General features: G+C 37.8%; 4 protein-coding genes across 5 annotated transcripts; 2 read left to right on the top strand and 2 right to left on the bottom strand.

Moving 5' to 3' along the window:
* The first annotated feature begins 3,932 nt into the window (after positions 1-3,932).
* Positions 3,933-14,424, top strand: spata7 (spermatogenesis associated 7). The gene is made up of 12 exons (XM_059352578.1): positions 3,933-4,176; positions 5,906-5,968; positions 6,069-6,158; positions 6,302-6,349; positions 7,539-7,642; positions 8,712-9,178; positions 10,134-10,179; positions 10,667-10,788; positions 10,888-10,938; positions 12,407-12,484; positions 12,716-12,773; positions 13,450-14,424. Exons 1-12 carry the CDS (start codon positions 4,134-4,136, stop codon positions 14,071-14,073), a joined length of 1,794 nt encoding a protein of 597 aa, XP_059208561.1. The 5' UTR covers positions 3,933-4,133; the 3' UTR covers positions 14,074-14,424.
* Positions 14,425-17,682: 3,258 nt separating this feature from the next.
* ptpn21 (protein tyrosine phosphatase non-receptor type 21) lies at positions 17,683-43,000 on the top strand. 2 transcript variants are annotated; one of them, XM_059353882.1, is made up of 20 exons: positions 17,683-17,967; positions 19,463-19,761; positions 21,215-21,384; positions 22,474-22,571; positions 23,893-23,960; positions 24,052-24,122; positions 24,609-24,696; positions 24,834-24,922; positions 25,430-25,517; positions 25,857-25,936; positions 26,038-26,145; positions 28,506-28,566; positions 29,440-29,521; positions 30,651-32,179; positions 34,132-34,275; positions 36,458-36,676; positions 38,540-38,668; positions 38,765-38,999; positions 40,244-40,404; positions 41,989-43,000. In XM_059353882.1, the coding sequence occupies exons 2-20, from the start codon at positions 19,582-19,584 to the stop codon at positions 42,115-42,117; spliced, it is 3,729 nt and encodes a 1,242-aa protein (XP_059209865.1). In that variant the 5' UTR covers positions 17,683-17,967; positions 19,463-19,581; the 3' UTR covers positions 42,118-43,000. The 2 variants fall into 2 exon arrangements, with proteins under 2 accessions (XP_059209865.1, XP_059209866.1); XM_059353883.1 differs by lacking the exon at positions 26,038-26,145 and having other exon boundaries at positions 17,684-17,967.
* A 2,966-nt stretch (positions 43,001-45,966) lies between these two features.
* On the bottom strand, positions 45,967-52,906 carry fam98b (family with sequence similarity 98 member B). Its single transcript, XM_059352527.1, has 8 exons — positions 52,691-52,906; positions 52,356-52,504; positions 51,245-51,373; positions 50,982-51,154; positions 49,761-49,841; positions 49,555-49,671; positions 49,288-49,455; positions 45,967-48,149 (listed from the first exon to the last, which is right to left on the bottom strand). Exons 1-8 carry the CDS (start codon positions 52,726-52,728, stop codon positions 47,862-47,864), a joined length of 1,143 nt encoding a protein of 380 aa, XP_059208510.1. The 5' UTR covers positions 52,729-52,906; the 3' UTR covers positions 45,967-47,861.
* Positions 52,907-54,660: 1,754 nt separating this feature from the next.
* Positions 54,661-108,016, bottom strand: spred1 (sprouty related EVH1 domain containing 1). Its single transcript, XM_059352794.1, has 6 exons — positions 107,247-108,016; positions 85,816-86,086; positions 76,442-76,610; positions 70,955-71,001; positions 62,319-62,474; positions 54,661-61,326 (listed from the first exon to the last, which is right to left on the bottom strand). The coding sequence occupies exons 1-6, from the start codon at positions 107,276-107,278 to the stop codon at positions 60,628-60,630; spliced, it is 1,374 nt and encodes a 457-aa protein (XP_059208777.1). The 5' UTR covers positions 107,279-108,016; the 3' UTR covers positions 54,661-60,627.
* Between the last annotated feature and the right edge of the window lie 5,027 nt (positions 108,017-113,043).

Genomic DNA, 113,043 nt, shown 5'->3' with positions numbered 1-113,043 from the left:
TGTTTTTAACCAATATCATTGATTCCCATTCATTGACTGTGTGAGAATTGGCTTACAAAGACCTGAAATATGCATAAGAATGTATGTTACTGTAACTGCAATACAGTCATCACTTTCAAATGCATGAAAAAATCTTTATTTTATAGTTTTTAATGAAACACCCCAAAGGAGGGAATTAAACAAGCACAATACTTAAAAAACTGATGTTTTTTTTGGAGAAATGATACAATACAATGTTATGTAATGCATTACGTACCCTTTTTTTCCACAGAATTCCCCTTGCCCACCCTCCTCAAATTCACCTTGGCAGCTGTTGGTAATACAGCATTTCCCACATAACATACAAATGATTTTCATCATTGATCAATCTGCAGATTATTTTCTTGTAAAACAAACTCAATCAAATAAAAACAAAAATGAAGAAAATAATGAAATATGACTGCTTAGAAAGTAAAATTATAAAAGAGATGTGAAACAATCAGGCGATCAGTGAGGAAGTGGTGATGGGATTTGATGGGGTTTACAGAAGACACTTTAAGTATACAGAAACATTCAGGTTAAAATGTGGAGTAAAACCAGTGGTGTAAAAAGGATTCAAATCCTTTACTTACGTAAAAGTACTAATACCATCCTGTGAAATTACTCCACTACAAGTAGAAGGCCTGCATTCAAAACTTACTGAAGTAAAAGTACAAAAGTATCAGCATTAAAATGTACTTAAAGTATCAAAAGTAAAAGTACTCATGATTCAGAATAGCCCCATTGTTATACATATTTTAAATATAATAGTGGATTATTATTATTGTTGCTGATTTATGTAAGCAGCATTTTAATTGTGTAAGGCTTGGGCTAATTTTAACTACTCAATATACTGTTATGAGGTTTAATGTAAAAAAAAAAAAAAATTCAAAATCATTTGGAATTTATCATGTTTTTTTTTAACTCTAACTCTTTTTTTTAACTCTTTTTTTTTAGTCTTGGGCTATTTTGTCCATGTTTTAATCATTTTCATCATCGTCTTTTTGTCTTTTTGTTATTTTTATGTCTTTTCTTGGTCATTTTGTGTCTTTTTTAGTCCTTTCTTCCAACATAAAATGTGATTTTGAATCTCCACGCTGCTTTGTTTTCTAGTCTGGATGTCATGAAGAAGTCTGAAAGCTTTGGCGCTTTTGGAGACTCCTGGGTGTTAAGGTAAATCTTCCCCTGAAAAGTAACTAAAGCTGTCAGCAAAATGTAGTGGAGTAAAAGTATAATTAGCATAACATAGAAATACGTAAAGTGCAAGTACCTCAAAATTGCACTTAATTACAGTACTTGGGTAAATGTACTTGGTTACATTCCACCACTGAGTAAAACTAACAGCAGGCACTTTAAAATACAGGTGTAACTAATGACATAATTATTGCACTGCACTCCAGTAATAGCTGCAGCAGAGCCATTTTTAATGTGATTAGTTCCACCTGTTCTTTTATGTTATGACAAGCTGTGAAAAATCTCTTTGAATCTCATTCATATGAACAATAAAGATACAAGATCAAGATTCAGGGTGGCAGCAGTTATTCAGGCAGCAAAATGCAAAACGACAGGAAATAGGAGCCTCGAAGCCTCAAACTGTAATTTTATGTCCACATTTATTTGACCTACATTGTCTAAGCCAAGTAAAGATTTTCTTAACTCGTCATAATTGAAAATAGGCTGCAGCTCTGTTTTTTGTTTTTTTTTACGCCTACAATAATACGCCCACAGGTTTTAACAGCAGAAAACACCACAGCATGGAGTGCTAATAGATTTTATTACCGTTTTAAAAAGGTACAAATGGATGTAAATGGTGTAACTGTTGACCACAAACCAATTCATGCTTCATTTAGTTTTTTTCCAGGCTATAATTGCTGTTCAAAGAGAGTCTTTCATGCTACAATTAAATAATTCACAATCCCTTGTTGGTAAATGACGTAAGGGGTTAAAAGGTCTATCAAACAATACAAGGAACACGGCAGAATTAACAATATGCTGCTAACGGGACGTTCCCATGATCGACATGCACTCAGAGTGCAACAAATATAAATCCTGATTCAACTCCCACGTTGGTCAGATTTTCACACTGTTGCATTGCTGTATATAGGGCAGTTTGGCTGGTTTTGCTTTTTGTTTAGCAGACCAGATGGTGTCTGTTTACCTCACACAAGTAATACACAAGAGAGGCTACCAGATTGTTTCAGGGCCCTTAGGATCTGCTTTCAGTGGCCTGAATCTCTAATGTACTAACTAAACTTTTAAGAAAACAACTGTATACAATCCAGCACAGGTACAAAGCCATTTCTGTTCAATACTGCCCTCAGTGCACTTGAACCCCTGTTTAAATTGTGTTTTATACTACACAGTACTTGATAGTAATCCTCTGTTACAACTAAAAGTCCTGCATTCTAACACTTAAGCAAAAGTACAAAAGTTGAGTTAATCACAAAGGAGAATTATGCCATAAGGCGTAAGAAAACAGTTGCATAACACCGATAAAAGAAAGCATAAGATCAATAAAAAGACAGATACCAAGGAAAAGCAATTATATAGCTGCCCCTTTTACCTTTTAATTCTGTTCTTATTACTTAGAGTATTGAATAACATGGAATAAAATAACAAGATGGAACACATTACATAAAAGCAAATCTATTAAAGTGGGTTTTAAGAAGTGATTTAACAGAATGACTCAGAATTACCCACCTCAGACCAAATTTGATATTACTGGAATATAATTATTGATGCATTAATGTATTCATTACTTTAATGTTGCTGCAGGGAAAAGTTGGGCTAGGGTATACAATGCTGGGCAGCTTGATCTATAATAATACATCATAATGTCTTAACTGATTTATGTTTTCATTAATAATCCACATCTGCAAAATAACTAGTAAAACTCCAAATCTAACAAATCAATGTGGAGCAGAAGTACAATGTTTGCCTCTGAGATGTAGAAGTATATAAGAGCATGAAATTAAAATACGCAATACCTCAAAATTGTAAGTACTGTACTTGAGTAAATGTACTTGGTTCCATTCAACTGGTTTTATGACCAGTGAGCAGTGGTGGAATGTAACTAAGTACATTTACTCAAGTACTGTACTTAAGTACAATTTTGAGGTATTTGTACATTACTTGAGTATTTTTATTTTATGTAACTTTATACTTATACTCCACTACATTTTGAGGTAAATATTGTACTTTTTACTCCACTACATTTAGTTGACAGCTTTAGTTACTTTTCAGGTTGAGATATAACATAAAATATAAGATCAATTTAAAGTGATTAGACATATTTTTAACTAAACCTCATAACAGTATTTTAAGTTGATACAATGAGTCCTGTCTTTACTTAATCAAAACACTGGTTACATAAAAGGCACATTACAAATAATGTAATAATATATTTAGAATATATAAAACAATCTGAGTGGGTTCATTCTGCATAACGAGTACTTTTACTTTTGATACTTTAAGTACATTTTGATGCTGATACTTTTGTACTTTTACTTGAGTAAGTTTTGAATGCAGGACTTTTACTTGCAGTGGAGTAATTTCACAGTGTGGTATTAGTACTTTTACTTAAGTAAGGGATCTGAATACTTCCCCCAACACTGCCAGTGAGGACAATACATGCTGGCTTTTACTGCAGTTTATGGGTTTCACACTGGCTCCACTTGCTTCACCCTGTTTGTGTGGCTCACATCCACACCCACAACAATCCTAACGTTTAACATTTAGTGGGATAATAGTAATTTTGTCAAGACTACTGTTTTTTTTCTGCTGTTTCTATCATATGTGTTACACAGTTCACTTTCCCAGTCGTGTGGTTAGTCTGTGCCGCATAATCGCTGCGTGTGGGGAGATCGTGGTTTGAGGCGTGGCCTTCTTTACGCATGAGCGTGATGACGTAGGCAATCATAGCAACCAGCATGGCGACGGGGAAGCTTTGCTCCGCCGCTCATCTGTTTATAAGCTAGTATTATAAGCTAGTATTAGCTGTTACCTTCGCGTTACTGGATTATTATTCAGCGCAAAAATGTTTGTAGTAACATACACTGTAGTTTCTGGTTGTATCCAGGCTCTGCCGTCGCTGCCCCAGAATATTTCTGAGGAAGATGGGATACGCTGAGTGTAACATTACCATGGACTCGAGAACAGGTATGGAAATACTATTAGCACTGTTAGCTCTGAGCTAGCTGGTGGCTAGCTAACCAGCAGAAGGAAGCACATTCATATAGTGCTGAGGCAGCAATCTGAAGATAAACCATGCTGACTGTAGTTATAAACCGACTAATGTGGCTTCGTATGTGTGTAGACAGTGGGCAGCCTCGCTTGTTTTTATGACTAACGTTAAAACTTGTAACACGATGCTTCAGAAAACTCTAGCTAAGTTCAATTACTTTACTCTGTTACATTAAGATAAAGATAATTTTACTATTTCCAAGTGGTTGTATGTAACTAAGTACATTAACTCAAGTACTGTACTTACCCTATAAAGCCTGAACCATGAAATAATTGCCAGAAAATTCAATTTTTATAAAAACTGAGTGCTTATTAACCTGCTGAAGTATTTTAAAAAACAAATAAATTGCATATATGAATTCTTATTTGTATCATATTTGATACATCAGGTCTTTTTGTGCAATTTGTTGCTCACAGTTTGTTTTTCTTGAACTAACAAAAACATATAAACCCTAACATTTTTAACCTGGATATCATTTTCGCTACATCTTTTACATTTTTGTGCAATTTGTTGCTCAGTTTGTTTATCTTCAACACATGTATACATCAGGTTTTTGATTATGTAGAGGTCTCAAAAATTACTGTATCAAATATGATACACTTGGCTTTATAGGGTTAAGTACAATTTTGAGGTACTTGCACTTTACTTGAGTATTTCCATTTAATGCATCTTTATACTTCTACTCCACTACATTTAGAGGCAAATATTGTACTTTTTACACCACTACATTTAGCTGACAGCTTTAGTAACTAGTTACTTTTTGGGTCAAGATTTAACATGAAAAACATGACAAATTTAAAATGATTAGACATTTGTTTTTAAATGAACCCAATAACAGTTTATTAGGTAATTAAAATGAGCCCTGTCTTTAATACAAATAATGTAATAATATATTTAGTGAGTAGGTCTATTCTGCATTGCAAGTACTTTTACTTTTGATACTTTAAGTACATTTTGATGCCGATACTTTTGTAGGTTTACTTCAGTAAGTTTTGAATGCTGGACTTTTACTTGTAGTGGAGTAATTTCACAGTTAGTTAGTACTTTTACTGCAGTAAGGGATCTGAATACTTCTTCCACCACTGCTAAAAACATAACAAAAAACTTTGGAAAATGAAAAGTTATTCACAACTTTCTAAGGTTTCCCTCTAAATAGAATGAAGGGAATAGTTCAACACTCTGAAGTCTTGTGCCTCTGTGAGGAATTCTGGCACCAACAACTCAATGGCATTATAAAATGTGTTCAGGGTGACTGATGCCTCTCCAAAAATGTCTTTAACTTGTGCTCACCTTGTTGAGAAGATCCCTGAGGTAGTACATCACTCCTATTAAATTCTCCAACAACCAAAAAGCAATTAAAACAGTTGATATGTGTGAACTATTAAATATATTACTGTAAGTTTTTCTAGTCAATAATTGTTGTATGTATTGACACAAAGCCTAAAATAAACCATATCTTTCCAACATTCAAAAAACCTGGGTATTCAGTGTACAAAGATTTAAAAAGTACTACAATAGTAAATCACTATTAAGAAGCCATAAACACCAAATGCTTGCTATTAAATGACTTAATTATTTAAGCATTTATTAAAACTGCCATTGATAAGTTGACTGGGGGATTCAACATGTCCATCTTCATTTTAGGAAGTGTATCATCTGGTTTGGGGTACAGCCCTGGTGTGAGAGGACAGACTTCTAAAAGTAGCCGTAAGTATCATATTATAATGTGACATAAGTCAACTGCGCATTGGCCATTTGTAAGATAAGAGCTGATTTTTACTGTATGTTATCCATCTTGTGTTTTTAGCTTTCTGCCCTCGCTCCTCCAGCAAGTTAACACAGTCCATTGTAAAAGATCACATGGTGTCTCATTACAAAAAGGTTTACTCCGCTAAAGGTGAGCTATTTGACAGAAACATTATGATCCTTACATACACCAAATTAATTCAGCTCCTGCATGCATAATATGTTATATGTTAAAGTGGTTAAAACATGCACAGCACTTCTGTTGTGATCTTACTTTTTTGCCTTGTTCTGCAGCTGCCATTGATGCCTCAGTACCCAAAAGCATGATACATAGTGTAAAGTGTAAGTACTCAAGTGTCAAATTTTATTTAAAAAATAATTCAACACCTATTCACTGAAATGAGGATGTACTTTTAATTTCTAAGCTCATATTCAATAAATACTTTATTCTCTTTTTAGCACACCCACAATTTTTTAGAGAGTACAAGTAGTTTAAGTGGTGTCTAAATGTAAATACTAGCAGTCAGGTGTCAGTGTCTTATGCTGCGTTCAATTGCACTCGGAACTCTGAAAGATCCAACCTCGGAGTCGGAAAAGTGCAATAGAACGGCCCTTGAACTCGGGACTCCGACTCGGGAATTCGGGTAGGATCACTCCGAGTAGGTCGTAAATACATGGAAAACGTCAAAGCAAAATGGCGCCACACACCGTGAGAGATAAACAGTCACTTTATCTTCAACATTTAGTCTGTTATGTGTTGTTTAATTCAGCATTTGTGTTACTAAAAGTGTAGGATTACTTTGTAGTGGTATTTGCACTCCCACTCTGTTAATTAAAGAGTTTGTATGAGCCTAGTAGGGATGAAAAAGCACAGTAAAAGTGTAAAAAATATTATAGTTTTTCCAATATTTAAACTACATTAGGCTATAAGGTGTAATACTGCACTTCTTTTTATTATATCCAGGAAATTGATAAGATTGAATTATATTTTTGTCTCTTAAGTATTTGCAGACCACAATTCCACCCTATATTTGGACCCAGAGAGGACACAACCATTTAACTGTATGTTGTACCAGGTAGCTGATGTACTTCCCCAGAATAATTTTTAAATGCTCGAAAGACATCCAAACAAACATAAATTTGGTGTGGTCGGCCATGTTTTCCGAGGTTGAGCAATGAAACGCATTTACCTCGGAAGTCGGAATTTCCAACTCGGATCTTTCCTAGTTCCGAGTGCAATCGAACGCAGCATTAGTGGTAGTCAGGATCCAAGACCAGAGTTTTCTCTCTGAACTTACCACTTTGCACCAGCGTTGAGTAACTCAGGAAAAAATGAGTCATAATATAGACAGAGGGAAGCTGCTGCACTGACAGCAGCCTCAATAAACAATAATGCAGTGCAGCTACTCATCACATGAGTACAGGATGCAACTCATCCTCGTCCTTTAATGGTAAAAGTAATGCAATGAGTATTGTCCTGTTATAGACTATTTCCTGTGCTGTTTTTCACTTTTTCATTGCCCGTTTACAGACAATGACTCGATCAGAGAGAAGCAGTTAAAGAAAGGGGGTCGACCTCAGTCAGCCCACTCTCAGTCACAGAGGACCAGCAGAGCCTCCTGCTCCTCGGCCCAGGTAATACATCACGACAGTGTTAATGGTGTGTTTCTCACAGCTTCAAATGATCTCAGTTTATCTCATACAGAAGCCTTGACAATGCATGACTAGAGAACGTGATGATTAGAAGCGTTTAACCCAGGGGTCTCAAACTCGCGGCCCACATGAAGATATTTTGTGGCACCTTGTATGAAAGTTTAATGTGAGTTTTATATGAATGGCACTTTACCGTGTTGTGTGTGGAAGGTCCCTTTAATTACTTTTTTTGGTAATTTTTGTCTTTTTTAAATCATTTTGTGTCTTTTTTTAAAATTCTTTTGTATCTTTTTTAGTAATTTTGTGGTCATTTTGTTTCTTTTTTAAGTAATTTAGTTTTTTCTGTCATTTTGTGTCTTTTTAAGTAATTTAGTGGTTTTTTTCGGTCATTTTGTCTTTTTTTTGGTCATTTTGTGTCTTTTTGTACTTTAGTTCTCTTTCTGACATTTTGTGTCACTTCTATAGTAATTTTGTGTCTCTTTTTGGTCATTTTGATACTGCCCCCAGGTAATTTGAGTTTGAGACCCCTGGTTTAACCCATTTAAGCCGGGAAAGCATTACCACATTTCTACCATTCAGCCGGGGGCGCTGTTGCGTTATTCTACCATTAAAGCCGGGAAAGCAGATATGTTTTGTAGTATTTGTAGTTTTTTCCACCTATTTTCAGTCTCTTTTTCGCCAATGAAATGCATCAGAATACACGTGGGAGTGTCGCAAAGCAACATGTTGATTTTTAAAAAAACTTTATTGAAGGTTTGGACAAATAAACTCAACTTCTAATGAAAGCCACAGGTATAAGCTCTCAAATACTTTTTGAATTTCATTTCTATCTGCTACAGAGGCTGAAAAATCTATTATTTATTAGGCGTTGAAACTTCTGTTGAATTTCCAGAATGACTTCAGGTTTTAGGGGGTTATTTTAAAATCGCCCAGAGGTTTTACAGGCATTTTTCCAGGCGTTTTAGGCCTAAATTGGTTAAAGGCTATAAATGCAAAGTCTGTATTTGAAGTTTGAACGACAAACAGACAGTTTGTTTTTTTTCTCTTCCAGAGCAGATTATCTGTGCAGTATGATGACAGCCCGTACCTCTGCTCAAGAAGTTCTTCAGTCTCCAGCCCAAGGTTCAGCTCCTCCTTCCATGCCAAGGAGATAGTTTATCCATCATATAAAGTCAGTTCTCAGAACCATTCTTATCACATCCGCCCAGCATCAGAAATCAAGTACCGTAGCCCAGAGGCCACTTCACACAGGAAGCAGTCCTTGTGTTCACTGGGAGCTTCTGGAGATGATGGTTCCTACAAGACTTTCCAGGACCCGGTTCAGAAAACGTACAGCGGAGACCTGCTCCAGAAACATTCAAAGCACTTTACCCAAGACAAACCTTTCACCCCTAAGACCCTGAAATCAGAGAAGAGTTCATACCTGTCACAATACCGCTACTACAGAGCGCCACGGAGGAAACCTACTCAGGACTGCACCAACTCCAAATTGACGCGTCAGGAGACATATCATGGAAGGTAGTGACTGTTCTAGTGAGGCGTTATTATGAATCCCAATGGGTGATTCTCATGAACATGGTACAGCTCATAGCAAAAATCCAAGAGCATTGAATACATATTTTCTTTGACCCTTCATAACATATACAATATAAAGTCACTGTTTAATAAGAATTTATAATCTATTTAATTTTTTTAAGGTAATTTCTGACATTTTTAGAGACACTGTGAGCAAAATTAAGTACTGTAACACATTTTTAAATAAAAAAAACAACGAAAGGATTTTTAAATTATTTTTCTTTGGTAAGCACTTAAACATGCTCAAGGGTAGCTTGTATCACCAAAAAGTATTTTATTAAAATATACACAGAATTGTTTGCATTAAAATATATCATTACCGTAACATCTAACAATTTTTTCTCCTAAATTTTCATTCAGATTTGGTTTTTATACATTGTTAAAAACCATTATTTTTGATTATATTCTGTCAAATTATACATTTTTAAACAAATGTATATTAATTTTTATAAAGTTTTTTAAATATTGTATATAAGTGTGGGGAAACGAGGACATTTTATCTTACAGTAATGAAATTGTGAATCAAAAATATAGAAAATGTTATTTTAACACAAAACAATGAATTGTGCCTCATTATGGCTATATTGTTCATTCATATAAAAGTGAAAAATATTTAGTTTAATAAAGTATGTCCTTATAATGTCTTCACAGACATAGTTTAGACTGGTTTCATGAGAATCACCACAATGCTTTTCTTGGCAAGATCTGCCTTGTTCAGGTCCTATCCCCTGACTAATGGGCTCTTAACCACTCAAGGTCAATGGCTTCAGATTAATCGGGCTGCTACACCGGGCAGTGGGATTCATAGTCAGGCCTCAGTGAGTCAAAGAAAAGCTATAGATATCTGTCTTCTATGTTTTTTATTGTGTAAAAATAACTTATTCTGTCTTTTCTGCAGCACAAACACCAAGGACTACACACAGGACTTGTATGAGCCATCTCAGGTAATTTAGAAGATTTCACTTGACTATTAAGATATACTTTCTCATGTGTCTTAAAATAGCATTACAGTGTCAAAGTTTTTCTTTTTTTTTTTTCTTAAAATCGTGTTAGTGGTTGGTTTCATTTTTACATAATTTTCACATCATTGGTGATGACGGTTCATGGCTTTGTGTTTGCATATCTTGCACATTCTGTACAAGATGTGCTTCATACTAGGCCTAAAAACAGATCCATGGCTTTGTTAGTGCATTCATCCTCATTGAAATAATTATGCAATGACTGAACATGATGACTACCTATGTTATTTAAGACTGAAAAGAGTGGTGATAGGGTTTTTTTCTCCTCAATGTCAGTAATCTTTGTGTGGTTTATCATCCCTTTAAACCATGACGAACTGAAGTGTTTACACCCACATTAAACATTTGATCATGAGACAGCCTTGACTGTCTTTAATGTCCCTTTTCATTTTACTGTCCTTTTGTTTTACAGGGATTTAATACAGAGCACGAGTGGTCTGAAGATGAGCTCAATGGCACATATTTCTCAGCATCTAGACAACAGAGTCGAGCAAACAAGAGCAGGGACCATCATTTCTTAGACTCCTTTTCAAGGTAAAAGCATACATTTGAAATACTCTGTTGCATTTTAAACAGAATGGTATACCTGTATGTATTTTCTGTGTAAAGTTCTAAAATTATTAAATCTTCTAGGGTCTCGCCAGGAGGTGGGAAATCTCCCTTTATGAAGAATGTATCTGCAGAGTAAGTTCTCTTTGATGATGTCTCATGCTTATGCAGCTTTTAATTTATATTGTAGGGGGGAAAATCCTGTATTTATAAGGATTTGACAGTATGGTGCTGACATGGATATTTTTTTATATATATAATTACCATAAAATTTGGTGTATAAGTCGCAGGCTGTTTTTCAGGGTCTCAAACTGGGAAAACAAGGTTTTCTATTGCTATTTGTTAATAAAAACATTATACACGTTATTTCAACACTGTTTCCATTTATTTTCATTTGAAACATTCAAAACATAACCTGTTAAGTAGGTTTACTTTTCAGATTGCGGTTTTTCAAACGCATTAACTTCTTAAGGAAATAGTACAATATCTAAGCCATGAGCTGAAATTAACATTCAACATTTTTTTAAACCAAGTAAATATTTTTTTCTTTTTTTAATAACAAGACTGTTCCTGTCCCGCCATCTTGTGGGTCAAATTTACTATGTCAGCATTTACCTTGGTCTATAGGTCGCACCGGTGAATAACCGGTGGGAAAAAAAGGAAAAAAAGTGTGACTTATACACCGAATTTTACGGTAGGTGTTATTTGGAAAAGCAACATCATTGCCAGGCATTAAGACATTCAAAATATCCAGATAACTGACATCCTACAGATACCAGACAAACTATATTATGCATTATGGCCAGGGGGTCTTTATACAGCACTTTGTAATTTGCATATAATTTCCCATGATTGTCAAAACAGACAGTAAAAAGAAGGTAAATGACATTTGATGCTGATTATGAGCGGGGCAAATCAACAAGCACATTCTTTATTCCAACATTTTATCCACCTTGTCCTGTATAAATCATTTCTCACTTTTCACAATTTATTTTAAGAAATATTGGAATCATTATAGATATCTGAAAAGACCATGCTTTGTCTGAAAGCTTTGCTATGCCTTCTCTTCCATTATTGTACAGTAAGCACTGATATGTCTATATGTCCAGTACTCATATATACAGTTTAGTTTGAATTATGTATCATATGTCACCCATGTACGTTTTTTTACACAAATGTAAATATTTATTAAATAAAACCAGGCCTGTAAGATAAAAGAGATAAAGGGATTTAAATGGTCCTGATGAGTCATCACTAATTTATGATCCCCAAACATTGCTTTTACCAGGATAGCCAGCATTCATTCCATCCATTCTGACTCATATCCACCGTCACGCTTAAGAATTATAGGCTTAGATTTATACCCCAGTTTAGGGAGTGATGCACCACCTCCCTCTTAAATGATAAAAACGCACTATATTTAATTCTTTCCATTCTAAATACATTATGCAATGATTCATCCCATTCATAAAATTGACTGATTGGGACTTGGTTCTGACATAAATACATACACTCTAGGTAAAATGGACATTGCTTCCCTGAATCTTAAGAACCATGTAAAACAATGTCTCTAAAGTGAAAAAAAATCTCTGCTGTTCAACAGGGAAGAAGAACTAATGTACCTCGAATTCATTTCTGCTGTAACAGAAGACATATTGTCCCGGGGGCACATCTCTGACAGGTTTGTCTTTTATTTTCTGTGACTCATTTCTATGAGCTACAAGACTATTGTCTATGCTCTATGTTAGCTTACAGATATTGACAGCAAATAGACAGCCTGGATGACATTTTTTTTTTAATAGCAGTAGCATGAGTCTCATAATTGAGTGTGTTTGACAGTGGCTGGCGCCTGTTAAAACCTCCAGAGTCATGATTCTGTCTCCTCTGTAAGTCTGATTGTGTCCTCTGTTAGGTTCCTAGACCGGGTGATAGAGCGCCATATCGACATGAATCGGCATCGGCTTGATATGGTGAGTGCAGAATAACAAATATGTTGAGCAAATCTTGATTCAGGTTTCAACTTTTTTATAAATACACTACTGGTCAAAAGTTTTAGAACACACCAACTTTTCCAGAATTTAATTGAAAATTATGCAGTTTAATGTCTCAGTGTACTCTGGAATGAATGCACATTTGCAACATTTAAAATTCTTTAATGATAGTGTTTTGAAAGTAAAAAAAAGATTCAAAATCACATTTTATGTTGGACTAAAGGACTAAAAAAAGACACAAAATGACCAAAAAAGACACAAAATGACAAAAAAAAAAAGACACCAAGACACAAAATGACTAAAAAAGACACAAAATGACCAAAAAAAAGACACAAAATTACTTACAAAGACATGAAAATAATTCAAAAATGGACAAAATAGCCCAAGACTCCATAGAGTTAAGTTGTTAACCCATTTCTTGTTCCCTGAAAAATGTACATTATTTTTCAGTTTTGGTTAAGCTTACCTTTTTTCATTTACCTCTGGCAGTTCACCACTTACCTTCGTACCCTTTCAAGCTGTTCATTTGACTTGAACTGCTTGAATTTCAATAAAAAACTGGAAAAATTGGGGTGTTCTAAAACTTTTGACCGGTAGTGTATGTAGAAAACATTCTTCTTAATTCCTTCTTATGCATCTGACTGAATTGTTTCAGGGTAAAATGCGCCACCTACTGGAAGTGCTGCGTAGAGATTTTGAAGAGCCGATCAACGCATCCACCTCCAGCACAGAGCTTGAAAAAAAGGAGAGCGATCTACTTGATTCATTCCCACCTCCTCTGGAATCAGACGGGGAACAAGTGATGACCAGAAAGGACAATGACCTCTTCCCTTACGCGTCACTGATTAAATACTGTGATTCGCCAGATTACGCTGGTCCCCTGTTGGTGTCTACACCCGTACACTCCCCTGAAACAACCACTGCCTCACCAACTCAAACAAACGAAAAGGACGGAGAAGATGACAATCAGGAAGCGGGCATTAGCTCTCCTCAGCTCGGTGAGCTTGGTTCTAATTATACAGGAATCAGTGAAGAGGACACCACAGAGACAAGCAAAGAAGTCAGCAATGAGAACCATGAATACACCTCCAGTGACAAGGAGATCCATCAAGACCAAGCTGAAGTCAGTGATGACGGACAATCTAAAGAGGTTGAGGATCTTGGAAAAAGTTTGTCAGAGTCGCTTCATGTGTCCAGTGACACACACTACAACGATGTGGAAGCTGCAACTGAGCAACATACAAATACTGTTGCCTCTGGCAGCGATGACGAGTTCTGAGATTTGTTGTATTCAGGGTTTTTTTTAGTGGTTTTGGAAGTAAGATAGTGTTTTCTACAGAGAGAAATGTAACCTAAAAGTATAGCTTTGCTTGTGTGATTTTACACCGGTTGTGTTTTTTCATGTTTTTACAACCAGTATGGTGTTGTAGCTCTGTTTTGTTTTCATCTATTTACAAAAGCACAATGAAAATTTCACATAAGCAAACAGGGTTTGGCAAGTAATGCTCTAAATATTTTCTCTTTTTTTTGCCCCATGGTTACTAGTATGCGTAGCAAAAAGTATTATAGCACAATGCACACACTTGAAAAAAAAAAACAAGACAAATTTACAAGATAATATTATTGCAAAGTTAGAAAAGTTTATTGCAAAAATAAAATCAGCTCTTTTTCTGAATGTGTGGATAAATAGATTCAGATTCAGATTCGACTTTATTAATCCCACAGCGGGGAAATTTCTTTGTTACCGACCACAAAAATTGCAAAATTATTTCCCTTTTAGATAAAAATAAAAAATAAACAATCTAATAGAAAAAGACATTTTACATTACATTACATGTCATTTAGCAGACTTTACAGACTGAGTACATTTAACAATATACTACATACAACTTAGTGCAAATGAAGTGAAGAAATGTGCAGAAAAGAAAAAAGAAAACTACAACACGTTCAGGTTGTGCTGGTGTTGTACAGTCATATGGCAGCTGGAATGAATGACATGCGGAAGCGTAATACCTCCTATAAAATAAATTACAAGAAAATAACAATCTCTCATTTATTCATAAAACAGGGCAAAAGATTTTCTCAAGTTGATGCGTTATGCTTCCGTACCGTAGCACGACACTGATGTCAGATGTGTGGAATCAGTAGTGTCCTTTAGTTTGAGTGGATTGCAGTGTGCCCAGTCGATCTTCAGTATGGTGTAGCTGCACTTTGTAGAAAAACACTTGTTGTAAAGAAAGAAATGGTTTCGTGTGTTTGACTTGACATATGCCTCTGAGATGTAGCTGACTGTCACCAGAAAGTGTCTTTACAGTTGCAATAAATTTTCTATTCTTCTGAATCTTGTATGCTGGCATTTTCTTATTATGACTACTATAAACTGGTTATTATTTAGACTGAAACAAGCATGGTCATGATCACTAGTGGTGGAAAGTAAGTTAATTTACTTGAGTACTGTACTTAAGTGCAATTTTGAGGTACTTATCTGAATTATGCGACTTTATACTTTATATTCCACTACATTTTGGGAGGAAATATTATACTTTTTACCAGTGGTGGAAGAAGTATTCAGATCATTCACTTGAGATAAAGTACTAATACAACACTGCAGAATTACTCTAGTACAAGTAAAAGTACTGCAAAAGTATCAGCATCAAAATGTACTTTAAGTATCAAAAGTAAAAGTACTCATTATGCAGAATGGACCCACTCAGATTGTTTTATATATTCCAAAGATATTATTATTAGACTATTATTATAGATATTGATGATGTTAGCAGCATTTTACTATTGTCAAGGTACGATGTATTGTAACTACTTAATATACTTTTATGTGGTTCTATTTATAAACATGCATACACATTATAAATGAATATATATTTTTCCTGTTAAATCTTGAACTGAAATGTAACTCGTAACTAAAGCTGTCAGCTAGATACATAAGAAGTCCAAGACAGGTAAAATTAGTCCATGCTCAATTAGTTAAACTGTCTTAACAGGAGACAACCACCACACTAGTGCATGTCTATTCATTTTCCCATGTGAAATTCACTGTCTGCAGGTAGTCTTCCAGTAAACAGAACCCAGTCTGCCTCCACCTTCATTTCCATGCCAGTCCCCCAAGAACAGCCCATATGCAGATCAGTGTATGCAGATACACTCTAGCTACCCTGTAAAGAATATAGTTTTAAAAACAAAATCAATCAAATCAGATCAAAATTACTTTATTCATCCCCGAGGGGAAATTCATTAAGTCTGGTAGAATCTCTGTTAGAATGAGACAGCCTGATGGCTTTAGGAGAGAAGGATCTTTTGAATCTCTCCGTCCTGCATCCTGCTGTTTTTTTGGTCCATAAAGGTTTTGTGTAGCGGATGATCCGGGTATTTCAAGATGGCCTCGAATATCTTGACAGTGTGTGCAACCTGGCTCCAACCACAGAACCAGCTCTTTAGACCAGTCTGTCCAACTGCCTTGCATCTCTGTGTGTGATGCTGCCTCCCCAGCAGACTGCAGCATAAAACAACACACTACCACCACAGACTGATAAAACATCTGTAGCATCGATGTCAAGAGATCTGAGCTTCCTTAAGAAAAAGAGGCGGCGCTGCCCCTTTTTGTAGAGAGCGTCTGTGTTTAGGGACCAGTCCAACTTATTATCCAGGTATACACCTAGATACTTAGAACTTGGCACCACCTCCATGTCCACCCCACAGGTATTCACTGGCTGAAGGAACCTGCAGAAATCTATGATCATTTCCTTAGTCTTTGAGGTGTTCAGTAGGAGATAGTTCTTTTGACTCCAGTCACTGAAGGCTTTTATCAGATCCCTATATTCAGATTCACATTCCCCATTTCTCATTATATTTATCAATATCATTTGTTATACTACAGGATATCCTTTCAAAAGCAGCTACTTTGCCTAAATCTGTAAGCCAGTCTTGAAATACCGGGCCCTCTGCATCTTTCCACTTTCTCATTATCATCTGTTTACCAATCATTATACTTGTCTGAATCCAATTGGTTAACCCTCTGAAATCTTGGGCTATTATGTCCGTTAAAAAAAATCTGTTAAAAATCTTTACCATGCCATGTTGGTGTCAGTTTTTTCAGCGCAACCTCACCTATATGTCCTGATAATTCATTTTTAACTTTGACTTACTTGATCAAAATTTTAAACCCAAAAGAAACAAAGAAAAACATAAAATCTGATATTGAAAATTATGTTTCACACACAGAAATGTACATGTTGCAAATATGAACACAGGTTGCAAATATAACATATAACAGGCAAAATGAGGATAATAACTAATTCTATATTTTTATACTAAATATATTTGACATTATCTCCAGTTTTACTTGGCCAAATATCATCAAAAAAAATCTGGTATGGACTTTCAAGCCAAAACTTCAGAGGGATACTGATGGCAAGACTCGACCTTGCTTCATTTTTATTTCTTCACGTCATGAAGAAGTAATGTGCAGGTGGTTTTATGGACTCCAGAGTTCAGGTTTTTACAATATCGGCCATGGGTTTAGGGTGAATTTGGGGGATTTTAAGTTGAGCCATTTATTTTGCAAGCATTTATAGTTGTGCACTGTTAAATCTCTTTGCACAATAATATTCTGTGTTTGCGATTCCAGCTGTCAGTGGATGTAAAAGGTAAACAGGCAGGTCAGCAGCAGCAGCTCCAGGCAGCTGTCCCAATTCTGGCATTTTCACCGCTCGGCATTCCAGCTGTCTGATGTCATGGCCCTGAAAACCTCCATGTATCCCTCCGCCACGGGGGCACTATAATGCATTTTGCATTGCGCCTGGTCAAAAAAGTGCGACGAATTATATATTTTATACGTAATTATTGAAAAGGCAATTTTTTAAAATATAATTTGGTGATTTATCAACTGCTGAAGCATAGTCACGAGGGCCTTTGAGCCGCGGATGTAGACGATATACGCTTGTTGCTCTTCCAATCCCAGGAAGCGAAACACGCTTGGAACTTGAGTGAACTGTTGGACTAAGAGGCATGGCTGATCCACAAACAAACTACACACTAATGGACTGTCTATATTTTAGATAAATATCTTGAAACAAGTGGGATAAACCGTTGACATTGATGGCGGAAGCACCCAGGACTGAATCCTAGCTGGACACTAAGTTGCCTCCGGTGGCTAACGGTAACTTTAAAACCTTTTTGCCCCAAATATTTACCGGCGACGTCAGCTTCCCAAGGGTGTCGTCTATTTGCTGGAGAATAAGTTAGCACGATAGCATAATGGCTAATTTAAAGCTAGTTGTAGTTAACGGTTCAAGTAAAGGAGTTAATAAAAACTACAAATGGAACGTACCAAGTTAGTCCGGGAACTGTCTAGTAATTTAAACAAAGTTATTTGGAATTTAAGTAAGTTGGTTTGGTTATAACGTAGGTGAATTGTAATAAAATGGATGCATGTTATGAGATGGAAAGAAGCTGCAGCGATTTTGATGTGTTGTGTGTTTGGATCAGACTAATCACTGGAATGGGCTTTATCTGACCACAATCTTGGGAAACAGTTGTATTACAGACTATGTTTATTACACATATTAAGTAGCCTATCGTCACCCTGTTAAAATAATCGCCTAACTCATTTTTTTTTGCAGGAAACACAAAAAAACTTCACCAAAAGTGTAACATATGACATTTATTGATCATTTCACTCAAAAGGATGTAACAAAGGATGGCTATTGGCATAGTAATAACACTGTGTGTAAATGATGTAACTTAAGAGAAATAAATGACTTAAGCAATTTTTTGAACATGCCTTTGTGACTTAAGCAAGATATGGTAACACTTTATTTTAATGGTGTCTTCATAAGAGTCACACAAGCCTGTCAGAAACATGACATGACAAGTATCATGAGCATTAATGTTACTTCAGAGTGTCATTAATGTTCATTACACATACCATGTCATGTTTATGACACGCTCAAGTCACTCTTATGTAGACACCTTCAAAATAAAGTGTTACCATATCTTGCTTAAGTCACAAAGGCATGTTCAAAAAATTCAAAAGTCAAAGTCACATTTTATTTTGACTTAGGCATAATGAATCTGCTTAAGTCACACACTTGACATAGGCCATTATCTTAAAGGGGTGAAATCACATGATCTGATCAACTGAGGATGTAGGTGATTTTACCATAGGTGGCCGGTTTCATGAGGAGATGATTTAGGCAAAAAAAAAAAAAAATTGACAAAAAATGACTTAGGCGATTATTTTAACAGTGGGACGCTATAATAAATGCCATTGCTATAAGCACATATACATACTTTAAATTGTTTTTTAGAGTCTTAGCTACCTGACTTTTAAAGAAATAGTGACACTTTGGTGGCAACTCTGAGATCTCCAAGTGAGGTTATTTAAAACAAAATGCCGCATTTAAGAGGATTACTTTACTATAAGTCTTGTGTTTGTCTGGTCTGTCTGGCATCTGTTCCAGGGTGACTGACCAGGGGGCAGGATTTTATAAAAGTATCGTAACTTCCTCCTGTGATGAGTCTGACCACTAGATTTGTGATTCACCCTGTCTTGCATCCCTCCTTTTCTAATTTGCATTCTTCTGCTAGCCTTTCATGTGAATGTAGTAGCATTTTGGACCTATAATAATACGCTTCCTGTCTCACTTTTTCAGATCTGCCTATTGATGATGACCCTCATGACTTGTAAGATTTACACCATTTTCGAGGGGACAGCAAGGAGAAAGATTTCTATGGACTAAGTGAAGACCTCCCGCTTGAGGAAGTGTGAAACATGCCCTTGCCATTTGGCTTAAAACTCAAAAGGACTCGAAGGTATACTGTTTCAAGCAAGAGCTGTCTTGTCACTCGGATTCAGCTGCTCAATGGAGAGTTTGTTGAGTTTACACTTTCGGTGGAGAGCACCGGGCAGGAATGTTTGGAGGCAGTTGCTCAGAGACTGGAGTTAAGAGAGGTATGTATGTGTTTTTATGCAGCACAAATGCTGATTGTTTTCACCCTTAAAGACTTTTTGAGACTCGCCACGAGAACAAGGTTATCTTTTGGTCACATTCTTACTAGGAACTGGTGAGCAAGACAACAGAAACCGAGATAACCAGTTTGTCATTGATTACTCATATAATGCATTCTCTTAAAATATCTGACCTGATTCTGACACAACAAAGGAATGTGTCCATCACATACTCTACATTCATGTGTAATTAAATGCAGATTAGCAAACATCACAACAGAAGTACAAGCTACCAAACAGCATGTACAATATGGCCGAAATCGTAGTTCTGAGTCAGTACTGAATAATGTACCGAGCTTCATGTCTGCATTTGGTCACTATGGTCACACAGTGAGAACCACCTGTTGGTCAGGAGCTGAAAGAGATGCTGTCATTTCCAGTTGCACCTCAGAGCAACAGTAGAGACCGCTTGATATACACGCAGGCTGGCTTAAGAACTTGCACCATATGACAGTGTCTGTTATTGTGCTGCATAATGTAGCAAGGCTTCTTTTGGCATTGGTCTGGCTGGCAGTGCAAGTGACAGGCCTCCACCCTCATTTAAGAGATTTTCTTGTATGCAGAGAGTCATAACTGCATTGTTTGAGGACCACATGATAGAACAAACAACCCCATGTGACATTAAAAACAGTCAGACTTTGGCTACGCAGGTTCTCTTACTGTAATTGATTTATTAAATTATTTAAAAAGTACTGATACTTGTTTTCGGTGATTAAACAACCAAAGTTCACCCTCCAACTACTACTAAGTGTGTGAGGTGCACATATGTTAATAGGTCCTGCATTAAAAAATCTTTTAAATCAGCCTTGTTGGTCAGATATAATCTCCTTTTTGTGCTTATCTTTAATGCTCCATGTCGTTATAATTTGATATTATTATAGAATAAGTACACTGGAAAAATGTTTATGCAATGTTTACTCATAGTTAGTTAACAGTAAGACCATTATGTTGGCAAGCTATTTTATAGTTGTGGTTAGAGAGTGGCAACAAATCACAATAAGTCTCTTTCAGCTCAATTATCTCTGGTAAACAGGAAGCCCATAGGGGCTACTTTTCTTACCAGTGTTCATTGTGGGATGTTCAGTCAGTCACAAGACTGAACATGGAGTGCCAACAACCTATAAATCTAGAGAAGATTGTAATGTCTGAGTTTTCAGGTCTACATGTGTTTTAAATGCGATGGAGATGAAAAGTGACTAAAAGTGACTTGATACTGAACTCAAGCAGACACATAATGTTCTAAAGTTTGTGTAATGTATGTGTTGCAAAGTGTGTTTTTCTTCTAGTTTATTATGGATAGTAAAAACTAAATTAAAGTGCAAGTTATTCAAGTCGTCCTTGATCACAGCAGTGTGGGTCAGGTGTAACGTTTGTGCTTGCTTTCTTTACTTGTTAGATAACGTACTTCAGCCTGTGGTACTTCAACAAGCAGAACCAGCAGAGATGGATTGACTTGGAAAAGCCGCTGAAAAAGCAGCTGGACAAGTACGGGCTGGAGCCCACCGTTTACTTTGGAGTCGTGTTTTACATACCCAGTGTCACCCAACTGCAACAGGAGATCACAAGGTGATGTTCCATCAGTGGCACGAGGGGACTTGTCTCAGCCGCTAAGCATTCAAATCGTTAAGAATTTCATTTATGAAATTTGTGTTTTTTTGTTTGTGTTTTTTTGTAAATAGGCTTTGGCCGGGTTTATGTGGCCTACAGGGTGATTCTCCTGAAGCCAGTCTAAGTTCTGTCTGCGAAGATTATAAGGACATACTTTATTAAACTAAATATATTTCACTTTTATATGAATGAACAATATAGCCATAATGAGGCACAATTCATTGTTTTGTGCTAAAATAATATTTTCTATATTTTTAAACATATTTTTGATTCACAAATTCATTACCGTAATGCGTCCAGATAAAAATGTCATGGCTTCCCTCACACTTACATACAAAAAATATTTAATAAACTTTATAAAAATACATTTGTTTCAAAATGTATAATTTAACAGAATATAATCAAACATGATTGTTTTTAACAATGTATAAAGAACAAAATCTGAATGAAAATTGATGGTGAAATGGTTAAATGTTACGGTAATGATAGAATTGTTAGCATTAAAATATGTGTATATTTTAATAAAATACATGTTGGTGCTACCAGCTACCCTTGAGCATATTTAAGTGCTTGCCAAAGAAAAAAAAACCTTTCGTTGTTTTTTTATTTAAAAATGTGTTACGGTAATGAATTTTGCTCACAGTTTCTCTAAAAATGTCAGAAAATACCTTAAATTTTTTCAAATACATTATACATTCATATTAAACAGTGACTTTAGATTGTTTATGTTATAAAGGGTCAAAGAAAATATGTATTCAATGCTCTTGGATTTTTGCTATGAGCTGCACCATGTTCATGAGAATCACCCTACAGGGCAATAAGTTGATAAAGCAAATGCCACTCCATAGAGATGTCTTTTTTACCATCCCTCTCTTTCAATACTTAAATCCAAAGAGAGCGATATCAAGTGTTATTCCTTTAAATATGTTTACATATTTTAGTGTTACTACATTTAAGAACGTTTGCTCTGTAATGTCTTTTCAGCTGAACCAATTGCCATATTTGGTTGCTGGCTGCTTGTCTGACTAACCCTTTCTTTCTCCACAGATATCAGTATTACCTGCAGCTGAAGAAGGATGTTCTCGAGGGCAGGATCTCATGCTCACTAGAACAAGCTATTCGTTTAGCTAGCCTGGCAGTGCAAGGTAATATGAATGTGTGCAACAGAAACTTTAGTTTGATAAGCCTGGTGTTTCTTGGCATAAATCTTCTGCAGTGACAGCTTTAATCCCATGCAAAGTAATTAGTGGTGCAATTACACAGCAATTGTCCATAAAATCATGATATTGGCTGTGGAAACATTAAGCTGCTGCCCACATTTACAAAATTATACTGGAAACATTAGAATTATTTTTTAATGATTTCTGGACTTGTGTCAGTACATTGTTTTTCATCCAAACTGCAACTTTGCAAGGGTTAGGGTGTTAGTAAACTCCAGTAAGCCTATTGATTCTCTAACAGTTGCCTTTTAATCTCCATCAGTGCATGAGAAAGATTGTTTTTGCATTCACAACTTGGTTTCTTCTCAAAGCACAGCGAGAAAAGTGGTTCTTTAGGTTGGAATTTCATAAATTTGACTTGCAAAACCAAATTTTTTTCTTTGTTTTAGGTATCTGCCAATCACAGTAGTTTGTCTAAAACCTCTGTTCAACCAGTTATCAAAGAGTTTATAAGGACATTTTCATGTCATTTGTAATAGGCAACACTTAAGAGGCACAATTAAACCTAAACCAGCCTATTAAATTGGTCAGTGGGGTGTTTGTGTGTGGATGGGAACTCCCCTTACATGAGCTTTGGCCCTGACATGTCCTGCCAACATTTGCCCAGCCAGAAGAATCTCAGAAGCTGCTGGCAAAGTTATATCAGGCACTGCAACTTACTGGCCTGGGTGTTAGCATAGCAGAGCAGCTGAGATCACTTACTGCTGCAGCCATGTTGAAATGAGTGACCAGCATGCAATACAGAAGGTGCATTAGAAGAAAAACCCTATTAAACTGCTTGCAAGTTCCTTTTAACATCAAGTCACTGTCTAAGTTTTCATGCAAACTTTGTGCTGTAAATGTGTCAATGTGTAGTTCCTATTTTCTGTCCCTGGCTGGGGTATTTTGGAGCGAAGGGCAGTTGTAGCTTTTGAGCAGTGCTGATGCCTGGGATACCCAGCATAGTTGTAAATGTTGCCAGCAGGCAGCCTGGAGCTGGTCACAGTTTTGGACCGCTACGTTTTCAGACGCTGAAGCAATTCCTTTTCTTAATAAACGGGCCCCTCCTCTCCTAAAATTAGTTCATCTTGTCATCATGCACTGCAGCTTTCCAAAAAGGCATTACACCATTCTGCAATTCTTGAATGTATGTTGCCTTGTACCAAATGCAGAAATAGACATGTAATAGAGTTTATTCAGAGAGCTGTGTCATGCAGAGTATGCCTTGCTGTGTTCACTCATTTAGTGCATCTGTTTTTATCCATAGCTGACTTTGGAGACTTCAATCGATATGATTCCCAGGAGTTCCTCCAGAAGTTTGCTCTGTTTCCTATTGTAAGAATTTCATTTTTTTATGGTCAACGTGTGAAAAATGTATCTGTCCTGTGCTGTTTGCATTATATCAATCCTGACTCTGTCTCTGCAGGACTGGATTCAGGATGAGCGAGTGCTGGAAGAGGCCACTCAGAAAGTGGCTCTTCACTATCAGTCATTCAGGTGAGCAGCTGTTCTCAGCATCAGCCTGCCTGTTCTGTGTGAGGATAGACAATGGACAATAGACAAACACCTTTACATACAGCACAAAAAACACAGTCATGTGCATCTATCCCTCTGTTTATTTAATTATGTATCACATAAAAATGTTATCCATCAAGATGCATTGATTATCGGTCATGGTTGCATCGTAGCCCTCCGAATTGGAATTTAATTGGAATGTGCCTAGAGATTCCTACTGATAATTTTTATTATTTGCAGTATATAAGCCAGATCCTGTGATTTACAAGTGCACAGTATGAATAATAAAAAATAAAAAAACCTTTTTACCCACATTTATTCCAAAGATTGCTATTTCCCATCTCTCCCATATATCCCCTTTTTATTTGCTACTCAAGTGCTGTGCTTGTTAGTTGTCCTGTTTTCATGTTTTTTGAAGGTTAGTTTTTTTTTGACAGCTGTTTTTGTTGCCATTTTTGTCTTTTCCAGGGGTTTATCAGCCCCAGAGGCAGAGATGCTGTACATGCAGGAGGTGGAAAAAATGGAGGGCTATGGCCAGGAAACCTATCAAGCCAAGGTACGTTTATGTATTCCAGCTTGTCCAGATGTTGACTTACCAGAATCTGAACTTGTAGGCTGCATATTTTCTATATGGACCTATAGACTGTTTTGATTTTTTTTTTTTTTTTTAACCATCTCCTTTCATCTAAACAGGACAGCACAGGCACGGACGTTTCCATGGGCTCCTGCCTCGATGGCATCTTTGTCAAGCATAAAAATGGCAGACCGCTTCTTTTATTTAGGTAAGATAAAAACAAATTCAAGAATGTTTGTTCGACTATTACAGCAATGCCTAAAAGTGCTGAATCTACCTCTCAATATAAAGTTAAAAAAAAGCTCTGTCTGGTAAATTTATTGAATCAGGAGATTCTGTCAGCATAGATTGAGTTTCCTAGCACAACACAGCTATTCTTAGGTGAGGTTGTCTCCTGTAATGTTCCTCAATGCTTTCTGGATTTGAATGTGGCCCAAGAGGAAATGAGTCAGGTAGACTGTGAGAGTAACTGATAAGTAGTGAGTAATTGTACATTCTTACATTCTTTGGCTGAGCTGTGTCAATCTACATACCATTATGGCTTTTAGATACCTTTGTGGTCGGCTCTCATGTCTGTGTGTTTCTTTACTGTGCATTGTTAAATCAGTTCCACAGTCTCTTTTTAAAAAGGCTGCGAGGTTTTTGACTGCCATTACATCATGTGTTTTTTCCCCCCCTCTGTCTCTCTGCCACCGTGCTTTAATTGGCTGTGTAGGTGGAATGAAATTAACAACATGAGTCACAACAGGTCCTTCTTTGTCCTGGAGCTCACCAACAGAGAGGAGACTGTCCAGTTCCAGACCGTAAGTCTCTGCTGCTGTTGCACCTTCACCTCTCTACCCATCCCCTGGGACATTTTAGTCTCTTATTGGATTTAACTCAATTACAAATTGCTGCTGCGGTGAAGCTTACCATCAGCTCGTCTGAACAATGCACCTATGTTTGTGTGCGGGTGTGGCTCTAACTGGGTATGTTGTTTTGCATGCGAGGGTCATTAAGTCACATACCATCAGCCGGAACTCTACGTAGAAGTATTTGAGGGCATACACAGGAATGGCTTTGCTTTGAGATAACTGAGCAAACAACACCTCTGTACTACCACCAGCTAATGGTTTTTCTTCTCTTTTTTTTTTTTTGTGCAGGAAGACATGGAAACCTCCAAATATGTTTGCCGGATGTGTCTGGCCAGACTCAAGTTTTATAAGATTAACAAGAGTAGCCTGTAAGTGTTTCCTTTTTTACACGTCTGGCCTAGTTCCTGTGTCTTTGTTCCTTGTCGTCTGGTGCATGTGTCTCCTCACTTCTACCCTCCTCTCTCTTCAGAGAGGAGTGCGACCCCCTGCCTTCTGAGGGCTCCCAGAAGTCCCTTCTCACTCTATCCTTTCCTCGCTTTCCAATGCTCTCTCGTCCCTCTCTGCCTTCTAATAAGGGGTGAGCAACACTATCAGCCACCACCTACTGTATTGCTATCAACCAGGTGCCAACACCCAATCGCTTTCTGAGTGCTTAGCCAGCGGTGCCAAAGCAAACAGGCTCTCTGCTGCATATCTGAAACGCGCCTTGGGTTGTCAAGCATGTAGTGGCTTTTAGACACAGGCCGATATGGGATTTTTAGAGACTGATGCTGATTTTAGAGGGGGAAAAAAATCAGATTACTGGTAGACAGGTGCATCTCAATCAATTAGAATGTCATAGAACGTTTATTTATGTCAGTAATTAATTTGGCAAGTGGTGACCTCGAATTAAAAAGCAAGAGTCTGGCATCTATTAAATAAAATCAGATTTATATAACACAACTGATTATATCAACTTTCATTCCATTAAATGTTATTGTATATTCCAGTTGTATATTACAATTAAATAGTGCTTTTTTTACACAAAGTAGTCATATTATTCTTCAAATCTGCACCTGTGAAGCCTCAAGATATACAGGTGCATCTCAATGAATTAGAATATTATGTCAGTAATTCAATTCAAAAAGTGGAAATAACACATTATATAGAACCATTACACACAGAATGAAACATTTCCTGTCTTAATTTACTTAATTTCTTCTAATTATAATAATTATGGCTTACATTTAATGAAGACCTAACATTCAGTGTCTCAATTTTTTTTAATATTACAAAAGACCAATTTTAAAAAGTGTGTTTAATATGGAAATGTTGGCCTCTGAAAAGTATGCACCTGTAGAAGTCAATATACAGCTCTGGAAAAAAAATTGAGAGTCCACTGCAAAATGATCAGTTTTGCTGTTTTTTCTATTTATAGGTATGCGTTTGAGTAAAATGAAAATTTTTGTTTCATTCTATAAAGTGCTGACAACATGTCTCTCAAATTTGAAATTAAAATATTGTCATTTAGAGCATTTATTGGCAGAAAATGACAACTGGTCAAAATAACAAAAAAATATGCTGAAGTGTTTTCAGACCTCGAATAATAATAATAGAATGAGGAGGCTTGTGTTGGAATCAAACAAACACTGGAACAGACTGGCTGCCGTACATGTAGAGATGCTGATTTAAGAAACATTTGTGAGAGTGGGCTCTTATTTTTTTCCAGATCTGTATAGTTATAACGAATTTTTGAGCTACAGTGAAAAGAGACCTTTCTATGTGGATTGTGCACCAATAAGACTCTGCAAAGGTACTTAGAAGGCTGCTTTCTTAAATTCCCTTTAAGAATATTAACATTATTATACATTTTAAAGGCAATTTATTATATTGTCGGCCATTTCTCAAAGCAAAGTGTAAATACAAATAAAATAAATAGTTAAATAAACATTGTGTGTGTTCAGTATCACTCAACAGCTGACCATTTAAATAATGATAAACAATAATTTTTCACATCCCTGCATATCAGAAAACAAATGCAGCGACACTGAGAGATCCCATTATCTCTGTCATGGGCCAATAGTGTAAAATTGGCTCAAGGATAAATTGGTTTAGACTCTTGTGGCTTTTGATCCAAGTAAAAGAAATCAATATAGTTGGTGTTTTATTTTATTTATTTATTGGACCACATAAAGAACCGTCTTTGTTTTATTTGTTTTATAAGTGCAAGGGGATCATAACTCTCCTCCACTACACCAGGCTTGTGCTATAGCAAAAAGGTTGCATTGTGTACCGAAAAAGAGATTTGAGCAATGTGTTTGAGTTTGATGGACCTGAGCTGGTCTGCTGTCTGTTTTAAAGTTAAATGACTAAAGGATGAAGTAAGCTATATTTGTAGTACTCTTTTTATTGTTTTTTGTTTTTTCATTTTTATAAGCACAAATGTTAGAAAAAACAAAAACAAACCAGACAACAAAGCACAAAACAAAACAAAAGAAGTCCCACCCCAAATTAACAGTGAGCAATTCACTATATATTTCTATTTATACATAAAATAAGTAAGTAAATAAAAAGACGACAGGAGACAGGTAAACGAAGAGCACAGACATAAAATAAATGAAAGGGCAGACAGTCGTCATCTTCCAGGGACAGATGAAGAGTTCTAGCTTCTGTAAAAAGGACTGCGGATCCTCCAGAACTTGACCGATTTGTGATTAAGGTCATGAGTCGACTTCTCGAGAGGAATAGGAGCAGAAATCTGTGATATCCACATGTCGACTGTAGGGATCTGGGGAATCGACCACTGCAGCAAGATACTTTTTTTTTTTCAGCCAAAAACAAAAGATTTATCAACAGAGATTTGGTGTCTGTGCCCGAGAGATTGTCTGGAGCATGATTTAGTAGATAGAAAGAAGGAGTCAGGTCGTGGTTTTTGACCGCCGTTTGTTTTCCCTCCAGCCAAACCCAGCCTGCAGTCGTCAACCCAGTCAGACGGAGATCCTCGACAAGATTGTCTCTGGTAATGTCTACGTTCACTCCAAACCCACTTTTCACATTTTGTGTGCTTGCATAATTCCCTGATGATTTTCTGGCTTGCATTGCAGCACATGATATGTATTCAACAGGGTTGGTACGGGTGCTTGAAATCCTTGAAAATGCTTGAATTTTAATGTTGAATTTCAAGGTTTGAAAAGTGCTTGGATTTTGGATTAAGTGCTTGTAAATGCTTGAAATTCTTACTGTATTTCTGTTGCAATCTGACTATAGATAACCGCATTTCCAATGGAAAAAAATAAATAACCTGAATAGCCTATAGCCTATAATCTGAAATGAAGACCGCTCTGCCTGTGTCTTCTTGTTTCTGAGATGTTTCTTGTTGCTCTACCCTGTATCTTCTTACTGAAGGGAGTTTTTCTGATTCCTAGTGGATGTGAGGGCTCCTGAAGTAGCCTATTTTGGGGCTTTCCTCCTAGTTTGGGTCGTGTTTAGTTCCACCAGCTGCCGGTTGATGATTTTTGTGAGCTTCCTTTTGCTCCTAGCCCCTAGATTCCCAGACCAGTATTTTTTATGAGATTAGCAAACTACTTTTAGTTGTTAAAAGTGTAATACCATTGCTGGTGTTATGGTTAAGTGAAATTACCCCTGTTAGTATTGAAGTACTCATCTAAAACATGCCATTTACAACTGCTGAAAGGTACTGGAAAAGCTTGAAAATGGACCTTGAAAGTCTTTGGAAAGTGCTTGAATTTGACCACTGAAAGAGTGTACGAACCCTGATTCAAGTCATTATCTATGGGCGTGTTTCACCACACAGTTATATTTAAGTCTTTGCTCTCGGACAGTCTTCGGATCATATGAGCCGTAACTGAATCCCTCTTTTGTTGATTTACAGCCAAAGCCTCAGGCCTACATGATGCCTCCTCCACAGATGCACTACAATGGTCATTTCACAGAGCCTTACACATCATCACAAGGTGACTACTGTATTAAGAGCGGCTTGCAACTAGTAACCTGTAAATAAGCACATGGGATACTGTTTGAAGTTGTTACATGATGCATTTCTTTGTTTGCTTTGCACTTTGTTCACCTCTACTGTCATCAGGCCTGTCACGTTAACACTTTAAGACCATATATTTTCCCAGAAACTGTCACGATAAACGATAGTATCGTTGATGTTGTTTTAGGACCATTTTATGCCACTGATATAATGAAATTAGAGCATAATAATCCAAGTACATCCTTTTCAACAGCAATTATTTTTTAAATTTCAAGAATTTTAAACATTGGAATTGAATTGTGGCCTAGATAAATAAAACTTTTAAAATTAAACTACAATCAAAACAAATGAAATAGACTCTCGGGCTCTGTTAACCAAAAAAATGCACTGAGATGAATGTTTTTAATTATATTATAAATTACATATAAACAGCTGGAATAATTGTTAAATCTCAAGAATTTTAAACATTGGAATTGAATTGTGGAAAAGAAATATTAAAATATCCTAGATAAATAAAACATAAATAATTTACCTGTTGAAAATAGATGGATTTTTTTTTTTTAATTTAATTTAATTTTTAATTTTTTAATTTTATCTAACTCTGTTACTGACATGATGGCAAAATATATGTTCTTGTGTTTATGTTTAAAAATATGAAAAAATGTGTTTAAAAACCCCAACATAAATAATTAAACTACAATCAAAACAAATAAAATAGACTCTCGGGCTTTGTTAACCAAAAAAATGCACTGAGATAAATATTTTTAATTAAATTATAAATTACATATAAACAGCTGAAATTGCTGCTTGGGAAATATAGTTTTTTCAGCAATTTGTACTGCCTGTCAAACATTTGCACAATCCTATAACACAACACAAAAAAGTATATAAACAACGATATATCAAGTCCAGAAAAAACAATCGTGTCTATTTTTATATATTGAACGATAAGTTAGAAGAAGAAGATTACTTTATTAATCCCACAATGGGGAAATTCAACTTCTGCATTTAACCCATCCTTTTTTGGTTGATATAGTAATTTTCGTGACAGGCCTAACTGTCAATTAAATGCTAATGTTTTATCTCTTTGTGTGTAATTCTCCCAGACAACCTGTACATGAACAGTCAGAACGGTTACTACTACCACTCCCAGACCAGCCTGGACTGCTCCCCGATGGAATACAACAGCGGAGGGCGTTTACGTAACGGCAGCGTGTACAGCGCCCACAGCACCAGCTCTCTCACCAACCCTCAGCACTACCACCAGCCCTCACCCATGTCCTCCAACCCCTCCATCACTAGTGACATCACCAGGCCCGACTACGTCCCCACGCACCGCCACAGCGCTCTCATCCCACCTTCCTACCGCGCAACTCCCGATTACGAGACAGTGATGCGTCAGAAGAACCGTGGAGCGGGGGGAGGGATGCTCTTGTCTCAAGAGCACCGGCAGAGCCACTCCATGAGGAACCTGAACATTGGGAACTCGTACGCCTACAGCAGGCCGGACCCTCTAGTTTACAGCCAGCCGGAGATCAGAGGGGAGCATGGTGGAGCTGCCCAGCACCACCACTATCCCTTCCACCTGGGCTCCAGCTTCCACAGCCCCTCTCCGTACCCCTACCCCACAGAGAGGAGGCCCGTGGTGGGGGCGGTCAGTGTCCCAGAGCTCACTAATGTCCAGTTACAACAGGCCCAGGAGTATCCAGCCCCGAACATCATGAGAACACAAGTGTACCGCCCACCTCCACCTTACCCGTACGCCCACCCTCGGCCCGCCAACAGCACGCCCGACCTGTCGCGCCACCTCTACGTCAGCAGCAGCAACCCAGACCTGATTATCACCAGGCGCGTGCATCACTCGGTCCAGACTTTCCAAGAGGACAGCCTCCCCGTCGCCCACTCTTTACAAGAGGTGTCGGAGCCTCTTTTCAGCGGACCCCCGCAGAGACACCCGTACCACCTGCAAAAGCGGAACTCCATCGAGATCGCCGGGTTGGCACACAGCTTCGAGGGGATGAGGGTCAAAGAGCGGACCGTGTCTTCTTCGGCGGCCGAAACCGCCACGCCCCCGCCGGCCCTGCACGGCGGCCGCTCTCAGGGCTCTCAGCTCAACGTGTTTCTGGAGCGTGCAAAGACGGAGGACAGGGGCGAGATTAAGGAGGACGTGCAGTACGGACACAAAAAGTCCCTGTCGGACGCCACCATGCTGGTTCACAGCAGCGGCGAAGAAGAGGAGTTTGAGGACGACAGCGGACGCCACACGCCGCTTTCTCAGGACGCGATGGCAGCGGCGGTTTGTGAGCAGCCGTCCCAGCAGCACCACAGCTTGACGTCTCTCTCTTCTCTCACGTCTCAGCAGCAGACGCCCAAAGAGCCGCCCCCCGCGTACCCCATAGGCTCCTCTCTCGACCCGTCTATAACCAGCTCGTTGACTTACAAGGTTCACCCCCTGATCCAGGAGGGCGAGCCTCTCTATCTGCTGTCAGACTTACGACAGCCCAGGATTATGCCCTCAGTGTCGGAGGGAGACTTGAGTGGACAGGCCAAGCAGAAGACAAAGAAAGACTTCAAGAAGAGGCCTGTGTCTGATGTGCCTCCCGGGAAGAAAACTGTAGAAGGTTTGCCCCCTCCGGTGAGTCCCGTTCCCTGTTGAAATACATGAATAGCACAGTACAGAATCACATTTGTCCTTTGAAGAGTTTTAGATGCTTTAGTCTTTAAATGTGCATGAAAGCAGTATTCATTACTTAGCAGCTAGTTAATGTTTTCAGCACATATTATATATAATGACTTTTTTTTGTGACTTCGACTTTTTTTCTCATTTTGACCTTTTTTTCATGATTTCAAATTTTGCATTTATGGGATACACCAATATATACATCAACCGAACATCAATGATCCAATATTTACCTTGTTGTCAGCTATCAGCTTATTGGCAAACAAGTTGGCATTCATCTATGGCGGTGGTTGTTGTTTATCTAATGTGTTGCATCATTTTGTGCCTTTTTTTTTATTTATTTATTTATTTTAGATCAGACTCAAATAACAGTCATTTAAATAATGGAGATTTCTTTGGTTCCCTGGCACAAAGAGGCTAGTACATAACAACAAAAACAAAATAAAGAAGTATAAAAACATCAGCTATCATTAAAAGTGTGATTTTAAATATGGGTATAGGTATTAGTGGTCTACCGATACAGGTTTTTTAAGGCCTATACCGATTATTTTGACATCAGTCTTAACCGATCCCTAATATATGCCACCGATTGTTTTGGGGCCGATTCCTGAAGCCGATATTGCCTTTTCTCCTTCCATTTACATGATAAAAATGACACAATGATAACAAATGTTACACAAGTTTCAACTTAAACAAAGAAGAAACATTTATTAACAAAACAAACAAATATATTAACAGTTGGATAGCAAACAATGTGTATGTTGTTCTAGGCCTGGAGGTGGTGGCGCTTCAGATGATCAACATATGTCATGTGTTTTTCTTTTTTCCGGTATCAGCAGCAGCTCACCAGAGAATGGCAGATGTTGCACTGAGCCTTGCCTGGTGTTGGCTCAGTGAAATGGGCTTATTGATTTGATTAATTGATTTGATTGGCAAACGCACGCACGTATCGGCCGATACAAGTAAAAAATGCAAATATCGGCCCGATATATCGGTCGACCTCTAATAGGTATCGGCCTATTTTTATACAGTCTATGAATTTTACAAAATTGTTGATATAGACATGAAATTAGGGGTGCACCGATTGATCTGCACTGATTTCCTTAATTTTGCGGGATCTGCGATCGGCCGATTCTTTTACGTCAAACCGATCTTATCTATCGATCTTCTCTACCTCCGCAAAGGTCTGAAAGTGCACTTTATTTTTTGTAGAATGTAAGCTGTTGCAGGTTATTTTTAGATTAATATTTTAACATTTGAATAGCCACAAAGCTGTTGCATTTGGGCATTTGTTCTTGTTTCACTATAACGAAACCAAAAACTCAGGACACTTTATTTATGGTTGCAGTTCTTTTGTTAGTTTGACCTGTAAATTGTTGCTATTTATTTTAAGTTCAATATTTTATTAACTACCTCAGACATTGTAATTTCCTTTATTTGTTAAGAAAAATACTGAACATCGAAGGTTTATGCTGTAAGTTATAAAAAAATCGGAATCGTCAGGTCAGGCTTTCAAAAAATCGATTATCGGCCAGAAAATTGCAATCGGTGCACCCCAACAATAAATATATACATAGAACATTAAATCACACTCCAGGTTTTAATGTCTAATTTCTTTGGTAATAGTTGGTTTGAGGCCCTTGTTTTTTTCTTGTTTGTCTATGGTTGATATGAAGATCACATGAGTTTGCATGTACAGCCAGCCATGAATGACGCAAACAAACTTTGACACTTATTGAAAAATGCTGTTGGACTACCTCTGAGAACCGGACAGGTGACATTCACTGAGTAAACACCCAGCGAGGCGGTGCTGTTCCTCCCCTCTTGTATACTTACTCCCTGACGACGAGACTCACACACACAATCATTCTCATTCTCCTCCGTCTCTACTCTTGATGTCACACCAGGGCATGAAGAAAGGACCGAGGTTAGAGGTGAAGAAGATGGGCCCTCTGAAGATGGCCCATCTCAACGGCCTGTCAGTGTCCAGGCAGCAGCCGATGCACGAAGAGCTCAAGGATGAGCCTGAAAGAGCCTCTAATGACGAGAGGGTAGGACACTTTTTTTTCACTTTTGTATTTTGTCAGTGGTTTGTTCTTTGACAGGCGGGTTTGCAAGGCAAGAACAAATGTAAATGTTGAGTTGAGGCAATGGCAACTCAAGAGATACGTGACGTCTGTTACATGTTGTCTGTCCGTTGTTAATGACTTTGTCTAAAAAAAACAAAACTCATAAGCAGGAGATGCTGGTTGTGCTGGTATTAAAACGTCCTTGTAGGTGACGCTTTGTTATGCAGGGTGCATGAAGGAGAAAGTCTATTCATGGAGCAGACATTAACGCACAGCTGAACTGGTCAGCCTAGTAAATCTTGATGCGTGTTGTTTTTACAGTTAAAATAAATTCCAGACGCATTAAAAAAGAAGTCTCTTCCTCCAATAAAGCTGTCAGCGCTAATGAGAGGTTATCTGTGAGCTCAGGGTGTATTCCCAAATGTCTCATACACACAAGAAATGCCAACTAATGACACAGGTTCAGGGCTCGAGCAAAGTCTCGAAAGTTTGGAAAGTGCTTAATTATAATCTTTATGTGTTTGAAGGTCAGGAATATAATTGGATTTCAATATACTCCTTGAAAAATGCTTAATTTTTCACATCACCTGGTGTTTCATTTGCACAAGTATTCATGTAAACCAAAAAACTTTCAATATTTGAAATGAAACAATCCGGTTGTCATATTTGTTGTTGTCTCCTGGCATCACACAACAAACAAAACATACAAAGTTAAAATGAAGAGCTGTACAGTAACAATATACATTGATTGTTGTGGGAATATTGTTTTTTCACAATTGCATTCTCATAACAATTTAGATGTGATAAAGGCTTTGAGAGTCTGGAAGTCTTTGGTTTAAGTACCTTGAAAGGGCTTGAATTTTACTTTTTAAAAGCTGCATTAACCCTGTTTGTCAGTATATATTTCAAAATGGTAGTTTATAGAATGTTTACTTCTACACATGGTATTTGTTTACATCAGGGGTCTCAAACTCAAATTACCTGGGGGCCACTGGAGGCAGGATCAAAATGACCACAAAAAGACACAAAATTACCAAAGAAGACACAAAATGACCAAAAAAAAACACAGAATCACCAAAAAAAGACACACAATTATTAAAAAAGACACACAATTATTTAAAAAAAGACACAAAATTACTAAAAAGTAATTAAAGGGACCTTCCACACACAACACGGTAATAGACCAGCCTGGAATATTGTCACGAGGGCCACAATTGGCCCACAGGCCGCGAGTTTGAGACCCATGGTTTACATGCTTCTTATTTTATTGTATAAATCCATTTTCTGGTGCATCTGTCTATTCATCATGCACAGAATTCCACAATTGTAAATTTGGGAAACATGTATCACTTTTCTTCTTGCCCGACTCATTATATTTATGTAGAAATGGAAAGTAAAACTACAGTAATGGAAAGTAAAAGCACTGAAGCACTGAATAGAAGGTAAAGTGTGAATCTTACTACTTAATTTGTGTATTGATACAATTGAATTAATTTGCGCTAATGTTAAATATGTTTATGGGTCAGTAACGGTTCATCCATGATTAGGGTTGTCACGATACTAAAATGTTCAACTCGATACCGATACTCGGGAAAATATTCGATACCATTTTTGATACCACAAGGATAAAAACAAAGACCCCAAAATTTAACCGAAATATTTTTATTTACAAGAAAAATGCAACATGTAAAAATTAACAGAACCACAGGTTAAATATATATAATAAAAAATGTTGTGCAAAAAGAAACTGCAACTATGATAACAAGCTTCAGGTCTGAGGTAGTGCAAAAAATAAATAAATACAATAAACAATAACAATTAGAACAGTATTTTGAGGTTGTATGCTGTGCACAATATTAGGCAAGCTTGATAAAAAAAAAAAAACTTAATTTAAGTGTTCCTTTATTGGCTATGCTTTTAAACACATAACAATAAAGTAAATGACACTAGCCATTCTGGAACTTCAAGAGAGAAAATAACACTTTTCAGTCACCAACATTTATGTAAACTTATTAACTCTATGCTTATGTATACTGACACTGTGTCGATACTTTTGAAAATGAATATCGTATCCGGATACAACGTTTTAGTATCAATACTTTTGACAACCCTATCCATGATGGCAGTGATTTATTTACGGGTTCCTTGTTTGTGTTTGTGTTAGTGTAAAGTGCTGGAGCAGCACATGGAGAGAGGAGAGCTGCTGAAAGAGTACGAGAGTATCCCAAAGCGGCGTCCAGGAGGAGAGTGGACCATCGCCCAGCTGCCAGAGAGCGGAGACAAGAACCGCTTCCAGGACGTCCTGCCCTACGATGACACCCGAGTGGAGCTGGTTCCCACTAAAGAGAACAACACTGGTTACATCAACGCGTCACATATTAAAGTAAGTGCTGCAGAGATGCATCATAACGCTCCTCTCCTGGCAAATCACTTCAACATGATTTTGTTTCATAACCAAGATGACAGAACACCTACACACTCGGAAAAAATGTTTGGATGACGATGACGGGGCTTATGATGGCTTTGTCATCAGTAAAACCACGACTCCTTTTTTTTCCTAATGGTTGTTTTCTGAGAATGTAGTGTTGAGTAATGATGGAAAAATCTGACATGCATCACAATGCGAAGGCCTAAATCAGGGATGGGCAACTTAAAAGGCTGCAGGGGGCCACAATTTTTCATGTTCACTACCACAGGGCCACATATAGGAGTGTGCACTTAACCAGATATGGTGAAACTGCAATTTTAAATATGTTTACAGTGCAGTAGCTTAACATATTTCATGCACAAATGCATGTTTAACAGTATAAAAAAGGAATAAAAAAGGTTTGAAGCAAATAAAAAATAACCACTTACCGTGATTTATTTTTTATCGGTGCATGAAAAGCAGTAATTTTGTGCATTTTCACACTGAACTTTTAAGATTTCATGCTCAAATGCATGTAGTGTAGTTATTATTTCCTAGAGGAAGACAATGTTGTGTATGTTTGGATGGAACACTTTTTCATAACAGACTGCTTCTCAAACACGTCAGAAAACCTAAACATTTTTGAGTTAACACAGAATTTGACATGCAGCAAAATACTATCAGTGCATGACTGCCATTTCAAAACAATGGAAGCACTTTGAAATAAAAATGGCCTGCTTTGAATGTATACTTAAAGTGGTACTTCAGTGATTTAAGATTAAAGATGGCAGACATGTGAGAAGCAGATCAAAGCAACAATGGTTTAGACAAATTTAGGGCTGCATGACGATATCAGGACGTCATTGGAATTGGAAGATAAAGGTTTTTAAATTAAATATTGGCATCGGACAGAGATGAGCATTTCTGCCAATATGACTATTGACTATAAGATGACAGAAACCTGTCTGCAGTATGGAGGATTTATATAAGTGCCAAAACAGATAACAAAGATGCTCTTTGTTTTTACATTACATTTACATTTAACTGTTTTTACATACCCTAAGTCAGGGATGGGCAACTGGAGGCCCGGGGGCCACATACAGCCCGCACCCTCACTTGAAGCGGCCCTCAGTACAACTACATGCATTTGAGCATGAAATATTAAAAGTGCAGTGTAAAAATGCACAAAATTACTTCTTGCAATTAATGTTGGTCTGCTGTTAAAAAAAAAAAAAGAAATCACAGTAAGTGGTTATTTTTTATTTGCTTCTTACCTTCTGTATTCCTATTTATGCTGTTATACATGCATTTGAGCATGAAATATGTTAAGTTACTGCACTGTTAACATATTTAAAATTGCAGTTTCATCATATCTAGTTAAGTGCACGGTCCTATATGTGGCCCTGTGGTAGTGTCCATGAAAAACTGTGGCCCCCTGCAGCATTTAAGTTGCCCATCCCTGCCCTAAGTAGTAGTTGTGTACATTTTGAAAAGCACTTTCTTTTTTGTTTCTATCTGCCAGTGGGCCATGTTGGAACAGATGGCATTATAATACATTAATTCTCTCCGGGAGAGACCTGATGTTCTCTGCAATTTGGTTTTAAAAAAAAACTATGGCACTGGCAATCTGCTAAATGATTTGTAAAACCCAATGTGTTGCATCCCAACAAATGAGCTGTAACTATTCCAATGCAGCTGAAATTGTGCATTATGGTCAGCAGCTCCTTTTGTTACCACTAACACTGTGCCACAAGTCTCTGACACAATAGAAGAACTCCTCGTCTCTGAGTTGTGACTGCAGTAATTACTGATGAGCTCCATGAATCTCTGTCTCGTTAGATAACAGTAGGTGGGCAGGAGTGGAGCTACATCGCCACGCAGGGTCCTCTGACCAACACATGTCCCGACTTCTGGCAGATGGTGTGGGAACAAGGCGTTTCCATCATCGCCATGGTCACCGCCGAAGAGGTGCGTTGATTTAATATACACCGCACCACATTTTTTTATTTTTTTTTATTCCTCATTACCGGGACTTACCTTTCTGCGTCATCTGCTCCGTTACAGGAGAGCGGGCGGGAGAAGAGCTTCCGTTATTGGCCCAGACTCGGCTCACGCCACAACACGGTGACGTACGGCCGCTTCAAGATCACAACACGGTTCCGCACGGAGTCGGGCTGCTACGCCACCACAGGCCTGAAGATTAAACACCTCCTGACGGGACAAGAGAGGACCGTCTGGCACCTGCAGTACACAGACTGGCCCGACCACGGGTGTCCTGAGGACTTCAAAGGCTTCCTCAGTGAGTGGGATCTGTGTCCGTTTGTCCTTTTAGGGTCATCGTCGACTTGTTAGACTGAAAATATGACCGATAGCGACATTCACTCCACAAGGTGCTATGACACTACAGTCATAGAAAAACTTATTAGACATCCCTTTTTATTAATTTTCTTGTTCATTTTAATGTCTGGTACAACTAAAGGTACATTAGTTTGGACAAATATAATGATAACAACAAAAATAGCTGATAAGAGTTTCATTTAAGAACTGATATCTAGACATTTTCCATGGGTTTCTTCAATAATCATTATCATGAAAACCTTGGAAAATGTCTAGATATCAGCTCTTAAATTAAACTCCTATCAGCTATTTTTGTTGTTATCATTATATTTGTCCAAGCAAATGTACCTTTGGTTGTATCAGGCATTAAAATAAGCAATAAAGTGAAGAAAACAATTTTTTACATGACTGCATATCTGTTTTCAAGGAAATTAAGTCAAGACAACTAGTGAAGATGATCTTTCAGAAGTCTTGAAAAGAAAATTTAATCCTTGTACATCCTTTAAAAAAAACTTCCTTTTGTCAGAAATACTCGTTAATATTCCACTTTTTAAACCTGTTTGTATATATAATGCCACTTTTAAGAAAAAATAAAAAAAAATTAGGGATCGAAAATTTGAAATGGGTTTAAATGGGGTAGTTTTTGGCCCTGTCTTTATTTTGGCTGCACAGTTTATTATATACTTATTATTAATATTAAGATTATAATACATATAATTAAGATTATAATACATATAAGATATATATATATATATATATATATATATATAAGATATAATTTACTGCGCTAAAATTTAAAATAAAAAAAATCTCAAAAGTAGGATTTTATACAAAAAGTAAGGCTTTTGAGTTCTGACTCAACAAAAGGAGAGAGTGAATTTAATGCTGGGAAAATGTCACAATGCGGAGGGCAGGATGTTTATAGAAAGGCCTCAGTACATAATGCATATAATATCCCTTATTAGTGCCACAATGGGGAAATTCAACCCCTCATTTACACACTGATGTTTCTATGTTTGTACATACATTTTGTCAAAATGTATGCCAAATGCATTAACACAGCCAAAATGATTGAAAAATGTAAAAAAAACAATGTCCCTAAGCTGCAGGAGAGATGAATGTCCCTAATCTTTGTGCTGAAACTCCTTTATTTTATTGTATTGAGTACCTAATCCAGTCTCAAGTGAGTGTTGTCATCATTTCCAGCCTACCTGGAGGAGATCCAGTCTGTGAGGAGACACACCAACAGCATCAGCGACCCAAAGAACACCAACCTGCCGGTGCTGGTCCACTGCAGCGCCGGAGTGGGCCGGACCGGTGTGGTCATCCTGTCTGAGGTCATGATCGCCTGTCTGGAGCACAATGAGGTAAGGTCTCTCAGAGCGGCTACTAAACCTCACGACCTCGTCTGCTCTATATTATAGTTTTTAATAATACCAAAAGTTAGAACTGTGGTCCACGTCTGTGGAACAGCCTCCCTGAAGACTGGCTTTTACTTTAACCATTTTTAAATATTTTTCATGCGTCTTAGTGTTACAACATCTTCTCTTTTATTTATTTATTTATTTGCTATTATTTATTAGTCTATTTTTCTACATATGTATTTTATCATGCTTTACTTTTTAATTATTTATGTGTTGTCTTAATCTTTTTTATCTAGCTTTTTTACTTTTAATTCTTATTATTATTTACTTTTGTTTTTTATCTTTTCTTTTACATTTATTTATTTTCTATTATTTACTAGTCTATTTATATATATATATATATATATATAATATATATCCATATAATGTGTTATTTCCACTTTTTGAATTTAATTACTGACATAAATAAACTTTTCTATCATATTATAATTCATTGAGATGCACCTGTAATTTCCTTAAGAACAGATTTAGTGTAAAGTCAGAAACTGAAGGAATTTATTTCCAAATATTTATTCTTGGCTGAAAAGATTTTCTACACATTTTTTTTCAAATGGCATCCCATTTTTCTGTTCAATAGATACAGTCTATACATAGTTTGTACAATTACAAATATTCATAAGGGCAGAATTTTACATTGTGTACATTATGGACAACATACCTGTACATGGACAAAACAGTAACACCTTCGCTACAAAAATCACTCTTTTCAGTCTCCTCACTAAGACTCAATCAGTAGCTCAGAACCAAAAACAACAAAACCTGAAGCAACAAAATCTATGCGGGCTTTAAAAAGATCCAGTTCAAACACATCTCAACATCAGTTAAGAGGGATTTTTTTTCTCCAGGCTGGATCACGGCCCACGCGTCTGACAACATAGAGTAAAAAAACAACAAAAAAGGGATGAAAAGGGAGGTTATATATATTATATAATATATATATATTTATATTTATTATTTATATATATATATATATATATATATATATATATATAAAAATATAAAAATATATAAATATAATAAATAAATATATATGTGTGTGTGTATATATATATATATATATATATAAGTTACAATAAATGCTGCTTTTATTTCCTTTGTCTTATCCATCTCAGCCCCAATAAGTTTATTAAGACAAAAAATTATAGTAAAAATGTCAAAAAAAAAAAGTATTAGTTAGTTTTGTAACCACACAATACAGTTTCAGTTAGTTATTGTTTTTTTTTTTTTTAAACTCTCGTTTTTATTGTTATTTCAGTTAACGAAAAAGTTTTTTCAATTCTGGTTTTCGTTATTTCGTTAGTTTCCGTTAACTATAGTAACCTTGGTCAGGGGTGGAGGGTTGGGGCTTGTTTCTATGTTTTTTTAACTATTATTATTATTATTATTATCTCCTCTTTTTATGTGAAGCACTTTGTTACATTTCTCTTGTATGAAAAGTGCTCTACAAATAAAGTCTGATTGATTAATTGATAGATTGATAGATATAATCCTGAAACGCCGCTTCTTGTCCATGTCTTGTTTTTCTAGATGCTGAATGTCCCCAAATACCTGTCTAAGCTGCGTGAACAGAGGATGATGATGGTGCAGACCTTGTCTCAGTACACCTTCGTCTACAAGGTCATCATCCAGTACCTACGCAACTCCAGGCTCATATAAAGCTCACGTGTGTCCGCCCGCCTCCACTTCAGCTCACACCGTCGTCACACGCTGAGGCTGTGGTGATGCAGCTTGTATGAATCTGAATCTGTCCACTGCAGCAAGTCGGTGTTTGGTCAAGTATTAAATCAGGAGATTTAAAGCTGAAGGAACGACGTGTGGACGCACAAGAAAAGAAAAAAAAAGCTACGACATGAAGGAGCATAAAGACTTGATGATCTGCCTCTAAACAGTATTATATATATTATTTTTTACATACATTATTGCTTAATAAAGCCCAGCACTTTTACAGTACTTTGCTGTACATAATGAACAAATGTTAAGCTGCATTAACAGAAAAAAATCTATTATTATTATTATTATTAGATATGTATGTATCGAAAAAACAGTTGTATTTTCATTTTGAAGAAGATCACTTTTTAAAATAAATGTGTTTTGGATTTGCTGTTTGCTAAATATTGGTTGTGATGATGATGATGATGATGATGAAGGATGTTTCTGTAGGACTGAAGACAGGTTGTCTGGTATGAAGGTGTGATCACAGAGTTCAGATGGATTTTAACTTCATGTGGCCTGTGGTGGTTCAGACAAGGGTTTGCCCCTGCTTTTAACTTAATAAAAATATGATTATGATGCTGATGTTTACCGTATATACCCCATGATTTGTCAATTTTCATGTTAAAAAAAAAGCCTTTTGCTAAAAACAAATCTATTATTAAAAGACATCAGAAACACTGGATTAACAGGAAGTAGAAATGCATCGGCAGGGTTTACAAATATTTTATTGACGAGCAAAGAAAAAGAACGACGTTGAGAGTAAAACTGGAAAATTACTTTCATACTTTTTTCATCTGTTTTTATTATGACAATTCTTGAGTGCTGTATTTGAAATATCTTGTCGAGACAAAGTATATTGCTCAAAGTGCCTAAACATCTGCCTTGTAAAGTAAAAAAGGAATATTTTTTTGCCTAATATGAAGGAAATTTTGAAGTTTTCTCAATCAGAGTCACTTGATGCTTGTTTGATTGCAGTGATGTGTGTTTATTAATGCCAGTAGAAACATTTGAGAAACATGAAGTACACAGATGACGATTGAATTTGACTTAAATTCCTTAAGTTGTGACAGCTGGGCCTTTGCTTCATGATTAAGTACAAAAAAATTGGCGTCTCTAGTTTCAGTGTTGGGCCTGGCGTGCTCCTTTTCTCTGCAGTGAGAAATGTCCCTGTGCAGACACTTCCTGCTGTTACAAAAAGCCTCCTGACTGAACACTTTCATTTCCTGCTGCAGCTAAAGGAAGTATTTAGAGCCCAATTATCAACTTAATGTAAAGTAAGCATTGTTTCTGGGCAGTTTAGAGTCATATCTTTTGAAATATTTTGCCTTCTGGCGCCAACTTAATTTAAAATGTGGCCAAAGTGAAGTAATTATTATCCCTTTTTTGTTGTTTTTTTACTCTATGTTGTCAGACGCGTGGGCCGTGATCCAGCCTGGAGGAAAAAAATCCATCTTAACTGATGTTGAGATGTGTTTGAACTGGATCATTTTTTAAAGCCCGCAAATATTTTGTTGCTTCAGGTTTTGTTGTTTTCAGTTCTGAGCTACTGATTGAGTCTTAGTGAGGAGACTGAAAGAGTGATTTTTGTAGCGAAGGTGTTACTGTTTTGTCCATGTACAGGTATGTTGTCCATAATGTACACAATGTAAAATTCTGCTCTTATGAATATTTGTAATTGTACAAACTATGTATAGACTGTATCTATTGAACAGAAAAATGGGATGCCATTTGAAAAAAAATGTGTAGAAAATCTTTTCAGCCAAGAATAAATATTTGGAAATAAATTCCTTCAGTTTCTGAGTTTACACTAAATCTGTTCTCAAGGAAATTACAGGTGCATCTCAATGAATTATAATATGATAGAAAAGTTTATTCATGCCAGTAATTAAATTCAAGAAGGTGAAATAACACATTATATAGATCCATTACACACAGAATGAAACATTTCATGTCTTTCTTTCTTCTTATTATAATGATTATGGCTTATATTTAATGAAGACCTAAAATTATTACAAAAGACCAATTTTAAAAAGTAGCTGACTACAATGTAAAATTCTGCTCTTATGAATATTTGTAATTGTACAAACTATTGAACAGAAAAATGGGATGCCATTTGAAAAAAATGTGTAGAAAATCTTTTCAGCCAAGAATAAATATTTGGAAATAAATTCCTTCAGTTTGTGAGTTTACACTAAATCTGTTCTCTGCACCTCAATAAATTATATGATAAAAAAGTTATTTATGTCAGTAATTCAATTCAAAATGGTGAATAACACATTATATAGATCCATTACACACAGAATGAAACATTTCATATCTTAATTTATTTAATTTATTCTTATTATATTTGATTATGGCTTACATTTAATGAAGACCTAAAATTCAGTGTCTCAAAAAATTTGAATATTACAAAAGACCAATTTTAAAAAAGTAGCTGACTACAATGTAAAATTCTGCTCTTATGAATACTTGTAATTGTACAAACTATTGAACATAAAAATGGGATGCCATTTGAAAAAAAAAATGTGTAGAAAATCTTTTCAGCCAAGAATAAATATTTGGAAATAAATTCCTTCAGTTTGTGAGTTTACATCAACCAATCATGCCATCTGGTGGTAGGAACCATCAGTGGTGGAAGAAATATTCAGATCATTTACTTCAGTAAAAGTACTAATACCACACTGTGAAGTTACTCCACTACAAGTAAAAGTCCTGCATTCAAAACTTACTGAAGTAAAAGTACAAAAGTATCAGCATCAAAATGTACTTAAAGTATCAAAAGTAAAAGTAATTGTTGGCAGAATGTACCCACTCATGTACAGAATATCTAAAATAATCTATTATATATTATTGTTGATGCATTTATGTAAGCAGCGTTTTAATTTCCTCAAGACAGGGCTCATTTTAACTACTTAATATACTGTTATGAGGTTTAATAAAAAATAAAAAAAGTAAAATCACTTTAAATAAATCATATTTTTATGTTAAATTTTGACCTGAAAAGTAACTGAAGCTGTCAGCTAAATGTAGTGGAGTAGAAGTATAAAGTTACATAAAATGGAAATACTCAAATTACGTACAAGTACCTCAAAATTGTACTTAAGTAAAGTACTTGAGTAAATATACACTTCAGGCCAAAAGTTTGGAAGCAACTTAAAATTTCTGTTCACAATGGCTTTCTTAAAAACCAGTATGGATTATTTAGATTTTTGAATGTGTTTACTGCTTGATCAGACTTTACCTTTATTGAATTGAACCATTTTCCTCAATTTACCTTTAGGTATACATTGATGTTACCAGACCATTGCTGAATAAATGTTAACAAAAGAAAAGAAGGGCTTAGTTTTAGGGTTGAGAAGATTTGGAAGAGTCACAACTTCAGTGCAAAAGTAAAAAAAAAATCACAGTTTGACTTATTCGCTTCAGCTCTTTGGCTTTTGAGAGTTTGGAAACAAAAATCCCCAATAAATCTCAACTGTGTTCAAATCTCTGACAAAAGAAACAAGAGTACAGATTTATACATTAAGGAAAGAAGGATACACAAAGTCTAAGCAATAAAAAAACAAACACCTGATAATTAGAGTAAAAATGTGTTCTAATAAGTGACTCTTTTTATAATAATCATGTTTATTTTGTTGCAAAGTATAGCAATGAAACTATGATTATTTTTTTGATCTTGCTTCCAAACTTTTGGCCTGTAGTGTACTTAGTTACATTCCACCACTGGGAGTCATTCAGTGTCTGGTTGCACTATTTCTGTATCTGTTGCATCAACATAAGAAGGAGCTCACATTATTGGCAGAGATCTTTATTAAATAAATTCAGAGGTGACAAAAGATCACAGCTGGTACAGAATCTTCTAGGATGAGAATGAGGCCAGAGCTTCTTACAGTAGATTCAGTCTTCAGGGTAAACACAGACAGAGTCTACCCTCAAATACACTCCAGTTACACAAGCTTTAAAAGACTAAATGTTTATAATATGCTGAGGAAAAACATGTAGTGTCGTTGTTCATTTGATTGTCTGCTCTGTTAGTTTCCCTCCGATACCGGAACCCTGTTGGAAATGCAACCTGTGTCCCAAGTCCATACAGCTCTGTGTATCTTTTAGTCATTTGGATTTTCGGTTCACAAAAGGATATTAAAAAACAACTGAGTGGTAGTTTGATTTTTGTTTTTTTAATACAAACATTAAAATTTAAATACAAGGCTTTTTGATTCATCAGGGTCAGAGGGGGATAGGCTATATTTAAAACATGATTTTATTTTTGTTTTCTAGTTATGATAACAAATCAAAACATGGCCAAGTAGCCAGCACGCTTTAGACCCTGAGACTCTTACTTTGAAGGGGAGCGATCCCTGTTCCCGACTCTGGACTTCCTTTTTCAGTTTTCATTATACGACTTAGATAATCAAATAAACTTACGTTTTGAGTGACGTGCTTTTTCACTCAGTCACATAAATAAAATATGAATCTTTGTTTTCTCGTTGTCTAAGATTTAAAAAAGAGGAATAAACTTTGTTTATCCACCATTCGCGCTTTTATTTTGTAAATGACAACTTCCGTTCGCAGAATATGAATTTTTTTTATTTGAATTTTTGTTATTATAACTAGAAAATTAATATCAAATCCATCTTTATCTGTCTGTCGATCCCTTTCTGATCCGGATGAAGTAAAAAACCTTGTATTTTTATTTTTAGTGTTTGTATTTTGAATCAAAAATCAAATAACTCTTATTTTGTTTTTCAAATATCCTTTTGTGAACGGCAATTCCAATGACCAAAAGATACACAGACCCATACAACATACTGATTTTACAATATCTACAGTTACCTTTTGGGTTTCTTATGATTTAAATAGTATTTTTTGTTTGTCTGAGTTGTTCCAGTAGCCGTTTAAAGTTGACACAAATCATTTTTCAACCCTTCCAAGCATTTCCTATTGGTAGCATTGTTGCACTTCTAATGTAATCGCTTTGTTTGTCTCAGAGCCGAGCAACAAAAAACAACACAACACACAGTGTGTTTACGTCCTCAGTACACTGGGCTTGTTTTCTTTTTGCCAGGTGGTTTCCACAGTAATTCTGTTGTTGTTGTTGTTTGTTTGTTTGCTACCTGGAGATAACTACCAATAGCTTCTGGGAAAAACAAAAAGCACCATCTCCTGCATGATTTGGTCATGCAACAGTTGATACACTTCTCCAGAGGATTATGGGTAATCAATCTAAACTCAGATTTTATACCTATTACATTGTTCAATCCACCTTTACTTCACAAAGATCAGTTAAAGCAGAAAGCTTGTTTATTGCCTCTTTAACTACCATCCATTGTTTGTTATGTTTGTTTCAGTTATGACCAGTTAAAGCTCAGAGATCTTGCTTTTTACCATCCATACTGACAACATTACTTTTCTTTTTTCACTTTTACAGTGTGATAACAATAAGAAACCTCCTAAGAATCAGTATGAAATATGGACTTGGGACACAGTTACAGTGTTACGGCCCGATGCAGATGTTAAATCATTTGTTCTTCTACAAAAACATACAGTAAAAACACTGTGAATGATAAAAAAGTAAAATGAAACACTAATAAAATAATAATTAAAAAAATAGGAGCATTATAAATCCTCCTAAATGAGGAAGATTGTGTCACTGGCATCAGATAAAAAGTTTCCATCCAGATGCAGAATTAATACTGGTAGCGTCCTCTCTTTCCTCCATGTCCACCATGTCCTCCTTGGTTCCATCCACCTCCTCTCCAACCTCCTCCTCCTCCTCTTCCTCCTCCTCCTCCTCCTCCTCCTCCTCCTCCTCCCCAACCACCACCACCTCCACCTCCCCAGCTACCTCCTCCTCCTCCTCTTCCACCACCACGTCCTCCTCCATCTTGTCTTTTTTGCCATGGCGGCATCTCAGGAGGCGGAGCTTGTATCTCAGAGGGACGTCCTCCTCTGTCCGGGACTCTCCCCATCAGGATCTGTGGATCAGAGAGAAATGATATAGTCAGAGGAAAAAACGTCAGATTTAGGTAAATCATTGCTGAAACACAGTGTGGAAAAATCTCAGTGGTACATCCAAAAACCCCAACCATCAATTAATACACTATAAGAAGAAGAAGATAGAAGATTACTTTTTATTAATCCCACAATGGGGAAATTCAACCTCTGCATTTAACCCATCCTTTTTTCTTTTTTTTTTTACACACAAGTGAACACACCATGCAAGAAGCAGTGGGCTGCACATTACTGCGCCCAGGGAGCTGTGCAGGGGGGTTAGGTGCCTTGCTCAAGGGCACTTCAGTCCTAGACCTGTCAGTACCGGGATTCGAACCGGCGACTCCAGTCCAAGCCCGATTCCTAACCTCTAGGCCACGGACTGCCCAAAGTATGTTCATAGGATGTACCTCCCCCCCAGAAGGCGTTATTCTATGAAGATCACCACGTCCCCAAACTGTGATCTATGTCCCCTTAATGCCCAGGGGTCTTTCTTGCATGTTTATTGGGAGTGTGTTAGATTCTGGAAGGAAATATCTCTCACTTTAACTGACATTCTTCAGATTAGGATCCCAGTCTCCCCAGCCTTACTTCTGCTTAATGACAACTCTTCTTTAAATCTGTCCCTGCAGCATAAACATATTCTATGGGCCGGCCTCACAGCAGCCAAAAAGATGCTGGCCCTTGGGTGGCAACCGCCACATTCCAGTGGGCCAATTCATTTCTTGAAATTGTTCTGATGGAGTGGTCTGTTGCCCGTATGCACGGGGCCAGCCATAGGACTCTGCAGGCCTGGGAGGCAGCACACAAGCTAGTTAAAGAAAGGGTTCAGCACGGCCGACCTTGATCTTTCTATTATATGTTTATTTTGGGGAGAGATCCTGGGAGGGAGGTTCATAGGGAGTCGCCTTGGGTGGGGGGACATATAGGGGTTCTAATATTGTTGTCTTCCTGAGAATATACAAGAGACTTTGTTTCTGTTTACATTGCTATGTGGAGGGGAAAAGTGTATATGCTGTGAATATATATATATACATACACAGTACATTTTTCAATAAAAAATTTATCACACAAAGAAAAGATTTGGGTAAATCATAGAGACAGGGTAAAGTTCTCCTGTACCTTGTTGACAGCGCAGACCGTCTTCTCCCTGCTGGAGCCGCTGCTGGTCTTCACCACGTTGCAGATGTCTTCTCTGGCAGCCAGCAGCTGGGACATGTCCAACGTGGACTGCGGCCTCAGAGAGTGTCTCTTCGGCTGGTAGGCCCTCGCCATGCTGTCCACCTTTACCTGGAGGAAACACAGGCAGACACAAGACACAATCAGCTTCTCTGTGATGGAGAAAGAGGGTAAAACACGGTGTGATGTGTGATTATTATAGAAACGTGCCTTGGCTCTGTCTGACCAGCCGAACGACTGAACGGTGACGTCCAGACGTTTGATCAGCATCCTGCGCCGACACTCGTACTCTGACGACAGAGTTGAGTTTATGTTGTGCAACTTCTCCTGCAGAGATTTAAAAAAAGATGTAAAAATAAATTAAACCCATCAACTTATTTACAGACACAACAGTTGGTGTGTGTGTTTCTACTCACCCACTGTTCACTGCTCAGAGACTTCTTCAGCGCTGGGTTCCCAGTGGAGCCATTTGGAAGATCTTTAAGTACTGTATTAACCTACAGTCACACACGGTGCATTTAATGCATTAGAGCAATACAAAAGGAAGGAATAATGAAAGAATAACTGATTTATATAATCTCAATCTTTAATCACAGCGGTGGTTTTTACAACCTTCCTCATAGAATAAGATTTAGTTCAGGTGATCAGCTGATCAGTGTCTCATTAAGTAGAATGAGGAGGTTTGTGTTGGAACGGACTGGCTGCCATACATGTAGAGATGCTGATTTAACCCTTTGGAGTCTTGGGCTATTTTGGCCGTTTTTGAATACTTTTCATTCTTAAAAAGTGTTTACTGTGCTAGTGCATGTTTGTATCACTGTCAGCACCTCACCTATTTGATCTGATGAATATTTTTCACTTTGACTTACTGGATCAACATTTTGAATCCAGGATACAGAGAAAAAAAAACATTAGGGCTGTAACTAACGATTATTTTCATTATCGATAAATCTGTCGATTATTTAAACGATTAATCGATTAGTTGTTTGGTCAATAAAATGTTGAAAAATATCAATCAGTGTTTCCCAAACCACAAGATGACGTCCTCAAATCTCTTGTTTTGTCCACAAACCAAAGAGATATTCAGTTTATTGTCATAAAGGAACAAAGAAACCAGAAATATTCACATTGAAGAAGCTGAAATCAGAGAATTTGGACTTTTTGTCTTTAAAAAAAAACTGCTCAAACCAATTATTAGATTATCAAAATAGTTGCCGATTAATTTAATAATTGTTCGATTAATCGAATAATTGTTGCAGCTCTGCACATGTGAATATATAAAATGAGGATCTAGTTCTATATTTCATACTACATATATTTGACCTTATCATCTGCTTTACTTGGCCTATCATCATCAAACAAAAACTGGCAGAGTTTGAAGCCAGAACTTTAGAGGGAACTCGATGTCAGGGCTTGAAGTTTCTTCGTTATTATGCCATAATGACATAATGAAGAAGTAATGTGTCAGTGCTTTTGTGGTCTCTTATTTTTTTCCAGAGCTGTATGTGGCATAAAAGCATGCACAACACACTTTTTATTTGCTTGAGTTATAAAAACAGAAGAAACAGACTAGTGAAGATGTGAGTGTCATGTATGTGTCAGATATAAATGCACATAAAAGACATTAACAGTCCCACCTTGTCTTGGACCTGAGAGAGGACTCCTGCTGCGTCCTCTCCTCGGGGCTCTGGCAGCTTCAGAGTTTCACAGATCACCAGCAGCTCCTGACACAGCGGACTCTCTTCTTGCTGTTTATGAGAGACTCTGCTCCTCACGATCTGAGCCGCCTGGAGCTCAGAGCTCAGAAACACTTCAAGAGACACACACATCAGATTCTTAGTTACTCTCTAAAGGCTTGTAGCACAATGTTTGGAATAAGGAGCATGGTTTGATGACATACAGACACACTTGAGATGATCTTTTGGATTTTGCACGCTGCCCTTGAGAATCCCTGAAACAACGTCTTGATAAGGACAGTGCAGCTCCTTCAGCAGACCACTCAGCTCCACCTGGAGGCTGTCCACGTCCTCTGGAGGAGGACAGAGGAGACAGACTGGACGTCAGAATAAAAAAAGGAATATGCATACAGTCATGGAAAAAAATATTAGACCATTGTTTTCTTCAGTTTCTTGTTCATTTTAATGCCTGGTACAACTAAAGGTACATTTGTTTGGATAAATATAATGATAACAACAACAATAGCTGATAAGAGTTTAATTTAAGAGTTGATATCTAGACATTTTCCATGATTTTCTTAATAACAACAAAAAATCATTATCAAGAAAACAGGCATTAAATGAACAAGAAAGCAAGGAGAAACAAGGGTGGTCTATATATATATATATATAAATAAATGTCTAACAGTGGATTTTCCTGTATTAACTGAAAAAAAAACAGAGAGAGTGAGAAAGAAAACACACAATGCATAAACATATTGAAAATAGAAAATAAGTTTAAAAATAATAATAATAATAATTTAAAAAAATGTATATATGACAATTATAGGCAGGAAAAGGCAACCTTAAATACATACATACATGTACATAAATACATACAATAGATAATATACTAAGAGTATAAAAATATGTAAATAAGTATAGGTATATAAAGTGTATAATAAATGTGCAAAAGGACAAGAATATTGTATAAATGTGATATACATTATCAATACGATTAATACACATATAATATATGACGTGAAGTATATGTTCCAGTATTTGCAGTGGAGTGTTGTACAGGTGCACAGTGCAAGAAGTGACAGTAGAATTTACCTTACATTTACATTTATTGACACTACCTCTATTCATATTTACACTACTTGTATCTGATATTTTTCTAGCATTGCACTATATCTTTTTACCCTGTAATAATCTATTTTAACAACTCAATTCCCCCAAAGAATGTACTCTGCACTGTACAAATGCTAGATGAATGACAACAAACTCTTCCAGCTCTTTTATCTCCTGTCAGCTTTGGAGCATCACAACCAGGTGTGACTGAACGCGGCTCACCTGGACCGGACGTGATGCTCTCCTCCAGACCACACAGCGGCTGTAACCTGGACGCCAGCCACCTGCACAGGTCCACATAGTCCGGGGAGGACAGGCCTCGCTCTGCGGCTCCGAGCAGCGGCTTCTCCTCCAGCAGAGGACCGGTATAGCTGCGGACGGAGAGAGAGGAGGGTCAAACAGCATCCAGATGTTAGACAGACAGAGGTGATGTTTCAACCAGCAGCTTAGCGACCAGCTACTGCAGCCACTCTGTGTTTTATAAACAAACAGACTGAGAACATAACGGGACTGAAGCTAAAAAAAACACGTTGCTATGCTAACAGCAGTTAGCTTACCCAAGCTGCTCTAACGAGTCCAGAATGTCGCACTCCATCTCTGAATCCTGAGGTTTTTAAATTAGTTTTTTAACATGTGTTAGTCTACAGAAATCATGACGATGTTACGGCTACAATAATGTCAACATACACAGAATTTGCACCCATTCATTTCTACGGATTTCTCATGCTTTCTCGCTGTACGTACGGACGAGAGCCGGTGTGAAACGTGCGAATGTCAAACTTTGGTTCCGCTGCAATGGTTCCGCTCCAGATCCGTGTAAAATACGGCAACCTGAAAGTTAGAATGTGACTCAGATTTCACACTATAATGTTTTAAAGTTTAAGGATTAATTTATTGTTGCAATAATAAAGAACATTTTTAAAAAGTGGTGTGAGTTGCATGCTTTTGAAGCATGGAGAAATAAATCAGCAAATCAGGCTGGTCAGGTTTTTGACATGTTCTTACTAATAAAGTGATATGTACAGTGTAAAAACATGTAAAAACATTATGGAGATTTAAAATTGCTATTGAATAGTGTTGCACTCTCTGTGAACTGGAAGAAGAAGATCTGATGAATTAATATTTGTATACCAGAATATTTTGGATGGATAGAAGATTTTATAAAAAGAGAAGCTGAGCAAATGATTCAGTTTCAGGAGAAATTATTTTTTTAAAGAGAATTATGTTATTGGGTTTGTTGTTTTTTTGTGTACTGTTGATATTATTGGGGAAATTCCACATTCACACAAAGAGATGGGCTGACTCTAAACCAAATTTTTGACTTTTTTTTTAAACTAAGAACTAAATATGTCACCAAGATAAAAGAGTAAGAAGGCAATTAAAACTAGCGTATGTGTTTAATCTTATTTAATGGATCACTGATTAGATTATTTTGTCTCTGTATAATTTATTATTATTATAATGTAATATTCTATTTATTTATTTTACTTTGTGCCTCTGGTGTGAGTGTGTACAAACTGTTAACACGTTTTATAAAATTAAGAAATGAAAAAAATGTTTTCAAAGCAGTTAAAGGATTACATACTTATTTATAGTATTCTCTAAAATCTTTTTAAATTTTTTTAATTTAAAAATGCATTTTTTAATTTTTAAATGCATTTTATTGTTGGAAGTTCCTAATAAATTATTTTTTTTAAATCCAGATTTTTACCAGACAGAAGCAGTAATTTATTTTCCAATTTTATGTTAAATGTTAATAAAAATTTGCAAAGTAACAAGTACAGCTATCAGGTACCTGTAGTGAAGTAATAAACACATTACTGCTGTTAAATGTTGCAGAGTAAGAGCATAAAATTATAGAATGTAGAATATATTTGTATAAAATACAAAATAGTGCCAAGATAAAGATAAATTATATAATTAGAATCAAGTACTTGTGTTTACACACAAAGTTACTTTTACCTCATTAGGTTGTAAATGCTTATTTCAGTTATTCACTAACAATGGCCGGCCATTTAAACCAAATAACACACTGTATCTGGTCATAAACCTGATAAAGGTTCATCTCAATACATTAGAATAAGATGAAAAGTCAATTTCCAGGAGTTCATGTCAAACAGACCCAACCAAGTATTGAGTCATATAGATAGACATACTTTCAGAGGCCAACATTTCCATATTAAACATACTTTTTAAAATTGGTCTTTTGTAATATTCTAATTTTTTGAGACACTGAATTTTAGGTCTTCATTAAATGTTACCCATAATCATTATAATTAGAAAAAATTAAATAAATTAAGACATAAAATGTTTCATTCTGTGTGTAATGAATCTATTTCATGTGTTATTTCCACTTTTTTAATTTAATTACTGACATAAATGATCTTTTATATGATATAATAATTTATTGAGATGCACCTGTATACATGAAAGATGAAGAAGGTTGTTTAAATATTATCCTAAAACATATTTATTTTCTTTTAAAGGTTGATTAAAAGAAACACAATAAAGCTCACACAGCAAAAGATTAAAACTCACCATTTTATTATGATAATGTTATTTGATATGTCAAATTACAAGTGTATGATGTAACATAAAAACAGTTACAAACATATGTATGCATATTTACATTATATATTTATGAAAAGTAACGAGCTACATCTGTATAAAGAAAATACAACTATGACATGAGTTATTGGGACTATAAATTTTACATCATATACTTGGTATTCTCGAACCATGATAAGAAATACCTAGACGTGTAGAAACCAATAGAACCAGAACGAGAGATGTTAAATTATAAAATGGAAACTAGGATGGACGTGAGGCACTTTTTTGAGGTTGTCAGGATGTGAAAGCCGATGGCACTAAGAAACTTTGAGGGGAAAAAATAGATGCACAGGAAAGAAATATGCACAAAGAGAGAGAGAGAGAGTGAAAGAAAGAGAAAAAAAGAAAGAAAACAGGCAGTGTTTACAGAATAGTTAAGAGTAGTACCATTTATACTGCAAGTTTCAAAACACAAATGTCTTCCACTATTTAGAACTAATCACATAAATGTTACATCAAGCGCTGTAAGATGAAAAAAAGCTTACATATAGTATCATCAGTGCACCAAAGCATCGGAGAATTGAAACATAACCACTCAACTGCTGTGAAAAGTAACCTTTTTAAAACAATACACTGAAGAGAAACAGGTTTATATAGCTTTTTTCTTCTTTTTTTTAAATCTACACAATGTCAAGAATGTACACTTGTATGCATTCCCAAAGATATGCACAATTTCCAAGATTGAAAGAGGATAAAAGACTAGCAGCAAAGTGGTTAAACTGAAGTCTTATATAATGCAGGTCAAAAAAATATATATATTAAAGCAGACAGACACATGTTGCATATATAATACAGTACATGACAGGAAGTTGCACTGTGCTGGTTAATGCAGAATGAGAAGTGTTATTTCAGCATTCTCTACACTTTGTATAAATGCACGTCCTACATTTTTGCTTCTCAGCCAGCAAGTTTTAATCAGGTTCATCAAACCTTGGTTCAGCTTGCGATAATGCAGGGCAATCCAATTACAATGGGAGAATATGACAAGCAACCAAACATTTGGTTACACACCAACCCCGCACGCAGGCACACACACACCACAGCCAGCACGCTGGAAAACTAACACACATACACTGAAAAATAGGTGTTTAAAAACAAGATAAAAACACTAAATCTGAGGGGAATTCTATTGAGACGCATTTTTATTCCCTGGCTTTTTAACTTTTTCGTGAGTTTTGTGGTCCTCTGTGTCTTTTATTTATTCTACTATGTCTTTTATTTATCTTATTATGTTTATCTGTTTTTTTATTGTTTTATTTATAGCATTATTTTAGATTTGTGCACTTATTTGATTATTTATTGCTTATTGTTCTAAGGAAATGTTTGTTTTATTGGTTTTATTATTCTATGTACAGCACTTTGGAGATGTTTTTTGTTGTTTAAATGTGCTATACAAATAAGGTTGTTTGGATTGGATAAATTAAGATGATTAAATCTAGAAATAAGCATATTGGACGCTTAAAAAATTAGAAATTAACTCTTAAAACAAGATAAATTAAAGCTGCAAGCAGCGATGAACTGGCCCGGACAGAGTGACCTGACAATTATTTGTTTCTCACCAAGATAAAAAAAAATTTAGATTTAGAAGTGTTAGGTAATTTATCTTGTTTAAAGAGTTGATTTCTTATTTTAAGTGTTCAACATGCTTATTTCTAGTGAAATTATTTGTCTATGCAGCAAGACCATTTCTAGGGCTGCAACTAAAGATTATCTTCATTATTGATTATTTAAATTATTAATCGATTAGTTGTTTGGTCAATAAAATGTTGAAAAATATCAATCAGTATTTCCCAAACCACAAGATGACATCATCAAATCGCTTGTTTTGTCAACAAACCAAAGAGATATTCAGTTCATTGTCATAAAGGAACAAAGAAACCAGAAATATTCACATTGAAGAAGCTGAAATCAGAGAATTTGGACTTTTTGTCTTTAAAAAAACTGCTCAAACCAATTATTCGATTATGCAGCTCTAATAATTTCCCTCAGATTTAGTGTTTTTATCTTGTTTTTAGACACCCCTTTTTTTGCAATGTACATACACACACACACATGCGCGCGCACAACACACTCGTGGGCGCGACAACAATGCACGTATATAGTAACACCCGCGCGCCCACACACACACACATGCACAAGTGTCATCACACACAGAGCAATCAAACATTTAAAAACTCACTGTCATGGTTATATGCTGTTGGAGAATTAGGGTTTAACAGTCGTTCATAGCTGATTTTCTCTGTCAACACAATAAAATTAGTGATTGTATCTAGCAGCTTTATATGTATGTATGTATATATATATTTATATATCAAACTTTTGAAACAAGTGGACTGCCACTACTGTACCGTGTTAGCACTATCCTTCTTCTACCGTACAAAACTAGAGAGAAACTCTATTAGAAGCTCAATAGTCATTTCCATCACAAACGCCCTCTACTTTTCAATGTGAAATAATACTAAAAGGTGACCTATGTACATAATGCTGTCAATTGAAGCTACAGTATATGCTGACAGCAACGATAAATACAGCTCTATCTTTAAACTTTCAAAGACAAAAAAAGCTGGGATTATTATCAGAACTTAAATATAGTGTTAAGTATTTACAGGTTGTTTGGAGTTTGGTACCAGGGGTCGGTCGTCTACCTAGATAGCGTTAAAGTGTCCTATCCCGTCACTGACTCAGTCTGCAGAGAGGTCAATGTGTTTCCCACGTTAGAAAGTTTGCATAGAAAGTAAAGGGAGCGTTGGTCGGGCTGGAATTAGGAAAATAAACGTTTCTCCTGTAAGCCAGTCTCGTCGAGACCGAGGCGCCACTATATTATTTTGAAGCAGGAGTGACAGGAGGTGAGAGGAGATGCATATCTTTTAGCAACAGCACGCGGACGTTGGAGCAGATCTGCTGTTAAATACTGAGCTGATTCACTATTAATTCCATGCTTTAGTAAGGGATCTTTTTTTTTTTATCAGTTATTGCAGCCAGACGTCCAAACTGAACTGTTTTATTACTGCTGGGAGTTTGTTGTTCACACTAGTTGGAGTCAATGGTTTTGTGAGTAAGACAATTTAAATCATGTTTTACTCTTTTAGGTGGGAAACGGGATTCAAACACAACTAGACTTCCCGTTTCCCAAAGGATCTTAAAGGAGTAGTGTGACATTTTGGGAATTCTGCTTATTTGCTTTCTTGTTGAGAGTAAGAGGAGACTATATAGTAGCTAACCCGTTAGCTTAGCTTAGCATAAAGACTGTAAACAGGGGGAAACAGCTAGCCTGCTAGCCAAAGATGACAAAATGTTCTTACTAAAAGCGCTAAAGCTCATTAATTAACATTATTTTATCTTATTTCATCTGTTAAAAAACAACAACATGTATGTAGGCCTGTGACAATAATTGAGTAATTTACTCAAACTAAAATAATGGCATGATTTTTTTACTGATCGCCCCTTGTGTTTACATGGGTGTTTAAATGTGAGAATAAACAGCAGGGTTTCCCCTATTATTATTATTATTATTATTATTATTATAAGACTGTTGAGCATTATTTCAGTTTCAGTTTGTGAGAATTATTAGGAAAAAAATGTATTTGTATATTTTTAATATATATATATATATAATTATACAAAATGTTTTTAATGTGTATTTTTTTTCAATTGTATTTTTTCAGTTGAATTATGTTTTATATAAAACAAAATCCACTGTTAAAGACATTTTTTGAGTTCAATAAATGCATTATGTTAAATGTAAAAAAAAAAGGTTTACTTGCATTATTATGCTATTATATTAACATTAAATCAGTGGCATGAAATGGCCTGAAAATAACAATAGAATCATTTATTTTAAATTTTTGGATAATATATCCTCAAACAACAGGAGTTATTATGACAGGCCTACATATGTACGTACATGTACATATGTTATTAGTGAACTTTACAAGTGCTGGAGGCAGATTGTGTTTATTTGGACAAAACCAAGCTCGCCCTTTCCCCCGGTCCAGTTTTTATGCTGACATTGGAAATAATCAATTTTCTCCTCAAACATTCCCAAAGAAAGCAAACTTCCCAAAACGTCAAACTATTCCTCATCATCTCTTTGTTCTGAAGTCAAAGATGCTTCGGGAAACAGGACGCTGTTCCAAGTCAAAGCCTTAATTAATAGTCAGTGGTGACGTTACATAACACCAACTCAACAGTGCATATGAAGACCTATGCACACACACACACACACACACACACACACGCACACATACACACACATACATAACACCTGTATGTTTTTAAATAGCTAAGATACTCAGCATTCCTGAAACAATGCATTCATTCATCCAGGGCCTGTTAAATGAAGACATACGGAAGGAGGAGTGGACTTCTGAGGAACAAAGAATTACTACATTTACACAGGATATGACAGGAAAATAAAACAAAAAGGGAAACAAAACTGATTCATGGGACAAACATGAAAATTTGGAGAGGGTGCTGCAACCAAAGCTTGGAGAGCAGTGCTTTCAGGAGGGTTTCCCCCACATGCCAAAACTGAATATTACATTAGTCACATTTATGTACAGACTAATTTTAAAAATCTGGTGGATTCTCAATAAAAGAACAAACCTAATTTAAGTGCCTCGTCATTTAACCAAGGAGCACCGTAACCCCTTTCATTCACCGAAACAAAACTTGCTGGTTGAGCAACATTTTCAGCCTTTGCTTCAAAAATAATTATAAAATGAGCAGGAAAATAACAAATAAGAAACAAAAACACCAATTTCACTACAGCAGTAAAAAATAACTGGACTAAAAATCCACTGGAGTAAATGAAATTGCCATGTATTGGTTTCAATTTAAATGGTTCAAGAGGTTCTAATGCTATTTTCATGATGTGGAAAAGAAACTATTTTTGGGGAACTCTGCATGGTAAAGTCGTTACCATTTTTTTCCCTTCTAATCGTGGAATCGATCCCTTTATTTTGGAATGCAATCAAATGGTCTGGATCACCTCGGGAAAGCAAGGTAATCATTGAAACATCTTCTTAATGAATGTCCAAAGCTTCACCTTCAAAAACAAGCTGTTACCTTTTGATTTTTCTCAACATTCGATGGAAAAGAAAACAAGGAATTGGCCAAACATCCACCACATCAACATCTCTCAAATGTTAAAATTACACTACATATGGTGGTTAATGTACCACGAGAATTTGAGAGGGTTACCTTTACTCAGGGGGGGAGGGGAGGGGAGGGGGGGAAATACCATTTCTAGTGCACTTTTCTCTGTCTAGTAATTACATTGTCAGCAAATGCTTAAGCCATGAAGGAAAGGCCACTGTTACCCAACTGTAAATTCACAAAAAAGCAAGAACATATCCCTTTTAGCATACTCAAACAGCAAGTATTTTTTCTGAACGCAGAATAGTTTTGTTTTCTTTTTTTGTCATTAAGTTGTCGCTCTCTGTACAAAAGACAATTTTCCTTCATAAAGTTACACATTTCTTGTAGTAGAGTTCTGACATTTGTGGCCTGGTTTTTCGTCAATGCATGAGTGTGAATGTGAGAGATAGAGAGGTGTGTGTTTGTGTGTGTGTGTACAGGTGTGTTTAGTAACATCTCCAAGTCTATTAATCTTGACGCTGCCTCCTCCTCTCCTCCTCAGATTAAGCTCCTGAACTTAGCTTGATGCTCAGAGCTCCCACAAAGCATATGGTTTGTCCTCCACTGCTGCTTGTCGGCGACAAACACAAACTGAAATCTCCAAAAGCCCTCAGAGCTGGGGATCAACAACATATCACCCCGTCTGAGAGGGGAATGAAAAAAGGATGCCGGCTTTTTAATTTTCCGCTTTTATCCACTTCCTGTGTTAGCTAGCTTTGAGGGTGTCCCAGAGTCCGTCCTCAGGTCACCCCGCGGCCTTGTGCTTGCCCCCACAGCAGCGGCAGGCCTCGCCACAGTGGTGGCAGGCGCGCAGGGGCAGGTAGCAGCACATGCAGGGCGCGATGAAGGAGAGCGCCACCAGGGCCAGCCAGCGCAGGCAGAACTGCTCGTCAGATGTGTCACATGAGCAGGGGTCCGAGAAGTCGCCCTCGGAGTCGGACATGCAGTGGTACAGCATGCTCTCGGCGCACAGCATGCAGCTGACTTTGTAGATGCACTGCTTGATGGGGTCGGGGGCGTCCTGGCACTGCCCCCGCCAGTTGTCCTCGTGGTTGAACATCTCCCGACAGTAGATGCAGCGCGAGCGCTCGCCGTCCTCTCGCCGCCGCCGGCCCTTCTTGGACTTGAGCAGGGGCGAGGGCTGAGTCTTGATGGCCGTGTCCTTGCCCAGCCCCAGCCCCATACCTGTCCCAATGCCCATCCCGGGGCCAGAGTGGGAGTCCCCACCGGGGCCGTCGGGGAAGAGGTACTCGCACTTCTTACTGTCCAGTTTGTGGAAGGAGGAGGGGAAGTCCAGGTCCTCGCGGTTGGCCTCCTGTTTCCACATGACAGGGTGGCGGTAGTCCTCGTAGCCGCGGATGAGCACGTCTTTGCGTGGGTTGATGCGAACGATCTCCTCTTCGTCCATGCTAAAGCTGACATGACGAGTCGACTTAAAGGAGACCTTGAAAAGAGGAGAAAAGGAGAATTAGTTGGATTGCATAAGAAATATAAGAATAATGGGTATATAGCTGCGTCTCAATACATTAGAATATGATGGAAAAGTCACTGCGTTTACACACTAAGTTACTTTTACCTCATTAGGTTGTAAATGCTTATTTCAGTTATTCACTAACAATGGCCGGCCATTTAAACCAAATAACACACTGTATCTGGGTCAGAAACCTGATACAGTTTCATCTCAATACATTAGAATATGATGGAAAAGTCAATTTCTAGTAGTTCAAGTCAAACAGCCCAAACCAAGTATTGAGTCATATAGTTGCACATACTTTTCAGAGGCCAACATATACATACTAAAAATACTTTTTAAATTTTTATTATCATTAAGCGTTGGGAACACCTGCCACCTCCTTGAAGCCTTTGGAGTAAGGAGAAGAAGTCTGTACATTTATTCCCCCAATTAACCATTAAATATGCCATTAAAATATTAAAAAAGCCCAAGGGGACATTTTTAAATGTCATTTTGTCTGATCAACAATCCAAAACTCCAACAAATCCAGTTTACAAAGACGTAAAACAGAGGATCATCAGCATATTATCGTATTTGGGAAGCTTGTCCTGAAAAATGTTTGGCATTTTTTGCTCAACAATTTACTTAAACCCATACTTTATCACCAATTATCAGGATTTCTGCTCTACTTTTGATATTTCTGGGTAACTTTATCCCTCTCTTACACACATCAGTATTGAGATGTCGTTGAAAAGTAGAATTTACTGGAGATTTCAGTGCTGATGGTTAAACTTCATAAATTCAAAAATAAATTAAGACATGAAATATTTCATTCTGTGTGTAATGGGTCTATATAATGTGTTATTTCCCCTTTTTGTATTGAATTACTGACATAAATAAACTTTCTATGATATTCTAATTTATTGAGATGCACCTGTACTAATCAGGTTTGAGATGTGGTTGTGTGTGTGGAGGAGGCGGACCTGTGGAGGCAGGTAACGGCGGGTGCTGGAGGGGAACTCGTCGAACGGTTGGGCGCGGACGTAGCAGCCCCTGAATGGCTCGTTGGAGACGACGTTGTTCAAGGGAGAGAAGGGCTCTTTCATTGGGGTACAGATGGAGGGAGGCTCGTCACACACCTGGAGAAATACAGACAAAAATCATGTCAATTTCATAGTTTGTGGACATCAATTTGAAGAAAAACTCTAATACATTTTGTTTCCCTTTAGGTCACATATGGAAGACACACAAAACACCTGACATGATTTATCAACTAACCGGTTTATTACACCATTTATCAAACACGGAGAGAGTAAAAAACAGGCCTTATTTTCAACTTCCCAACACTTCTTGAATTAATCATCTGTGATGAACTTGTCAGTAAAAATAACCAAATCTAAGCTTAAAATAGCTTTCATCAAGATCACTTTATTCTACATGTTTCATTAGAAATTGGACCGAAAACTCTTAACATCTCTGCTTGTGGCTGTCAACTGCCCAGAGGCAAAAAATAGTCCGGTCACGCAAAAAAGTGCAACACCACTTGGAATGGAAATACCGATAAACCCAGTAACCTCCGTAAAAATGGCAACCACTTGGCAGACAGGTTTTTTATTTTTTACTAAAACTAACTATAAAAACAAGAATTTGCCATTTTACAGGTTTTTAGCCGCGACAACACCTAATGTCTTTGCTAGTCGCCATCAACTGCCAAGGGGCACAAAATAGTCCGGTCACGCAAACAAGTGCAACACCGCCCCGGAAATATTGGCGGTAACCTCCGTTACAATGGCAACCAACTGGCAGACAGGCTTTTTCCCTAGCCAGATTCTGTAAAAAACAATAAATTTTGCACTTCTCAGCTCAACTGAGGAGCCATGAATGACTGCACTGAGACCAAGAGTCGCATGACAAAAATTCAATGAAGAGCCGGCTGAAGAGCAGGCTGTTTGCAAGACAAACAAGAGTTGTAGAGGTTGTAATAAGGTAAATAGTTTAAAAAATGTAAAACACGTGAAGCCCCCACTTTCTCCCAATATTAGCTACACTTGTAGGCACTGGGAAAAAGGTTGTTTATTTAGATTTAGATTTAATTTCATTACAATTTTTTTCTAGTAAATTACCAAAGAAATTGAATGCACTTATTGTAAGTCGCTTTGGACAAAAGCGTCTGCTAAATGACATGTAATGTAATGTAAAAAAATTCAACGTTTTTTTTAATGATTTATGGCACTGCAGCTGTTACACTGCACAAAATACATTTCTGACTTCTTCCAACTTCAAGCTATGATTTTGCTGTTTCCATAGAGGTGCAGGATTTATACAGTCATGGAAAAAAATATTAGACCACCCTTTTTCTTCAATTTCTTCATCATTTTAATGCCTGGTGCAACTAAAGATATATTTGTTTGGACAATTATAATGATAACAACAAGTATAGCTCATAAGAGTTTAATTTCAGAGCTGATATCTAGACATTTAACATGGTTTTCTCCATAATAACCAAAATCATTATCAAGAAAACCATGGAAAACGTCTAGATATCAGCTCTGAAATTAAACTGTTATGAGCTATACTTATTGTTATCATTATATTTGTCCAAACAAATTTCCATTTAGTTGTACCAGGCATTAAAATGAACAATAATTTAAGAAACCAAGGGTGGTCTAATAATTTTTTTCCATGACTGTATATTACAGAGAAAAACATGTCCACAGCATGTCTAAAACGTGCAGTTCAGGGAGTTAACGTAACAATGAGTGTTTGTTGAAGCCCTCAATCATTTATCAATCTCACACTCTCTGTTACCATCAAACTGTAAGAAGCACTGATGGTCAATTCACTTTTCTTGACCACAACTGTTTTGACTCGGGGTGTGTAGGCTGTGTGTGTTCCTCTTGTAGCCACCAGGGGGCATCCTGCGCCCACGCTTGGCCAGATGACTGTGCTGTGTGGTGATGACTCAAGGCCCTTCTGTTAAGAACTCAGAGTTCCCATCAGCCTTGCATGTGTTCCCACAAACATTTTAACTGATGCAAAATCTACAAACACGGGCCTAAAAAAAGAGGCACTTGAAACACGCGAATAAAAAACGAGCGAGAAACGTCGGGAGGCAAATCGAACCTGAGCGAACATTCCTTCCACCTCACGCCGAACAATCTGATAATTACAAGAGGGAAGCTCACTGTTGACATCAATCAGGAGGAGATGTCTATAAATAACAACTTGTGAATGCCACAGTCTGCATCAAACACGCTTTAAAATACAAACGTTTCTAGAGCTAAAATAAATAGTTCTCGATCCGACAGAAGTGGTCCGATACTTCAGTGCTCATGGCAACAACATCAAAAGTGATGGCTGTTCGTGATTCATGCGTGCAGAGGTGATGAGAGATGGGGGAGGATTGTCAGTTATTACATCAAGAGCTGTGTGATGATATTTCATGTCCAGCGTTATTTCAGCCACAACCATCTGTACAGAACTCCCAGCTACATGCAAATGGCACGAAAATAAGCCGAATTAGGGATGATTAAATTCGAAGCCTTCCTTCTCAATACAGCCTTTATAGATAAACTGTCTGAAAATGATCCAAATAAGCTGCAAATGAAGGGGCTTCAAGGTTACATCTCTCTTCAATTCCCACTCAAACATGGACACACGCCGAGCTATCTTCGCACGTCCGAGTTCGATCCAACCATATTCGAGCATTGTACACACTGGCTAGCTGTCCCTCTTTTCCCACACACACCCCGACCTCATCAAGGCAGGGTTAGTCCTCCTCTCTTCTCCTTCTCCCACCCTCTCTCTCTCTCTCTCTCTCTCTCCCTCTCTCTGCTCTGCGTGTGGAGGAGGCTGCTGGCTCTGGTTAGTCAGTGCCGTGTGTAAAGTAGCCCACGCCAGTGCTTTAACGCACAGCGGAAATCTGGTTTGCTCCCAGCTGCTGCTACAGTAATTACTGTCCTGTGGTTGCTAAGAGATGCTTCCTTTGACTTCTTTTTTTCCCTCTCTTTCTCTTCTTTTTTTCCCCTCTCTCTCCTCCACTTGCCCCCCTCCTTTCTCTCTAGACTGCTAACACATGGTGTGTGTATGTGTGTGACTTTTCTCCCTCTTTGCCTCCAAACATACCAAGCGGTGTAACGCACATCCACGGCGTCTGCAGGGGAATGTGAGGAATAGGAGACAGTGGAGGGAGAGAAGAGAAAGAACAGAACAGGAAAAAATGACTTTGTGTTGTATTCATGTGTGTGTGTGTGCATTTGTGTGTGTGTGTGAGAGAGAGAGAGAGAAAAGGAGAAAGAGAGCGAGAGGCCAAAGAGTCTGCCGAGGGAATGTCATAAACCAGCTCCAGCTGGAGAAATGCAGCACAGAACTTAAAAAGCCAGATGACAGCTGTGTGTGTATGTGAGAGAAAGAAAGAAAGGAGCGAGGGGTGGGGGGGTGAAATGGGAAACAGACTTGGGCTTCCTTTTAAAGCGCTTGCCTAAGCCCCACCATTCAAAGGCATGCGTGGGGGCCAATCTGGAGCTGAGCTGACCCTAGAGATGTGGCTGGGTGAGGAGAGAGGAGAGGAGAGGAGAGGAGAGGAGAGGAGAGGAGAGGAGAGGAGAGGAGAGGAGAGGAGAGAGGAGCTAGGGGCAACCTGGCTCCACACCAACATCAGGGATCCGTGCACTTCCGCCCTCAGAGGCACTGGGGCTCAGGACAGGGAAGGCCGGGTCGGCCCACGTACTGAAAACCTCCAGAACATGCTGAATCTCTGTGTCAGACTGAGAGGAGGAGGAGGGAGAAAAGATGTTGTGCATACTCGGACGTTTCATCACAAAATGGTTTATGTCTGTATATATGTGTTTCTCACACTCTAAAAATAGCTCTTGGCTTAGATGACTGAACCATCAGTGGTGCTCATCTCTGTGTGTTAAGTTTTTTAAAAAAGAGCCAAGTTCCAGGTTACTCCCCATGTACCATGTATCCTGTTAACCAGGGATGGGCAACTTAAATGCTGCAGGGGGCCACAATTTTTCATGGACACTACCACAGGGCCACATATAGGACCATGTACTTAACCAGATATGATGAAACTGCAATATTAAATATGTTTACCCTGCAGTAACTTAACATATTTCATGCTCAAATGCATGTTTAACAGTATAAATAGGAATGCAAAAGGTTTGAAGCAAATAAAAAATAACCACTTACTGTGATTTCTTTTTTTTCAGTGCAAGAACAGCAGACCAACTTTAATTGCAAGAAGTTTTATAGTTTAATTTTGTGCATTTTTACACTGCACTTTTAAGATTTCATGCTCAAATGCATGTAGTTGTACTGAGGGCCACTTCAAGTGAGGGTGCGGGCCGTCTGCGGCCCCCGGGCCTCCAGTTGCCCATCCCTGCTGTTAGCATTCGGCATTATTAGCTGTGCTGCAGAGAGTTTGATCATGTTTATAAGCTAAATATGAAGCTATAGCCGGCGTCTGGTTAGCTTAGCTTAACACTAAGACTGGAGGGAAACAGCTAGCTCGGCTCTGTCTAAATGTAACAACCTGCCTTATTAACATGCTACATCTTGCTTATTTAATTTGTACAAAAACCAAAGGCTTAGTTGTGGTTGCTTTCCCCCATAACTCCTCCAATAAAACCACAGTGTGTCATTTTTACGCTTCAGGTTTTGTACTAATTAAAACAAAGTTGTATAACATGCTAAACAGTGAGCTTTAGAGGTAGGTGTGTAGGTGGATTTTGTTAAGACAGAGTCAGGCTAGCTGTTTCTCCTGTTTACAGTCTTTAAGTTGGGCTAATTGGCTTCTGCCTGAAGAGCTTCATATCTAACAATAGTCGCATCAAGCATCAAAGCTAATAAACACATTTCCAAGTAATTGGAATTACTTTGAAAATCTGTTTTTCTGCCCTTTCAAATATGGAGAAATCCAGTTTTCTCTGTTTTATATTGCATTAAACTAAATATCTTTGGGTTTTGGACTAACAAACCAAGGCATTTAAAGACATCACGTTTGCACTTTGACACTTTTCAAATCAAAAGATTCATCAATGAATCCAGAACATAGCCAGTCTGAAAGTTTCTGGTCTGTGAGTGAGGCTGTAAAAGCCAACTGGCGAACAAAACCTCTGTGTACTAAACTGATAAGAGAAAACTTCCTGCCAGCGCTAAATTAGATGCGGATGTTTTCCTGTGGCATTCGAAAAAAAACACATTTTTCTTTGTACTAGCGGAAGGACTGTGGTGGTACGGCATAATTCCTGGCAGTGGGTCATCACAGCTGAGTAGGGTGTTGTGCAACCACATTTTTTTTTTTTAAAGTTTTTTTTTTTATGGGTAAAATATGTTGCATGTGCATTTAGTGTGTGCATGTGTTCTGAGGCAGAGAGGAAGAATGTGGTAAGCCTGTGAAAGGGCATACAAGTGGGTGCCGAGCCTCAGTGGGCAGGATGTGGGTGGAGGAGGCCGTCTTCATGTACATTGACACACACAAATGCACGGACACACACATACACAAGTCAATAACAATGCGAGGCTATCGTGAATTCAGCACATTCTAGGAGTTGTTTTTTTCAAGATGTCTGAGTCTAATAAAGGAGCTCAACAAGGTTTGATGTTGTCCTCCCATGCTGATGAGACTCTGGTGTCTGTTTTCTCAACAAGGTCAAGACGGGACCGAAAAGGAGGCCAAACGTGGAGTTTTCTAGATTTTTTCTCCATGCTGTTAAAGATCACGTTATCTGTACAAACAGTGGTGTGACTTTATGATGGAGTGTTAAGCAACACACCTTGTTGTGCGCTGGTATTTGCTAGTTCTCTGGCTGCAGCACTTGCCACTGGTTCACTTCTCTTTCTCTGTAGCCCAGGTCTCCGACCGCAACATTCGGATGCCAAATCACCATGGTGACACCCTCAGTGGCTCACTCACTGAACCTTGTGAACACCCCCTTCTACCCCCCCCCCCCCCCCCTCCCCCCCTCCCGCTGTACACCAGCCCCCCCACCCCCCCTGCTGCCTAGCAACAGTGGTGCCATTGGATTTCCTGTATGTTCAGGCTGATTCCTTAAAGAGGAACTTGGCCGCAGGAACAGGAACGCGGCTCTCCCTCCTCCTCGAGTCCACGTCTTACAGGATCTAAGATACCAGGCGGGTCAAAGGTGATGACAAGCCTCTGACAAGTGTAAAAAAAAAAAAAGCAACAACTCATGGGAGGTACAGTGTGATGTCAAAGCTCCGGTTCAAGCTTGTTAAACCGGAGGGGCATTTTCAATAAACAGAGTCAGCAAAAAGTACAACAAACGTCTTGCAATGCAAAGCAACGCCGCTACAATAAATACTTGCTGAGGCTTCTATTTCAGTCATTTGTGTGTTGACTTAATTCTTCAGTATGTTTTGGGGCTGTTCCTTTGTCTACACCAGCAGCTACAGTGTAATAAATGACCAGAGTTGAATCAACGCCTCTCTGAAACAGTGTCAACAGTCATTAATTTAAGTTTCACAAAGGTAGCACCTATTGCCAATGGTGGAAGAAGTATTCAGATCCCTTACTTCAGTAAAAGTACTAATACCACACTGTGAAATTACTCCACTACAGTAAAAGTCCTGCATTCAAAACTTACTGATGTAAAAGTACAAAAGTATCAGCATCAAAATGTACTTAAAGTATCAAAAGTAAAAGTACTCGTTATGCAGAATGAACCCACTCAGATTGTTTTATATATTCTAAAATATATTATTGGATTATTATTATTATTGATGCATTTATGTAAGCAGCTTTACATTTTCTCAATGTAGGGCTAACTTTAACTGCGTAATATACGGTTTAATAAAACAAAAAAGTAAAAAAATAAAAAAAAAAAGTAAAAAAATAAAAAAGAGTCTTTGTCATTATATAAGATTTCCTTCAGACTCACGGCTTAAAGACATACAATAAGTTAAAAAGACACACGTTAGAATAAAAAAGAATAAAATAGATATGACGGTACATGATATAAAAAGAATGTAATGAAGATAAAGTGCACTTAATCCCAGTTTGGGGGGTGGATGTTTTATGTTAAATCTCAACCCGAAAATATACTAAAGCTGTCAGCCAAATGTAGGAGTAAAAAGTTCAATATTTACTTCTAGCAAGTTAATTTTGTCTACTCTGAATATTATTCTTAGGTTTCTTTTTTTCAGACAAAGGTAAAGAACATCTCCTACTTTCCTTTGTCTGAAAAAAAAGAAACCTAAGAATAAAGTTCAATATTTGCCTCACAATGTAGTGGGGTAGAAGTATAACGTATATAAAGTAAAGTACAAGTACCTAAAAATTGTACTTAAATGTACTTAGTTACATTCCACCACTACCTATTGCAGGACTGTATATGCTGCATGGTTTCTTGTCACTTCCTTGTGCATTACAAGAACTGCCCTCCCACGAATGTGTCTTTTCACCTACATTGCAATCAGAACAGGTGACTGACGTTCCTGTAACAGAGCCGATATCTAAAACAAATGAACATGGGCGTGTAGACTTGAACTATATACCTGCAGCCTTTCTCTGCTCGGGAGAACGCGGCATTCTTATAACCACACATGTCGACAGTCAATAGGATCCGGCATGCCGGGGACCGGGGCAGATATATACAACTCTTAACATAATACACCTTAACAGTTCTCAACCTGTCAACAAAAAGAGGCCCAGCTCATGAAGAAACACATTCGGTTTTGGAGAACAGTAAAATGCTGCCTTTGAACAAGCAGCTCCTGAGGCAATAGTTATTATATCGCCATCAATTGTAACAAGAGTGACAGCTAGCGAGTTAGATTGATAGAGACAGCTAAGCCTGCTCCAGCACATTCGCTGGCCAACACCCAGCTCCACCTCAGGGCCTGGCTGGCACTGGTTAAACACCTGTAAATCTCCAAGAACAACTGTTAGAAAACAAAGGCAGGTGTCAGCGCCTGGGTGGGACACATCAGGGCTCTAACATATGGCTCAGGTTCGAGCTATGACCTGCCTGCCTCCTATTAATAACAGTGAGGGAGAGTTGAGTAATAAATCTAACTTTATAGAAACGTACAATGGGTGCACTGTAACACTAACCATCTATTTCCCGCTTCATGACGCAAAGATACTTCATCAAAAATGAATTATGTTTTATTTTTTGGCCAGTGTGTGTTACTCTGTGGTGTATTTTCTAACATATTGTGAAAAATGCTGATAGCCCAGCAACAACCTGGGCCTGAAAAGTGAAGCCATTGCAGAAGAGCATTCTTTTAAATGGCCAGCAGGGGGCGACTCCACTGGCTGCAAAAAGAAGTCTGATTGTGTAGAAGAAGTCTATGAGAAAATGACCATACCTCCTTTGATTTATCACCTCAGTAAACATTCTCCCAATGCGTTTATAGTCTCAAAGTTTCAAATCCATAAAGCAAAATGCCAAACTCAAGCTTCAAAACTGTCCATGACATCATCATTGGCTTCTTCCACATCTTATACACAGGCAAAGCCAAAGCCTGGATACATTTTTCTCAACCAGACTCCTCAAAGTCAGCAAGATAAACATGCATTTCATATATTTTTGTATATTCCTCATACAAAAACTTGCAGCCAGAACCTCTGAGCTTTAACCTCACTTACCGGTAGTCCATCCTCTGGAGTATCGCCTTCCCCAAACTGCCGACAACCTAGGAAGAGAGAAGGAAGAATGCAGAGGGGAAGAAGATTAGAGCCCGTACGCACACTGTTTTTGTGTGTTCGGTTGCTATATTTCATTGACAAATACAAGGAAAGACTTGTTGTTGCAACATGACCACTAGGGGGCAAAATTCCATGGAACACCAGTGAAATGATGTGCACACTCTTCCAATTCCTTGTAATATTTTCAAACCTTAGTTACATTTCTACGAATATGTGAAACTTAGCTCCCCTACAAAGCGTGTTTGAGCCAACAGATTGACACGGCTGATTCTTGTCGGGCCAGAATAAGACAAGACTTCTGCTTTCCTCCGACTGTAGCCTAATGGGGAAATGAAAGCTGCTTTGTGTCGGTGGGGCACACAGAGGTTAATGAAATATGCATGCCTAGAATAATGTAACCCCGACCTCGGCTAAAACGCCATGTGCCATTTCCGCATCCAAAACACCTCGTCTGCTGATGCTGGAGTCAGAGCTTATGTTTCAGGTATCAGGCCGACCATATTACAGCTTTTCATTACCACAGAGAATGAAGCTGTGGATGGTGTAACCCGAGGAAAGACGCTAATGTTACTGATATTTTTACACAAAATGCTGTTTTGTTAACCCCTTTTCACATTGAGAGCACCATTGTTTGACAGATAATAGTGCTGTCCAATATTGTGGAATAATTGTCCATAATAAAAACAAATTTAAACAGAAGCACTCATTAAACATTACTGTTCTTGATTTTATTTGAGCTCATACTTGTTAACGATAACAATGTTAACCTCACTATCTTTAAGTGTAATTTAGGAGTTGTGTGGTTTTTTTCAAACCTGATTCTTGGTTTTATTGTTAATGCAAATGAAAGTTTTCTCTGCTTTGCCATACATGGTTGGAAATGTAATGAGTGAACTCAAAATACAAGCAACAAGCCACACATTTAACAGCAACTCAACTGTTCAATGACATTTTAAGTGTATAATCTGAGAAATAGAAACAATTTCAGCATGATTATTAGTCAAAAGGACATTGTTTTAGGTATGTATGATGTATATTATGCCTGTGCACTTCCAGCTGCACAGCCATATGACTTTTACTCCATATCGCCCAGCCCTACTATAACTATCACTCTCCAGCTTCAGGAAACATACAACACTACTGCATGTCTAAAGGAAGCAAAGCTAGAATTTGATTTTTTTTTTTTATGATAAAAGAAAACACTGTTAAAGAAACTTATTAGAGGGGGAAATGGTTGACTCTACGGCCTTAGCAATGTTGCAGAAAACAGGGATTAAACCATGTCCACTGGGATGAATGGGAAACTGTTTGTACCTGGGGCATCAAGAGGTTCTTTTTAAAAACTTAGGTCACTTAATTAGGATCACTGAGGCCTCATTTGAAGCAGACAGTCTGTCTGCATTCAGGGAGGGAACATACAGAGGACACAAGGATCCACTGGGCCTGTGTTCAGTGGTGGTTCTACATAGGGGCCTACAGGGGCCACTGCCCATGTGAAGAAGCCCTTGGCCCCTGCTGTGGCCCCTGTGTCAAATTAATAATAAAATGATCAATTTATAACGATGAACGACAGGACAACTCTTACCTATTTTTTCTTCAAACAATATATATCGCATTGTACACAAAAGGAACCCAAAATGTGTACATTGTGTAGTTAAATAAAAGCAATAAAAGCTTGTGTATATTACAAAAAAAAAGTAATTGTGCACAAAGATGACAAATATCATTGTCGTACAAAAATAACTGGTAAGTCTCATTGTTTCAATCAATGTATTTGTATCTTCCAAATATACTTAAATGGGATTTTTAAATAAGGTCAAATAAATGTTAGGTTTTGGATGCTTAAATATGATCTTTGAAGTTTTTAAATATGCCCCTCTGATTAAACACTGGCCCCTCTTTGGCCCCCACAGTAAAACTGGTCTAGAACCACCACTGCCTGTGTTAGAGCCAGTCTGTCTGTCTGTCTGTCTGTCTGTCTGTCTGTCTGTCTGTCTGTCTGTGAATCACATGGAGAAAGGTGTTTGTGTGTGCGTGTCTGTATGCATTTCTCCACTACAGAGAGGAAGAGGCTTCCTGCAGCACGACTCTGGCAGTGCTGGGCCGCGAAAAAGCTGCCTGAGCCATGTGCCCGGCGTTGCCATGGCAACAGAGGACTGCAAGACTGATATACACACATACACGTGCGCACACATACACACAGGCAAAACATATTTTCTCTCTCTCTCCCTCTCCCTCTCTCTCTCTCTCTCTCTCTCTCTCTCTCTCTTTCTGCCTCTTCTCTCTCCCCCCCACACACACACACATTCACGCAGCAGTCCAGCAGCAGAACGATGCAACAGGAATACAGAAGAACCTGCTTGCCTGAGCTGAAGAGAGGCATTACACAACACTGGCAGAATACAGAAGATGCCAGGAGAGAAAGGAGAGCGGAGGGAGGAGAGGACAGCAGGGGAGAGAGAGAAGAGAGAGAGAGAAAGAGAGAGAGAGAGAGAGAGAGAGAGAGAGGTGCAGGCTCTGGGGAGACGAAGCTCACCATCACCTGCTGTAGCTGACATTCACAGGAAAGAGTTGAAGCATTTACTAGCAGACAGACAGTGTACAGGCTGTGGGTGAGGTGAGGGGAATGTGTTTAATTACAGTGACCAGCTATCACAGATATTCAACCTTCAACCCTAAAGCATCCTGTTATGTCAACTAAGCTTCAACAATTGTTGCCATTCAGATTATTTTCTCAATTAATCATTTAGTCTATTGGAAGAAATGAGTGAAAAACATCCATATTGCTTGTTGTCCGACCAAAACTTTCCCAAGATCATGGCTTTACTTTATTTTTATTTTTTTACAGAATGTTTAATGCAAAACAATATGCTTGGGGTGATTTAGAAATTTCTAGAATTTTTTTGACAAAATAATGTATCATCACCAGGTGAAATACTCTTTGGTAAACATATTTACACAAAGGTACTCAGCAGGTCATATTGGTGCAAAATTGGTGCACAATCCATATAGAAAATCTAGAAAAAGTCTATTTTCATTCCAGCTCTGCCGTAAAGGTAATCCGTTAGTTAAAAATCCCACGTCAGTCAGGCTCTATCCAAAATTTTAAAAATCTCAGTTTGCTATCAAAAAGGGCCAAGAAAGCCAGTAAAAAATATATATATTAAAGGAGGAAGCATTGGTTACTGTTAAAATACATTTTCTGCTAATCTATGAATACATTAAATCCAGTAAAAACAACAACTAGCTCATACACCAAACCAGCAGCCCTGACCTCCACTATGACAGAGTCATCCTCTCATTAATAGCTTTATATTTATAGCAATCCATGAGTCTTTGGATTGATCTTCAATTGAAATTCACAGGCAGAGCTATTTTGCAAAGCCAGCCCTACAGCTGTTGCACATGCTTACCTTTTGCCTAGACTCTGTGTGGACTTGTGCCCAGGAAGTACAAATCTCAGATAAACGCTTGTGGGCAGGAGCCAACTGATGCCTAGCAGTGATAAGCCTTTACGATATGTTCTGCTGTACCTTCTCTATGCTCCCCAGGGTGCCCAGGTCTAGAGAGTAAAGGAGATTATAGCTCCCCAGCCAGTCAGCCAGCCAGCCAGCCAGCCTCTTGTGTAACATGGGGCTGGGTGGCAGATTGCTGAGCTGGCGATTCTCCTGCTAATTGGATGACTTTGCAACCTCTGGCACTGCACTGAAAAATAATGCTTATCAGGACCCAAAGCTGCTAACTAAACTCAGAGACCCACCCAAGTGTTCCTTCTGCTTTTAAAAAAAAATGTATTCACTCCAGCATGCTTGCTGGCGTACATGTGGAGAAAGGGAAGCGAATCATCCACATATTTTCTGGGGATGTCAGAAACTTTACCCATTTTGGGGAAATGTACACAACATAATTAAAGATATCCTGGGTTATGCAATACCTAAAGAATGTAGTGTTAATCATTATGTCCTGGTCAAAGACAGATATTTAATAAAAATACTACTGGTCACATGTAAAAACAACAACAAGAAGATGGTATAAGGTCAAGTGAATGGTTAGAAATCATTAGAGAAATCCATAACATGGAGAGAATGACATGTAGACTTAGAATGAAGGAAAAAGTCTTTTTGACTAAATGGGAGAAGTGGACATGATGGGACACAGTTGGGAATACTTGAAATGTATCTTATTCATATTCTTTCCTCTTATATCTGTATACAGTGTAATTTAATAATGGATGCATGTAGCCATGACTGTTGTACTTTCTTTCTTTTTGTTGTTCTCTTTTCAGTTGTATCTGATTTTTTGAATCGCTCCACCCATAGGATGTAATACATGGATCTATAGCAGGGTTGGGCAACTTAAATGCTGGAGGGGGCCACAATTTTTCATGGACACTACCACAGGGCCACATATAGGACCGTGCACTTAACCAGATATGATGAAACTGCAATTTTAAATATGTTTACAGTGCAGTAACTTAACATATTTCATGCTCAAATGCATGTAGAACAGTATAAATAGGATTACAAAAGGTTTGAAGCAAATAAAAAATAACCATTTATTGTGAATTCTTTTTTTTTCAGTGTAAGAACAGCAGACCAACATTAATTGCAAGAAGTAATTTTGTGCATTTTTACACTGCACTTTTAAGATTTCATGCTCTAATGCATGTAGTTGTACTGAGGGCCACTTCAAGTGAGGGTGCGGGCCGTATGCGGCCCCCGGGCCTCCAGTTGTCCATCCCTGATCTATATGTATACTTTGATGTTTACATGTGGAGCTGAAAAATTTCAATAAAAATTTAAGTTTAAAAAATAAAATGTATTCATGGCACCCAGGCGGACCAAACCCTACCCTCCCTTTTTTTAGACTAGACTAGCCAGTCCTCATACTTTAGCAGCACAAAAGCCCAACCTGGTCAAGTTTCTTCCAACTAAAGCTCTGCCTCTATCTCAGGTTGCCACCCATTCTGTGTGTCCCAACTCCTACCCCCCCTTCTTTCTTCCCAACGCTCCCTCCCTCGTCCTATATCACCCACTGTGTTGCCCTGCCAGTCTCTACAGGAAGTGGGGAGTTTATCTGGACAGCTGGCTCTGATAAGATAACGCAGGAGGGGTCATGCTTGGGTGAGTGGGCAGGTAGCAGTGGGGGGAAGTCATCAACGCTAATCAACGCTATGCATCTCTCCTAGAACAGATGCTAGGTCAGCCATTACAAGGCAATGACAAACAGGCAGGAATACAGGCTGCAGACACCCGCTAACAGAATGCATGTTCATACACATACACCCGTATCGTTTTACGCGTACTGGACGGCTGCCAACACACATAGTGTAGTTCAACCTCTGAGAGGGAATTCCAAACAAACCTGGTGTTTTGTTTTTTAACTCCCAGAGCACACACACGCATCATTAACGTCCTGCTAACACACCTTGGTTGATGTCCTCGATGGCCCGGCGGATGCCCCGGTCGAAGGCGCGGGCGTCAGCGGGGCTCTGGAAGGTCAGGCCGAACTTCTTGTCGTTGATCCTCCAGTGGTGGAATATGGGGTTGACCTTGTTGTATACTAGGTCTTTCTGCAGGACACACTCCAGCACCACCTGGGAACACAACGTTAGAGGGTGAAACAAGGCTTGTTAGCGCTCAGCAGCATCGTAGTTACAAGCTAAAGTTAGTGCACTGCAAATTATTTGTTTCTTACCAGGATAAAAACATTTAGATTTAGAAGTGTTGGATCATTTATCTTGTTTTAGGAGTTAATTTCTTATTTTAAGTGTTCAACATGCTTATTTCTAGATTTAACTATCTTAATTCAAGACATCTTGTCAAGTGAAATTATCTGCCGACAAAAAGACCAAAAAAAGACACAAAAAAGACACAAAAAAGACAAAAAAACACACAAAAAGTTTTTATAATCTTGGTAAGAACCAAATAATTGTCAGTGCACTCTGCTCGGGCCAGTTCATCGCTGCTGGCAGCTTTAATTTATGTCTTTTGTAAATTTTTTGTCTTTTTTGGCCATTTTGTGACCAAAAGATGTAAAAAGACACAAAATGACAAAAAAAAGACACAAAAAAAGACAAAAAAGACACAAAAAGATGTAAATTGACCCAAAAAAAAAGACGTAAAATGACCAAAAAACACCCCAAAAAAGACAAAAAAGACCAAAAAACATCAACAAAAGACACAAGAAGTTTTTTTTTTATCTTGGTAAGAACCAAATAATTGTCAGTCCACTCTGCTCGGGACAGTTCATCACTGCTTGCTGCTTTAACTGATCTTGTTTTAAGAGTTAATTTCTTATTTTAAGCGTTCAACATGCTTATTTCTAGATTTAACAATCTTAATTCAAGACATCTTGTCAAGTGAAACTATCTGTCCATGGAGCAGGATCATTCCCCTCAGACTTAGTGTTATTATCTTGCTTTTAAACACCCCTTTTCTTGCAGTGTATGCCGACTGGCAGCTGCATCATCTCAAATGTTTTAAACATGTAAATCCTTCACCTTACTGCTCACCCTAAGTTGTTTAAATGTGCCACATTCAATCACTCCACAGCAACATGAGTAAGGGAAAAGAGAGAAAGAGACTGAGAAGAGAGGTCTGCATCTGGAACTACACATAACTCTGGAGCTCCTAAAAATAGAAAGAGGAGAAAAAAAATCTCAAACCCAAAAAACTTCACATACTTCTTTTGGATAATTTGTAAAACACATTCTAAATGGTGGGGTTTTCATTACAGATGATGATAAAGTTGGAGAGCAGTGGTGGTGGTAGAAGAAAGGGGGAGGAGGAGGGGTGGGGAGTATGTTTTGGAGCCAGGCAGCCCAAAGTGTGTGGCAGAGAGAGACTGTGTTTCCAAAGCCTATTATTAATCAGGGCTACTGGGCCGCCTCCCGGCCTTCCTCTAGGCAGATTAAATGAAATGAGAGACGGCCATTACAGTCTTTGAGGTTTTTTACCGACGTGCACGAGAGGTGGCTTAATGGGGTGTGAATGTGTGAGAGCGTGCTCATGCTGATCTGCGTGAGAGAATGCGTGAGCGCCGGAGCCGCTGTGATGAAAAGCTCAATGACCCGAGCTGCAGCGAGCATCTTCGCCCCGTCCAGAGGACAACAGTCGCAAACCGATACGGCTCTAGTGAAAGCAGATGGCGCGCTTCCCCGTCCACCTGGACCACAGTCAACACGCACGCTTTAAGACAGGGGTCTCAAACTCGCGGCCCGCGGGCCAATTGCGGCCCTCGTGATGATATTTTGTGGCCCTCACCTTGATATGAAAGTTTAATGTGAGTTTTATATGAATGGTACTTTACTGTTTTGTGTGTGGAAGGTCCCTTTAATTACTTTTTTTGGTGATTTTGCGTCTTTTTTAAATAATTTTGTGTCTCTTTTTTAAAAATAATTTTGTCTCTTTTTTAAATAATTTTGTGTCTCTTTTTAAAAAAATAATTTTGTCTCTTTTTTGCTAATTCTGTGTCTTTTTCTTTGGTAATTTTGTGTCTTTTTAAAATAATTGTGTCTTCTTTAGCAATTTAGTGTCTTTTTTAAATAATTTTGTGTCTTTTTTGGTAATTTTACATCTTTTTTTAAATAAGTTTGTGTCTTTTTTTTAATAATTGTGTGTCTTTTTTAATAATTTTGTCTCTTTTTTAAATAATTCTGTCTATCTTTTGGCAATTCTGTGTCTTTTTTTTTGGTCATTTTGTGTCTTTTTAAAATAATTTTGTGTCTTTTTAAAATAATTTTGTGTCTCTTTTGGTAATTCTGTGTCTTTTTTTGGTCATTTTGTTTCTTTTTTAAGTAATTCAGTTTTTTTTCTGTCAATTTGTGTCTTTTTTTGGTCATTTTGTGTCTTTTTGGTGACATTTTGTGTCTTTTTTTAGTAATTTTGTGTCTTTTTTTGGTCATCCTGTGTCTTTTTTCAGTAATTTAGTTTTTTTTCTGTCATTTTGTGTCTTTTTTAATCATTTCGATACTGCCTCCAGCAGCCCCCAGGTTATTTGAGTTTAAACCCCTGCTTTAAGAGGCTGATACGTGGCGGCTGTACCAGAGGATGGTGATATGTGATATATGTGTCAGAGAGGGTGCACACAGCTCTACATTTCACTGTCTGAGTGAGAAATCCTCATCGCAAGTGTAGTTTTTCTGCGTGTGGAATCTGCGTCTCACAATATCTGTCCTCATGTCACTGTTGCATACATGCCTCCCAAAGAAAAGCAGGGCCAAAGGTTAAGCCTGTGTGTTTACCCAGAGCCAGTGGATGAGGGGAGGGAAGAAGAGAGGGATGGATGTGAGGAGGATCGGGTGGGAGGCGTGGGGGGGCGGGGAGGGGGGGCCTCTGGGGCTGATTGTGGAGGCGAGACTGAATGGAGCCGGAGCAGGTAAGGTGAGCGCACCGCCAGGCCGACAGAGGAGGAAGTATCACAGTTGCATGGAAGGACGATACTTAACACCGCATTCCACACTGCGCTCAGAGAAAAGAGATGAGGAGGAGCCAGAGACGGAGAACACAGGCTGGAGATGTTAGAGGAGAGGGACGGAGACGGAGACAGACAGACAGACGGAGGTGAGACGTGCAGAGAGTAGTGAAGAGATAGCGTGAGAGCGGAAATGGGGGAAGATAGAGAGAGAGAGAGAGAGAGAGAGGCTGTGTTTACGTGGGAGAAATCAGGCTCCAATCTATGAATTCTGCCTCTGCCATTAACATCGTAATAATCATTTGGAGACATCTCAATAACAATGCTTGAAGCAAAAAGGAGGCTTTATAGTCCTAACTTGGAATGGTCTTAGAATAAAATACTGCATGTTTTCAGCATATGGGTCAATGAAAAATAACGGTTGGCAGGATGTCAAATGGTGTAACCACAAAAAAATGATAAATATTAAATACTTTTTTTAGTATTTCTACATTTACAGATTTCATCAATATTTAGCCGAACATATTTTAAATACAACCATTTTTTTCTAAACTTTTGACAAATTATGTAAACATTTTGTAACACCATAGTGTTGCAATGTAAACGATAAAAAAAATGATAAATATTAAATACTTCATCCACCTACATTGTATTTAAGTGGACTTATACATATAATTACTTAATTTTTAAAAACATCAAATTATTATTTTTATTTTTTTAGTATATCTACATTTACACATTCCGTTAATATTGAGCAGAAGATATTCCAAAAACAACCATTTTTTTCAAAAGATTTGACAAACTATGTAAAAATTTGTTATATACCATAATGTCCACGTGGATTGTATTTTTTCTCATTTTAGTTCAGATTTATTTCCCGGTATATAATCAGATTTTTATGGTGAAAAAAATTACTGGTTACACCAACTGACACTGCGTTAAATCACGTCATTGACCCATATACAAATAATTTAATAATTATGTTGGGGTGTCAGAAATCAGAACATGACCGATTTATCAATACATCACAGATATATCAGTGTCAAACTATTTATTTTAATTTTAATTTATTTTAAATTTAATTTATTTTAAATTTAATTTATTTTTATTTAAATGGTAGGCAACTCTTGAATACGGAGCATACACTGATGTTTTTATTTTATTTTTATTTATATTTCATCTAAATGGTCAGCAAAACACTGATACCGAACATACACTGATGTTTACAGGTACTTATTTTATTTGTATTTATTTATTATTTAATTAGTCGGCAAATGACTGATTACTGAATATACTGTACTGATTTTATTTATTTATTTATTTTAATTTGCTCAGTGTACACTGATGTTTACAGTTTTTATTTTATTTTTTTATATTTATTATAATTTAGATATTTATTATGGATTATTGGATTATTATATTATTTATTTATTATTTATTTTCCCAATGTTTATTTCTATGGATATAGAAGCATGAAAGATGATATTATTAGATATTATTATTAGAAGATATTATTTTAGCACTGAATTTTCAAGGCTTAATAAGAGGCATTGGTTGAAATTATTCACATTGTTTCCTCCAGCAAATAAAGCATCTTGTCGATCAAATGACGACATTAACAGTAGAACCAAATAACTGCAAATCTGTTTAGAGTTCTCCTGGACTAGAGCACATTCAGCTCTAGCAACCAGACGGAGTCACTGACTATGAACGTCAGGAAGCGAGGTGAGAGATTTGTCATAATCTGAGAGCCGGTATGGTAAGTAAGCATCAACCAATTAGATCTGTAGTTTTTAAGAGAGTCAGAGAATGAGAGTGAAGGAGAGAGAGCGAGAGAGAGAGAGAGGAGGCAGGAGGGAGGGGAGGAGGAGAGTGATTGGTAGCTATATGGAGAGCCAGCTGAGTCATCACCAGTACACTCTGTGCCGCATCACTGCGCTTATAGACAGATCCCCTCCACCTCTTCCGTCTCCCGTCTATCTGGCTCCACCTCTGTTTCCTGCTCTTTGACTACACACATCTCTCTCTCCCCTCATTCCTCTCATATCTTATGCACCCCAATCACCTCATTTCTACCAGCCACAATCGTGCCTTTGTGATTTCAAAATAACTCCATCTCTGATCCGTTTATTCCTCTATCTAGCTCAAGTTCCTACCGGGGCTGAGACATGTCATTGTGCTTTTTTGGGTCATTTTGTGTCTTTTTTAAATCATTTTGTGTCGTTTTTTGGTAATTCTGTGTCTTTTTTTCTGTCATTTTGCATCCTTTTTAAGTTATTTAGTTTTTTTCTGTCATTTTGTGTCTTTTTTAAATCATTTTGTGTCTTCTTTTGGTAATTCTGTCCTTTTTTTGGTCATTTTGCTTCTTTTTTTAAGTAATTTAGTTTTTTTTCTGTCATTTTGTGTCTTTTTTTGGTCATTTTGTGTATTTTTTGGGTCATTTTGTGTCTTTTTTTTAAATCATTTTTTGTCTTCTTTGGTCATTCTGTGTATTCCTCTCATATCTTATGCACCCCAATCACCTAATTTCTACCAGCCACAATCGTGCCTTTGTGATTTCAAAATAACTCCATCTCTGATCCGTTTATTCCTCTATCTAGCTCAAGTTCCTACCGGGGCTGAGACATGTCATTGTGCTTTTTTGGGTCATTTTGTGTCTTTTTTAAATCATTTTGTGTCGTTTTTTGGTAATTCTGTGTCTTTTTTTCTGTCATTTTGCATCCTTTTTAAGTTATTTAGTTTTTTTCTGTCATTTTGTGTCTTTTTTAAATCATTTTGTGTCTTCTTTTGGTAATTCTGTCCTTTTTTTGGTCATTTTGCTTCTTTTTTTAAGTAATTTAGTTTTTTTTCTGTCATTTTGTGTCTTTTTTTGGTCATTTTGTGTATTTTTTGGGTCATTTTGTGTCTTTTTTTTAAATCATTTTTTGTCTTCTTTGGTCATTCTGTGTATTCCTCTCATATCTTATGCACCCCAATCACCTCATTTCTACCAGCCACAATCGTGCATTTTGTTTCTTTTTTAAGTAATTTAGGTTTTGTGTCTTTTTGGGTCATTTTGTGTCTTTTTTGTGTAATTTTGTATCTTTTTTGGTAATTTTGTGTCTTTTTAAAATAATTTAGTGTCTTTTTTAGCAATTTAGTGTCTTTTTTTTGGTCATTTTGTCAATTTTTTTGGTCATTTTGTGTCTTTTAAAAAAAATCATTTTGTGTCTTTTTGATCATGTTGTGTCTTTTTCTTAATGATTTTGTGTCTTTTTAAAATAATTTTTTGTGTCTTTTTTAGCAATTTACTGTGGGGTTTTTTTTGGTAATGTTGTGTCTTTTTTGGGTCATTTTGTGTCTTTTTAAAATAATGTTGTGTCTTTTTTGGTCATTCTGTGTATTCCTCTCATATCTTATGCACCCCAATCACCTCATTTCCACCAGCCACAATCATGCTTTGTGATATCAAAATAACTCCATCTCTGATCCGTTTATTCCTCTATCTAGCTCAAGTTCCTACCGGGGCTGAGACATGTCATTGTGCTTTTTCTATTCCATCCATTTCTATCAGAATTAAAACAGAAATAAATTACATCTCCTGAAACGGCAACAAAAGGATACATCCAAAACACGGAACGGCATTTTCCTTTTTTCGGTGTTTTAGACATAACAAATCAAACCAAACAGCCTTTTTAAACATTCAGAGGCTCTTTTTCCTGTTTTCAACATCACTCATACAACATAATTATGGTTTTTCATTTACCTCTGAAATCAAAACACTAACGTTACTGTTTTAGACAATGCTGTGGTAACAACTTCTGATATTGCCCTGCGTTTTTTACAACAATGGCTAACATATTCTTATGTGGTTTTCTCTGTTGCTCTTGTCTCTCCTCTGATGCCCTCAGACTGTCGGTAGCGCTGCGGTTGACGCCGACACCGCGACACTGGGTGGCATCCCGACAGACCTACATATGGCTGGGTGTTTGTTGTGGTGGCTGGGGGTAGACTCTGGCGGTGATAGGGGTGTTTTTACCACATCCCAGAACAGTTGCCGGGGTCCCTGAGCCATGTCTATACCCCAGTCTGAACAACAGCATTCCCGTCACACCCTTTCCTGTGCCACACACACACTTGGATAGCAACGCACAAAACACAAACATGCTGTAAACACAAAACGCACATAAAATGTCTTCAGTCAAAGAAGATTAAAAAAAAGGTGATTTAGACGCCCTCTAATGTCGGATCGTCAGGAGCCAGCAGACTCTGAGCATCATGGTGGCCTCATCGCTCTCCTGACATCTGACAGACAGTTCTCACACACACACACACACACACACATAGATTTACACTCTCATTACCACAGACCAGGATTATCCCAGAGCATCTACAGGATCTGTTTTAGATCTACAACACAGAATGAGTCTGTGACAAGAAGATCATGAGCTTTACGGCAACTACAGCAAAAGCCATAAGGATTAGAACGTACAACTTGATCTTTTGGAGCAGGGGTCTCAAACTCCAAATTACCTGGGGGCCGCTGGAGGCAGTATCGAAATGACAAAAAAAAGACACAAAATTACTAAAAAAAGACACAAAATGACCAAAAAGACACAAAATTACTAAAAAAAAAAAGGCAGAAAAAGACACAAAAAAGACACAAAATGACAGAAAAAAACTAAATTACTTAAACAAGACCCAAATGACCAAAAAATACACAAAATTACTAAAAAAGACACAAAATTATTTAAATAAAGACACAAAATTACCACACAAAAAAAGACACAAAATTACCCAAAAAAGTAATTAAAGGGTAAACGGTAAAGTGCCGTTCATATAAAACTCACATTAAACTTTCATATCAAGGTGGGGGCCACAAAATATCGTCATGAGGGCCGCAATTGCCCCGCGGGCCACGAGTTTGAGACCCATGTTTTGGAGCCGTGTTACTTTAGGAGGAAACAGAATGATGCACTTTGCAGGAGTCTAAATTTTGTTTTGCTGTTGTTTCTTGTTACTTTAACTATATAACTATAGCATGCTTTAAACATGTAGACAGTGGGGGTTTTTTAATCGTCAGAATAACCGAGAACATATTTTACCGACACATACAGTCTTCACATCACACATCAAGGAAAAGGAAATGCTCATAAAAAGGTAGGCAAACACTTGTGTACTCATGGAAAACCGGAGTGAGTGTGAATTTCCAGCCCCTATTCCATCATTTAGCTCCCTTCCAAGCTCTTTGTGCGTTTCCCACATCCCTCATCCCACATTCTCTGCTCCTGAGTAATCTGCCCTTCTCCCTGATGATATCATCATGCATCACAGCATCACGCAGTTCGCTCCTATTTTCAGATACCTGCGCCATGGAGGAAAGCCAAACAACCACTTCCTGTGTGTGAGTGTATGTGTGTGTGTGTGAGTGAGTGAGTGAGACGGAGAGAGGGGAGTCTGGGAAAGGGAAGGGGGGCTCGGGGTGATCTCATCCTAGAGAATGCACCATCTCTGCTTTGTGCACCTGAATGTGCATGAAAGCGAGAAAATGACTAAATAACAAAAAATGTAAACACGTAAACCAGCTAATTACATGTATAATACACATGTGAATTCATCCAGCAAAGCATAACCTCATACATTTAAACTTCATGATCTAGAGCAGGGGTCTCAAACTCAAATTACCTGGGGGCCACTGGAGGCAGTATCAAACTGACCAAAAAAAGACACAAAATGACCCAAAAAGACACAAAATGATAGAAAAAAAAAAGAAATTACTTAAAAAAAGACACAAAATGACCGAAGAAGACACAGAATTACCAAAAAAGACACACAATTGTTTAAAAAAGACACAAAATGACCCCAAAAAGACACAAAATGACCAAACAAAAACCCAAAAATACTAAAAAAGACACAAAGTGATTACAATAGACACAAAATTACCAAAAAAGACACAAAATTACTAAAAAAAGACACAAAATTACCAAAAAAGACACAAAAATACGCAAAATTATTTAAAAAAGACACAAAATTATTAAAAAGACACAAAATTATTTTAAAAAGATGCAAAATTATTTAAAAAAGAGAAAAAATGACCAAAAAAATTCACAAAATTACTAAAAAAGACACAAACTTATTACAAAAGACACAAAACTACCGAAAAAGACACATAATTTCCAAAAAAGACACAAAATTCTTAAAAAAGATACAAAATTACCAAAAAAAGACACAAAATCACCCAAAAAAGTAATTAAAGGGACCTTTCACACACAACACAGTAAAGTGCCATTCATATAAAACTCACATTAAACTTTCATATCAAGGTGGGGGCCACAAAATATCGTCACAAGGGCCGCAATTGGCCTGCTGGCCGTGAGTTTGAGACCTTGCTCTAGAGGTTCCCTTACCAGTTTGTCTCTGAGCCTCTCGCCCTTGATGTGAAACTCCACGGCGGTGGGGCTGGGACTGGGACTAGGACTAGGACTGGGACTGGAGCTACACGGGCTGAGGTTGCTGCTGCTTCCTCCGCTGCCTCCACTGTGGACGCTGCCGCTGTCCTCCGCCCGGCTGACCTTATAGACGGTGACACAGCTAAGGCCTCCGCCCCCCAGGGGAAGCCACCCACCGCTGGAGTCATCCCGAGTCATGACCACTGCTCTCACACGCGCATAACTGTCACTGTGGAGGAGGAGAGGAAGGAGAGGAAGGAGAGGAAGGAGAGGAGTGGAAGGAATGAGAAGAAGGAAAAAAAACTCTTTTAGTGAACATCATCATCAGTAGTAACAAGCTTTTATAATTTGTCCTTAGAGGGTCTTTTCTGGTGACCTGTTATATCACTTGGATTATAAAAACATCATCAAAAGTAGACAGCCTACATGAAATATCAGCCCACATCATTCAGTGGAACCGCAGCGCTAACAAGCTGTAGTACAGAACGCGTAGCCTACACAGTGAATGTGTAGTGAGGAACACACTACACACACACACACACACACACACACACACACACACACATACACACTCATGGGTTTAGAGCAGACCTGGGCATTAGCGTGAGGTTACCCGGAAATTAGAAATTAATATAACCACGGTTCTTTTATTTTGAAGGTGGTGCACGTATGTGCATGCATGCTTGTGCACCTGCACAGAAATACTGAGTTACCTTGCTACCTTGTCAAAAACACTTATTGTTTTTTGCATAAAGTTAATAAAGTGCTGGTTTACTGCATAACATACATGCTCTATGTTGTTTTTGTGGTTTGAAAGTATGTTGTGTTTAAAATAAATGGGAAAGTGAGATAATGATTGGAGTTTTTATTATTTTTACTGCTATATTTGACTGACTCCACATTAACAAAGTCTTATCATACCATGTATTCTTACCAGTAGCAGCTCAAAACCAGAAAATTTACTGCGTTTTATAAAGCGATGAAATTAATACTGAGCGGAGTTTAGTTTAGAGTTTTGGTCTGGCCCTCCGCAAACTTCACAGTTTCTCCTGTGGCCCCTTGGGAAAATGAATCGCCCACCCCTGGTTTAGAGAGTTTGCAACATGCCATATCACACTAGAACGGATACTAATATTTAAGAATAAATAAAACTCACTGAACTACATGACTAGATGACTAATGTCGAAGCTATTACTAGCTCCAAGCTAGCCAAAAACCTGCAACAAAGTGTAATGTAGAATGCAAAAGAGCAAAGTGAAGGATTCAACTTGGGATTATATGTGTATTTAGTGTTTTTGTGCATGATATTACAGACTGCTGCTAAAGATTTGTAAAGTCTGAAGCTGTCAGTGTATGTTTAACCCCAGCCAGAGGGTGACTGACCATGTGGCCAAGTTCAGGCTCTGGTTGCTGCTGGTTTCCAACCTTTCCCCTAAAGCAGGTGGTTTAAACCAGACAACACATGACAGGGCTCCAGCTCACCGCCTCGCATCAACCTCCTTCCTTCCTTCCTTCCTTTCTTCCTTTTTTATTTCCTGTGCTGTAACTTGTCATCTTTCTCACCTACAAGAGCTTTGATACAGCTTAATACACTGTAAGGCAGCTATCTGCAATGCATAGCATTATATATATATACGTAACTGAAGAAAAGCATACTTATATGAAGCCAAAAAATGCTTTTTACAAAGCAGAAATGAAACATGAGGGGAGGTTAGTCACTGTATTATGAATGGCTTTACATTTTTATGAAGCTAACATGTGTGCAAAAGGCATCAAGCTTCCGTTTTTTTTTTAGACATACAGAAACATAAATGCATGAGTCATAATGTAAATGTCAAACAGCCACAAACAGGAAACTGCCATATTGTATAATAATCCAAAAATAAAATGACTGTAGTAAAGAAAGGACCTCTGCCACAATATCACAACTGAACGTAGAGCTGGGCGATATGGACCAAAAGTCATATACCGATATATTTAGACTGAATATAGATATGCAATATATATCCCAGTATTTTTATCGCAAAGTGAGAGCAGGTGTTCATTCAAAGTCAAAGCCAAATATGACATGTCACAAGTAGTTTTATTAAAACTGTTTATTTAAGTGAATATAAATACTGTATTAAATCAAAGCTCCATAAAGTGCACATTTGAAGAAAAAAATATCTTAAATAAAAGCTGCAGCTTGCCTGGAGCAAGGATCACAGTGCATATTTGATCTATATCAATATATGCGATATGGTCTAATTTATGGGTGCACCAATCGATCGCCGATTTCCTTAATTTTGCACAATCGGCCGATTCTTTTACGTCAAACCGATCTTATCTAGCGATCTTATCTACCTGGAAGTGCGTCTGCACATACGCGTACTTCTGCATGACTGTGTTGTATGTATGTTGCACTATAACAAAACCAAAAACTCAGGACACTTTATTTATGGTTGCAGTTCTTTTGTTAGTTTGTCCTGTAAATTGTTGCTATTTATTTTAAGTTCAATATTTTATTAACTACCTCAGACATTGTGATTTCCTTTATTTGTTAAAGAAAAATACTGCTGTGTTATTGTTTTTCAATAAAATAAGATTCAAACATTGAAGGTGTATGCTGTGAGTTATAAAAAAAAATTGGTATCGGCCAAAATCAGCATCGGCAGGTCAGGCTTTTTAAAAATTGGTGATCAGTGATCGGCCAGAAAATTACAATCGATGCACCACTAGTCTAATTCCAAATCACATTTAAAAATATATCGATATATCTTTTATATGGATATATCACCCAGCCCTAACTGAATGTATCCCTGCACTGGTCCCATCATATCAGTAGACCAGGGGTCTCAAACTCAAATTACCCGGGGGCCGCTGGAGGCAGTATCAAAATTACCATAAAAAGACACAAAATTATTAAAAAAAGACACAAAATTATTAAAAAAAGACACAAAATTACCAAAAAAAGACACAAAATTACCAAAAAAAGACAAAATTATTTAAAAAAGACACAAAATTACCAAAAAAAGTAATTAAAGGGACCTTCCCTGCACTAGTCCAATCATATCAGTAGACCAGGGGTCTCAAACTCAAATTACCTGGGGGCCGCTGGAGGCAGTATCAAAATTACCAAAAAAAGACACAAAATTATTAAAAAAAGACACAAAATTACCAAAAAAGTAATTAAAGGGACCTTCCACACACAACACGGTAAAGTGCCATTCATATAAAACTCACATTAAGCTTTCATATCAAGGTGAAGGCCACAAAATATCATCACGAGGGCCGCAACTGGCCCGCGGGCCGCGAGTTTGAGACCCATGCAGTAGACTGTATCACGCCACACTACTGACTGTTAATTATACGACATAATTCGACATCTATTTGTACCTCATTCCATGTTTCTCTCCCTCCCTCTGTCCCTTCACTTAGAGTCAGATGTTTCCCTGATTAGATAACACGACTGCAACGGGCCACCGGAAATGACAAAGGTCAGGGTGTGCTGAGGGCAGCATTTTGCTGAAACTCCTGGTAACATATTAAAGACTATGGAAGATCTGAGAGCTGACAGGAACGGACCAAGAGAGAGAAAAATGTTTCCTGTGAGACGTTGCTCTACGGCCCACGTTCACCTTCACCAATATAAAAATGACGTCACAGCAGTGGTGGAGAAAGTATTCAGATCCTTTACTTAAGTAAAAGTACTACTAACATACTGTGAAATGACTCCACTACAAGTAAAAGTCCTGCATTTTAAAACTTACTTAAGTAAAAGTACAAAAGTATCAGCATCAAAATGTACTTAAAGTATCAAATGTAAAAGTACTCGTTATGTAGAATGGACCCAGGAAGATTGTTTTATATATTCCAAATATATTATGAGATTATTTGTATTGATGCTTTTATGTATTTTTTTTATAAATTAAATTTGTAAAGATAGGGCTCATTTAAACGACTTAATATACTGTTATAATATTAAATTAAAGGAAAGTCCAATCCCTTTAAATGTATCAAGTTTTTATGTTAAATCTTAACCTGATTAGTAACTAAAGCTGTCAGCTAAATGTAGTGGAGTAAAAAGTACAATATTTGCCTCTTAATGTAGTGAAGTAGAAGTATAAAATTACATAAAATGGGAATACTCAAGTAAAGTACAAGTACCTCAAAATTGTACTTAAGTACCGAGCTTCTTCACCTGACTTAAAACATTATATTAGACCAACCTAAATACTTGCATTCATGCAATTATTAAGTTTGTGTTACTTAGAAAAGGTAATTCACCAGACTCAATATATTGTTTTAAATTAATGTAATATCAGCAGTTGGTTTAACCTAAAAATTCTAGTGGAAAACGTTAACATACTTTTTTTTGTTGACCCAATTTATTAGAGTGTACTTGAGTATATGTACTTAGTAACTTTCCACCATTTACTGAAGTAAAAGTACAAAAGTATCAGCATCAAAATGCACTTAAAGTATCAAAAGTAAAAGTACTTGTTATGCAAAATGGAGCCACTCAGATTGTTATTTATATTCTAAATATATTATAAGATTATTTGTATCGATGCTTTTATGTAAGCAGTGTTTTAATTTTGTAAAGACATGGCTCATTTATTTACCTTATTACTGTTATAAGATTCAATAAAAAAAATCTAATCACTTTAAATTGATCATATTTTTTATGTTAAATCTCGACCTGTAAAGTAACTAAAGCTGTTGGCTAAATGTAGTAGAATAAAAAGTTCAATATTTGCTTAAAATTGTAGTGGAGTAGAAGTATAAAGTTACATAAAATGTAAATACTCAAGTAAAGAACAAGTACCTCAAAATTGTACTTAAATACCGTACTTGAATAAATGTACTTCGTTACTTTCCACCACTGGGTTTTCTGATAGTGGCCAAATATGAAACAGTGATTATAAATGTCACTAACTGCCAACATAGTTAACTAGTACTTCCTCCTGTGGAAGAACAAAGGCTGCATCCTCCATAAGGCTGACCTTTGCCCTCTTACCTTCCACACCCTTGGCAAACCTCAGTGCCCAAGTTATTGGTTAGTAATTAATGCAAGAGCCAGTGAGCATTAAATCTGAAGGGTTTTGTTTCTTCATGTGGAAGCTTTGATATCCTAGCACCTGGTAATAGCTGACCACAGTTTCCATAAAGGATTGATGAGCATTATAAATGCTGGTTACACTCATTCTTCAGTACCTGAGGAGGTTAAACTGTTTACAACATACAAGGAAATGTAATTGAAATTGTGGCTTATCAAACACCTACAGCTGCCAGCACTAAAAGATAAGCCTGTTGTGTCGTTTTGATGTTATGATAAAATGTTATGTTGTGATGTTGTATTTTTTCTGAATTGTATCGTAAGTGTTTGTATATGTATTTTGTATATTGTACGTTTTTTTTGTTTTTTTTTGTTTCGTAATTCTCTGCTTTTTTTACATCATGGCCAGGGGACTACAGATGAAAACTAGCCTTCTGGCTAACGCTTTTTTAACCATGTGTAATCATGTGTTTTATGAAATTGCACTGTCCCCTTTTAAATAAACTAATAATACTAATAATTCTGGCCAGTTCTGGTTGGCCCAGACACAGACACAAGCACTAGACTAAAGGCAAATATACTTCAGATATTGCAATATATAGGAATAGACTACAATAATTTTAGAGTTGTTACGATTCCGATACCAGTGTCGGAAATTGCTCCGATACTGCCGAAAATGCTGCATCGGTATGGGCGAGTACTGGAGTCCAGGCACCGATCCGATACGTAATTTATTAAATTAGTTATCTATTTACTGGTTCACTCTGTTAAGCTAATATTCTGGCTGGACTTAAATTTAAATATATTCCTAGATTTATTCATTTAAGTTGCTGTTGCACTACTGTTTTGTATACTGTTGTATATAGAAATAAATGTAAAAATAAATGGCTTGAATTTGCTGTGTTTATTCATGTTGTACAAAGGGTTTAACCTGAGCCAGGCCTTACCACAATGATAATCATATCACAGTCATGCAGGTGTAGTATGATATTTTTTTTATAACATACTGGTATCGGATCGGTACTCGGTATCGGCCGATACCCACAGTACAAGTATCGGAATCGGTATCGGGAGGGAAAAAATGGTATTTGAACATCTCTAAATAATTTATACTAGTATATTGAACATCACTGCCACATATACCACCATCCCCTCCCCCAAGTAACTTTAGTTATAATCAATATTCAAGGTTCATACACTTTTTCAGTGGTCAAATTCAAGCACTTTTCAAGGACTTTCAGGGCCCATTTTCAAGCTTTTCCAGTATCTTACAACGGTTGTAAATTGCATGTTTTAGATGAGTACTTACATACTAAAAGGTGTAATTTCACTCAACCGTACTGACAGTGATGGTGTTACACTTTTAGGAGGAACGGTCTTCATTTCAGATGGGCTACTCATTATTTTATACATTGAACATGTGATTATCTATAGTCTATAGATGGATATAGTCAGATTGCAAGAGAAATACAGTAAGAATTTCAAGCATTTACGAGCACTTTATCCGAAATCCAAGCACTTTTTAAACCTTGAAAATACAACATTTAAAACATTTTCAAGGATTTCAAGCACCCGTACCAACCCTGAATACTCTTAGAATTACATGACAATGTGAAATATGTCCCTGGTACTGATGAACCTACAGAGAATTATCACCCCAATCTGCATTTTAAAGCAAGCTTCAGCTCACTGTTTAGCTGTATGGCTGCAACATTACTGCTGTCTGTGCCAAACGGCAGACAGATACAGTTTAGTGATTAGCCGGGGAACATATTGGAGCATTTAGCAGCTTTAGAGCCAGATATTCCCCTCAGGAGTTGGTAGGGACCAAAAGTGGAGCTAAAAGAGTAAAAATATTGGACTTCAATTCATCCTGTGGTCAGAAACATGACTCAAAATGAAAAGAAGCAACACATTTGCCTTATGAAATTAAAAGGTGACAATATGTCAGTGTTGTGTTAGCCCCTACGTGGCCATAAAAACATTAAAGTTTTTTCAAAGCCTCATCTTCAATCGCTCCAACAATTCAAATTCCAAAAAAAGTTGGGACGTTGTCTGAAATGTAAATAAAACACGATGTAATCATTTGCTAATCCTTTGTGGCATATATTAATTTGAAACCTGTACAAAGACGATATTTTTAACCTCTTAAAAACACTCCAGCCTCCCAGCAGGTAGGGGTAGATAAAAAAAAAATTTGAACTGAGGTTAATGTTAAAACTTTGACTTTTTTGTCATTTTCTGAATCATATAAGAGGGGAATAGGTGCTAACAACATATAAAGGGAGGATGACTTGCGTGTACGTGTGTGTGTGTGAATGTATATGTATATAAGTATATCTATATATGCGCGTATGTATGTATGTGTATATATATTATCATATACTAACTTTGCAAACATAGTGTTTAGTGTTGGGGAACGTGCTGTGCTGTTAATGGGCTGGGATTCGTGTATGTATGTGTATTTACATGTATATGCATTTTTTTGTTTTTATTTTATGTATTTTTGTTTAATATGGTCGATTTGTTTGTGTGGAAGTTTGATGTCTTTTGTATGATGTTTGTCCTATAAGAAATTGAATAAAAACTTAAATAACAAAAAACTTTGACTTTAAAAAAAAAATATATATATATACATATAAACTCTGCTACTAATCCAATGTCTCTAGTAAATTTATATTGAAGACATTTTTTCTTGTGTTTGCATGCATCCTTCCTTAAAGAAAGATGCGTCTGTAAGATTATTGATCAATCTAATCAAAAGCAGCTGACTATATTTCATGTTATACTTCTAATTTAGGAAATATTCTTCATATCCTTGATTGTTTTCTTGTTTTGCCCTTCCTGTAAATCTTCACAAATCAAACCAAACAAACAATCCTTCAGTTAGACTGAATGGCTGATCAAATCCTCCAGTGATATTACATTTGGTAGAGCGGTGCACGCTGCTGCCTGTTCAGAGTTGATGCCTTGCCAATCTGTCTACATTCTCAGCAAGCTTCATCAGTCATGGTGTTACAGGAGTGGACAACAGTGGATGTCTTCTACTTGTCATTGTAATCTTCATAATTCCAAGGACATTTTCAAATATTATATTGTGGTTTTTCTGCCACTTAACTCTATGGGGTCTTGGGCTGTTTTGTCCACTTTTGAATCATTTTGTGTCATTTTTTAGTCATGTTGTGTCTTTTTTTAGTCATTTTGTGTCTTTTTTGGTCATTTTGTGTCTTTTTTACTCATTTTGTGTCGTTTTTTTAGTCATGTTGTGTCTTTTTTTGGGCATTTTGTCTTTTTTGGTCATTTTCTGTCTTTTTTAGTCATTTTGTGTTTTTTTTTTGTTATTTTGTGTCGTTTTTAGTCATTTTGTGTCTCTTTTTGGTCATTTTCTGTCTTTTTAAGTCCAACATAAAATGTAATTTTGAATCTTTTTTCCCCTTTCAAAACACTATCATGCTCAATAAAAAAATTTAAATGTTGCAAATGTGAACAAAGGTGTCAAATATAACATATAAAAGGGTTCCATCCAGTTCTATCATTTTATACTAAATCTATTTGAGCTTGTCTCCAGTTTTACTTGGTATATCATCATCAAACTGAAACTGGCCTCATGGAGTTTACAGCCAGAACTTTAGAGGTAAATTTACAGTAGGGCTCCACGCTGCTTTGTTTTCTAGTCTGGATGTCATGAAGAAGTCATGCTTTGGAGCTTTTGGAGACTCCAGAGGGTTAATGAGTGAACTGAACTAACAAACAAGCAACAATTCTGCCAGTCAAATAAACATGGGAGGGCTGGACAATGACAGATGCAGCATTTATCGAATTACCAACATTATGAATCTCTTATCAAGCTAAATGTACTCATATCACAACTGTCTGTTTTCTCTCTCACGCGCTGCCCTCAAGCTTAAACAGTAACTGGTCGTGGGAGACTGACAGAAAAACACAACCAAGACTTACTTCCCCTTCAACCTCCCAGCAGAGCAACACCCTGACTGGTTACACCTCATAACAGAGCACAGAAGTAGTGCTTAACCTTACATGAGAACCACTGCCGCAGCAAGGAAAAAAATGCATTTTTGAGCTGTATAACAGGCAATAAAAAGGGGAAATACTGCTGCTGTTACACCCCTCTATGGCCCCCAATAAAGGATGCGGGTGATGGGTGCAGGAGGGGCTGTCAGTCAGGCAGGGGTCCCTGGGGTGAACAGAAGGCAGGCGGTGGTGTCGCTCAGCCATGACCAGGGCACAATGACCAGGGCCTGACCCTTCAGACCTACCATCACACACATGCCAGCAACCATGACACTCACAGGGAGGGGGGCTAGGCCCGGAGAGGAAGTGAAGTGGACTGTGTATACGTGCATGTTTGCATCTAGCTAGAAAAACACCCACATCAGCCTGAATTTAACAGAAACATCCCAAACTGTTAACCCTGTGAAATATTAGGCTACTAGGGTTGTTAAAAGTATCAAAACTCAAAAAAGTATCGATATTAAAACGTTGTATCCGGATACGATACTCATTTTCAAAAGTCTTGATACCAAGCCAAGGAATGAACACTTAAGTTAAGTTATTGTTACTTTTTTTTATCAAGCTTGCCTAATACTGTGCACAGCATACAACCTGAAAAATTTTGTTCTAATTGTTTATTATATTTATTTATTTTTTGCACTATTTCAGACCTGAAGCTTGTTTTCATAGTTGCAGTTTCTTTTTGCACAACTGTTTTTCAAGTTTTCAAGTTTTTCCAAGTATTTAACCTGTGGTTCTGTTAATTTTTACATGTTGCATTTTTCTTGTTAATAAAAATATGTCTGTTGTTTTTATCCTTGTGGTATCGAAAATGGTATCAAGTATCGAATATTTTCCTGAGTATCGGTATCGAGTTGAAAATTTTAGTATCGTGACAACCCTATAGGCTAATATGTCATTTAAAAATCTATTAAAAAATCTTCACCATGCCATGTTGGTATCAGTTTTTTCAGCGTTACCTCACCTATATGTCCTGATAATTAATTTTTAACTTTGACTTACTTGATCAAAATGTTGAACCCAAAAGAAACATAGGAAAACATAAAATCTGATTTTGAAAGTTATATTTCAATACACAGAATTTTAAATGTTGCAAATATGAACACAGGTTGCAAATATTAAATACAACAGGTATGTTTGTTATGACCGAATATAATAAAAAAAAACAGGCATGGAGTTGCCATCAACTCTAGAGGGAAGCTGATGGCAAGACTCAATGTTGCTTCATTTTTATGTCTTCACGTCATGTAGAAGTAATATGCAGGTGGTTTCATGGACTCTAGAGGGTTAATTACTCTAGTTAAATGGTCAATAATTTGATATAAGACTCAAAATAGATATCTGAAACTTGCAAACCAACGACAACCAAGTGTACTAGATCCATTTAACAAACTCTTTAAAACAGGGGGATAAAAAAAAGTTCTATCCGCTCCTCTGGTAAAAACAGATTGTGGTCTAAAATGATATTTGAGTGCAACACGCTGCACGCACACACGCGCACGCACACACACACACACACACACACACAGTTCAGAGTGGGATGGTGGAGACAAAGGCTGGCCTCCACGCCCCTTGCTGGGAGCACACAGTCGACTGGACACACAATTGAGAGCGGAAGCAGATCAGCTGGCCTGGGCCTGTGAGCAGGGGAGAGGGGAGGGGGAGGGGGGAGGAGGAGATAGAGAGAAAGGAGCCCCCCATTCCAAATTATTCCAAGTTATTCTGCTGGATGACTGACTTCATTTCCGACCAAAAGCAGGAGAGAAAAACAGAGGGAGGGGTAAGAGTGTAACAGAGGACTGTGGGGAGACGAGGAGGAGGAGGAGGAGGAGGAGGAGGAGGAGGAGGAGGAGGAGGAGGAGGAGGAGGAGGAGGAGGCTGTGGATGGGAACAGGGTGGAGACCAAGGTGACAGTCAACAGCTCCCACCCGCATTTGAATATAGCTTTCTCTATTCATAAAAAGGATGTGCATAGGCTTTTACCGCATCTATACAATATGATGCAGTAATAGAATTAACTGTATCTTACTATTTCAAGCCTCATTAAAGTGAGAGCAATGAGCAAACAAAACGCCATGCACGTCTTAAATTAGAATTCAGCTTCCTGCTACTTGAAATGAATTAGAGGAGAGGAGAGAAGAGAAGAGAAGAGAAGAGAAGAGAAGAGAAGAGAAGAGAAGAGAAGAGAAGAGAAGAGAAGAGAAGAGAAGAGAAGAGAAGAGAAGAGAAGAGAAGAGAAGAGAAGAGGAGGCGTGATGGAGGAGCACGTGCAGACCAGGCAGGCCTGGGCCTCGAGGCCGGCTGCTCCAGTGTGTGGTGGAGAAGGGGGATCCTGGGACAACCATTTCCTAAGTTGACAAAGTGGCCGTTTGTCTGCTGCTCCGGCCCATGGCTCACTGGGCTCCAGCATGCCATCATGCTTTGCTCCTGTCTCAGCCTTGGGCTTCCCACCCCAGAGGGGAGTGGTGGAGGGGAGGGGAGGGATATGAGGAGGGGGGGGGGGGGGGGTAGTGAAAGAAAGACAGGAGGGGGAGAAGAAGGGAAGGAGGAGAAGGAAGAGGAGGAGTGCAGGAGGAGAGGAGAGAGAGAAAGGATGTGGCCTGAGCCCTGGGTGCTGGCCAAGTCACCCTCCCTTTCCTCCGCTCTGTCTCCCCCTTCTACCCAGCCCCTCCCCGGCTGCCTCTCTCTACACAATGGCCGCTTCTCTGCTGAAATTTCACGTTATTGGATCCCGGGCCTGGAGTTTTGTCCTCCCACAATGTCCAGGCAGCGGAGCATGCTGCAGGGGAGACACACTCTGCAAGCTAAAAGCTGGAAAACCATTCCTCCTTTCATTAGCATCAGAAAAGGGGAGAAAAGCCCCCACCACCACCGCCGCCACCTCTTTTTTTTCCATTGCCCCTTTTCCTCCCCATCTCTCCCCTGTATCAAAACCGGAGGAAGGCTGTCAAGCTCAGTCAAGCTCCACTAGGCCACTTTGGTTTGTAGGACTTCTGAGAGAGGGGGGGGGGGGATCATTAAAATATCATTGGGAAAATAAACACAAGCTACTTATCCCAATCCGATTCTATAGATTATCCTCCAAAAGGCAAGCACGATCGCTAGGAAAGTAGAAAGTAGAGGGGGGGAATGAACGATTGGCGTGAAAAGCTACTATGTGTGTGATTCATTATTCTTACTAAAATGTTTGGCTATCTTCAACTGCTGTTATCTTAGAGAAAATATGCTACTTTTACTTCAGGGATGAGCAATTTAAATGCTGGAGGGGGCCACAATATTTCATGGACACCACCACAGGGCCACATATATGATGAAAATGCAATTTTAAATATGTTTACAGTGCAGTAACTTCACATATTTCATGCTCAAATGCATGTAGAACAGTATAAATAGGAATACAAAAGGTTTGAAGCAATTAAAAAATAACCACTTACTGTGATTTCTTTGTTTTCAGTGCAAGAACAGCAGAACGACATTAATTGCAAGAAGTAATTTTGTGCATTTTTACACTGCACTTTTAAGATTTCATGCTCAAATGCATGTAGTTGTATTGAGGGCCACTTAAAGTGAAGGTGCTTTTAGCCTAAAATGCAAAAAAGTCTTGATATATTCAGTGTAGATCAACTTGCACAAAGATCTACACAAGTCTGACATTTATATGTTATGTCGCAAAAAAGATATGCAATATAAGAATGCAGTCATGGATTTATAAAAAATGTAATCCACTACAAACAACAATCTAGAACAACTTGGAGCTTAAGTTGTAAGAGGATAAAGTGGTGCAGTTTCCTTCACTGCGATCACGCCTCATTGAAGAAATAAATAACATACAATCTGGGACTCGACCGTCGATTCCAGCAGTGCATCTAATCTGAACGGTGCAAACTAGCTGGCCAATTAGCCACGGTTCAAATCCCCCAAATAACCAGTGGCAAACTCAAGGGCACGAACATACTCAAAACAAACACCAACATGACCCAACATGGATGCAGTGCAAATTATGACATGAGGCCAGAACAAGAGACTTTTAAAAGGGCCTGTCGGTTAGCCATTAATAAAACTCAACTAATAATGGGACAATGCCTACAGAGACACCAACAGGCAGCCGGCATCACAAGCCCTGCTACATTAGCTGCAGTGAAAACTAATACGTTGGCTATAGAAAGAGAAGTGAAAGAGAAATTTGCCCTATCTCCTCTCAACACCTCAGGCTGCTGGTGAGTCATCTCCCTCACAAGAACATTCAGCTTAGCTACCAACTGACTCAGGAAAAAAAAAAACAGAACAAGCCTACTCTGCTGCTGCTGCACCACACAGCGAATCTACACTTCAAATTTACCACCATCCTTTCACAGAAATACCACCTAATATGACGACAAATGAACTGATCACAGTCACTTCTGGTAGCATCCGTCACAGACAGCAGTTAGTGGGTCAAATTAGCCTGTAACCCAAACCAAAGATAGGCCTGAAACAGCGAGTGAATGTCAAAACTGCTCACTCAGACAGCGTTTCTAACATAGATTTTCTAACCAACCCCTCTATTACTGGATTGGGCCTGCAACCCCAACAACAATGTTCTAGGTGCCGCTGCGCCGTGGCACTATAAATCACAAGAGTCCCATATGTGTATCAAATGCCAAAAAACTATTCTCAAACATCAATCAAAGCCACATATTGAGATGATCTTAATTTGAACCGCAAGCGTTTGGAAAATTAAAACCTTGCGCTTGCCATTACCAAAAAGAAAAAAGAGGAACCGCAAATTTCGACTGCTGCGTCTCTGGTCTTCTTTGATGTATGAGTAGTCCCCGGGGACCAGAGCGTCTACTCGTCAGAGTTACTCTGAAACCAAGGGGGAAGCTGAGGGAACAAGGCAGCCGTCTAGCTGTGGGAGAAACCATCAATACATCTCAGGCGCAACTTGGGAAGAATAAACCACCAAACCATGATGATGGCCCATGGATGTAAAGAGAAACTGCTTTGACAAGTTGTAAACCATCACAGCCTGCCCTGTTGTTGGAAATAACATTATTATCATATCACAAACCGACCTACTACACCATCTTGAAAATCAATTAGATTCACATTCAATCAGCTTTCTGAAAACCCTCAGCCTCTAACATTTGAAGAAATAAAGAAACGCTTTTACGGAGAAATAAAAGTCTGTTCCAAATTCTAAATATAGCCACTAGACAGGGGCCCAATCTGATCAAAAGTGACTGAGCAGATAAAAATATACATCCGTACAGGCCTCCAAATTTAATCCTATTTGAAAACGTCACTCAATAATTGACTTATTTAATAACATAAAGCTACAATTGCTTAAATTCACTCATCTAGGATCCAGGCCTATCGCTCCCAGAAACACATACACATGCCAAATGTTCCCAGAGAAATAAACACACGAGCGTGTGTGTGTGAACAGACGCACACACAGAAACCCCTTCCTGTTTTCAAAGTGTTTGGAAACTCAATCAAAGACACAAGGTTTAGGATTTACATCTGTGCCCTTTTATGTCTGTGGCCTCGCAGGAAAGAACCATCTCAGCCCAGCTGCAGCCAAGAGCTCACAACAAGGCCCAGCCTTCATGCTCCCGCATGCAGCACAACTGAAAACAATATCCACAATTCAGACACTTAGTGCTAAAAGCACTTCTTAGAGGCATCGAGATATGGTCTGTGAACATCAGAGACCCTCCTTGACAAAGAAATAAAGACAAGCCCTGCTATCAGGATGTTGTAATGGAGGCACAAAAGTTTTTTAGTGTTGGCGGACATATGTACTAGGGTTGTCAAAAGTATCGATACTCAAAAAAGTATCGATACTAAAACGTTGTATCCGGATACAATACTCATTTTCAAAAGTAGCGAGTATCTGAAGCTTGTTATCATAGTTGCAGTTTCTTTTTGCACAACTGTTTTTTATTATAAATATTTAACCTGTGGTTCTGTTCATTTTTACATGTCGCATTTTTCTTGTTAAAAAAAATATTTCTGTTAAATTTTGTCTTTGGTCTTTGTTTTTATCCTTGTGGTATCGAAAATGGTATCGAGTATCGAATATGTTCCTGAGTATCGGTATCGAGTTGAAAATTTTAGTATCGTGACTACCTTAATACATACACATGTCCACTAGGGCTGGGCGATATATCGAAATAAAAGATATATCGATATATTTTTAAATGTGATATGGAATTAGACCATATCGCATATATCGTTATAGTTGAAAAATGTCTTTTATATATAAATGCTCCCCTTTGTCATATTTAGTTATTTTGTAATGTTCTATTTTATTTCATATGCTATTTTTTATTTGTTTAGTTAATTTTTTTTTTAGTTAAATGTGCACTTTATGGAGCTTTGATTTGAAAAAAAAATGTACTCAGTATTATCAGGTACAGTATTTATGTTACTTAAATAAATGGTTTCAATAAAACTACTTGTGACATGTCATATTTGGCTTTGACTTTGACTGAACTTATTCATATTTTGGTGTCACTTTGGGATAAAAATATCAGGATATATATCGTACATCAATATTCAGCCTAAATATATCGGGATATGACTTTTGGTCTATGTCGCCCAGCCCTAATGTCCACACCAGGTCTTTGTCTGAAAAATAAGATATTTGGTTTGAAAAATGTTCTAAATACTCTGCTGACATTTACGCCAGTTTATGCTTGCTCCTAAAATACTCAAAGAGGAAATGAAAATTATAAGAGGGAAGTGGCTCTGGTTTAAAATACACAGAATCCAGGCCTAAATCTGGCCATGGGAATGGAACAGTCCACCACTATACAAGGCCTGTTCAGTTTGTTGGCTTGTCTCAGTTACAGACAGACGAAGCCCTCTGGTTATACAGAGGATCATTGTCATTAATCACACAAACAATAAGACGGCTTCTAATAGAACAAGCAGACGCTGGGGCGTAAATATTCCGTACGCGTATAACTTTTTGGATTGTGCAACTTTTCACCTTGAGTAAATGCGGTGAAAGTGAGAGGGATTTCATGTAGAGACACTTTTGTTTTCTACGAGGTAAGTTAGACGTACATCTAAATCTAATCAACTGTGAGAACATGCAACCAGCTTAGTGAAGTGCTTTTACAAGTGTCCTTATGTATATCTGTCAAATACATTTCATTAGTCTCTGTAAACCACCGGCGTGGTCACAAGCAACACTTCCCCAAAAGAAAACAGAAGCAAAACCAAAGATGTGTTCAGCTCAGCAGACTTTTTTTCAAAGGTAAGATGTGTCTATAGTTAAGACTAGGCTAGCTAGTAAAGCTAAGTGTTCATGGAGGTCATATACAACAACTGGCAATAACCCCAAATAATACTACCTATAAAAAAGGTCCAGGAAATTATTTAGCTTAACATAAGGGCCACAGGATATAGGCAATTACCCAGGCCATAAAGCACTAGCCCTAACAGCTGAAGTAGCTGTCTCCCTTTGTCGTCTCAGGACATGATGGGGGTTGTTCAGGAGGAATGTGTTTGGAAAGCTCTGCAACAGGAATGGGAGTGCAAAACAGCCCTCAGGTGATAAGATCACGACACCCACATTGGCAGATAAAACGCTGAGCTGTCAAATCAATCACACAGATAGGAAGAGGACACAGAGAGAGGAATCACCTGACTGGCAACAGACAATACCACAGAAGTGCAGGAATCTAAAACAATGAGGCCATGCCCGAGACATGTTCAGAGGAACATAGAGGCAGCTGACCTTCACCGATAAACCGATGGATGCAGGATTCATCTGATTATTTTTGGTAAAAGTAGGCCAATACGAACTACAATCGCCCCTTGTTTGGTTTTTATAGCACTTATAGTATGGATTGATGAGGACAGGTGAGCCTCGACTTGTCAAACGCAAACCTTTTTCATTGTCTGAAAAGAAAACTTTAGTTTAGAACCCAGAAATGTCAATTTTGTGATGTAATGTGTAAAAATAAGCTAGTCACATGTATACAATGACTATCAGAGCCTGGCTGATATGGGAATATTAAGACCAATACTGATTATAGAATGGAAAAATACACCAAATGGATGTCATAGTACATTTTTGAGCTAGAATGAAAATAGACCTTTTCTTTGTGAATTGTGCACCAATATGACCGCGTAAACGTACTCAGAGGGCTACTTTATGAAACAAATATCTTTGATAAAGAATATTTAACATTATTATACTGTCAACCAATTATAGAAATGGAAAATAAAGAAGAATAAAGAAAAAATATATAGAAAATAAATAATAAATAAAATAACTAGCCTAATTAGGGTAGGGCAATATCCATGGCTTAGAATGCTGCCCCCGCGACCCGGCCCCGGTAGGGCAATATGACGTTATATATTGTCAAAGCGATATACATGTCTATTTCATATATTTTTCTGTATGACTTCCATTGTGATGTCAATAACCAGTGGTGAACCAGGATCAACTATGTTAGCACTGTTTGGCTAACATGGAGTATGGAGTGTACAAAAACAGCCTTTACCATGTGGCTATTACATATAGACTATGTATTTATTGAATTACCAGAAGACATGCTATATTGTGATAGGTATTGAGATTTGACATTACCTATACAGGGATAAAAGATTTTAGCCATATTGCCAAGCTCTAAGCTAAACATCAGTGATATTCAATATCGGTCGTCATTGTCGTTACTGATGGTTTAATAAAGAATAAAAATGGAAAATAAATAGCTAGCACTAGGGGTGCACCGATCGATCGTCCAGCTGTTTGATCGGCACCGATTTCCTTAATTTTACGTCAAACCGATCTTATCTAGCGATCTTATCTACCTCCGCAAACGTCTATTTGCTATTTATTTTAACATTTGAATAGCCACAAAGCTGCTGCATTTGGGCATTTGTTCTTGTTGTACTATAACGAAACCAAAAACTCAGGACACTGTTAGTTTGTCCCGTAAATTGTTGCTATTTATTTTAAGTTCAATATTTTATGAACTATCTCAGACATTGTGATTTCCTTTATTTGTTAAAGAAAAATACTGCTGTGTTATTGTTTCTCAATAAAATAAGATTCAAACATTGAAGGTGTATGCTGTGAGTTATGAAAAAATCGGTATCGGCCAAAATCGGAATCAGCAGGTCAGGCTTTTTAAAAATCAGTGACCGGCCAGAAAATTGCAATCGGTGCACCCCTAGCTATCGCCCCAAACAGTGTTTTATATGTTCTGTAAAAAAGGTTTCATAACCACATGGCGCTAGCGATACCAACATGTCTTTAATAGGACAATATTGGCCGATAAAAACGGGTCAACGGATAAATCGGTCAGGCTCCAATGACGATGTAAAGAGAGTATCCACGGTACGCTGATAAAAGGTACCAGCACAGTGCACCTCAACACACTGCTGCCTTGGTTGAGATAAATATTTTAGATAAGCGTGACATTCAACAGAGAGGCAGCTTGCACATAGTTTCATAAATCTCCCATTTCTCCCAGCATGACCATAGTCCTTGTCTGAAAAAAAAAATCCCTGTTGGCGTTACATCACGCCAACACACACACCCCAGAGCAGACGCAAACCAAAATCTGACAAGGCTTTATGTGCCTTCTTGTCATTTCAGCCTTGTGAACATAGTTGCACCAAGGCCAAGTAACATGTTCTCAGCAAAGGGTGTGCTGTGTGTACTGTACACCAGCTCGGCTTACCACCCATCATTCACACAAAACCACTTCAGGACTATCTCTTCACACATTTTGTGGAGAATTTCAAATTAAATGTCCCCGATGCGAGCTACAGGAGAACAAACACATTTTTGCTTTCTTACGGTTGTACGTGGAAGCATAAAGTCAAAAATATAACCAGGAGTTTTGCAGAATATTTCCATCTATTAAAGAAAAGGCAGATCTTTCTTTTTTTAGGATTCAGCAAGTGACTCATCAGAGATCTGAATATATCTTATCAATGGCACAGAACACAATGTCACAATGTAAAAAAGGGACATTCGACGGTGAAAGACATTTTGATTATAATCACGGATGCTAAAAACAAAATTAAACAAAAAATATCTGATTTTTTTCAATGAATAGCTGTGTCATTTGGAAGAGCTTATTAAGGAGCCTCTCTTCAGCAAAACTGAACGGCTCAGGCAACGCTCTGTATTCTGTTCACTCCAATACTATGAATCATACAACAGCCAGAAAGGTGGTGGAATCATAGCAACAATGTTTGGATCACTTCGCCATCTTAGCTGCTGCCATCATGCAGTGTGGAACAAACTCAGCACATACTGTAGATTGCACACCACGGATGATCTGTAGCCTATGGCATTACTTCCCAAAGCGGGGGGCCTCGAGGAGTCCCTGAGGTATTGCATAGAGTCCATGCAAATTCACTAACAGCTTCATTTCACTGTAATTTCTCTCACTATAGGTTAACAGGAAGAGAAAATGCGTCCAGAACAGAGGTTTCACCCTCCCCACTAGCGTCAGAAACGCTAGGTTATGACACAATTTAAACTAAAACCATGACAACAGGAAAAAACAGCTCTGAAAACAATATATAGTTAACTGAGAGAGAGTGGTTTTAATCTATTCGGTGTGGCTTGATATTAGGGAAAAATACTCCATGACATATGTTACATAAAACAAGTGTAGTTCAAGGACAAAGCCTCCACACATTAAATCAATCAACCTCATTTAGACCAGATAGATGGAATGGGGAAAAAAAAACCATGGGTGTGTTTCACACATTAAACCATGACAGTGTAAACGGATGAAAAGGGGCATATGACTTCCTCTGTGACAAATACATTATCAAAGAAAAAGCCAAAGAGAGAGAGAGAGAGATAGTGGAGAAAACGTCGGTTAAATAAAGCACGTATGTAGAAAGGAAGAGCAAATAGAAAAGCACTCGTGTTAATGTGTTATGTATTGTACAGTAAATGCAGGAAATGTGATCATTGTGTGATCGTCGGTGCAATGCGAAACAGTGTACAGTGCTGTGAATGGGCAGGCAGGTACTTTATGAATGGAGGGGATCATGTGACCGCAGCACCTCCCGGAGCAGATATTTCTCACTGACTGTCAACAAGCGCACACAAGGGATCAGCCCATTAAAACAATAGCAAAATGCGACTCGAAATGGGCGCGACGTGCACAAAAATACCTCACGTACACATTACAATTGAGCCCGTGGGGACTCGGGTGTGAATGTGACGCCTTTTTAACGCGTTTTTATGAATGGAGATTGTGATATGTAAATGAGTGTGATTGAGAAAAAAAAATGGCATCTTCAGCTTTTCAACGTTGACATTGCCGCAATCGACTCGAAGGGTTTTCATTAAAGAAAAGGCTGGACTTCAATACAAAACATGATCCGCACGATTTTAATCGATGATTATGTTATGAAACCATGGCGGACCACTGCTACACTGCTACATTGACAATATAACGCTTTTAGCTCGTGATGCAATGGACAGACGTGTATAATAAAATCATATTTTAGACTGGATTATTGCTGGGTATAAAGAGTCCCTCATAACCTGTCCTATAACTGCCAGTCTATAAAGCAATAATAAACATGAAATAAGGAAATCATGTTAAGTTGAACTCAAACATGTTAATACATCTGCATTGAACATCATGCTACATTTTATGCTTACTTCTATAATCATGTAGCTCTTTTATAACCATGTCTTGTACTACTTAATATATATTATAATCATGTCAATATACATTATAATCATGTTAGCATGAATGACTTCATGTTATTCTCTGTATAAATGCTGTAATGGTGTAATTGTGTAATAATTGTTTGATTTAATGTGGACCCCAGGAAGAATAGTCTTTATCTCTATGAAGACTAATGGGGATCCAAAGGATACAATAAACAATAAACAATAAACATCCTTGGTATATAATGATCCGATGTGCAGGCAACCATTAATATACCTGTATATGTATATGTGGCCTAGTGTGAATCCTCACAGCATACACTACAGCTACATAGTTGAATATAAAATTATTAAGAATGAGATTTTTTTTTTTTACTATGGGCCTCTGCCACTGCTTGTCAGACACCGTGCTTGTTAAATTCATAACCCACAGTGTGTCTTTCTATTAGCCTACAAAACTATCCAAACAAAAAAAAAGATGATAGGTGTTTGCCTCTTATTGTTGATATTAATAAAGTGAGATGATGAAATAGCAGCGTCGCTCGGTTATAGAAATGTCATTGAGAAGTGGTAAGCTCCCCTAGCAAAGCGTGTGGTTAATACTATCCATAGATATGTTGTTATTATTGCATATGTAAGTAGAGATTGATAAAGAGGACTCACTCGTTGTTTGGATTTGTTGAATCTTCACTCATTTTTTTCCTCACGGGGATCCAAATCCTAGTAATAGCATCGACGACGCAGTGACGGCGGGATAAAATACCACAAATATCACCATTTTCCTTCACATATAGAAATTACCCCTATTCTGAATAGTAAGTAAATGGTGTATAATGGGGCATGCCTAACTAAGCGTCCCTGTGAAGAAAAGCCTCGCTGCCTGGAACTAACGTTAAATCGACAATCGTTGATTCATTTTATCCTCCCTGGAAGTAAAATCCGACCACAACAAATGGGCCATCGGCATCATCTTCTTCAACAAACACAGATCCCCCGCTTTGCAACAAAAAAATGTGAATAGATCCTCAAACAATGTAGCGCTTGTAGACTGTAGCGTTTTGCAGGTTATTTATGGCTGGCTGTCGAGCATCCATTCGCCAACTTCAGGTCCTGCACAACACTTGAAAAAGCGCTGTGGAGCGTCAACGTGTCCGAGTAATTTGCAGTAAAGGCATCCAAAGCCAAAAAAAAAGCCTCTACTGTTTTCGATATTAACCCTGACGCGTAAAGTAAAAGCATCTAGGCTTGAAATCTCCTTGAAGTTGGTGGACATCTGCTTTAATCGAACTCCATTTTCAACTCGGGGGGAATGAAACATCGGAAAACTGGGCGGATGTGTCGACCCTCGCTTGAGAAAATTAGATCCTTCCGCGACGTAGTAAAAACATAACACTCTGGCGATAAAATACGCTCAACCAGCAGGCGATTTATCGTGTCTAGTTAAAGAGGGACACGTATAGTGGTAAAATGCGTCCCCTTGTAGACGTATGCGGTGAATTAGAAGCGTTTCTTTCCAAAGTTGACCTAAAGTAGTCCCCGCACTTCCCAAAAGAAGTTTCCCTTCAATCACGCATTGATACAAGAGGGAAGCGTCTGTGTGATAGCACGCAAAGTAGAAAATAATCTGGAGGAAGGACTTGGGCTGACACACAGACTCGGCCATTAACAATTTCTGCTGTTTTCTTTCATTATAAAGCAGCTTCACCATGATAGACCGCCCCCGAACCATTTAAAAAAAATCTTCATGTGAAATTGTGGGAAAATGCTTTAAATGCACACAGCAATGACTGCTGCAGCACGTGGAATTACATTAGATCCCCTTTCGCAATGAAAGCCAAGACTATTATTTAAAAATCTAGCGGTTTCTTATTATTATTATCTCTATTGGTTTTATCCAGTTATAACACATACACGCAGGGCTTTAAGCCAAATGGTAAGGTGAAAGAAAGACAATTCACAAATTCAGGATATTTTATGAAACGCACATGGATTCTATTCAAGGGGCTAGTTTGAAATAAAATCATGGTTTCAGCAATACAATAGTCTTTAATGGCATAATAATAACCTTTATCACACACAGACAGGGGTTTTGATGGAATTATATATATATAAAGTTGCCCCACCTTGCACCCTAAACTCTCCAGTCAGCTGGAGCACCCTCCAAAATAAAACACCCTCTGAGGCAACCCAGAAAAATACATGTATGCACCTATGAATCTTATTTTCAAATGGTAAGGTGAAAGAAAGACAATTCACAAATTGAGGATATTTTATGAAACGCACATGGAATCTATTCTGAGGGCTAGTTTGAAATAAAATCATGGTTTCCGTGATACAATAGTCTATAATGGTAAATAAAAATTGAAAAGAGGCATAATAATAACCTTTATCGCACACGAACAGGGGTTTTGATGGAAGTATTTATATAGTTAAAGTTGCCCCACCTTGCACCCCAAACTCTCCAGTCAGCTGGAGCACCCTCCAAAATAAAACACCCTCTGAGGCAACCCGGAAAAATCCATGTATGCACCTATGAATCTTATTTGCAAATGTGTTAAAAGCCTTGCAGAGCGAATCGTTGGCCTGGTTGCGTAAGACTTAAATGCTATTGGATTTCTGTGCTGTGTGGAATGGCAAGAGATCAGGCTAAATGATTCTGCCTGGTTGTCATAGTGACAGCATGTTGTGTGAGAAGTTTCTTTGTATTTCTCTGGCTTTCATACAGCTTGTGCCACAGCCTTATGTTGCAGCCATATAAAACATCCCTCTGTGACACTGTATATAGATAGCCCATGCATACAGCAGGACCCCCACATGTGCAGCCCTGACACACATTGTACACTTCCTTATCTGATTAGATTTCCTGTCTGAGGTGTGTGTGCTGCTGTCCTGGTGGCTGCATGAGAGCAAAGGTGAATTGTCTATTGGAATTGTTTCCTCACCCAAACTACAGATGTCCGCTTGATATGAATGTTATGTGAGCTTACTTACATAAAAATAAAAAAAATAACGTTCCTAAAAAGTCTTATATTGGATAATTAAGTTACAGAGGGCTGTCTCTGTCTACTTTCCACTAAATGTGGTCACTTGTCTTCACTTCTTCCTTTTTGAATTGGGTTACCATGATCAAACTCACAAGTCCAAATAAAGTGTCCCTTGTTTCAAATGGAGCAGAAAAACCAATGACCATGAATTTTCCCACTAGCATGCTTGTATCCTTTAGAGTATTCAGAGTTCAGAAAGTCAGCCTTTTTTCTCATCTCACAAATGTGGATGGCCCCAGTGTGCATTTCCTGTGTTTTTCACACACTGAACATAACACACTGTAGTGTACTTAAACAAGGCAACAGGATGTTTAGCTAACAGAGGCATCCCTTGACTTCCCTCACTAAGTGCAATCAGGGTCATCACAATTCTCTTTAAGACGGTAAACAAGCTAACATTCCTGTATTGCCAACAAGCGACCGCAGCATAAAGGATGTGTTTAGCTCAACACAAACCTCATTCAGCAGAGTCCAACACAAACAGAGCCTCACTTGACTTTCAGGAAGATGGCTGAAATGATTTGCAGATCATAATCAGTTATGATTTATGTTTGGTTGTGTTAATTAATTTAAGTAATTACTTTACTGACACTTAAATTACAAACTTAATCTACTTTTTCTTGGATTTGACTTGTTGGTATGAACTTGAGAGCTTTTTTTTTCTGCCTTGAAATAGAAGTTAATACTTGAAATGCATAATTTAAAGCTTACTTGTGACTTTGTTATGTAGACATGATCCCTTATTAGCCTGTTTAGACCTGTAGGTGTGTAAGTTTGGAGAGGGTTGTAATGCTTCTCTTGGGTTGCTGTTTGCAGATGATAAAATGTGATTAAACTGAATTAACAAATTGAAATTTCACCGATAAAAGTTGTTAACATGACAGTATGAAGAGTGAGGGACTAACCAAAGTAGCTAACGGCATAAACCTCCATGGCAACTTTTATTGAGACAGCATGAGAGAGTCATTCCCAGTATTGGATCATTATGACTCGAATCAGATGACGACCTCAAAACACAGGTGATGTGGTCACCAGCTCCTAGCAGCACCGTCAGCCTGGTCACAAGAGAGGAGAAGTGAAGGCCTTTCTTTGTATAGCAACGATGGAAAGGAAATTCAGTCTGTGTAGTTGCCGCCATACAGTCTGCAGAGACCTCAGGGCAACAAGTGAGAAAGACCGGAGATGGCTGACGACAGCTCTTTGTAAATAACCTCATCTCAGGATCCTCCGCCTCATATTTGTTTTACCTCCCTCCTTCTTGTTGACACGTTTGTGACTTTTTCGGACACTTGAAAGTGTTGTTTCTTTCCATTCTTAAAAGCACACACCTGTAGTGTCCCTCTCCAGTTTGTCTCGGACAGTGGACTCAGCAATCTGGGCCAAGAGGTGTGGCTTAAACAAGAGGTGCTGATTTTTAAAGGCCTGGCAGCTGAACACAACAATGCATATACCTATGATTAGTGTGGGCCTGGCCTCGGAAGCCTGCAACTTTTAGGCACGCTAATTGTAGGGTGGTGTGTAGAAAAGGTGTAGCGGCTAGAGGGGAAGGAAGTGTGAGGGCCTTCAGGCATGTTTGACTATGTGCTGTGTAGTCTCTCTTTTTTACTGTGTGTATATGCATATGGCCAGTGTGGAAGGGAAGATGCAAACATTTACTATATTGCTTAAGCGTCCTCAGAATACTGGCTGAGGAATCTTTGATGTTATTTAAGCAGCGTGAGGGGGATTTTCTTTTTCAAGAATTGGTTTCAAGAATGTCTCAGAAGACGGATGGATGTGGATAACTAGATGAGTAAAGTGTGTCAAGCCGGTCTTGTGACTGTGCACAAGGATGTTGGTTCAGATGGAGGGTCATTATGACTGCAAAGCCCTGAGAGAAACTCATCTCTGGGATTGTTTTTAAGTATATATGAGCATTTGAAAACCACACTGAAGTATGTTTTAGAGGGGTTAATACATTGTGTGCAATGCCTTGAATGAGCGGAAACCGAAAGTGTAGCACTATAGTTTGTAGTTAATCTTGTTTTATACGGTACAGTTTTGACATAAATACATAACCAGTGGTGGTAAAAGTATTCAGATCCCTTACTTAAGTAAAAGTACTAATACCCATCTGTGAAATTATTCCACTACAAGTAAAAGTCCTGCATTCAAAACTTACATAAGTAGAAGTACAAAAGTATCAGCATCAAAATGTACTTAAAGTATCAAAAGCAAAAGTACTTGTTATGCAAAATGGACCCACTTAGAATGTATAATATAAATTCTAAATATATTATGACATTATTTTTATTAATGCTTTTATGTAAGCAGTGTTTTAAGTTTGTAAAGACAGGGCTAATTTGATTACCTTATATACTGTTATAAGATTAATTTAAAAAAAAAAGTCTAATCACTTTAAATTGGTCATATATTTTATGTTAAATCTCAACCTGAAAAGTAACTAAAGCTGCTAAATTCAGCGGAGTAAAAAGTACAATATTTGCCTAAAAAGGTAGTGGAGTAGAAGTATAAAGTTACATAAAATGGATATACTCAAGTAAAGTACAAGTACCTCAAAGTACAGTACTTGAGCAAATGTACTTAGTTTCTTTCCACCACTGTACATAACATATGTCATAAGGGTAAGGCAGTGTGTCACACCACTTTAGATTTGCTGTTAGGTTTAAAACTACACTTGATTACAACGCTCAAGATCTGCTTGCCAGTAAATTTGTACCAGTCGCTAACGTCTCAACTTTAAAAATGGGAACCTAAATTGGTTTCAGCCGCAGTTAGCTTTTTCAGCGCTCAAGACTCTGTTACTTCCTATTGTTTGCATGTTGTGCGTGGGCTTGATTGAAACCTGATCTAGCTGGGGAAGCTGTGTTTAGGGTGAGGTGGACAGGCCTTTGTTGCTGCCTGAGGGGTGTTTATTTGGGCGGCTTCAGTTGGCTTCCCTGTAATCATCATCCAGCCCCACAGGATAGAAGGGATTAATGAATATGTTGGAGGGGAAGTTACAGATGACTATTTACCATTCTCATGGGGATGAGTAGGAACAGCATGAGAGACGCGGGAGAAGTTTGTGTGCATGTGTGGGCACATGCATGCTTGTGTGGCTGTGTGTGTGCATTTATCTAGGCTATATAAGACAGAAGAGCAAGTCAAAAGACATATTTTTTTATCTTTTCAAGATTTCATATATTGGTATTTAAAGGAATAGTTGACACTTTGAGAAATATACTTATTTATATGTCTATGGCTTATTCGCTTTCATGCCAAAAGTTAGATGAGAAGGTTGACACCATTCCCTTTGATCTGCCTGTTAGATATGGAACTACAGCTAGAAGGACGTTAGCTTAGCTTAGCATAAAGACTGAAGACAGTGGGGAACTGCTAGCTCTGTCTGAAGCAAGCAGCAACCTTCAAGTCTG

Source organism: Centropristis striata, chromosome 16 (genome assembly GCF_030273125.1).
Source record: "Centropristis striata isolate RG_2023a ecotype Rhode Island chromosome 16, C.striata_1.0, whole genome shotgun sequence".
Taxonomy (NCBI): Eukaryota; Metazoa; Chordata; class Actinopteri; order Perciformes; family Serranidae; genus Centropristis; species Centropristis striata.
The sequence above is the reverse complement of the archived record's forward strand: the minus strand, read 5'-3'. Positions and strand labels throughout refer to the sequence as shown.

Excerpts from the sequence above, each read along its gene's own strand:
- spata7 (XM_059352578.1), top strand. The coding sequence starts at position 4,134 with ATGGGATACGCTGAGTGTAACATTACCATGGACTCGAGAACAG. Across the intron at positions 5,969-6,068 it reads ACAGACTTCTAAAAGTAGCC|CTTTCTGCCCTCGCTCCTCC; the intron begins GTAAGTATCATA and ends TTGTGTTTTTAG. Across the intron at positions 6,159-6,301 it reads AAAGGTTTACTCCGCTAAAG|CTGCCATTGATGCCTCAGTA; the intron begins GTGAGCTATTTG and ends CTTGTTCTGCAG.
- ptpn21 (XM_059353882.1), top strand. The coding sequence starts at position 19,582 with ATGCCCTTGCCATTTGGCTTAAAACTCAAAAGGACTCGAAGGTATACT. Across the intron at positions 24,923-25,429 it reads AGACCGCTTCTTTTATTTAG|GTGGAATGAAATTAACAACA; the intron begins GTAAGATAAAAA and ends TTGGCTGTGTAG. Across the intron at positions 40,405-41,988 it reads CCTGTCTGGAGCACAATGAG|ATGCTGAATGTCCCCAAATA; the intron begins GTAAGGTCTCTC and ends TTGTTTTTCTAG.
- fam98b (XM_059352527.1), bottom strand. The coding sequence starts at position 52,728 with ATGGAGTGCGACATTCTGGACTCGTTAGAGCAGCTTGG. Across the intron at positions 51,155-51,244 it reads AGATCATCTCAAGTGTGTCT|TGTTTCTGAGCTCTGAGCTC; the intron begins GTATGTCATCAA and ends TGTCTCTTGAAG. Across the intron at positions 48,150-49,287 it reads CGGTCTGCGCTGTCAACAAG|ATCCTGATGGGGAGAGTCCC; the intron begins GTACAGGAGAAC and ends TCTGATCCACAG.
- spred1 (XM_059352794.1), bottom strand. The coding sequence starts at position 107,278 with ATGAGTGAAGATTCAACAAATCCAAACAACGA. Across the intron at positions 76,611-85,815 it reads AGAGGCTCAGAGACAAACTG|GTGGTGCTGGAGTGTGTCCT; the intron begins GTAAGGGAACCT and ends TTGTGTTCCCAG. Across the intron at positions 71,002-76,441 it reads CATCGAGGACATCAACCAAG|GTTGTCGGCAGTTTGGGGAA; the intron begins GTGTGTTAGCAG and ends CTCTCTTCCTAG.